Source organism: Eubalaena glacialis, chromosome 4, assembly GCF_028564815.1.
Source record: "Eubalaena glacialis isolate mEubGla1 chromosome 4, mEubGla1.1.hap2.+ XY, whole genome shotgun sequence".
Lineage (NCBI taxonomy): Eukaryota > Metazoa > Chordata > Mammalia > Artiodactyla > Balaenidae > Eubalaena > Eubalaena glacialis.
The window spans coordinates 113463362-113607540 of NC_083719.1; the positions used below are offsets into that span (position 1 = coordinate 113463362).

The window sequence follows — 144179 nt, forward strand, 5'->3', positions numbered from 1 at the left end:
GGACTAAGGAAAGGTGATTATTTGCTGAGTGATAATGCACTGTACTGCAGTCTGTCCACCTAGTCACAAATATTCACCTTAAGCCTTAAGCAAAACACACTTCCTGTCTCCCCAAGACTGTCCAACATTCTATCCAGTGATAGAATCAGGCTCAGAATCTTGTAATCTCCATCAGTTCTCTTGGCCCAGAGGCCTGTGAACTAAAGAGACAAGTATTTTCTCCCTATCCCAACCCCCTTCCCCTGCAAAAATAAAAACTACACAATATGCAATTGAAGAATGGGGACAAAGTAACTACAATTTTTATTCCCATTGAATCGGGGAAGAATGGGAGGCACAAAGCAGTGGTCCACAGTAGATTCCTCCTTCTGGGAAAATACGATGAGATCCTCTTCTGCTAAGGGTAGGCAATATTCCTTCATTATTCCTTGAATATTCCTTGATTCCCTGATTCTTGGAGTAGCACCCACATCCATTGTTCTCTGCGACACCTGGTTTCATCCCCTGGGAGTTTCTCCCTCTTCCATTGTCCTCCTTGCCTCCCTCCAAAGAAAGTGTTAAAAAATATGCCTTCCTTCACTGGCTGAGAAACTTTCTCAGCCTCCTCCCCTGTCTGTGGAAAGTTGGGGGGGCCACGGGCTTTTTTAATGGCAATATTTCTGGTAATATAATACTCTCAAATCATGTTTAAAAATGTATTTGACTTTATTATAGTTTTATTACATACCTCTAAAAATGTTTTTGAGTTCCAACTCCATATGCCACAAGCCAGTCTCACAATTCTTTTGAGGCCTGCCCCTCCCCCTCTCCTTCCCTTTCCCTCTCCCTCTCTTTCTCTCTCACTTTAATTATAGGTATTCTGAGTTAATCAGGCTTCCATGAGAGGAAAGCCTGACTTTGTCCTTGATCTACCGGGTATGATCTTAATCCCTTCAGATGTGAACAAATACTGTGTGATGACCACATCTGTGGTTTGATCTCTGTTCTGAGACAGTGTCTTAAAGGCTGTGTCCTTGATTTGGTCTTTGACCTAAGACTGAGTCTTATGGCTACACCCTCAATTTGGTGGGAAAATATTTCCATTTTGCAGCTTTGCAAGTCCAGGGACTTTAGAACCCCCTCCATTCTGCTTGCAAACTGGTCAGTTCTTCCCTGAGCTCATTTCTCTCTTGTAGCACCCTATGAAATGCAGCTAGTAACATCTGACTCACCCAAGGAATCATCTTTTCTGACTCTTCTTCACTGGAAGCCATAAATACATTAGGTGTATGTCCGGCTTTCCAGGTCTCATGGGTGGCAGTTTTACCACCACATAACCCAAGTGCCATTTCTCTAGCCCTGTTTAGGTTTCCTTACCACTTGCTGCCCAGTCCCAAAGCCAGTGCCACATATTTTAGGTTGTGATAGCAGCCCACTTCTAGGTACCAACTTCTGTGTTAGTTCTAGCAGCAATAGTACTTTCTAATAACTCCAGGGCTTACAGCAAAAAAAAAAAAAAAAAAAGCAACAACAACAAAACTTACTTTTTACTCAGGGATCTGCAGGGCTTCTGTTCTGCTCCAGGCTGTGGGTCAGGTTCAGGTCCACTCGACTCTGGATGTTCTGGGCTCCAGGCTGAAGCGCCAACCGCTATGTAGGGCATGCTCTTCTCACGGCACATCACAGAGCGTGAGCACTAGCTTATTTTTACACGTTTCTTTCATTTTCTCCCCCATCGCATTCTGTCTTTGTGCCAATTTCCAAGTTGTTTCTTTAGATCTTTTCCAGCTAATTTATTCTCACGTCAGCTCTATTTAACTGTTCGTTGGGCTTCTAATTTCATTTTTCATTTCTGGAAATGCTAGTTGATTCTTTTTCAGATATGCCTGGTCAGTTTTGAAATGTTCTTTTCCCATTATGTTTAAGCTTACAGGTCTTAATTTATATTTCATATCTGCAAATTTAATATCTGGTCCTTGGGGCCCAGTTTTCCCGCCGTTGTTCTTGCTGACTCTCACTCCTGGTGCCTTCCTTCTCTCCTTGGGTATTGGGTAATTTTTCATGGTGAGTTTATAGCTAACCGATTGTAATCTGCAAAATTCTTAGGGGGCCGGGGGTGAGCGTGCATCCCTTCAGAGAGATTTTGTGAAGGCTTCTTCCTGGTGCCCAGGGATGCTACCTCTCTGAAATCACTTTAAATCAATGTATCTTCCTGGAGTTTCCCAGACTGAGAAGGTGTTGTAAATTCATACCCAAACCCGAGTGAAGGCAGGCTTGGGCTATGATCTCCTATGACATGTTTCTGGGGTATTTCTCATTCAGAGCCAAGGCTGGAGATGGCCATATTTCCTGGTGGTCTCCTTTTCCAGTGACTGGATTGGAGGAGGTATATCTCTTAGAGAGCCCTGGATCCGGGCAGAGATCTCAGTTCAGACCTCCCTCTTTTGTGGGCCAAAGGCTTTATCTGTTTCTGGGATTGGCAGATGTCCCGGGGGCAGCCCATGGCTTTAGTGTTCACATGGCCTTGACCTCCTTCTAGCACTGCTGGTTTCCCATATCTGTTCCCTTCCTCTCTTCCTTCCCTCTTTGCTTCCTTTGCTTAGCCTTTACATTTAAATTTATGTTTATCATGTCTTATCCAGCCTTTCTGGATGTTTATGGTGGGAAGGTGGCCTGGCACATTGCCAGGAGCAGAAGGTCTCCCCTCCGTAGGACACTTGCTCCCGGGGTGCACAGTGGGCCCTGTTTCTCAAGAGGCCTCAGTGGGCACAGCCCTGGACTCAGCCCAGGGACCATCCAGAGGAAGGAAAAGACTCACTTTCCCTTTATGAAGTTCTTGTCCGAGGACAGGGTGGAGAGACACAAGGAGGTGGAAGAGGACTAATGACCGTGCATTTATTGAGCACCTACTGTGTGCAAGATCCTGTGTTGGTGCCTCTCCAATATACTCATATCATCTTATTTAATCCTCACGACAACCTTTTGAAAGGCTCAGAAATGGCAAGTGATGTACCCAAGGTCACACATGTAGTAGGTGGCCAGGCTGAGAAGCCAGATCCACCCCCTTTTCACTGTCCTGTGCTTCTTTAGAAAACAAGGCACAGGTGGACCTGGCTGTCAGGGATGGGCTGCAGAGGAAGCAGTGTGACCCTTCATGTACCACTGCGCAGCTGGGTCTGAGTGCGTGTGTACAAGCTGACATTGGGCACTGATGGCGGGGGGAGCCTTTCCCCCTCTTCCCTTTTCATGATGGTTGTAGAAATTCGAAAGGAACCAACAAGTCAACTTTTTAAACGAGGTGAGGGGGTGCTGTGTACTGTCTGTGAGGGCAGAGGGCTGTGGGCTGGCAGGGCGGCCAAAGCACTGTCTTCTTTAAAGTCGACATCTGGAGCCGCTGGTGACTTGAGCGTGGATGCTTCAGATCGAGAGACAGGGGTGCGTGTGGACGGGGCTTGGCCATGTGGTGCTACCTCTGCAGAAGTCCTAGTTGCCGCGTTGTTGAGTTGCTCCCGAAACATTCTCCAGCCAGGACTCATCGGGCCCAGGATCCTCAGATGTTTTATTATTTTTTAAAATCAGGATTCATTCCCAAGGATCACAGCAGCTTTAACACACAAGTCTGGACTTAGATCTTCTCCCCCCACCCAGCAGTGTCTGCTTACACCTATGCCACCGAGAAAGTCACAGTTCGGCTCTCCTCCCTGGCACTGCGCCAACCCCCATGCTGTTCCTCTGCATCAGGAGGTCCCTGTCACAGAGAGGTAAGGCTCCAGCAGATGTTAGTGGCAGAGCAGAAGGGAGCCAGCCCTCAGGGAATACAGGGCCCTGTGTGCCGTGTTCACTTGGGCTTTCCCGGGCCAGCAGGGGCAGGGCGCTCTGCTTGGGCAGGCGGGTGGCCTGGCGGCGCTCAGCTGCTGCACGCAGTACCATGAGCTGGCTGTAGGTTCACAAAGGCTTCCTAGGCACAGCAGCTTGGAAGCTGGGGCCTCTGGACGGAGTTCTGCGATGGGATGGGAAACGCCAGGACAGGGCGGGAAGCAGAGTGGTTCAGAAAAGAGACTCTGGTGTCAGACCTGGATTCAAGTCCTGGCTCTGTCACTTGCTGTGTGACCTTGGGCAAGTTCCTTAACTTCTCAGTTGCCACGCCCGGCCCCCACCTTGAGAATGAGAGTCATGGTAGTGCCCCCCTCTGTGTTGCCGCTGCTGCCGCAGAGCCTTTTGCACAGGGCCTGACCCGTGCTAAGCCATCGGTAAACGCTCCCTGTTGTCGGTGTCACCATTGCAGATGTTGCAGGACCCTGGAGTCTGAGGCTCTGACTTCCGTTGGCTCTGGTCTGAGTGGTAAGAGGAAAGCCCAGACCACAGAGCCCAATGATTCAGAGCACCAGTGTAGAAAGTGAGTTGCCAGTATTGGCGAGGTGGCAGCCCCCAGCTCCGGGAGGAGGGCGTCTGAAAGGCCGAGTGGGGTGAGCAGGTGGTTGAAGGGGGAGGGTCCCTCCCCGTAGTTTCTCCAAGGAGCCTGGCAGGTGAGGCCTCTGCTCCCCTCTCAGACGGGGCTGGTCTACCCCGCCTGACTCCCTGAGTCCTCCTGGGAGACCAGGGGACGAGGGCCTTTCCTAGATGAAGGCTGCGGAGGAGCCTGGGTTGCCGGGGATGGGGATCTGGAGAGAAAGGAGGCAGTCTAGGACCCCAGAGAGAATTAGGAGAAAGCCACCAAGCCTGACGATTGGAGAAGGGTAGATACTTACCCACTAGGCTGCACTATGCCTGTGACTGTGGTCGTGTCAGGGCCCGCGGGCTCAGCCAGCTGCAGAAGTAGGCATCGAACCGGGGTTCATGGGCTCCAGAGCTCCGTTCTCAACCTGTTGGCTGTGTACATCGTATGGGAGCTGCTGTGTATAGCTGGTACAGGGGTGCTCAGAGCCCGCTCCCCGGGCCCTCTGTGACTCTGCATCCACCCCTATTTCACCCCCTGCCAGGACTTCACAGGCTCGAAAACTGATCGAAAACCAAGTGGCTGGAGCCCACATTTGGAGCTTTATTAGGTGATGCCATGAAAGATTTGAGTGGGGTATGGCAGGCAGGTGGGGGAAGGTTTGGGTTAAGTAGTGGAGGGCCCAGGTCCTAGTTCCCACAAGGGCCAAGGGCATGCCTGACCCTGGAGACAGCCCAGGCACAGGAGAGGGGGCCTTGTGCCCCCTGGGCCAGCAGAGGCCCTCAAAGTCACGTTCATCAGGTGACACCGGGAGAAAGAGCACTTTGTAGGCAAAGATGTGTATCATCTACTGGATTTCCTTCCCTCGGTGACACATAGATTCTGCTAACCCTTTTCTGATGGCGAGTGCATCTTTCCCTGTTCTTCGTGGTGTGAGGACCACTTATGCCCCAAGAGTCTATGAAGACACTGTTGTAGATAGAATAACACCTCCCAAAGATGTCCAATCCTAATCCCCTTTACATGGCACAGGAGACTTTGCAGATGTGATTAAGTTAAAGATTTTGAGATGGGGAGTTATCTTGGATTATACGGTTGGGTCAATGTAATAACCATAAGGGCCCTTATAAGTGAGAGAGGAAGGCAGGAGTGTCAGAGTCAGAAAAGGAGATGTGATGACAGAAGCAGAGGTCAGAGAGGGTCAGAGAGAAGTCAGAAGGTGCTACACAGCCGGCTTTGCAGATGAAAGAAGGGGCGCGAGCCAAACACTGTAGGCGGCCTCTAGATGCTGGAAAAGGCAAAGAAACAGATGCTCCCTTCAAGCCCAGAAGGAACACAGCCTGGTGACACCTTGATTTTTAGTGCAGTAGACCTATTGTGGACTTCTGACCTATAGAACTGTAGGATAACTTGTGTTGTTTTAAGCCACTAAGTTCAAGATAATTCATTACAGCAGCAGTGGGAAACTAATACAGACACTAAGACCTGAGCTTGGGCTGAATGAGATGATGAGCAGAGGGCCTGTCCTAGATCTGCTCCAGAGCTTCTACCTGAAGTGGCCCCCAGCCACTGTTCTGCACCAGTTCTTCTGCATGGGTTTCCTGTTCTTCCCTTGCTACTACCCAACACTCCGCTGGTGTGTCTCTGTGAGCATCCTCTATCCTCTCAGTGTTCATTTCCTTCAGAGTTGCATCCAACAGCAGATTAGGAGCAAACAGAAAGAATATCAGGCCACTGAAGGAAGATCAGTCTCACTGATGTGGAATGGAGCCCCTTTTTCCACATGAGTCACAACTGTGAGCTTTGCGACAACAGTTTCTCCATCCGGCTGCATTTCTTCTACAATCTCTGGCTTTATAGCAGTGTTCCAGAGGGCAGAGCTCCCAGAAGGCTGAGTGCCAGCCAAAAGATGGGTTCCGGGTGCTTTCAGCGAACACAGGAGCACTCACTCCACTTTCTTGCACGTATAGAAAGCCAGCACAGCAGTAGAATCTGTGAGCTTTTGCAGAAATACCTTTGGCTTTGGCGTACTCAGAGAGCAAGCGCTAACCCAACATCCTCACCACGGCTTAAAGAAGACAGCGTGCGGTTGGCAACTGGCTTTGTTAGAGGAACCATCAGGCTGTGTTGATGGACAGGGGGTGGGATGGGGGGGGGGTGCATCAACTTCGGTGTTTTGCTTTTTCTAAGGCCCCGGAATCTTCCATGAATAGGCCAGCCTTTGCTCCTGGTGGGCCCCTTCCTAGAACCTGATTGATCTACACATTTCTGGACCTTTTAGCAACTTGGAAAAACAAATCAGCTCTTTATCCAAAGAGGAATTTAGCACAGACAATTACCATGGGATTTGGGCGTTTCAAGGCTGTTATAAAGGAGGGTGAGGCAAAGACAGAAAGGCAGACAGACCAAGACAGTGACGCTTACCTCCCCAGCACTGATGCAAAGCTGGTAACTGGGTCTTGAGTGGTCCCTCTGCACTGGGGCCTCACTTTCCCCACCTGCTATCCAGGTGTTCCCCATGGATCCAGCCACTTACTTCTGCCTTGTACCACTGGTTGATTCTAAGCCTGAGCATCGCCAGAGGCCTATGTTTTACATGACTTTACACTGAGGAGGTCTTGCTCCATTCAGAAACAAGGAGAAACTATTTCGTGAATGATTCCAAGAAATTCTCCTAGAAGGTAAGAATTCCACAAAGGTGGTTAGCAGACAGTCCTCAGAATTTGCAAAGAGATATCAATTTTCCAGGTATGTCCAGACTAGGATGTGGTGGAGAGATGCCAGCTCTTTGAGGGGGATGCCAGGCAGCCTTGACTCCTACCTGCAATCCCTCCCCACCCCTCCCACCCTGAGCGCACAGCCAGAGGACTTCTGTCGGCCTGGCCTCCACGGCTGGGATGCTGCAGGGCCTGGCCTCTCGGAGCCGTGGTTAGTTAACTGCCCGTGGAGTAAGGGTTTGATTTTCTGCAGCAGATAGTAAGCTGGGCCCCCACACTAGACTGACTCCCTTAAGCACTGAAAACATTATAATACCACCACTACCCACCCCCCCCATCACCAGCTCAAACTAAGAAACAGTATTAAACCATGGGGCTGAAATGAAAATGATTCCTTTGTAGAGTTGCTGATTACAAAATTCCAGCTAAGTTTCTTGATTTCTCACTGATTGAAGGGCCTGCTTGGTTCTCAAGCCTAGGGTGTTTTGTAGTAAAGAGTTCATGGTCGTGGCCTTCGGAGTCTGAAAGACCTGAGACTTAAACGCAGTTCTGTCTCTTTCTCCCATGGGACTTTGGGTACGTCGATTAACCTTTTCACTTCCCTCGTTCTCCAGAAGGGGAGACTGGTGTCTTCCTCTCAGAGTTGTTAGGCTCTAAGCTACCATTTATGGAGTGCTTGCACCATGGCATTTAATATTCACAGCAACCTCATGGTGGGTGTGTGTGTGTTTGGGGCAGGGGGTATCACTGTTCCTATTTTAGAGATTAGTTATAGACTCAGAGAAGCTAAGTGACCCACCCAAGGTTACAGCTAATAAGTGGCACAGCTGGGACTCGAACCCAGGAATTGACTCAAATGTCTGCTTTCTTAACCACTGAGCTAATGCCCACCAAGTGCCCAGGAGGCCTTGCACACATGCAAATGCTCATGCAAATGAGTGAACAGAGAGACAACTGTGCACATGTCTGCAAACCTGACCCAAGATGTGTCCTGTCTCAGGCGTGAAACCTTGGTTCCTGTGACCTTGGCGTGATGGCAGGCAGGCAGACAGCACCCTTGGGGATTGTTCCAGGGCGAGGCTGGGCAGGAGAAGATCTTCTGGGATGCCCAAGCTCTCTCATCCTCTTCCTCCTGGGCGGGCATCTCTGGAGTCTGAGGCTGGATCCTGGATCCTGGAGGCAGGCACAGGGGTGCTTAGATTTAAGGGGTAAGTTCAAAGCAGAAAGGAAGCTCTCTTAAAAATGAAGGGCAGCATGAGTGTCGGGGCCAAAGGAGGATGGTTGAGAATTCCTAGTAAAACTTTACAGCTTCCGCATTTCCCCTCCTCTAAATCTTCTCATGAAAACCGTGCGTCTGGGGGGCCGTCTTGGCTGAGTGAGGGCAGGAGCCACCCATTAGCCCAGCCAGGGAGGGCTTTCCAGAATCACGAGTGCCCGCCCATGGTCTGATGGACAGCGGCCTGCTAATTGGAGGCCATGCTCCAGTCCCAGGGGTGAGGAGAAGCAGCCACAGATGCCTGCAGTAGCTGGGTGGCACCCATGCTACCCTCCAGCCCTGCTGGACCTCATTTGCGCAGAGGAAGCTCAGCTGTTGTCCCTTTCATGCGTGTTGACTTAGTGGAGTGCAAACATGTTAAAAGTTCACTTTCTCCTTTATAGGAATCTATAAAAAGGCTCTTAAACCAGAGTCCTAGGTCTTCAGCAAGACACACGTAGGCTCGGGCCCTGGGGAGGGCATGGTCCATCCCTCGGCCTCCAGCACGGGGATGTGATCCCATTTAGGATGTTGCTTCAGCTCGAAGCCTGGAAGCCCTGGTTTAGCTGGCATGACTGCAGTGGACACATGCCAGCAGGCAGAGGGTCCCGATGCGGGGGCTGCCTGAGGCCCGCAGGCTGTTTGAGCCCAGTGCCTGGCGTTCATTTGTTCAATGAACCATAGACAAGTGAATGAAGGTGCTGGGGCTCACTCCAAGGGCCTGGCTGCCGTCACCCCGTCCTGCTCTCCGTGCCTTGGTGTGCGCCACAGCTAGGGCTTGGAGCAGGAACACCGCCTGCTCAGAGGTGCATACACTGGGGTGTCCACCTGACACCTGGTGTCCCTTTTAACCCTGCTGACCTGACCCTGCAGAAGGCCACGCTCCCTGAAGGGGGTTGGCAGCACAGCTGGGGCCTTCATCCATGGGCTGCCCCCATGGTAGCTGGCCCCGGGTGGGCCCAGTGAGCAGGTCCCTCTAGGAACTAGGGTGGCTGATGGGGCCAGGGCAGCCCCAGTGGCCAGGAGGGGCCTTCACAAACAAGTCTGAGTTTCCTGAGAGGAAGAAAAGTTCAAAGCTAAGTGAAAGGCAGGAAGAGAACTGGCACCTTTTGGAAAGAGCAAGCATCCCTCTGGGTGCAACTCTAGTCAAAGCACAGGAGAAGGTGTGACTGAGATCTGCACCTGAGGGGAGACTGGCTTTGAAGTTGGAGCTAGTTTTGCCACTACACCTTGCTTGAGTTCCTGAGTCCATTTTGTCTTGAGTAAAATGGAGATATGTCACCAACTGTAGAGGATTTAGAAGGTGGGGTTAAATGTGATGATGAGTGTGAGGTATGCAGCACAGTGCCTGGAACCTAGAAACGATCAGTACATGGATATTACTGTTTCCACCGTGCTGATCAGTCACTGTCATTGTCATTATTGGTAACATAGAAGCATTTGCTGGTGGAAATGCCCTGGCCATGGTTTTTGCTCCATACACTAATTTAAATGGTTTGAAAACCTTGGGGTGTTGCTCAGAAGGGCTCCCTGCACTGATGTTCTAGAACAGAGCTGCCCAATGTGGTGGCTGCTGAGTACCTACAATGTGACTGTGAAAATGAGGAACTGAATTCCAAATTTTATTTAGTCTTAATTAATTTAAATTTAAATAGCCACATGTGGCTAATGGCTACTGTATTGGACAGCACAGTTCTAGAAGGTTCCCTCCAAACTGGGCATTGCCCAGCTCCTCTCTGAGCTGTGATAGCACAGGGTGGGGAAGGGCTCGCCGATGACTCCAGCCTCTCAGCCGCATACAATCAATGTTGGGTTAGAATGGACCACGGTATTGATAACCACCCAGCCGGATTCCCTTTAACTTGACTCACATGGAGATGAGCTAGCTGGCTACCGTCAAACATTGACCATAGCCAGAGTTTGGATTCTAGCCATGACAGGTACATAGCTTCTAACCTTTATGGGAATCAGAGCAATAGCAAGAAGTAGGTCACTTTGATTAAGCACTTGTCCCTGACACTGTGCTGCCAACTCTATTTGAACAGATGAGACCACGCCCACAAGAGGTGGGGTGACTTGTCAGCGCTTCATCCCCTAGCAGTTCCTCAGACCACAAAGATAAAGGACCAGCCAGGTTTTGTACTAACAGGACACCAAAGTACAGAGGCTCAAGGTCGTGGGCTGCAGAGCAGTGCTTTCCCGGCCAGGACAAGGTGTAGCTTTCCATCGCACAGCTGTAGGGATGGAGGGTCGGAGGGGTCAGGGGACCACAGGGTGGTGGTCAGTCGCTGAAGCCAGGACGGTGCTCAGGGCCGCTGTCTCTCATCCCACTTCTCCCACCACCCAAGTCCTCCCTGCCCTGCTTCGACTTCCTGCGGCCACTCTCGGCGCCCACACACCCCCGGAGTGGATAGGCCCCACCATGGGGGCACCTCCGCGTGAACTGGAGGGTGGGCAGGGCCCGGAGTGGGGTGGTCCTGCCGCGGCAGGGCGGGGTGTATCGGTGGGGGGCTGACAGCTGACAGCCTTAATGGGCACATTTTCCCCTCGCAGCCGAGAGCGCTGCCAGCCACTTCCTCACACACCGTGCGCTGGATGAGCTCATGTCTGGGCTGCGGGCGGTGCCGGGAAGCCGAGCTCGGCTGCAGGGAGGCCCGGCAGCCGCGAAGCCCAAGCGGCTGGGGCGGAGGAGTCGTGAAGCGGAACGTTGTAATGAGCGACGCTGGCTGGATTTATGGGGCTGCGCACGTGCGCCTGGCCTTCCTGCGAGGGCCTCGCCTGGGAACAAAAACAAGTCCTGGCCCAGGAACGGTGCGACTTGGTCTTAACTAAGCCCACTAATTACTGGAAGGCCCCGGCCGGGTCCCCAGCCTGCGGAGGAGCAGAGCTCGGTGCTGCTTCCTGCGTCAGTTCAGGCTTCGCCAGAGCCCTGGATCTCTACCCGGGAGGCCCAGGAGGACGTCCAAGGCCGGCCTCTCCCTGGCTCTGTGGCATCGTGTAAGGCGCTGATCCCCTCCTCACTTTTCCTCATCTGTGAAATGGGATAATTTACCTTTTGTGGCCACTGGGAGGCAGTGTACTAGAATGAGCAAGAGTTGACTTCAGAGTGACTCATTCCTGGTTTTGAATCCTGTTCTGCCAGATTCATGCTTTGTGGCCTGGCCAGGTCACTTCACCTCTCTGATCCAAGCTCTCTCACCTAGAGAGGGGATAATCATGTTCATTTTCAGGGTCATTAGGAAGGGTTGATAGAGAATGCATGCAGGCTTCTTGGTGTTCCTAGCATTCACACCGCTGCCACTTCTCAACGCATGGTTGCGTCTCTGGCTGTGTTGTTATTGTGGTTTTCCACCCGAGTGTGGAGGTGGCAGACAGGGTCTCAAAGATTCTACATCACTGTGATTCTGCCCTGTGCTATGGTGGTCTGGGCAGCACAGGGTCGGACACACATCCCATCCGGGGCATGTTGGAGACTCACCAGGGCCAACATGTGCCATGTGCTTGTGATCACAGCCTCTCTCTCCCTGTGGCAGAGCCAGAATCTAGGCCTTGGACTGAGCTGGCAGCAGGACCTGGTCCTCCTGTTACGGGGCTGGGGCTGTGAGAAGCTTCCTGACTCAGACTTGTATGTCGGGTCACCAGGAAATGCTGCCAGTGGTCCATCAAGGACACCTGCCCTGGGGTTAATACCCTGGCCTGTAAAATGTGTGCCCCCAGCCTCACTGGTACACAGGCAAGGGCTCTCGGCTGCCATAATGCAGAGGTTTCTCCTGCACACATTTTCCACTATTTTCCCTTTTTATTGATACTGTGGATTTAGCATCTAGCCGGAAAGGTTCCATGTCCACACCCTTTTCAAATCAAGAGCCAGGGGAAACAGAAGCACCAGATGCCATGAGATCCAGGCTGTGGTTAGCAGTGTGGCAAGCTGATGCCAAGCTGAGGTCTAGTGCCAACATCAGACTTCACTCTGAAGCCTCTCTGTACCCACACGAAGCCAGAGAGCCAGCGGGGTGTTACCCCTTGGCTGACTTCTACAGAACCAGAGTGTCAGGAATGGCCACGTTCGCCCCGTTCTTCCCACTGCCTCCTCTGATTCAGGCGCTCTGCCTGATGACTGGCCTTCGAGGTCCCAGCAGGCTCGGCTTGACCAGTGATTCATGCAGCCCTGAGAGAGAGCCCCTCTTCTGCCCCAGACCCTCTGGGCGATGCACCGAGGGTGCTGCAGGGTGCAGGGGCCCTGGTCCCTGGCCTCGTGGAGGGTGGGGTCTTCTCTACTTTCTCACTGCTGTACATCCAGAGCTTAGCACAGTGCTTGGCCCAGAGGCTCAGGGGATGTGTGAGAATGAACGGCGCTTGCTGTCTGATGGGGAGACAGCCACGTCAGCACATGAGAGCTGTCCAGTAGGTACAGTGCTGTGACTGGTGGGTGTGCAGGCTACACTGAGGGAAGATACCTGGCTGGACAGCGGGGTCAGGGAGGGCTTCCTGGAGGCGGTGGAAGGGAGGTCTAAGAGCAGAGACCTGAAGGATTGAGCAGGATTACAAAAAGACGGCAGTAGCGTGTTCCAGGCTGAGGAACTGACACATGCAAAATCTTGAAAGCAAGATAGGAGTGGCCTGAAATAGAGTCGGCACAGATGGGTAGGGGAGGCTGGAGAGGACGACCAGCCTTCCTCGATTCCCAGGCCTTTGTAGACTTTGAAGGCAGCTTCTAAACTTCCATGGGTCCCGTTTCCTTATCCCTTTTATAAATGGAGACACTGACCATCACCCCGGGCACTGTGAGGACTGAACCAGCAGTGTGCATGCAGGTCTTGCATGCTAGAAAAGGCTGAGTGGGGTGTGGTGATGGTTTCAGTGTGCTGTCCTCTGAGAAGCCCTAGGGGTGGCTGGGGACACATAAGGCAGTGGAGGGTTCAGGAGAGGGCCCCCTGGGAAGCGAGGTCCCCGGGTGTCATCTCAATGGATGCTGGCAGCATCCTCCCAGGTGTTTGGATTTGCCCATAATTAAATCCTGAAGGGGCCGTCAGTGGCTGTTGACATGCATATCGTAAGTACTTGGCTAAGTCAAAGTTCCCTGAAGTGGGCCACCCCCTTGCCCAAGGTGACATTTCCCTCCAGAGGATGTGTAGCAGCGACAAGTAAGTGCGTTCTCTCCTGGGGCTCGGAGGCCGCCTCAAGGTGGGAATCCGTAGCCAGGACCTGCGGGGACCCTAATAAGGAGCTGCCAGGGTTCAATTACGCGCCCGGCCCGGCTCTGCACTGTTTGACTGACAGCTCATTACCCTGCTGCCATTTTGGGGCAGTGGAATTTAATCTCCCAGATGGGAAGCAAATCAATTTGCCCATCGGCCGCAGCTGAGCCTACTTGAACTCAACTCTAATTTATTCTCCTAAGCTTAGGAAGCTTTGTCGTTTCAAGGTACAGAAATATCAGGTTTCCCAGCCAGACTGGGCATGGGGTACATAGGTGGATGTGTCGAGAAGGTCGAGCCTGGGGACCCACCTGGGCCAGCTATGGTGGTGGCCTGCCCAAGAGCTCAGGCCTGGAAGGGACTCCTGCCAGCAAGGCACACATGACCTGCTTACATGCGTTCTAGGGCCGTGTTCCTCTGTGTTGAGGTTGTAGCTCTGGTTTCTGGGCTTTGGATACAAGAAGCTTTGGGGGGTATCGTTCTGGGACTGTGAGCTTTCTACCCTCCCTGCAGTGTCGTCATAAACCCACAGCCCAGACCGTGACCTTTAACTTGTAACACCGGGACAGATTTCAGGACCATCTGTGGCCTCTTCCCCGGTGATTACGTTACCTGTGGCGTGTGCTCCAGGGCACATGACGGTGCCCCCTCTGCTGTGGGTGCTGGACCCCAGCGGGCTCTGGAGGGCAGTCTGGGTGCCCCTGCTAAGCACGCTCAAGGGAGTGTTAGCGGAAGATGCACATTCAGAGGGCGAAACAGGCCAGGGAGGGCCTCTCTGAGCAGAAATTTTAGCTGTTTTACAGAAAACTGAGTCCTGGCGGATTCTGTTCAAGTTAGCTGTCTCTCTGCATGTCCCTTGATTCTGCCTCTGCTGGCACAGAGGGTCTGGAGTCTCCCTCCTTAGGTGAATGAGAGCGTGTGTGTGTGCGTGAGCGTGGGTGTGGGAGGGTGTGTGTGTGTGTGCACATGTGAGCGTGAGTATGGGTGAGTGTGTGCGTGGATGTGGGCCAGTTTGGTGGGAGAATGGGAGTGAGGGGAAAGTGCCGTCTATGGAGAGAATATTTCTGAGACTCTTTCTCTGAGTTTGACAAAGGAGCCCCTGGCTGGGTTGGTTTTTAGGGGTCAGGGAAAGGCCAGTCTATTTACACACCTTTGCTGAGGAGTATGGAGGGGCGGTGATGGGGGCCGGGATTAATGAGCAGTTTTATTGCCTTGCCTGGCAGGAGGGTCATGCGATATTATTTTGATATCGGGGCCCCCAGAAGCAAACACAACGGGCCAGGTTATAAATGGAAGAAAAGCCAAAGAAAAGGCGGCCTCACCCCTTGCCATTGAGCGTTTCCCTTTCTTCTCGGCCAGGGTTGGGCCCCAGACCTTCCTCCCGCCCCCAGTGCCTTCAGGTGGATCGCTTCAAGGCGGCACCAAGGCCAGCTCCCAAGATAACACTGGCCAGTGGCGCCTGGCCGTGAAAATTAAACATCGCATTTGCTAATGAATAAATGGGCCACGCCATCCCCCAGCCACCAGGGCCTCTGATGAGAGCTGGGCCAATCAGGGTGATTGACGATGCAGCCTGAGTGACACATAAGGAAACAAGGGGATTACCTGCCCTCTGAATTGACTGGCCCAGGCTTCCACCTTCCCCAGAAAGGCAAGACTTAAGAACAGACCAGCCCAGCCATGGGACCTCAGGATTTCCAGGGGTTGTGATGGGATGAGAGAGGGAAATTACTGCCCATCTCTTGTTTCCTCCCCTCCCCTCCCCTCCCCTCCGCTCCCCTCCCCTCCCCTCCCCTCCCGTCCCCTCCCGTCCCCTCCCCTTCCCTCCCCTCCCCTTCCCCTCCCCTCTCCTCCCCTTCCCGCCCCTTCCCTCCCCTCCCCTCCCCTTCCCTCCCTTCCCCCTCCCCTTCCCCTTCCCCTCCCCTTCCCCCTCCCCTTCCCCCTCCCCTTCCCTCCCCTCCCCTTCCCTCCCCTTCTCCCTCCCCTCTCCTCCCCTCTCCTCCCCTTCCCTCCCCTTCCCTCCCCTCCCCCTCCCCTTCCCCCTCCCCTCTCCTCCCCTCCCCTTCCCCCTCCCCTCCCCTTCCCCTCCCCTCCCCTTTGCTTCCCTCCCTTCTCCTTCCCTTCCCCCTTCCCCCTCCCATCTCCTCCCCTCCCTTCCCCCTCCCCTCCCCTCCCCTTCCCCTTTTCTCTTCTCTTTTCTTGCTTCTTGCCCCCTTTTCTCTGTCAGGGCTAACTAGCTGTGACCAAACACAGCCACCTGACCCTGAACGGGAAGGAGGAATTCTGCCAGATAAACACATCCACAGATGGACAGCTCCACATGCCAGGGGCAGGGCTGGGGGCAGAGCCAGGGCTGACATGGCTGCCTGGCTGCAAGTGGGGTGCAGCCCTGGGCTTCCCAGCACAGGGACACAGCGAGCTTCCCCGGCTGGGGCCGAGATGCCTGTGCACCATCCTGCTACATGTCACCTATCACCTTGCTCTCTTGGCCTAGAAGATTCCAACCTTTCCCACAAAGTCTGGCTCTAGGTTATCTGCTCCAAGAAAGCCTCCCTGAGCACTCTCAGAGTGCCCATGGGTACAGCTCCCCACACTGAGCCCCTGCCAATATAGCAGCTGAGTCTGTGGGTCACCCACTCTGCTGGACAGAAGCAGTGTCTCACCTGTCTTTGCAAGAGGCCCTGATCTGAGGCTTCATTCATAGTAAGCACCCAATAAGTCCTTTCTCGGCCACTGGATTGCTTTAAGTACACGTTTCTATCCACCTATCATCCAACAGGTTCTGTGTATGCCCCCAGGGCCAGCTGCACAGGACCTGTCAGTGAATAGGCAAGAAGCCCTGCCTCACTGGAGCAAAATTTGTGGGTACGTATACCAAAGGAGAGGTCAGTCCCAGGGGGAGAAGGGGGGGAGCTCTATTTGTAGAATCAGACAGCTGGGTTCAAACCCCATTCCACCACTGATAGCTGTGTGACCTAATCTGTAAAATAGGGACAGTATGGTTAACCTCATAGGGTTGTCATGAGAAGTAGATGAAATGATGGATGTAGAGGACCCGTGTACACGTACGCATGCGCCTGTGTGCACACAGACGCCGCGCGCACACACACACACAGTAGTTATTATTGTCAGTGTGGTCCTAGTTGGAGCCATGGCACTGTGTTAGATCTCAGATGTCATTTAAGGGAGCTCATGAAGCACGCTGACGAAATCGTCTGGATTTTTCAGGGCAGAGCCCAGCTGCCGAGGGCAAAGGTTGATCCTCAGAAATAAGCGGGAGGGGGTGTTTCTGCCGCTTCCACCATCACAGGCTGCATCGCAGGCTGCGCGGCCCCGGAGGAGTGGCTCCGCTCCACAGCCCTCACTGCAAGCCTGCCTCTGACACAGCTCAAGGCAAAGGGGAGGGCGGGACAGCCGTTACCTCTCCAGAACCTGCAGTTTTCCCCCTTCACAGAATAATTTCACTTCTGGTAAATTTTACTAACTGCAAACTTGTCTTCATTTGAGGTATGTGTATATTTCAAGTGGTCCCTTGCAGTTATCTTTTTTTTTTTTTTTAAAGTAATGAGCTGTTTTCTTTCTTCCCTGAAAACATGAGGCTGACATCAGAGAACAATTTTTGATCCCAGTTTTAAAAACAGACTGGGTGGTTTAGAGATGGTGGGGCTCCCAGGCTGGGGGTTGGCTCTCTTTCCCTCAGTTTCATTGGAAACGATTTCTTCAGTGAGCCCACATCTCAGGGGCACAGCGCACTCTGGATTATTGAAAGTTTAGAAACATTTAGCTGATTATGGTAAATAATTCACGCAAATCCTGACAAATGCAATCTATTCTTTTGTGCAAGCTCAAGGAAGAGCAGAAACCTGCTGCCCTTTCCTCTCTTGACTTCACAATCCTTTTAGCGACATCTAGTGGACGATCTCCACTAAACACAGGATTGGCTTCTAAGGTGTTCCTTCTCCAGAGTGAAGGAAATGAACGCCATTTACCTAGAAGCCATTTAAACCTCTGTTCCATCTGTGTTTCGGTTTCTGAGTTGGAAATGGCACCAAGGCCAAATGGACTCTCTTTGCTGCTGATTAGAGTGTGCCGTCCGGGGCCCTATCACGGTGGTCAGCATTTCTGTGTTTGAATCTGGTTGTCACATTAGCAGTGTGATCACAAGTTACTCAATCTCTGGCAGCCTCGGTGTTCTCAGCTGTAAAATGGCTCTAACAAAAGGACCCTGCCCTACAGGGTTATCACAAGGACAGAATGAATGGTACCCACAAGAGACTCAACACAGTGCCAGGCACACAATAAATAATCAGTATCACGAACTCACAGTAACCACAGCGTACTTCTCATCACCCTACACGCTGCAGATTCCACCTGCAGAAACAACGCTCTTGGGTGAATAGCTACTCGGTATGGTTTGTCCAGGCAGACAGTTTGCAGATATTATTTATGGAGTGATATCATTTTTAAGATGCATCTTCTTTTTCTTCTCATTGTTTTTGTTTTTATTTTCATATTGGAGTATAGTTGGCTTACAATGTTGTGTTAGTTTCAGGTGTACAGCAAAGTGATTCAGTTATACATATACACGTATCTATTCTTTTTCAGATTCTTTTCCCATTTAGGTTATTAGAGAATATTGAGTATAGTTCCCTGTGCTATACAGTAGGTCCTTTTTGATTATCTATTTTATATATAGTAGCATGTATATGTTAATCCCAAGATGCATCTTCTTGAAAAGACAATGATAAACTTTCTCTCTTTTGGCCAAAATCTAATCAATAAGTAGGAGTATGTCATCTATACCCAGTAAAGATCTTGGAAAAAAAATGTAAAAGTTTTAATAACACGTTTAGGAAAAACTTGAAAAACCTTTCAGGTTTGAATAAGAAGTAGTTGCTTTTTCACTGAAAAGATTGGTTGTGTGATGGCTTAGGAATTCTATTTTGATTTCATTAAGCACACAATCTGGAAAGGAAAAACGATCCTTTACATTCATCCGTGATGTGCAGTGTGCTGCGTATTTCCTCCTGGGTAAAGTCTGCTTTAGCATCAGGCACGTTTCTTTTTAAAGCGACAAGAGCAGTCTTCTGTGCATTTTAGGCAAATTTAGATTAAGGTGTAAGTACCTTCTAAAGCAAATAATGTCTGCGTTTTTCTAACAAGTTTAATTTTTATTTATTTTTGGCTGCGTTGGGTCTTTGTTGACACGCGGGGTTTCTCTAGTGGCAGCAAGCAGGCTACTCTTCGTTGCGGTGCGCGCGCTTCTCATTGTGGTGGCTTCTCTTGTTGCGGAGCACGGGCTCTCGGTGAGCGGGCTTCAACAGTTGCAGCACGCGGGCTCAGTAGTTGCGGCATGCAGGCTTCAGTAGCTGTGGCACACGGGCTCAGTAGTTGTGGTTCACGGGCTCTAGAGCGCAGGCTCAGTAGTTGTGGCGCACGGGCTTAGTTGCTCCCCGGCATGTGGGATCTTCCTGGACCAGGGCTCGAACCCGTGTGCCCTGCATTGGCAGGCGGATTCTTAACCACTGCGCCACCAGGGAAGTCCTTGCTAACAAGTTTAGGTAACCAGAATTAAGCTACTCTGGTGCAGCTGGGATCATCCCTAAACACCCACGGCTGCAAGAAGGCATGTAAAGGTGACAGCATGTCTTGAGGGCCTTGGTGGTGGCACCTTGCCTTTGGAAAGCTCCTGGCAACAGGGGCCTCATCCTGTAGGAACAATAGGCCCGACACAGCCCCAGCAGAGGGCTCAAGGCTTCTGTAGCTCCCTCTGGCAAGTGGCCCAGGGGCTCTGGGTCCAGCCATGAGCCAGAGAGATCGTTGGGAGGGGGCAGACAGCAGGAGAGAGCTGGCCTAGAGATCTGGGCTGGAGTACCAGCCGCCCAGTTGCCACCCACATGGCTTTTGGTGCATCTGCTTCCTCATCCATGAAACGGGGATCACACCCTTGCCCAAGTGCTCCTTTCAGAAGGATGAAAGGATAGACTTTATATGAACTCCCTTTAGAAGCTATCAGGGCCTGAAGATGCTCTCCCCACCCCGGGGGTGCAATGGCCACTGTGGTGCTTCCTGGGGGTGGGCTGCCCCACCCAAGGTGCCCCATCCTGTGACGAGAGAAACCGACTTAGGACTCAAGGGCACAATAACTTGGAACACACCAGTCGCAACAGTTTAACATTTTACTAAATCAATTCACACGAATTCCAAATTGCAAATATAATTAAGGACAACAGATTCTGCTCTGCCTTTTAAATCTTTCATTTTCAAATCCATCATTAAGACAAAAAGTAAACAAAAATTAAGCCTGCTGCAAATTCATCATTTTTCTTCTTGAGGGGAAAAAAAGGAACATTATAGTAAAAAGAATGCCACTGGGTGTACAGTAAAGCACCACGACATACGGTTACAAAATGGGCTTCCTGGACTCTGCCCCACGTAGAAGACACTGCTCTCCCCGCTGCTCTGCGTCAAGCAGGATTTCATTAAAATAAAACTATAAAATCTCCTAGGTTACACTAAAGTCAGACACGGTCTGGAACACAGTGCTTAACAACAGTAATGTCAACTATCAGTGCTAACGTAAAAACATTTTAGAAGGTCAAAAACAATTAAACTGGAAACCAAAACCTTATTTTCCCTAGATGAGCAAAACTGAAAAAAATGAAAGGGTTCCCGCCTCCCACTAGGAGTGGAGGGAATCTTTTTTTTTTTTCTTTTCTTTCTTTCAAATTGGAGGCGGGGGCACGGTGCGGGCTGGTTCTGCAGTTCCTCAGCCTAGTTGGCGTCCAGCTTGGCCATTTCCTGCACGTAGATGCCTATACTCTCGCTGTCAAAAAGCACAAAATACACCGTTTTGATGGAAGAGGACATTGTTGACACGAAGTAACTGGAGATGGCCTTCAGGATCAGCTGAGCTGCCGTCTGCTTCGGAAAACCATTCCTGCAAGAGAGAGAACGACGGCTCAGCAACTAGGGGGCCGTGGCGGCCACAGGCCCCCCTCCCCTGCCACCTCCTCCCTCCGGGAGCCCCTCGAGACCCTCTGTGCTGCAGTGGCTTGGTGTTGGGTCAGGGTCCACAAGTGGTACTCGACCTCTGGCTGCTTGTACACAGGTGTTGAGAGAGCCCAGTGCCACCAGACAGGGGAAGAACGAGTAGACAGAGAACTATGACCCGCGGGAGAATGTGCTGTGCTCTGAGAGGCGGCATGCCAGCAAGGTGACAGAATCTGTGGTTCGCGGCGTGTGGGCTGAGTGTAGTCTCCCACAGGCAGTGTGAGCGCCCACGGTTCTTTTCCCAACATCACCGGGACTAGCACGGGTCTTGAGACACAGCCCAGGCTCCCAAAGGCCCCCCGGGGGTCTCAGCCTCAGGGAAGGCTGGAGGCTGGAGCTTCTCCAGGAAGCACCAGCCTCCATCCATGCAAGTAGAGGGTTATATCCTTCACACTGGCCTTCAGATTTCATGGGCGGCAGGAATCCATCTCTCGGCACACACCAGCTTGGACACCCCATAGGCCCAGGCCTTGGGGAGCTGTGAGCAGGGAACGACCCTGGGACAAGTAGGCTCTTCATCTCAAGGGACAGCATCCCAGTCTCCAAGCCAAACTGGTGTGACTTCCCATACAATTCCATTTAAAGTAAACGTCACGTGGCAATTCTGGAGGCAGGGGCTCAGAACTCAGGCAAGAATCTGAAAGCAGGACTAGAAGGACGGGCGCTCCTTGCTCCATGTGTGCTGGGGCTGTTCCTGGTCAACGCTGCAGGTGCAGGAGGACCCAGGAGGACCATGGCAGGAATGTGTCAACTTGCCTAGTCTGGGGGAAATAACGTGGACTTTGGACCCAGTGGTCCTGGATTCAAATCCCTACTGACCCCAGTTTACAGTCCAGGATACTGAGGGTGAGAGTGAGGGGCTGGTCTCCATGGGGATTTCTTTGTTCCTAAGCAGATCTAGTCTTCAGTCTGCCCTGAGCCTGCGGGTCCAGTGGAGTCCGAAGTGCTGGGTCAACCTGCCAGTTTCGGCCGGGGCTTTCCTTCGGATGGGGTACCTGCTGCCAGGTGAGAGGTTTTCAAATGTGTCAGGTGCGGGATTTCTCCTAGGCTCACTCGCTAAGTGCCATGAGTTGTGGACCACCTCAGTGGCTTCTTTTGGAGGGTCACACTTATTCTATTGTCAGCACTCAGGGCTTTTCAGAGCCTTTCAGAGCCAAGGAGAAAACCATGCTTGCGACTTGTTTTTGATCAAACAGGGCTTCACCCAGCTTGACAATGGACCCCTAGCAACTCGTGGATGCTTTAGAAGTGAAGTTCCTTTTTAGAGGACAAGAGTGTCACCCCAGGCTGTTCCTAGCCTGTGCAGAGGAGCCTGCGGCAGTAGGTAGGGTGTGACCTAGAGTTGGGGCTCCCTCACGTGCAGGTGCCTCCCCCACCCCCAGGCGCCTCCCCCACCCCCAGGCACAAGGCACTCCTGCGTGGCAGCCAGCACACACGAGCCTGTGAACCAGACCAGGGTCAGAGTCTGAGAGAGCTGCAGGGGCGTTCCGGCCAGGACAGGGCTGCCGGACAGGCGGCTTCCTCCTGAGGAGACCCTGGGGCTCCGTCCACCAGCAGAGTTGGGGTGACCAAAAGGCGGGCTGGGATGGAGGGTGGTGGGGAGAGGGGCTGTGCTGGAAGTGGGGAGGGTGGGGAGGTTGGGGACCCCGCAGGGCAGGTGACACCCCTCGCACCCATCCCCACTTGGGGCCTGCAGGCCCAGTCTGGGAAGAAGCTGTCCTCACAACACCTGGCTCGGCTGCCTTGACTATTTTCACAGGAGTCGAGGAGCACAAAGGCTACACTGTCCGGAACAAGACACGCGCTGGAAAGCGCTGGATGGAGTGAACCCGACCTTCTGCTTTGAGGGCCTCTCTCCAGTGAGTGTGTCGTGGGGCACTCAGCTCGCACCCTTATAGGGGCCACCCTTCCTCCAGGCAACCCTACTCCTGAGGCAGGGGCCAGGCCAGCCATGGCGGAGCGCAGGCACAGGGTCACCCGAATGAGGGCCCGTTTTAAACATCTCACAAAGAGCAAGTGTTTATTCTCCTGCTGTAAATACAGGAGCTGCCCTAAGGACTCGTTTCGTTCCTGGTGAGGAAAGCCTGAGGAGGCGGCAGCCCCTGGGCAGACAGGCGGGAGTGGGCAGGGCTGGGAGGCTATGGCAGGACAGCGGGGCCCGGCCCGGCCCGCCACTGGAAGCAGCTGCGCTCAGGCCAGGGACTCCGAGGGCCGCTGACCCAGGCAGAGCTCGGCCTGTGGGCACGACCTGGCTAGGCGGGGGCTGAGAGAACTGCGAGGAGTTGCCTCTGCACTGGAAGCCCGAGACCACGCTCCACCAGCCCCAAGCTCCCCCACTAAGGGTGCCCTCCTGCACGTCTCTGCCTTGCACCTGCACAGGTGAGCTGGGCCGAGGTGAGGGCCTGTGGAACTTGCCTGAAGAGCAAGCTGTCTGTTGTGTGGCCTGATGGTCACAGCCCATCTGCTCTGGTGTTTGCCCAGCCTTAGCTGACCCTGGCCAGGGCTTCGTGAGCTGCCCTTATGCCACCCTGCGGCCGCTCTGCCCGAGCCAGGGGAGATGTGGTGCGGTGCAGAGACACAGGGTGTGGCCGCAGGGCCTCCCTGGAGCACCCGCAGCAGGCCGGTCACTCCGCCTGTGCCCAGCGCTTTCTGACACAGACCTTCTCCCACAGCCTTCTATTCCTCTGCCTTGGACCCTTGAAAAGGGATGTGTGACTCTGACTGAAGGGACATTAGTTCCTGTTCCTCTACATCAACAGTTCTCAACATTAGCCTCTGTCAGGATTACGGAGGGCCGGCCAAAACGCAGGCTGCCAGGCTCTGCCCAGGAAATCAGATGAGGTGAGCCTGGGGACCATGCTTTGAGAACGACTGTTCTACACGCACTCAGGGTGGGCCCAAAGGTTAAGAACCTGCACTGGGAAGAAAGGTCGGGGTCAAAGGTCACAGACCTGCAGCCCACGCCTGCGTGCCCTACTGTTAAGGGAGTCTGGGCTGGTCTGGCCTTGTCCTTCAAGGTTGCTGTTGGGTGAACTGTGAATATGATTTGTTTCCAGGAAAACCTCTCGTTGACAAACCCATCCCTCTGTCTGAGGCAGTCACAGCCTAAAGAAGAGACCCAGCCATGGGACTGTGGCCACTCTGGACCACGCAAGCCACCAGGAAGGAATGGAGGTGACAGCTTTCTTGACGTTTCCAGGTGGGTCCCAAAAATGTTTTCTAGTAGGCACAGTTAGAAGTATTTGTAACAAAATGGAATGTAGAAGTGGATGCTTTCACAAGCGTGCTTTACATGCAGAGGCCCTGCACCCTCAAAACAGGGGCAGCTGTGGCACACGCAGTGGCCTGGAGCCACACGGGATTTGAGTCTGGGCCCTGTCTCTGTGCCTTATTTCCCCACCCGGTGAAATGGGGTAGCTAATCAAGTATTTATTACCTGGGGAGGCTGTGTGTATGGAACAAAATACTGTACAGAGAGCCCTCAATCAACAGTGTCATCTCTAAAGTGGGTAGTCTCGAAGGGTCTTTCTAAAGGCCCACACAGTGGAAAATGGCCTCCCCAACCCCAGACCCCATGATAGGTGGGACTGGGTGACTGCTGCTATCTTTGCTGCTTCCCTGTGCTGACAAAGTCAGCATCAGGCCCCCAGAGGGCTGCTGCCCGGGTCTGCGATGTCCAGTTCTCTTGGAGGGCCGTGGGCCAGGACTGCTGGCATGCTGCGGTGTGGCAGGGGCTCCGTCGGGGTCCCCTGGTGCAGTACTGACCAGCTTGAGGAGAGTTGCTTGCCTATGCGTCTCACCCATCTTGTGGCTTCTTGGCTGGCTGGCTGGGTTCTTCTGTTGAATAACCACAGCCCTTCTGAACGGCCATACCTGCTTGGCCAGGTCTTTGTGCCTTCCTCCCCATCTCAGGCTTACTGCTTCTGTGACAGTCACTCTGTTCTACCGCTGTACTGTGTCTGCCTTCTGGATGAGACCAGATGGCACCTCCTCAAGGCACATTAGAGCAAGGGTGGATAAGGGCTTCTGCACTCCAGTCAGATTCCAGTTTCAATCTTAGCTGCCCTCGGGAGCAGGCGTTCACCTCTCCTGGCATTAGTTTCCTCCACTGGAAAATAGGTACTGCTCGGCGATGGCAATGATGACAGTGGTGGTGATGCAGATGCTGCTTCCCCTGGGAGATGGGTGCCCCTCCTATTCCCATTCGGCTCCTGACCCTGCCAGCTGTGCTCATGCCAAATGTCTTAAGTTTCTCTGCGGCCAAGCACTTCCCACCCCACATGGAGTTTATCTTAGACTTCGACCTTTTTTATTGCCTTGACCAGACTAAGAAGGTGTCTGAGCTTCCCCCTGAAGTCGCTCCAGCTGTGTCTGCAACAGCCTTTCCCAAGCGTCTTAGACCTCAGTTTCCCTGGCTGTTGCAAGGGGACCCCATGGGCTACCTCTGCCTGGTGCCCTCCTGGGTCACCTGCTCAGTGATGGCCGGGGGCTGTACACATTGGTTGCTTGTCCACTGTCCCATCTGATGGCAGAGACGTGGGTTCACAGGGCCACAACACAGAAGAGGACTTACTCCCTCCAGCTGTGCTGAGCCCCTCCTCGTGTAGGGCATCGCCAAGCGTCCCTGCTCCTGGCGAGCTCAGCCTCCAGGGCGGGGCAGGGCAGACGCAAAGGACTCCAGGCCAGGGGCTGTGCTGAGCAGGCTGAGCAGGGACCCAGAGATTGCTGTGAGGAGAGGCTGTGTCCTGGGGGTGGGAAAGCCCAGATGGGTTTTCTGGAGGAGAAAGACTAGGAGCCTGACCCTGAAGGCTCAACAGGAATTAAAGTAGATTCTAGATGGACTCTGCTTTTTTTTTTTGCTGGACCAGGCCACCTGTCTAATTGTCTTGGCTGTTTGGGAGATGGATAGGGCAGGGCATCTTGGCAGCTTGGGTGACGTGGGCAAAATGTCTGTCACCCCATGTGGACCCTCCTCTGCTGGGATTAGGTTTCCCTCACACTGTGCTCCTGGGCCTTCCTGTGTTCTGTCTGGCTTTGAGTAACTGCCCAGCCAGAGACTACTCCATCCAGAGGTAAAGGGCAGGCTATCGAGGTCCTGAGCTGAGAGCAGTGGGTTACAAGCGGGTGAAGCTAAAATTCAGAAGGGGATGGTGATGGGCCCAATGCCTCCAAAGCTAGAGAGAGGCCAGGGCAGCACACCCCAACAGAGGCCTCTTACCTTCTCTCACTCCAGGGCTCACATGTTTTGGGTTAATAAGTAATTCTCCCCAATTCAGTTTGTCTCTGTCCTTTATATTTGTCTTCTGAGGCCCACACCAAGGGGTAGGGAGGCCGATGGCTCTGCCTGGGCAGGTCAGGGAATTCCAAGAGGTGTTTCCAAGGTTCTCTAGAATCCACTCACACAGAGAGTGCAGAGGCAGTGGGGTGATCCTCTGGCAGGATGCTCGGAGGTGGGTCTGTTGACCAAAGGGGACAGGAGGCAGGGGTTCCACGTGCCTAATACCAAGAGCACTGAGGCCAAGGACCTCCGAGCAAATTCTGGCTCTACCAAGTACACACTGTGTGACCTCTGGTGAGTGACTTGACCCCTCTAAGCTTCTGTTTCTTTGCCTTTGAGTGGAATTAATAGTGCTGCCCACTTTGCAGGGTTGTTGTGAGATACTGCAGATAAAGGGTTTAGCACAGTGCCTGGGACTCAATGAATACCCACAAGTGGTAGCTTCAAGAAAACGAACTGGCTTTCCTTTTAGGCTCATAAATCTAAGGAGAGTTTAATCAAAGCCCCAAACTAGCTATTCCCTGAGTACTGCCCCTCTGGAGAGGGGTCGTCCCCTAATGTCAAACAGAGCAGAGGGAGTGGGGTATCCATCAACATTGTGACCAGAACGCCCAAGGACAGGAGGTCCAGATGCCAGAGGTGGTTTCCCGAGGCCAGGGTTACACCCTGGGTCTCATTTGCCTCCAGTGGGCTTTAAGATTGGCCCCCAATCTTGGGGGCCGATGGGCTGGAGGAAGGGAGTGTAGGGCTGTGGTCATCCTCCACATGCCCAAGATGCTGGGCCTCAGCTGAGAGAAAGTGATCCCACAGCTCTTTACCAACATGTTTTGCGTTTATATTGTTTTAATTCCAACATGACTTTTATGCCAGAGACACTGGATGCCACAAACAAGCTGTTTTATTTCCCCTCCTAAACCCCACTGTGATTTACTGGCCGGCTCTGGTGTAATCCCAGTCTTTGCTCATGAAAGAGAGGGCAGCTGTTTACACGGCTCTGTGGGGCAAGGTCTGCCCGACAGATGTGGGGCTGGGTGGCTATGCACATGTGCTTGACTTTGGCATTCCGCCCTCTTAAAAGCTTTCAACTGATTATTTTTTAAAACTTTTTACTCCGTGAAAAATGTAAATAAGTTTGTAATAACAGATGCTCTTTTATGGGCATGACTTTTACGCTTCAATTAAAAATTTCCCACTAGTCATATGAAAGAGCATGAAATTATTACCTCCAATAAAGGCTCCTATTGCTTCTCTCCTCGGAAGCACCTTTCATCAGAGTAGATCAAAGTGCATCCGAAACACTAATTAACTGAGCCTCAGAACCGTCTGTGAGGAAGGGCAGTCCCTTAGCCTCACTAGCTGATAAGGCAGGCCAGGGACAGAGAGGGTGATTCATTTACCAAAGGTCACACAGCAGCGCAGCACTGAAGAATTGAACTTCCATGGGAGGTGGGGGGCTGGGAAGGTGGGAGAAGCAGGAAGTTAGCTAATTATGCTCAGATCCAAAAGCACTTTGTAAAAAAAAAAAAAGGTCTTGAATTGACTCTGGGACTGAGTCGGGCACCTATACACCTCTCCACAGTTCCTGGGAAAGTTCAACCTGCTGGGTGCTTGCTGACCAGCTTATGAAGGATGCTCGTCTTCACCAGGTGCTCTTAGAGCCGACTGAAAAAGGCTGTTAGATGCTCTAGCTCTGTCAGCTTTGCTTTCAACAGGCATTTAAATGGTATTGACTTTTAAAATGACGCTCAACAGATGCTTTTGGCAGAAGCGAACAGAATGAAGATGTATGGTGACAGGAAACATAGATGGCAGTCCAGAACAACAATCGTGTCAGCTCTGGATGTCCCTGCAGAGCTCGGCACAGGGCGGAGTGAGCGTGGGAACGCGAGGCTGGGGGCCGTGTGCGTGTTCACCTGTCCTCTGCTCAGGGTCCCTCCCCCCACACACCAGCTTCTTTGTGCTAGTAAGCCCCAGAAGAGAGCCCACTGTCAGTGCAGAGGACTGAGGGGCTCTCACGCAAAGGAGCACCTGGTCTGGGAGGCCTTGGCTGCCCAGAACTGCAGGGCCAGGGCCAAGGCCAGGAGGGGAAGAGAGGGGAGGTGCGGCGCCCACAGCTCACCTCCAGGAGGGACTGCAGAGGAATGCTCCTTCTGTCCCAGGTGGAGGCAGGCAGTGACAGAGGCTCCAGAGGAAGATCTTTTCCCATAGCAGGTCCTCTGGTGGGTCCACCAGTCACGTGTGACTGCCGTGGCCCACAGGAAGTCCTGGGGCACAGTGCCTGTCTGCCTGTAAGCAAGGCCTTCTGGGTACGGCGACTAAGCGCTGCTTGAGCAGATGTGACAGGAATTCCGCCCCGGACTAGCTCTGTCACTGGCACTTGGGGTGTGGGACGCTCAGTGATGGCACTGTTCAGGGAAGCAGAATTACAAGGCCTGCCCAAGATAAAAACAGCAAAATCCACTCTCTGTCCTCCTCATGGGTTTAGAAGAGAAGTGCTCTGAGAAGAGCAGCTTTCTATACACACACGGAACAGTGCTGAGGACGGTGACTCAGGCTCGCCCGGGAGGATGGTGCAGCCTGCGGTGTCACAGGACATCAGTGTGCTGGGACCTGTGCTGCCACTGCACAGCCCGCCTTCCTCGGGTACTGGGAGGGACTGATGGCAGAGACCCTGGAAGGCTCCCGATCTGCATGGGAAGCCCCAGGGATGACACAGAGTCCAGGGCTGCGGCAGCTCTGAAGGCCAGTTTCCCTTTGCTTCCGTGCCCCATCCAGATGGCGAGCCTTCCAGAGGCCTGCTGCTCAGACCCTTGGTAGGGAGGACCGTGGAGCTGTGACAGGCAGTGAGACAGCCTCAGAGGCAGCCCTCATATCTTCATCGCGGCAGAGAGTTCTCAAAGCATGCCTCCTTCGGAGAGCTCCTTTAATTTCCAAGCAGTCCTGAGATGCTGCGTGGCGGGGACAATCACATCTATTTTACAGAGTAGGGGGCTGGACTCAGAGTGGGGGTTAATTTGCATGCCATCACGCAGCTGGTTAGCCAGGCCCGGGCCCGAGCCCAGGGCTGCTCTGACAGGCAGGACCTGATGGGCTGTGTGCTGGCATCTGGGGGTGCACCACCCGGGAGCGGGTGTGGTTGGGGGTTGTGGCTGAATCCTGCCTGCCTCATCTGCGGCTCAAGAACTACACCCTTCCAGTGCTGGCCCTCTGGGTTGTGTGTCTGTCTTAGGGGCAGTTGTGCTGCTCCCCACAACCTCCGTGAGTCTCCCTGGGGGGATTTCAGGGCTGGGAGGTGGGGGAGGCCCAGCCCTATTTCACTCTCACGTATCTGCCCACTCAGATCCACCTCATCAGCAGGGCAGTGAGACACAGGGAGAGCAAGCAGGTTTTGGGGAGGTAGAGGATGCTTGGGAATACAAAGATAAGGGGCAGAGGGCTGTGCCCAGAGGATGCTGGGGTTCAGGGACAGAACTGTAACACAGCTATATGGGCTGGGTCTGGGAGGGGCTCTCCCGGTCAGTATCCCTGCATTCATGCCTCCCCACCCACCTAAGGTCTTAGTGTCCTTCAAGGGTCACCTTCTGTGATGACATCTGCTGTCATGGCTCAAGTCTGATTCTCTCCTCAGGCTTCCTGTCTCCCTACCTCTCTTCAACTGTCCCTCACAATTACTTAATGTCTATGTTCTTCCCGATTTCGAGCTTCCGGTCTCCTCAACAAAGGCAAGTGCTTGAAAGTAGCCTTAGCTGACCATGTACACAGTCAGAGCTCCCTGCAAGCATGGGCCACATACGCAGGGGGACAGGCCGTGGGCCCTTACCTGCCGCTGCCGATGGATGGAAAGGCGATGGACTTCAGCTTCTTGTCATCTGCCAGGGCCAAGCAGTTCTTCACTGTCTTTTCCAGAAGTTCCTCACACTTGTCTGCACCCCAGACGGGACTGTTACAGTGGATCACAAACTTGGCGGGCAGGCCATGGCCTGCGCTGACAGCGGCTGTAGGGGACGAGACAGAAGCAGTGAGCTGGGTCCCCCTGCAAAGCACGTGCGCTAAGTGCCGAGCCCAGGCCAGCTCTCCAGCTCCAGTACGTCTTCCCGGGCCCGCCGACCACCTGGTTCAGGAGGGCTGCAGCTGCCTGCTGCCTTGTGATTCCCACGGAAGCTCGAGCTGGAAACTGCTTGTCCTGCAGTCTCCTCCCTCAGTGGCGGGGCAGGGGGGACGCCAAGCCAACCTTCACCCCTGAAAAGTTGGCGTTAGGATGCATGGCCACCAGGAACTTTAGCCAAGGTCACAGTAAACCCTCTCCCTACCCTCCCAGAAAGCCGAGCCTTAACCATCTAACTAACTTGACCAAATGTGTCAGAATGTTTGTAGCCTCCAATTAATTGCCTTTTGGGGGTCTCCAACCGCCCTTTCCTCAAGTGGATTCATGTGCATTTAATTATGATGTATCGATATCTATAAATCTCTCAGACACAGTTCAGAATAAACCTACTGGGAAAATAACCCAAATAGCATGTCTGCTGCTCTGTTCTTCTCCCTGACTAACCGATCCTGTTAGTTCTGACAGAATTAATTGGACAGTGTTTGTTTTTAGGATGGAACTGTTTTCCTCTCCTAGAAGAGGAGCCTTTTTCCAACTACAGATCTCCATAGCAGACCTGCTTTTCCAGATTTGTTCTCATTCTCTGCCTCTTGTCAGATCTGAAGACACTGGTCTTGGGTCTGCTCCTACCAGGAAATATAACAGGCCAGCCCATGTCTGTCTCCCAGAGCATGTTCCAGGATTCCTGTCCCAAAAGTTGCAATGCAAAGAAGGTGGTTCTGGAACCAATGGGTCTGGTGAGTGCTGCCTGGTAGACTTCTATACAGGAGCACACTAACGTCTCCACCCACTGCTCCAGTAAGACACCCAAACTTTTTTGACCAAGTGTTTTCTAAACCCACTTTGTGAAGAACACCATCAGCGCTATCCAAGGGGTCTGGGTTGTTTGTTAATGGGTACAGTATGTCGCTGGCAGAACCTGGAGAAGAGTGATTTATGGGAAGTGTCTCATGCTGCAGTAGCAACTCCTCGGATCCCAGAGTCACAAGTCTGATTTTGAGTCCTGGCTCTGCTTGCTGACTGGTTCAAGAACTGTGGCCTTGAGATTGGGGGACTTAATTCACCTGCATGTCCACATGAGAAGTAACTGCTAAACTATGCATTCAAAAGACAAGAAATGTGTTAGCAGTGATTATCTTTGGACAGTGGAACAGGGATATGTTTTATTATTTCCTTTATACTTAAAAAATATTTTAAAACATTTTCTAAAACAGATCTTAAAATCAAGAACGAAATGTGTTCTTGTTTTTGAAACAGGCAAACATATCTTTAGCTGTGCTAAGTCTAACGGGTTTGTGCCAGCTGTGGCTCCGGTGTCACCAGCTAAGTTTGGTGTGTGGCAGCATCAGCACCACCTCTCATCACACCTCCTGCTGAGGGTCACCAAATGGGCTTTAACTGGAGTACCAACAGGAAGGACCCTGGGCTGGCACAGAGAGGTGCCAGTAAGGGGCTGAGGAAAGGCCAGGAGCCCCTGGCTGGGTAGTTTATGCTGTGTGTGTCCTCCCTGTTCAGTGTGGGCGGTTCCAGGGGGGAACTGCCTGGAAGAGCTCGGTAATTGTGCCCCCACCAACTCTCTGCAATGCCATGCCCTTTGCAGGCAAAACAGAACTGGCAGAGCAGAGGTCAAAGGCAATGCCACCCTCTTATCCCCGCCAGGACCCGTGACTAGCCCAGGATGGGAGGTCGTGCGTAGTCACTGAGGAAAGAGAGGTAAGGCCTGGGGTACCCTCAGAGAAGGCTGTGTGGCTGTCACATAGTAACTATTGATGCCTATATTAAGATTCATTTGAAAAACAAACAGGATTTGAAAGACAGAATTGGGAACCATCTAGTAAGAAGAGAAAACTGGAGCCCAAAGGGGAGGAAGGGAGTGGCCTGTCCTCACATAGCTGGTGGGGTGAGCCAGCCTCACTCACTGTTCAGACTCCCAGGTGCTCGGGAAACCCTGTGTCCACCTAAAATCCCCAAATCCAGGCTGGCATCAGTGAGAAGTGCCCTGCCTCTAGTTCTTAGCGGTAAATTCTCCTCACATCACATTTCAAGTCATCCTCTTACCCCTCTTATCAGGAAAGGTGTAATTGGCAAATGAGAGATGTATATTTACATTTCTCCCATGAAAAACACAGATGGCTGAATGAAAATGATTCATTTGCATCTCATCAGCAATTTTGCAGATGGCTCAGTATCCCTATCTATACTTCTCAGCTCTTGGATTTTCAGCTCTTAGATTTGCCGAACTTGGCTTCTGTAACTGCTTAAAATTTGAGGGCTAGACATCAAACACTTAGATGCTATTTTAAGTAATGAAGAAAAAACTTGGAAAGGCAATTTCCACAACCCTTAAGTTCCCCTGACAATTTGTATGTCATAAAAGTCTAACAGGCTTTCTTCTGCCTCCGTCTCGGAGATAGCCATGCACCTCTGAATTCTAAGTCGTCCCGTAAAACGGTTTCCCTAAGGCAGCATGCACCACGCCCAGATCAGCACAGTGCCTCCCCACCTCACCTCCAGCTACTTCCAAGGGCCCGTTCTTTTTCCGGAGTTCCAGAACAGCTTCCACAAACTCCTTGCCACCCTTCTTCTCCAGCGTGTTTCCTAGACAAGGACAGGGCGAGGTCAGATTGCCCATCCTTGCGTCTCAGGGCACACACAGACACTTAGCATGTCAGGCGATTACATACTAAAAATGATCTGACTGGCTAAATTTCCAGACAGCTGCAAGACAGGAACAAAGCCCTGGCTGAGTCAGAAAAGTGAAGTTTCGAAGAGATTCACCATCGGCCAGTTACCACTCTGCATGGCTGGTCGCCGAGCTATCTTTGCTGCCTCTTATCTGGGGGTGACTCAGGGTGATCCTGGACATGCCAGAGATGCGAGGGAGATGGGAGACGCCTGTTCTCTGCAAGCACGCCTGTCCTGCATGCTTTCCATCAGCGTGAGAAACCAGATGGTGCCGGCTTCCAAGGCTGATGCCTCCCCCTGGATTTTCTTCTCTGTCTCTGGGGAGAAGCCCCAAATAAGGAGGTTTTAGAAGAAGCATACCATGCTTCCATCAGCAGCTAGCTCTCCTCTTGGCGGCAGGCCCAGAAGAAAGCATTCAGACTTGGCCACCTTTGGGCCAGCATTATTACCATGCTTAGTTCCTATTTTGCAGCTTTGGTGTCATATGTGAATACAAAAAAAAAAAAATGGCCTCAGACAGTATTTCCTTAATCACACAAATGATTCAGAATCGTTTTAGGTAAAGGAGAGCAACATCAGAAACAGAGCTTAAAGATGAACTGGTTGCTTAAAGGAGGATGACTAACCGTTCAGGACCAGATTAAAACAAAAAAAAAATCAAATGGAGGCAGGGAGCATTTCTTCTTGAATTAGGGTACTTGGTAAGTAATCAATTCTTGCTATGAAAGCCAAGTTCCCAAATAAGATTACCAACACCTATAAGGTCTGTGGGTTAAATGTCTCACGTGGGACAGCAAGCAGCAGTCAAAATCGTCCTTTTAAGTTTGGCCAGAATGGGGTCTTACGTCTTCCATAAGCTCTGCTTCCTCAGTTGTGCACATTTTAAAGTACATTCCTCACAAGAGGATAAAATACTCCCCTTAAGATTCACCATTTGTCTTGGAAAATTCAAGGTGCCCTTGGCACATTCTGGTATGGGTCAGTGAGGGTGCACTGGGATGCACCAGCCCAGATTCTCTTTGGATTCACCCCGGAATGACCAGGTCTGATTATCTTAGAGAAACCTGCCTCATTTGCATGTTGTTCTGGTGGGGTGAACTAACCCCAGGAAGTGCCTAGAAGGAAAAGCAGACAGCCTGGGCACTGTCACAGATAAGACGGCACAGGGCTAACAGCAGGCACTGCCTATAAGCCACCCCACTCTAGGAAGTCTGGGGGCCTGAATGAACGTGAGCAGCAGGCCATCACCCACAAGGAGCTCTCAGCTAAGAGAAGGCCTGACTTTCAGACAGAGATTAACTTGGGATCCCTAAGGTGGGATCCAGCGTCCCTCCTCACTAGCCCAGACTGCCCACAAGCCTTCACCTGTCTTGGAAAGCAGTGAAGTAGGCTTTAAATGGCAGAGGTGTCCAGAGGGAAAACACATCCGCTTCAGAGGTTTTTACCGGCAGTGGTGGCAGCCTCTGCATGTTTCTGACAAAGTTCAGCATCAGACACAGTGGCCAAATGGGCTTAAGGGAGCAGGCTTGGGCCTTGTGGCTCAACTCCGCCCACCAGGAAGTGGAGAGTTTGAGGGTACAACCCAGGTGAATGAGGCCCAATTACAGGTTCACCCGAAATATCCATGCAACTGAGAAAAATGAATCCGAAGTCTGAATCCGCTGGATCCCAAATGCTGCTGCCCAGCTGTACCTGGTCTGGCCTTCCCTCCTCACCCATCCTCCAGCTTGAAGGATGGATACAAACATGCTCCAGGCAGGACTATTTCAGGTCCACATTCTCTATCCTATCTACTCTTTAGGAGAAATGGGAAATTTGGAAGGTAAAGTAAAATCAGTGTTGTATTAATACTACCAACTCCCTTCTGAAATAGAAAAATATTAAGAAAATGGGCTGATTTATAATTAAAGGTGTTTTATCTTAGGAAGAGTGTTTACTTTAAAATTTTTACTTATAATTAAATCTTGCTTTAATTAGAAGTGAAATTTGCACGTTAAATTACACTTAATACATTTCCCAAACTTAAAAATTGAACCCTAGATTGCAGGCAATCAACCCGGTCAGAACTTGACTCCTACACACACATATGTATGCACATGTTCATGTAGACACACGTGTACTTTTTAACAAGAAACAGGCCCATTTCAACTGTATTGTCAACACTCTGAATGTAAGACTCTTGCTTTTTAGGCTTAACTTCAGGGTTAATCATAAGGCAATTGGCTTATTTGCCCCCAAGCATAAACATGTGTTACTCCCATGAGAACAAGAGCATTATATCATGCTTAGAAAGCAGGCATTAAGTATCAGTGTTCAAACCAGCCTAAGCGAAAATTTAGGCTTGGACAAATGTCAGGCTCAGCCTGTGGTCTATTTCACTGTTAGAAAGAACTTTCGATGGGTAAAAGTTAATCACTGGGGCTAAGCATTCCTGCACTCGCATTCCTTCTTCCAGCAGTCTCGGGACTCAGGAATTCACACCAAGTATGAGAAGTGGAGTGATTACATCCTCGCTTCCTCTTTTCCCCTCTCACACATCAAAGTGGGAACTGGAACCAATTGAGACCATGTGTGAATCTGGTTGATCATTGTTTTGGTATTGCAAGAGATCTGGGTTCAGTACTAGTTTGGAATGGTTCGCTGAGAAAAAGCACTGAGGTGGGCTTTGGAAGACCTGGGTTCTGGACCTGGCACCGTCTTTCCTCCTTGGCCAGTCAGGTTGTCTGGACCTGCTGTGACAGTGTCCATGAGTGATGTACGACGTAACCTTGGCCGAGCTCTCAGACCCGAGTTACTTACATGTCACCAAGGCTACTCATGCCTAACCTGTGCATATGAGTGGGTTAAGGGCAAGCCTGTCAGAGAGAAAAGCACTAGCACTGTCATTATTCCAAGGAGACCGGTTCCATTCATGCTTTAGGAAGGACTGGGCTCTTCTGGGGGCGGGGGGGGGGGGACAGTCGGCTCTGCATGTTACCCCATCTGGCCCCCGCCAGCCTCAAAGCCTCCAGCTCCACCTCCTGGTGTGGCTAATCCTGGGGAAACACTTTCACAGCCGCAGCAGACTGGCCCTTTCTTCCTCTCCCTGAGCCTGGGCGAGATTCTTTTGCCCAGCAAGTTTCACAATTTCCATTTCACCCACAGTTCTGGATGGCAGGATGAACCTAGGCCTTAGTCACTCCTGGCTGAAAGATAAGCCCTCAGCTGTTTGTTTATTTAGTTTCCTCCAAATAAGTACTTCCCTCCCATCAAGTTTTCACTTGGTTAAGAAAGGAAGTATCTTTCTTTTAAGCTGCCTGACTTAGGAGCTCTTAAACTCCTCCAAAATCTTGGGAAAGGGGAGTTTATTTTAATTGCCTACAGCCTGATTTCATTTGGGCCTGGCAGGCTTGGCGAATCCTAACTTTCCATCCAGTTTGTCTTTCTATCCTTGTCCAAAATCCAAAATGCCCAGGAGAGCAATTAGCCCAAATCAAAGTGGCTGGGGCAGACTGTGAACAGCGGGCTTTGTGAGTGACACTGAACAGAGCTGGACAGCTACAGATTGCTAAGCTGTTGCACTTCCAGTGTCTGGGACACTCAAGCGAATCCCAACAGCGTCATCCTTCAAGATGACTTCACTTTTGCCCTTACTAGAAATGTGTCCATTCTCTTTGGAAGTTGGTGTTTGAATCTATACTCAGAATGCTGCTCTCAGAACCAGCACACCTACTGTAAAAATCATATACGCACCTGAGAGCAAGACCTTTACAATAAGCACCTACCATGAACCAGGCATGAAGCAGGGTGCTTTGGTTACATGACTTAACATAATTCTCTTCATCACCATTATTTTACGGATAGGGAAAACCAAGGCATTGAGGAGTTATGTGACTTGCCCAGGCCCCATAGCCAGTAAATGGTAAGGTTAGGATTCAGGATCCTTCTACCTAGCTCCAAACCTGTACTTTTTTGCCATCATACCTGGATGCCTCCTCATTATAAAAGCCCCCCAACACATTCTTAAAGCAGGGCACTATCTATGTTCGTGCAGCGGGTCTGCAGTCATAGTACTTGGCACGCCACATGCTCTCTCCGCCTCACCCCACCCTCAGCTACTCAGTGCCAGAAGCCAACTGACCATGTGTGTCAGCTGCCGAGGAGAGGAAGGAGCTTTCTGGGTCTAGGAGAGTGTTTCTCAAGAGTGATCTAGGAAGAGCACATCAGAATGAGGTGGCTTTCGTACACATAAGGCCTGAGAACCCCTGAGTGTGGGAGAGTGTGTCTAAAATTCCCCCCATGTGCATCTAAGGCTTGAAGGCCATCCTCAGGAATGAGCGTGCTTCTGACACAGACCCATGCATAGGCATTCCTGTGTGTCTGGTCCACGGGGGGGCACAGAAGTGGTCCTGGATGCCACTTGGCCGATCTGTCTGCATCCCGCTTGCAGCTCAAATCACGTGTGAACCCAGTCTCCCACAAAGCTGTGCCTCAGGAAGCAGTGAAGAAATGTTGCTGAACCAGTTTCCAAACCAGAAGTGTGCCCATTTGTGAGCTGCATGATGCAACCTGGCTGACAGTTAGCTGTAGTTCTCGCATTCACAACCCGGGGACAGGAGACCTGGGGAAGGTCAGGACAGCTGGAAGTGTGAAATGAATGCAGCCCTGCATAGCTGTCAAAGGATCAAGCTGTCTGCGGCGGCTGACTGACCATGCACACACACACTCGGCAGCACCCAGCTAGGCATTACCTACTTCACCACCGGTGTAGAAGTCAGTGTTTGTCGGGTGAACGACAGCATCACTGTCGATCGAGGCAATGTCAGCCTGTACAACTTGCAACTATAACAGGTAAACAAATGTATATCAACTGTGTTGGACCGAGACCCACGCACAGGCACATTTACTAAGGCCCCAATGGCAGGGCTGGCCTACCTGGTCGATTCCAACATATGAGCCAAAAGGGCAATCAGTCCACGAAGTGTGCGCACATGTGGATGGGGGTGAGGAGAGGAGGAGGAGGAGGAGGAGGAGGAGGAATATCAAATGTGACATGTTTAAATTAAACATTTGAATGACAAGTCCAAAAAAAGAGAAACAGACACATGAGATCATTTCCAAAGGTTAAAAGAAATAACAAAACAACGAATGCCCCACTTCACTTCGCAAAAGCCTGTAAGACTGGCACCCCACTGAGAAGGCTACTAAAACATGGCATCTGTTTTTTAAAAAACGTGGACTATCAGGCGAACCAAAACAACAAGTTTCTCCATTTTATCAGCAGTAGTCACCTTTTAGGGTTTGATTTTTATTCCTGTGATGTTCATCATTTTGTCTACCTTCGAGGGACATCTCTTGAAAACTGAGAAAACAGTATAGGTGTGCGCAGAGGAATGCCTTTATTTTTCCCCCTCGATGTGTAAAAATATTTTTCCAGCCTACCTCTTATTCTAATCAATCTCATTTTTATGTATTTTACATATAAAATATACTATGAATAGATAGGATCCTAGCTTTTTCTAGCTTGTGGGGTTTTTTTTTTGTTTTTGTTTTTTTAAAGAAAGCATCTGTTTAAGGCAGTTAGAAAACAAGTTCAAGCAGGGCATTTTTGAGTCCCAGTTCTCATGTCTTCAGCCCACTACTGTACCCAGTTTGTGTGGGTCGGGCCTGGGCTCTGGCATGAGCATCTCTCCCGGTAAGGAAATCTGCCATCTTACAAAGGTGGCCAAAGATGGGAACTAAAGATACACAAAACATACCTAAGTCAGCATCAGGCACAAGGCTGCCTTGGTGGGCACCTGCTAGCCTGTTGCCCCTGCAAGGCTCACAGCTAAGGAGACAGGAGCCTTCACTGTGCCCTAAGCTGACAGTTCCTCTCTGTAAAGGTGAGGCCACAGGGTGGGACACCTGAGGGGTACCCCTCAGCTTGCCCTGAACCGTCCACCCTCCTGTGCAGGGAGATGCCATGGCTCTGGGGCAGTTTTCCTCTGTAAGAACTCACTCAGAAAGAGATATCGCCCTTCTTTTTAATATCATACACGAGCCAAATAATTCATGAAGGTGGCACTCAGTCATATACTGTTTTCAGTTGTAGAAGAAGTCGAAGTGACAGTAGGTGGTAAATTTGGGGGAAATCAATTTGCTGGTGGATTAAAGACAACTTAATAGTATACTGATGCAGCTTAATTGTCTCCCTTCTCAAGTGTTTTCATGCTTTGTTTGTCATTTCTAATTAAGGCTTAAATGGAGAAACTATCATTTTGTCGTTACCTGAGATTTTTCAGTTCTTAAAAAAACAAAAAAAACAAAAAAAACACAGTTTAAAAAAATCCCCCCCAAGTAACCAGCAGTCAGTGTGATCATTATGGAAGAGAATTTAGATGGCAATATATTTATAATCAAGGGGAAAGCAGCCAATCGGGCTTAATAAAACATAATCAGATCATTCCCATTTGGAATGGCTTGAAGTAAGTAGACATTCAATGTCTACCCTCAAACATTAATCTTGGTTTTGGGAATTTGGTTTGACCATCTGAAGTTTGAGAAGATGAAGAGCCTAAATTCTGGGTTCCATAACTTTTCAACTGACAGCTGATGGTGCCAAACCCCATCCCCAATTACCTAGGTCATCTTTAAGGTCAATGTCAGCATTGGTAGGATTGATTATGGCCTCCACCTCAAAGCCGGCTAAATTACTGATTTCACTGTGAATAAGGTTCAGCTGAAAAGAAAAGCATGAGGTGGGAAATAACAGGACAGCTGGGAAGTCACAGAGACGTGAGCCTTGGGATACAGATGAAGGGCAGTGGGCACTCCAGGTGCACTGGGCACAAAGGGGAAGAGGGAGTCACTGGCTAAACTGAATCCATGTCAAATGAAAGACTCAAATGCCACTCGGGATGCTAAAAAGAAGCAAGCTAGGCTGAGGGTCCAGAACGTGTTTGTCTGGTGATGCCTGGGGCCAAAGGGAGGCATAAGCCATATCAGGCTGGTGGATCCACTTCCCTTGAAAAGAACTTGTGATCTGGGGGCCCAAGTACAGCAGTTATCAGGACCCAGAGTCAAGTACTCATTGCTGGGGTAGGGTGGGGTGGTATATGTGACTGTCCCCTTCTTTGAGCACTGGGATGGTGTGGAAGTCCTAGCTGGTTTGGGCAAACCCCTCGTAGCTCTACCATTCTCTTCCAAGTGGTCATGGGTCTTTGAGGCTGTCCCCATCACCGTGACTACTAGCTGGCTGGCTCCTGTGCCCTGCTCAGGGGTGGCGAGAAGCAAGAATGGCCTGTTACTTAGTAGCATCTAATTTTACGTGCCTGTTAGTCATGTAATACTGAAGTTCTGGCCAAACCCAGGAAGAGACACAGCAGTTCTCCAGCAAGACAGCGTGTCTTTTAAACTGTTCACGTTGTTGGTGAGGCTACTCTGAGGCCCAAGGGGTAGAGCATTTTCTTTGAGTGAGTTTTATGAGTACCCTACCACCTGAGTCTTTGTAAAGAACCGCTGAATGTCCTCCCTCCCGACTGTTATTCTGGTGCCATGACAACCCTCAGTTTGAGAGGAATCCTAAGTTCTAGACTGGCTGTCAGAGGGCAGGGGGAATTAGCTGGCCCAGGATCCCCTTCCTGTTCTTAGGTCCAAGCGCCTGCAGCTAAGCACTCACACTCTCTCAGGGAAGATGGCTATTCTTCAGTGACAGACATTCCTACCAGATGCAGCAGAGAGCAATGCCCAGAGGAGCAGATGACCAAGACCAACTGCAATCCCGGCTTGGGGAGCTGACCGCACCCTCGGGGCCCAGCAGGGCAGGCGCTTATTTAGTGCAGGCGCTCACTCCCAGGAGAGGGCCGTGTGCAGACACTCAGCTGGGAAGCTCTTGGTAACTGAGCTCCAAGTCACTGAATTTCTGGGGCCAAACATTTTGTTGAAAACAAAACCAAACAAAAACCTGACGTGCTATAAGCAGTAGAAATATAAACCCACATTTCTGATTCCCAGACGCAATCAGCAGATTCTCAAAAAAGGGACCTGCTTAGACTGAAAGTTGTGGAAATGAATTTGGTCTTATGGCTGGGGGAAGGACTCTGGCTAGGCCCTGCCACAGTGTGGTAGGCCTCATTTTTAGTTAGGGCTCGAAGAGAGAAGAGGTACAAGCTCTCTCCACTTGGACTTTCTGGGGTATGGTTCCCAGCACTGCAGGGTAATTAGGGGCCAGCCACTGGCATTCCTGAAGCTGAAGGAAGCCCACTGGGGTGCCCTCACACAGTGAAGCTCTCAGAGCACAGGTCCTGGTGCCAGGACAGAGGCACAGAAGAGACAGCATCAGGGAGAGGGTGCTAATGGTGTTGGCTCAGGGGGAAGGGGTGTGGATGGGCACACAATGGGGGGGTCGGGGTCTCAGAGTAAGGCAAGTGAAGGTTTAGGGTTCAGGACAAGGGTGAAGGGTTTGATTATGGTATCATGTAAGTACTGCGTATGACTTCAAGCAAATGCTGTTTATAAAAACTCAAATTAAGCCAGTACTCCCTGCTCGCCACCAAAAATAAATACCCACACTGTGTGAAGCAGCAGGAGATTGTTGGGGGAGGAAGGGAAAGGAGAAAAAAGGGAAAAGAACACTTCACTTGGTGTTATGAATCAATACACTTTAAAGACATCTAGGAGATTCCTTTTTTGTTTGTTTAAAAACCATACATGTTTAAATCTTTAGATTTCATAATATTTTTTTCTAATTGTATAGACACTTCTGGATTTGTATTCAGAAATGTCTCACCGGAAAATCAGCTACTGCCATGGGCTCTGATTCAACTAGCCGGGGAGACCCTGGTAGACTGTCTCTGCCTCTGCCTGGGGAGCACTCCCCCTGCTCTTTAGGGCTTTCTGGGGGAAAGTGCGGGGCTTTGTGGCCTTGCTGAAGCGAGGGAGCAGTTGCAAACAGAATTCCCAGTTGACTCCGGGCTCATCACCGTCCCTCTGAGCAGGAGCAGCCCCGCTCTTGGAAGCACTGAATCCTGCACATCAGGGAGCCACTGCCACCAGCATGGAGAAGCCCCAGCTAACCAAGTGCAGTTTCACTCTCACCCACATCATGCTCTGCTGGGTACCAGGCTCAGCAGAAGTCCTCAGGGTGAGGGGCTGAGCCACAAAACAGTATTGCTATTAAAAATGTGCAATTATAGAGGACTATAAAGCATGTGCTTGGGGGAGGGGGGTGGTCTGTGTTTGTGTGTTTGGGAGAGGAACGGGGAGGGGAGAGGACAAATTGCTTCAGGCACTTTGGAAAGACAGATGGGCAATCATCTTGGCTTGGGCAGGCTGGACCAGGGGGCAGAAGCCAACAGTGATCTGATCATCTGGTCATGAAACAAGAACAGAAGCTCCCCTGGACAGGAGAAGGATGAGCAGAGGCCACGTATACACATGCCTGAAAAGGATCTCACTGTGCAGAGGACACACGCCAGCAGGCCTGGCAGGCCCAAGATAGATGCCCAGTCCTAGGAGGTCTCAGGCCCCCCTAAGCCCACCCAGGGTCAAATCCACCTGGGCCTCTTAGCCAAAGGGGCCCACAGCTGTCTGAAGCACATGGCAGAGCAGGGGTATTTGTGCGCTGGGAAATCAGATTTCTGGGAAACTGTGAAAATTCCCAATTTAGTCTAATTTTCTGGGAGGGAGGAGGGTCATTAATGATTTCAGAATGTGAATAAGGTGACTACTTCCTTGTCTTAACATTGGGAAAGATGGAAAACTAAGTTTTAAACCACAGAATGGTGAATTTAAAGTATTTGTGAAGATTGCTGGCCACTGGAGAGAGTGCCAGTTATAGAGCAGAAAGGGGGTCCCACTTGGCTGCAGGGTTGGGGAAAGGGGACTGAGCTAAGTGTCCTTCAAGATCTCTTCCACCACGGGGACCTGATGATGCTCATGTCAGTGGGCTCTGCTGGAGCCAGCCTCTGATGTCTACAGTACCCAGTCTCCCCTCGAGGGGTTATGCCCAGTTAACCCTTGTTGTCTACTCCTGATGTGAACTTGTTAGGATACAAGCTCCTTGAAGGCAGAGTGCAGGCTGCCTCCTGCCCAAGGGCCATCCAATGCCTAAGACAGTGCTCGGGTTTCTGTAGGCCCACAAACAGAGCTGGAACTGAATGTCAAACATCCAGACACAACTTTAAGATGAAGTGAACAAACCGCTTCCCTGAAAGTAGGGCTAACGGAAAGGCCAGAGCTCAGGAACTGGGCCCTTGGCCTGGCTGGGACCTGAGGTGGCTCAAAGCTAACCTGGCTATCCTGGAAGGGAGGATGGCACCCACCACTGAGAGCAGGTCGGAAGGCAGCCTGCCCATGATAAGGAAGGAGCCGGTGGCTTGGGGCTACTGGATGGACATCTGGGCTGCCTTGACGTGACCTCCTTGGCTACAGGAAATAGTACAATCCTTTTTTTTTTTTTTTTTTTTAACATATGTGATCAGAAATTCAATTTTAGGAAATAAACGTGATGATTAAAGATTACCTGAGTGACTTGTTAAGTCTAGCCTGTCACTGTGCAGGCTAGCCTGTTCGTATCTCTCATTCCCTCACAAGGGACAAGGAAGAAGACTTCTTCCCCTGTGCCCACCACATAAAATGCAACGCTTTTCCTGTTCCCAGAGTCCACTTTAACTAAGGAGGATGGAGAGGCGAGGTCCTCCACAGAACTGCTTCCACTTCCTCATGGATCACCATGTGTTCCCTGTGGCCTGCTCCAGGGCCCATTCCTGCCCTGGCCTCTGGGGTGGAGGGGCTCCTTCCTCTGTGCTATGCTGCCAGCCTGCACGCATCCCCGGCCTGAATTCCCCCAGAGGTCTCAGGCCTGGAGGTGGCATCTGGTGGGTTTCAGGCTAGAATGTGCCACACAAAGACAAGGACCCCTGTGGGCACTGCTGGAGGCCCAGAAGCATGGCTTCATCAGCGTCCTAAACTGTCTCAGAAGCCAGTCGTCAGCCATAGGGTGGAAGAGGGTGGTGGGCCTTTCCTCCTCATTCCTGCTTCAAGAGCTCCCTCTCTCTTTACTGTTCCCCAGCCCCCGGGACTAGGGTGTCTGCCTCTGAGGAAGAAAACCCACGGTACCTACCCCTGCCTCTAGTGGCCCACAGGGCTGCGACTGCAATCCTGATAGTTGGGGAGGCACACACGCATGCCCTCCTGACACTGCTTTCCCAACTGCTTCTAATAATACTGACTCTTCCAAGGAAGCCTACATCACTTACTACCACTGACACAGATTTATAGCAATACACATTGGAAGTACTTTTTTTGGACATAAAGCTTTTTAAATGTCTGAGAAGAAGCTGAGAAACTCCACTGAACCACAAAGCAAACACATTTAGTCGATTCAGATTCACAGCACTGTTTCCCTTTTGAAAACAATTCAACAATGTGTGTGGAATACTGGGTAAAATCAGAGAGCAATGAGGGCGGTTACTCCTGAGACGTCAGTATGTGAAATACATTATCATCAACAACAATGAGATCCCAGGCTCCTAAGCCCTGGGCCAGCTTCTCCTGCAAGTAGCTTAGCAACTGTGCCTTTCAGGGCTGTAGCGAGCACAGTATCACCTTTCTGACCTCAGCTTGCTTTGCACTATTCCAGCATTGGTTTCATTGTCACAGGTGGAAAGTAAGACTCATAGAACACAGGGCACCATACAGTCACCATTGTAAAGTACCCTTTCTGAAACACTTCCTAAAATCCAAGTCAAAATTAATGTCTGTAATAATGACATTTTAAAATGTGCTTTGTGTAAAAATTCCTATGTGTCAGTTTGACCACTCTGGCCCCTTTTGCACTAAATGCCATGACTTTCACTGGACAGACTATTTATAAAGGGCTAGAAAGTCCTGCTTCAAAATAATGCTCTCAACTATGAACACTTACTCCCTCTCTCATGCTGCAGGGCACAGGGTTCCAGAAAGGGTTGCTAGGACACTAGCTTCTAACAGGGTGCCCAGGCTGACTTGAGATGATGCTTTATTCTGTGACACCACTTTTGGCGAGACACAGTTTACTCTGCTAAAGGGCACCTGCAGGGCTGGATTTGGGGGTAGCTCACCCTGGATGTGTGTGTCCTGGGTCATTAAGCTGGAAGCAAAGGGCAGTCTTGTGGTAGTTTGGGGTTCTGTTCTCACCACTCACACCTGACTGTGTGATACGGGAAAGAAGGCAGGTGTTCTTTCTGGCTCTGCACTCAGCCCCTTCTCTCACAGCTGACCATGTTACACTGGGCTCCAGTTCAACCAGTCCCTTCAGGCTCTCCCTCCGAAAGTCAAGATATCAAAAAGCCACATTAGTTTCGCTGTCAAGCCTCCATCTTCCATTTTGCTCTATTTCCTAAATAATATTAGATAACATGCCTGTAAATGACTATAGAGTATCAGTGCTTCTCTATAGCTTTTTGGACTCTCCCTCCCCAACCGTGAGTGGAGTATAGTCAGTATTAGCTGGATTTGTACTTTCTGGTACTTTCCTGCCTGTGGTGCCTGGTCCTGAGGCCTGAGACCAGGCCGTACCCAAGATGGAGGAGATGGCACTGCTCGGTTGCACAGGAGCTAGCAATGTGTCTGCAGTCTCTGTTGCCTCCCTTCCCTTCCAGGGCTCATATGCAGCAGACGAGGCCCTGATCCCAAGGCCAAGAAGGGCAAGAAGGGCATCTCCATTTGTACATGGACATTTGTATGGCTGAGTACGGCTATTTTGGAAATCCAGCAAGGGGGTGTGAGGAGTTCTGATTTGACGCTGGCTTTGGGGTAACCAGCAGGAGAGGGCAAGAAGAACACAGGGAAGGGAGAGGCCAGGGTCAGGGCACCCAAGAGTAGGGTACGGGAAGGAGTGAGGGAGAGGGTGGACCCAGGCACTGAACTGTTCTACCTGCTTAACAGGTTTCCAAGTCCTGGCTAATCGTCAGCATTAGGGATCTGAAGCACACTGGAGCTAGTCCTAAATCGCAGAGCTTTTTCGCACTTTAGTTCAAACCAAAGCAATTTGGATGACAGGTCACGTTAACTTTCAATATATTACCCAAAGGACAGGTTAAAGGGTGTGAAAGTAAACCCAGGTGGTTGCCTTCACTGCTGAGCTGAAATTTTATAAATAAAAAATATTTTAAACAAAAACTTTCAAAGCCCCAGACCTTAAGATGACAGAGAGTGCTGCTTATTTTTTCCTTTGAAAAATGCATACAAAATACAGATAATGGTTATAAAATGTACACTGTAATGGTTATTTGCTGGAACACAGAGTCCACCACAGGAATTGCATCATGAGAGCCTGAGTGCAATTAGTGACAGGAAGAGGGAGGGGGAGAAGGAGCACTTGCAATGACATGAGCAGGAGGACTGTGTCACTGAGATGCAAAAGGAAACTGACAGTGAGGTTTTAAAAATGATGCAGCTTCAGAACCAAGTTGTTCACCACATGCAAACTAAATGCAATTTACATGGAAGCTCAAATCCATGCCTTTAATTTTTTTTAATGTAGGATAAAAAAATTCAGAAAAGTAATTCCCGCTCTCTCTCCACCCCCTTTTTTGGTGTTAACAGAGAAATATGAACTCTCATTCTCAGGTCTTAAAAGCCTTTGCATCATTTTTATTTTCAACAAAAGTGAATCATTTGTTACAAAACCATGGCGTCCTGGCAAATTTGCATCACTGGGGTGGCTGAAAACATATTGCCCACGGTTAAAACAAACAAACGATTGGCTTGAGGAGTCCTCAAGTGGCACAGTGTGTCTAGCAACAATCCCGCCCCCTGGATCAAGGTTCCACCTTCAGTGCCCACTGGAACACCTGGGCTGCCTGCTAGACCTTTCCCTTTCCAGGACCCAGTTTTGACTTCCAGCTGTTTTTCTGGGCAGGACTACAGGATGACCAGGTCATCCCATATACACAGCTCCTTCCACAGACTAAGCCCAGGGTGTCCCGACCCCCACAGGAGCTGCTGTCCCTCTTCTTTACCACCACCTCCTCTCCCCGCCTGCCAGTCTCCCCTCAGCACCCTGTCCAGCCCTCCCTGAGTCCTCTCCTAAAGCCGCCCCAGGCCCCACTCTCTCCTCCAGCCCATGAGGCCAGGAGTGGTCCTCAGTCAGCCTTCCTGCTGGTGGAGGCACCCATCTGTCCCAGGGCCCGCGAGCAGACCGGGGCCCGCGTTTGCCTACCTTCTGGCCAAGGAAGAGGCTCTTGGTGGAGAGCACAGTGAAGCCATCGGCGGGTGTGCCCTCGGTCGTGCTGTCGGCGCTGGCTGCCTTGCTGACTTCTCCCTGCTTCTTCTTGCACAAACAGAAGAGTCAGTATGAGGCCTGCACAGATGGAGACCACGTGAATCTGGGCTTTTCTAACAGGCAGGTGAATGCCCATAATACTCAAGAGAAAACAGGAAACTAAACCACTACTAGCTCTCAGCATTTTTCAAAGTGGGGGCTGCAGGCTTATTTTGAAGTCCAAGAGTAAAGAGTGTTAAAGTGTATTTTCATCACGTTTATAATCTTAAAAAAATAGCTACCTAAAGGCAAAACTTCACAGTGATAATTTAGAACAGAACCACTTGCATAACTGTAGACCAGGTGAATGTCTCTTAATTCAGGGTCTTCACTTTCTAGATGCCTGTACAGTATTCACGTCTGAGGGGGAAAAACAAACTGCTCTGGATCCTTAGTTCTCAAAGAGCCAAAAATCAGACCAAGGATCATCACCCTCCAACCCTCCGAGCCCAGGAGGTAAGACTCTCCCACCCTCTTTCACTAAGACCCGCCTTGGAGAAGGATCCATATGGGGGCTGTTGGTGAGCCTCTCTGTCCCCTTGAGATGCCCCACCCCCCTGCAGTGAGCATGGATCTTGGCAGGCTCTTGGGCCTCTTTCCAGCATCATTCAGACTGAAGTATATGTCCTCTGGGGTTTCCAAGAGCCTTGCAAAGGTATGTCGTGTAGAGAGGTATGATTACTTTGCAGATCCTCTGCTGCCTAATGTACTTCTTCCTGAAGTGGATCTGCCCTAAGAGTGATCTATGCTTGCAATCAAGGTTTCATGCTGGGTCTCCCTTCACAACCATTTCTCCCACTTCCCAAGAGTGAATATTAGCACCACCCTTCAAGTAGGGATACATGTCTTTCTCAGTCTTTTACTTCTGTCAAGGACGAGGCTTGTATTAGAAATGGATACTCTGGCTCATTTGGGGATTTTTTGCATTCAGATATATTGGTGAGTGAGGAAAGTGGGCACAATAGCAATTTTTGTTTAGGTACTTTTTCCTTCCCCCAATTATTATCAAAAAGGACATTACTCCTGAGGATGGTCCAGTGGGAGCAAATCAACAAAGTACGGGGTGAGAAATATTATAAAATATATAAAATATGATAAATGGCCATGGCTTCCTGAAGGAAGGATCTGGACAGAAGACTCAGGGCAAGGCCCGTGCCCTATCCATTTTCCCTTTTAATACTCAAATTCATTAACATATTAACATTTTTACTTACACTGAAAAATAAGGTCTAATTTTACTAAGTGCTTTAACAATAAGGACTGCTTTGGCATTTAGGTTATATGGCTAACCTGGAACATTTTCCATTAATTAAATGAGCTAAATTTGATGCTCCAAGGTTTTGATATAAATGGTAAGACAGAAAGCATTTTAACAAGAAACATGGTATTAGCAAAGATATAGTAAAATTATCACTCTTTTGGTTTCCTAACACTTCAAGTGTATCAGATTTGACAGGTATAATCAACAATTACATGGTAAGTCTTAGTAAAGCCTTTTTGATATACTTTCCAGGAAACAAGAAAAGCAAAGACGGGATGACAAATCCTTTCACAAGTCAGATGTTTCTAATTCTCTGCTTTCAACAAAGCTGAAGAAATACCAAATTGAGTTAACAGCTGATAGACCATTAAAGAACAGATTGATGGAGTTTAGTTAACAGTCATGTACCAATGCAGGTTTCTTAGTTGTGATGAATGTACCAGGGTTATGGAAGATGTTAACAACAGGGAAACTGGGTGAGGGATATTCAGGAACTCTCTATACGGGCTTTGTAACTTCTGTAAATCTAAAACCACTCTAAAATAAAACATTTATTAAAACAAATTGATGACAGATTACTATGTGATTGTTGGCATGTAACTCAGAAAGAGTTCAGAGGATTGAGCGATGTTGCTATAACAAAATCCTTTCCAGTCCCATTTAATTACTTTTGTGAACAAGATTTCCCAGGCACTTATACCTATAAGTAAAATATAGGATGATGACTCATTTTTACAATGAGCAACATTCATCTAGGGTACTTGAGTTAACTGAAAAAACTATCTCCATGCATCCCATGACATGATACAGTTCCAAAAAAATTTTACTTTCTCCTTAATAGTTAAATTAAAATGTGTCAAGTATTTATCAGTTTGATCAACTGTGTATTATTAATAAATGTGATAACTATCCAATCCTGTGGAAACCATAACATTTAGTGCTTTTATGATCACAAGAAAATTTTTCAAAATGAATTTAAATTTATGTACATTATTTTTGTTGCACAAATCACTAACATACTACAAGCAAAAAAAAAAATGTGTTACATTAGGATAAAAATTTGTGGGGCAAGTGAAAGGAAAATAAGGGCTCAAAGGAGTAAAATTATATAAATTTTCCAACTGTTAAAAAAGAGCCTGTTTGTGTATTTTGTGGTATATCAAATCATCACAGTAAGTAGATTTCATTGGATACATTTAAATGATGAAAGAGTTTTCTTTTTAAAGTTCAATATGTATTATATATCAAAATTATACCCTTTGTAGTAGATATTTAAATTTATTATGAGAAGTTTAGCTGTCAAATTTTAGATGTATGAGCTATGAAGATTTTCAAAACTGCTTTAGGAAGCATGCAAGCAAAAAAGTTTTAAAGCCACTACTCTACCCAGTGAACACCATTCATACACAAGGTGCTCAGTAAATGCTTGGGAATGAAATGCAGTTGCTAAGTAGATAAATATTTAGTGCTTCTGCCCAAGGATACTTGGATTTTAAGAGGTCAGAAAGCCCTAAATGATAGAATTTCAGGCATCTGGGAATTGGAGCTGGTTTTACTGGGAGGAGGGGACCTGAAAGGCTCCCTGTGCCCCTGATACAAGTCAGCAGCTGCCTATGCAGCCAGGTTATAAAGCTTAACCTGTGATAATTAATACTGATAATTTTCAGCAATGATTCATTTGCATATGGTCACCTGCATTAAAACTGTTGCCCCACATTGTAAATTGGTTCAGCCACTATGGAAAAACAGTATAGAGGTTCCTCAAAAAATAAAAAATAGAACTACCATGTGCTCCAGCAATTCCACGTCTGGGAATAAATCCAAAGGAAATGAAAACACTATATTGAAGAGATATCTGCACCCCCATGTTCACAGCAGCATTATTTACAATAGCCCAGACATGGAAACAACCTAAGTGCCCATCAACAGATGAATAAAGAAAATGTGATACACACACACACACACACACACACACACACAATGGAATATTATTTAGCCATAAAAAAGAAGAAAATCCTGCCAGGAAGCTGAGCGTTCCAAATAAGATGAACGCAAACAAGCCCGTGCCAAGACACATTATAATTAAAGTGGCAAAAGTTAAAGACAAGGAGAGACTCTTTAAAACAGCAAGAGAAAACCTGTTACACACACACACACACACACAAACCCCATAAGACTATCAGCAGATTTTTCAGCAAAAATTTTGCAGGCCAGAAGGGAGTGGCATGATTTTTCTAAATGCTAAAAGTAAAAAAAACTTCCCAACAAGAATACTCTACCTGGCAAAACTGTCCTTCAGAAGTGAAGAATACAGAAAGAGTTCTCCAGACAAACAAAAGCTAAAGGAGTTCATTACCACTAAACTGGCCTTAAAAGAAATAATAAAGGGACTTCTTTAAGCTCAAAAGAAAGGGCACTAATTAGTAACAGGAAAACATATGAAAGTACAAGCACCTTTGTCACTGATAAAGGTAAATATAAAGGTGGTAGATTAATCACTTATAAAGCTAGTATAAAGGTTAAAAGACAAAAGTACTAAAAATAACTAACTACAATAATTAAGGACTATACACAAGATAAAGAGGTGTAAAATGTGATGTCAAAAACATAAAACATGGAGAGAAGAGTGAAAATATAGAGCTTTTGAATGGGATCAAACGTGTTATCAATTTTAAATAGACTGTTATAAATATAAGTTGTTATATATAAGCCTCATGATAAACACAAAGCAAAAGCCTATAGTAGATACACAAAAGAGAAAGGAATGTAAGTGTACCACTAAAGAAAATCATCAAATCACAAAGGAAGAGAGCAAGAAAAGAAGAAAGGAACAGAGGAACTACTGGATTGGCCAAAAAGTGCCTTTGGTTTTTAAGTAAAAATAAGAGACACATTTTTCATTTTCACCAAGAACTTTATTGAACAACGTATTCAACCTTTTTGTTCCACTACCCTCTGTCATTGTTCAGGCAACTTCATAATTCCATCTTACCAAAACTTTTTATCTTTTTTGAGCAAAGAACTGTTCCAGGTGCCTTTTACAGTCTTCCAGGGAACTGAAATTTTTTCCATTAAGAGATTTTTGTAAAGACTGAAATAAATGGAAATCTGAAGGTGCAATGTCTGGTGAATACAGTGGATGAATCAGAACTTCCCAGCCAAGCTGTAACAGTTCTTGCCCAGTCATCAAAGAAACATGCAGTCTTGCATTATCCTGATGGAAGATTATGAGTTTCCTGATGACTAATTTTGGATGCTTTTCATCAAGTGATACTTTCAGTTGGTCTAATTGGGAGCAGTACTTGCTGGAATTAATCGTCTGGTTTTCCAGAAGGAGCTCACAGTAGAGGACTCCCTTCCAATCCCACCATATACACAATACCACCTTCTCTGGATGAAGGCTGACCTTTGGTGGGTTGGTGGTGGTTCATTTCACTTGCCCCATGATCTCTTCTGTTTCACATTATTATACAGTATCCACTTTTCATCAACCATCACAATTTGTTTTAAAAACGGAATGTTTTCATTACGTTTAAGTAGACAATCACATGGGGAAATATGGTCAAGAAGGTTTCTTTTTGCCTACCTTATGTGGAACCCAAACATCAAAGTGATTAACATAACCAAGCTAGTGCAAATGATTTTCAACGCTTGATTTGGATATTTTGAGTATGTCCAGTATCTCCAGCATGGTATAATGTTGATTTTTCTCAATTAATGTCTCGATTTGATTGCTATCAACTTCAACTGGTCTACCCGACTGTGGAGCCTCGTCCAGGGAGAAATCTCCAGCACGAAACTTCGCAAACCACTTTTGACACGTTTGATCAGTCACAGCACCTTCTCCATACACTGCACAAATCTTTTTTTGCGTTTCAGTTGCATTTTTACCTTTCTTGAAATAATAAAGCATAATATGCCTAAAATGTTGTTTTTTCTTCCATCTTCAATATTAAAAAGGCTACACAAAAATTCACCAATTTTGATGTCTTTTATAAAATGCATGCTGATATGACAGCTGTCACAATACAATCTAACAAAATTGTTTCGAATGAAGTTAAAGACAACTAAGTGCTACTAGAGCCATCTTATGGAAAAAACCAAGTGAACCTCTTGGCCAACCCAATACAAAACAGCCAAAAAACAATTAACAAAATGGGAATAAGTGCATACCTATCAATAGTTACTTTAAATGTAAATGCACTAAATTCTCCAATCAAAAGACACTGAGTGGCTGAGTGGATAAGTACACAACACCCATCTATATGCTGCCTACATGAGACACGCTTCAGATATAGGGATATCCACAGACTGAAAGTAAAGGGATGGAAGAACATTTTCCATGCAAATAAAAACCAAAAGAAAGCTGAGGTAGCTATACTTATATCAGACAAAATAGACTTTAAAACAATGACTGCAATGACAATGAATGTCATTACATAATCATAAAGGAGTCAGTCCAACAAGAGGATATAATATTTGTAAATATTTATGTACCCAACACAGGAGCAAATAAATATATAAAGTAAATATTAACAGACCTAAAAGAGAAACAGACAGCAACACAATAATAACAGGGGACATTAATACCCCACTTTCATCCATGGACAGATCTTCATTACAGAAAATCAATAAGAAAACACTGGCCTTAAACGACATGTTAAACCAGACGGATTTAAAAAATATACACAGCATATTCCACCCAAATCAACAGAATACACATTCCTCTCAAGTACACATATAACATTTTCCAGGATAGACCACATGATAGGCCACAAAACAAGCGCTAATAAATGTAAGAAATCATGTCAAGTATCTTTTCTGACCACAGTGGTATGAAACTAGAAATCAATTACAAGAAGGAAACTGGAAAAATCACAAATATATGAAGATTAAACAACATGTTACTGAACAACCAATAGGAAAGATTACTTATCTTTAGTTTATCTATTAGTTTCATTTACCTTTTCTATTGTCCTTTGAGTCTCTGTTTCATTAATTTCTGCTCTGGCCTTTGTTATTTCCTTCCTTCTGCCAACTTTGGGCTTCATTTGTTCTTTTTCTAGTTCCTTCAGGTTAGGTTTTTTTATTTGAGATTTTAAAAAATTTTTGATGTAGGCATTTATTGTTATAAATTTGCCTCTTAGAACTGCTTTTGGTGCACGTCATAAGTTTTGGTAAGTTGTATTTCCATTTTCATTTGTCTGAAGGTTTTTAAAATTTTTTTCCCTCTTTTCCTCTAGCCACAGCAATTAGGCAAGAAAAAGAAAAGGCATCCAAATCAGAAAGAAAGAAGTAAAACTGTCACTATTTGAACATGACATGATATTATACACAGAAAACTCTAAAAACTCCACCAAAAAAATTGTTAGAATAAATGAATTCAGTAAAGTTGCAGGACACAAAATCATTACACAGATTTCTGTGGTGTTTCCATACACTAATAATGAGCTATCATAAAGAGAAATTAAGAAAACAATTTACAACCACATTAAAAGGAATAAAATACCAAGGATTATATTTAACCAAGGAGGTGGAAGTCCTGCATGGTGAAAACTGTAAGGCACTGATGAAAGAAATTAAACACACAAATAAATGGAAAGATATTCTATGCTCAAGGACTGGAAGAGTTAATACTATTAAAAGGTCCATACTACCCAAAGCAATCTACAGATCCAATGCAATCCCTAACAAAATTCCAATGGCGAGAGATCCCCAGCCAAGACAGCGGAAGAGAAGGACCTGAGCACACCTCCTCTCACGAAAACACCAAAATCGCAAGTAACTGCTGAACAACCATTGACAAAAAAAACTAGAGCCTACCAAAAAAGATATTTTCAAAGACAAAGAAGAAGCCACCACGAGATGGTAGGAGGGGCGCTTTCATGACATCATTGAATCCCATACCCACCGGGTGGGCTTACCCACAAATTGGAAAATAATTATGTCACAGATGTTCTCCCACAGGAGTGAGAGTTCTGAGCCCCACGTCAGGCTCCCAAGTCTGGTGGTCTGGCATCGGGAGGAGGAACCATCAGAGCATTTGGCTTTGAAGGCCAATGGAGCTTAAGTGCAGGGGCTCTACATAACTGGGGGAAACAGAGACTCCGCTCTTAGAGGATGCTCACAAGGTTTCACATACACTGGAACCCAGCACAGCAGTAACTCCACATGAGCCTCAGTTGGACCTACCTATGAGTCTTGGAGAGTCTCCTAAGGAGGCGAGGGTCGGCTGTGACTCAGTGGAGGGGCAAGGACACTGGTGCCAGAGGTCCCAGAGAATACTGATTGGCGTGAGCTCTCCCAGAGGTCACCATTTTGGCATCAAGACCTGGCCCTACCCAACAGCCTACAGGCTCTAGTGCTAGCACACCTCAGGCCAAACAACCAGCAGGATAGGAACACAGCCCCACCAACAGCAGACAGGCTGCCTAAAGCTGTACTGAGCTCACAGCCACCTCTAAACACACCCATTGACACAGCCCTGCCCAGCAGAGAAACTCAACCCAGCTCCACCCACCAGAGGGCAGGCACCAGTCCCTCACACCAGGAAGCCTGCACAAGTCCAGGACCAACCTCACCCACCAGAGGGCAGACACCAGAAACAAGAGGAGCTACAGTCCTGCAGCCAGCAGAAGGAGACCACGAAAACAGAAAGTTAGACAAAACGAGATGGCAGAAAAATATGTTCCAGACAAAGGAACAAGATAAAAACCCACAAGAACTAAGTGAAGTGGAGATTGGCAACCTACCTGAAAAGAATTTAGAAGAATGATAGTAAAGATAAGCCAAGATCTCAGAAAAAGAATGGAGGCACAGATCGAGAAGATACGAGAGACATTTAACAAAGAGCAAGAAGATATAAAGAATAAAGAAAGATGAACAATTCAATAACTGGAATGAAAAATACACTAGTAAGAATCAGTAGCAGAGTAATTGAAGCAGAAGAAGAAATAAGTGAGCTGGAAGACAGAATGGTGGAAAGCACTGCCGCAGAACAAAGAAAAAATAATGTAAAGAAATGAGAACAGTTTAAGAGACCTCTGGGACAACATTAAATGCACCAACATTTGCATTAGAGGGGTCCCAGAAGGAGAAGAGAGAGAAATGGCCTGGGAAAATATTTGAAGAGATTATAGCCAAAGACTTCCCTAAAATGAGAAAGGAAACACTCACTCAAGTCCAGGAAATGCAGAGAGTCCCATACAGGATAAACCCAAGAAGGAACATGCTGAGACACATATTAGTCAAAGTGACAAAAATTAAAGACAAAGAAAAAATATTAAAAGCAACAAGGGAAAAGCAACAAATAACATACAAGGGAATCCCCATAAGGTTATCAGCTGATTTTTCAGCAGAAACTTTGCAGGCCAGAAGGAAGTGGCACAATATATTTAAAGTGATGAAAAGGAAAAGTATATAACCAAGAATACTGTACCCAGCAAGGCTCTTGTTCAGACTCAACAGAGAAATCAAAAGCTTTACAGATAAGCAAGACCTAAGAGAATTCAGCAGCACCAAACCAGCTTTACAACGAATGCTAAAGGAAATTCTCTAGGCAGAAGATAAAAGCCCAAACTAGAATCAAGAAAATTACAAATGGGAAAGCTCACCAGTAAAGGCAAACACACAGTAAAGGTAGGAAATCATCCACACACAAGAAGGGAGTACAAATGCAGGATACAGGAAATGCATTTGAAACTGAGAGACCAGCAACAATCTTCTACATATACAGACTGCTATATCAAAACCTCACAGGAACCACAAACCAAGAATCTACAGTAGATACATACACACACAAGGGAAAGCAATCCAAACACAACACTAAAGATAGTCACCAAATCACACAAGAAGAGAACAAAAGAGGAAAGGAAGAAAAAAACCTACAAAAACAATCCCAAGACAATTAACAAAATGGAAATAAGAACATACATATCGATAATTGCCTTAAATGTAAATGGATTAAATACTCCAAACAAAAGACACAGATTGGCTTAATGGATACAAAAACAAGACCTGTATATATGCTGGCTACAAGAGACCCACTTCAGATCTAGAGACACATACAGACTGAAAGTGAGGGGATGGAAAAAGGTATTCCATGCAAATGGAATCAAAAGAAAGCTGGAGTAGCAATACTCATATCAGACAAATTAGACTTTAATATTTTTTTTTTTGGCCACGCTGCACAGCATGTGGGATCTTAGTTCCCCGACCAGGGATCGAACCCTGTGCCACCCTGCATCAGAAGTGTGGAGTCTTAACCACTGGACAACCAGGGAAGTCCCCAAAATAGATTTTACAAGAATGTTACAAAGAGACAAAGAAGGATACTACATAATAATCAAGGATCAATTCAAAAAGATATAACAATTGTAAATATATATGCACCAAATATAGGAGCACCTCAATATATAAGGCAAACGCTAACAGCCATAAAAGGAGAAATCGACAGTAACACAATAATATGGTGTTAATATAATAATATTAACACCTGACTTACATCTTTGAACAGATCATCCAGACAGAAAATCAATAAGGAAACACAGGCCTCAAATGACACATTAAACCAGATGGACTTAACTGACATTTATAGAGCATTCCATCCAAAAGCACCAGAATTCACTTTCTTCTCAAGTGCACATGGAACATTCTCCAGTATAGATCACATCTTGGGCCACAAATCAAGCCTTGGTAAATTTAAGAAAACTGAAATCATATCAAGCCTCTTTTCTGACCACAACGCTATGAGATTAGAAATCAACGACAAGGGAAAAAAAACTGTAAAAAACACAAACACGTGGAGGCTAAACAATATGCTACTAAACAACCAATGGATCACTGAAGATATCAAAGAGGAAAATAAAAAATAGCTAGAAACAAATGAAAATGAAAGCATGACAATCCAAAACCTATGGGATGCAGGAAAAGCAGTTCTAAGAGGTAAGTTCATAGCAATAAAATCTTACCTCAGGAAACAAGAAAAATCTCAAACAAACTAACCTTATGCCTAAAGCAACTAGAAAGAGAAGAACAAACAAAACCCAACGTTAGTAGAAGGAAAGAAATCACAAAGATCAGAGCAGAAAAAAATGAAATAGAGACAAAGAAAACAATAGAAAAGATCAATGAAACTAAAAGCTGGTTCTTTGAAAAGATAAACAAAATTGATAAACCTTTAGCCAGACTCATCAAGAAAAAAAGGGAGAGGGCTCAAATCAATAAAAATGGAAATGAAAAAAGAGACGTTACTATTAACACCGCAGAAATACAAAGGATCATAAGTGACTACTACAAGCAACTATGTGCCAAAAAAATGGACAACCTGGAAGAAATGGACAAATTCTTAGAAAGGTACAATCTTCCAAAACTGAACCAGGAAGAAATAGAAAATATGAACAGACCAATCACAACCACTGAAATTGAAACTGTGATTTAAAAACTCCCAACAGGGAATTCCCTGGTGGTCCAGTGGTTAGGATCAGTGCTTTCACTGCAAGGGCCCAGGTTCAATCCCTGGTTGAGGAACTAAGATCCCGCAAGCTGCAGTGCAGCCAAAAACAAACAAACAAACAAAACAAAAAAAACCAAAAGAACTCCCAACAAACAAAAGTCCAGGACCAGATGGCTTCACAGGTGAATTCTATCAAACATTCAGAGAAGAGCTAACACCTATCCTTCTCAAACCCTTCCAAAAAATTACAGAGGAAGGAACACTCCCAAACTCATTCTATGAGGCCACCATCACCAAGATACTAAAAGCAGACAAAGATACCACAAAAAAAGAAAATTACAGGCCAATATCACTGATGAATACAGACAAAAATCCTCAACAAAATGCTAGCAAACCGAATCCAACAGTACATTGAAAGGACTTTACACCACGATCAAATGTGATTTATCCCAGAGATGAAAGGATTTTTCAATATCTGTATATCAATCAGTGTGATACACCACATTAACAAATTGAAGAATAAAAACCATATGATCATCTCGATGGATGCAGAGAAAGCTTTTCACAAAATTCAACACCCCTTTATGATAAAAACTCTCCAGAAAGTGGGCATAGAGGGAACATACCTCAACATAATAAAGGCTGTACATTGATATGTCAAACCCACAGCTAACATCAGAGTCAATGGTGAAAAGCTGAAAACATTTTTTCTAAGATCAGGAACAAGACAAGGATGTCCACTCTCGCCACTTTTCTTCAACATAGTTTTGGAAGTCCTAGCCACGGCAATCAGAGAAGAAAAAGAAATAAAAGGAATCCAAATTGGAAAAGAAGAAGTAAAACTGTCACTGTTTGCAGATGACATGATACTATACATAGAAAATCCTAAAGATGCTACCAGAAAACTACTAGAGCTCATCAATGAATTCGGTCAAGTTGCAGGATACAAAATTAATACACAGAAATCTGTTGCATTCCTATACACTAACAACAAAAGATCATAAAGAGAAAATAAAGAAACAATCCCACTTACCATCGCATCAAAAAGAATAAAATACCTAGGAATAAACCTATTCAAGGAGGCAAAAGACCTGTACTCTGAAAACTATAAGACGCTGATGAAAAGAATCGAAGATGACACAAACAGATGGAAAGATATAACATGTTCTTGGATTGGAAGAATCAAAATGACTGTACTACCCAAGGCAATCTACAGATTAAGTGCAATCCCTATCAAATTACCAATGGCATTTTTTTGCAGATCTAGAACAAAAAAAATCTTAAAATTTGTATGGAAACACCAAAGACCCCAAATAGCCAAAGCAATCTTGAGAAAGGAAAACGGAGCTGGAGGAATCAGGCTCCCTTACTTCAGACTATACTACAAAGCTACAGTCATCAAAACAGTATGGTACTGGCACAAAAACAGAAAGAGAGATCAATGGAACAGGACAGAAAGCCCAGAAATAAACCCACGCACCTATGGTCAAATAATCTATGACAAAGGAGGCAAGAATATACAATGGAGAAAAGACAGTCTCTTCAATAACTGGTGCTCGGAAAACTGGACAGCTGCAGGTAAGAGAATGAAATTAGAACATTCTCTAACAGCATACACAAAAATAAACTCAAAATGGATCAAAGACCTAAATGTAAAGCCGACAGTATAAAACTCTTAGAGGAAAACATAGGCAGAACACTCTTTGACATAAATCGCAGCAATATCTGTTTTGATCCATCTCCTAGAGTAATGAAAACAAAAACAAACAAATGGGACCTAATTAAACTTAAAAGCTTCTGCACAGCAAAGGAAACCATAAACAAAACGAAAAGACAACACACAGAATGGGAGAAAATATTTGCAAACAATGCAACAGACAAGGGATTAATCTCCAAAATACACAAACAGCTCATGCAGCCCAACAGCAAAAAAATACACGCAACCCAATCAAAAAATGGGCAGAAGATCTAAACAGACATTTCTCCAAAGAAGACATACAGATGGCCAAAAGGCACATGGAAAGATTCTCTAATGATTAGAGAAATTCAAGTTGAAACTACAATGAGGTATCATCACCTCACACCGGTCAGAATGGCTATTATCAAAAAGTCTACAAACAATAAATGCTGGAGAGGGTGTGAAGAAAAGGGAACCCTCCTACACTGTTGGTGGGAATGTAAATTGGTACAGCCACTATGGAGAACAATACAGAGGTTCCTCAAAAAACTAAAAATAGAGCTATCATATGATCCAGCAATCCCACTCCTGGGCATATATTCCGAGAAAACCATCCTTTGAAAAGATACATATACCCCAATGTTCACTGCAGCACTATTTACAACAGCCAAGACATGGAAGCAACCTAAATGTCCATCAACAGAAGAATGGTTAAAGAAGATGTGGTACATATACACAATGGAATATTACTCAGCCATAAAAAAGAATGAAGTAATGCCATTTGCAGCAACACAGATGGACCTAGAGATTATCATACTAAGTGAAGTAAGTCAGACAGAGAAAGACAAATATCATATGATATCACTTGTATATGGAATCTTAAAAGTTAATACAAATGAACTTATTTTCAAAACAGAAATAGACTCACAGACTTAGAAAACAAACTTATGGTTACCAAAGGGGAAGGGGGGAGGGGAAGGATAAATTAGGAATTTGGGATTAACATACACTCTACTATATATAAAAGAGATAATCAACAAGAGCTTACTGTATAGCACAGGGTACTCTACTCAATATTCTGCAATAACCTATATGTGAAAAGAATCTGAAAAAGAATAGACATATGTATATGTATAACTAAATCACTTTGCTGTACACCTGAAACTAACACAACATTGTAAACCAAATACACTCCAATATAAAATAAAATTTAAAAAATAAAATGTGCTCTTAATAAAAAAAGTATATATATGTATAACTGAATCACCTTACTGTACAGCACAAATTAACACAACATTGTAAATCAACTATACTTCAATTTAAAAAAATAGTAAAATGTGAAAAAAAATTCCAATGGCATTTTTCACAGAAATAGAATAAACAATCTTAAAATTTGTATGGAACCACAAAAGACCCCCACATACCCAAAGCAATCCCGAGAAAGAAGAACAAATCTGAAGGCATCATGCTCCCTCATTTCAAACTACATAACAAAGTTGTAGTCATGAAAACAGTATGGTACTGGCATAAAAACAGACACAAAGATCAATGGAACAGAACAGCAAGCCCAGAAATAAACCCAGGCATATATGGTCACTTAATTTACAACAAAGGAGGCAAGAATATACAATGGAGAAAGGATAGTGTCTTCAATAAATAGTGTTGGGAAAACTGGACAGCCAATGTAAAAGAATAAAACTGCAACACTATCTTACACCATACACAAAAATTAACTCAAAATGGATTAAAAACTTGAACATAAGAGCTGAAACCATAAAACTCCTAGAGAAAAATGGACAGTAAGCTCTTTGATATTAGTATTGGCAGTGACTTCGGATTTGACACCAAAAGAAAAGGCAACAAAAGCAAAAATAAACAAGTAGGACTATATCAAACTAAAAGGTTTCTGCGCAACAAAGGAAACAATCAACGAAGTGAAAAGGCAACCTATGGAATGGGAGAAAATATTTGTGAATCATTTATCTGACAAGGGGTTAATATCCAAAATATATACAAACTCAGACAACTCAAGGGCAAAAAACTCAAGACCATTTTTCCAAAGAAGACATACAAATGGCCAGCTGGTACATGAAAAAAATGCCTACATGTGTTCAACATCGCTAATCATCAGGGAAATGCAAATCAAAACTACAATGATACAGCACCTCACACCTGTTAGAATGGCTATTATCAAAATGACAGGAAATAAAAAGTGTTGGCAAGGATGTAGAGAAAAGAGAACCCTGGTACACTGTTGGTGGGAATGTAAACTGGAGCAGCTACTATGGAAAACATTATGGAGGCTCCTCAAAAAATTAAAAACAGAACTCCCACATAATTCAGCAATTCCACTTCTGGGTATTCATCCAAAGGAAACAAAAACACTCACTCAAAAGGATATATGCACCCCATGTTCATTGCAGCATTATTTATAATAGCCAAGATATGGAAATATGGAAAAATACCTAAGTGTCCATCAATGGATGAACGGATAAAGAAAATATAATACACGTACACACACACACACACACACCTATATAAAAACAAAATGGAACATTCATCAGCCATAAAAGTGAAGGAAACTCTGCCATTTGCGACAAAATGGATGGACCTTGAGGGCACTATGCTAAGTGAAATAAGTCAGATAGAGAAATTAAAATACCATATACCACATAATCCCTCTTATATGTGGAATCTTAAAAAACAATAACAAAAAACCCAAACTCACAGGAAAAAAGATCAGATTTGTGGTTACCAGAGGCAGAGGGTTGGGGGATGAGGGATGATTGGAGGAAAGTGGTCAAAAGGTACAAACTTGCAGTTATCAGATAAATAATACTGGGAATGTAATGTACAATACGATGACTATAGTTAACACTGCTGTATGATACGTAGGAAAGTTGTTGAGAGTAGGTCCTAAGAGTTTTCATCACAAGGAAAAAACCATTTTTTTCTGTATATGAGACGACGGATATTAACTACCCTTATTGTGGTAATCATTTCATGATATATGTAAGTCAAATCATGCTGTACACCTTAAACGTATACAGTGCTTTATGTCAATTATAATTCAATACACCGAGAAAAAGAATGCTGTAGAGAGTAAGAGGTGGAAATTATAAACAGAATATATATCATGAATGCACAAACAAATTTAATGAGAGGCCAGAATGTGGTATTTAAAAAAATTATTTTAAGCTGTTGCCCCACTCACTCTGCAGTGGGAGGCTTTGCAGCCCTCTACCATCAGACCAGAGGGGATTCTACCTAGAGACGTGGTCCATAGTCACAGGACACACAAGTAACACTATATCTGAACTCTGAAGTCCTGCATTTGAGCCCTGGTCTACTAGCTGCATAGCCTTAGGTAAATGGCTCACCTTCCCTAAGACTTAGCTTTCTCATCAGGAAAGTGAGATAAGGCAGGAGAACTGACTAAACGAGTGGCCAAGGCAGAGAAGGCGGCAAACCCTGTGCAAGACCAGCTGTTCCTTCCCAGTTCTCACAGTCTGTCCACCTGGCAACCAACACCTGCCTCTTCCCTGCAAGGCGTGCAGCCCGTGACATGGTGCTTCAGGTCTACCCAGTTGCCTTGGGAGATGTCACTATATTCCAATCATAACAAGTGTGCCCTAAGTTTTCCTAAGGTCTGTAGTCTGCGATTATGTCCCTTCCTCACTTCTTGGTATTAAAATGCCCTTTCTTATATGAAATGGTGAGAGTAGATGGTAGATTCTTTTCACAACCTGGCCCAGGGAGGACAAAAGCTAGCAAGCAATACTTTGTCAATCTCCAAAATGATCGACATTTTATGGATGGCTAGTGGGAAGCTGCTGCATAGCACAGGGAGATCAACTCTGTGGTTTGTGATGACCTAGAGGGGTGGGGTAGGAGGGGTGGGGTAGGGAGGGTGGGAGGGAGGCTCAAGAGGGAGGGGACATGGGGATATATGTATACTTACAGCTGATTCACTTTGTTATACTGCAGAAGCTAACACAATATTGGAAAGCAATTATAATCCAATAAAGATTTTTAAAAAATGATTGGCAGCCGCATAGCACAGGGAGATCAGCTCGGTACTTTGTGACCACCTAGAGGGGTGGGATAGGGAGGGTGGGAGGGAGACGCAAGAGGGAGGAGATATGGGGATATATGTATATGTATAGCTGATTCACTTTGTTATAAAGCAGAAACTAATACACCATTGTAAAGCAACTTTACTCCAATAAAGATGTTAAAAAAAAAAAAAGATTGACATTTTAGAGATTCATATTGTTGTACAAATCCAAAAACTCCATGTATTGTCCATACACCCAGTTTTGTTTTGAGCAGCAGAAAACCTGTAAGGTCAGAGTCAGTGGGAGACGTATTTAAGAATCTGTAGAACTGAGTGTTCAAAAAGACTTGTGTGAAATTATCAACCCAAGATTACCTACGCCTAGTCTCATTTGCTCTGCTGTTTGAATCTCTGGAAATTTCATTAAAAAGTCAGCAAAATTTTGCAAGGATGGCAGCTTCTCAAAAGAACCAATCCCTTTTTTTGGCATCCCTTACCAGAACATTAATCACTCATTTGCAGTTTAAATGTTTCTCAAAAAGAAAGAGGCGCTCTCCCATAATCATCTTGGGCTTTTTGCCAGGCAGTGAGGAGCAAGTGTATCTTCTTGATCAGGAAGAGTGATTCACATATGGGGGTGGAGTTCAATTGGGGTGGTAGAGCAGGTTTACGTTTGAAAAATCCTAGGTGAGATGACTATTTATCAAAACTTTTGGCAAAAACTGTCTTCTTGGAGATACCTTAAAGATTATCCTATGAATCTTGGTAAGCATTCTGACAGGGGTCTTAACCTTGAAGATTTAGGCATAAATGGTTTCCTTTGAATCTTCGGTATTTTATGCATTTTAAAACCTTATTTTGGACTTCCCTGGTGGCGCAGTGGTTAAGAATCCGCCTGCCAATGCAGTGGACATGGGTTCAAGCCCTGGTCCGGGAAGATCCCACATGCCGTGGAGCAACTAAGCCCGTGCGCCACAGCTACTGAGCCTGCGCTCTAGAGCCCACGTGCCACAATTACTGAAGCCCAAGTGCCCTAGAGCCCGCGCGCCACAACTACCGAAGCCCAAGTGCCCTAGAGCCCGTGCTCCGCAATGAGAAGCCCGCACACCACAACAAAGAGTAGCCCCCGCTCGCAACAACTAGAGAAAGCCCACGCGCAGCAACTAAGACCCAATGCAGCCAAAAAGATGAATAAAATTTAAACAAAACAAAACAAAATCATTTGGGGCCAGCCAAATCTCTCTTAAAAGCGTAAAATTAAAAAAATAAATAAAACCTTATCTTGAGAAGGGTCCCCAGGCTTCTCTGAAACGTTGGGGACCCCACATGAAGGCCTGTCCCATTCTCTCTGGGAAGAGCCAGGCATGCTCCCCCCTGTGCCAGGAGCTCTCTCCTCTCAATCACTTAAATGCCTTGAGTGTTACCTTACCAGAGAAGCCTCCCCTGAGCACCTATGTAAGATAACACTGCCATGCCATCACTCCACTTTATTGTGGTCGGAGCACCACTTGCCCCACCTCCCCCTGGGGCAGTGACTCTACCTCCCTCACTAGACCAGAGCTCCCTGAGCACCAAGGTGCTGTACCCTCACTATCAAGAAGGGGAACAAGCACATGTAGATGTGATAAATATGGATCGAATGGATGCATCTTCTTTCAACAACTCAGTGTCAAATGTGTAAATAAGTCCACTCTTGAAATTTCTTAATGGGATAATATGCTGTATATGGGAGTAACAGCCATCAGAGTTAAAAAATACACTGTCTGCTTCAGTAAGTCCACCTTGAGGACTTTCTCCTACAGATACACTTGCACTTACGCAGAGAGACCCACACACAGTGATGGTCACTGCGGCACTGTTTGTCAGAATGGACACGAGGAACAATCCATAGGGAACTGGGTACACTACTCCTGCCTACAGTATCAGTAACTGGAGTCATACCATGAGAGACTAAAGCAGCTCCACATGCCAAGATGAGTAAGAACTGCCAAGGGAGTAACAGCAGCAGCTGACATGCGTGCCAGACGCTGCTGTAAGCATTTCACAGGAATTAATTCTCTTTTAAGCCTCCCAACCACCCTGTGTTATACCTCCATTTTACAGATGAGGAAATTGAGATACCAGAGAAATGAAGTAACTTCCCCAAGTCACACAGCCAGCAACTGGCAGAACTGGAATATAAAGCCAGGTGAGCTGGCACCAGTAACCACTGACCCCACACTGCCAAAACAGTGGGGAACACGATATATACACACACACACACACACACACACACACACACACACACACATATTTTAAAGGCCAGTAGGATGGGGAAGACTTTATGTATCTGTATGCTTTTATGTGCTTAGACTTTCTGAAAGGGTACATGAAAACTCATTCCAGAGACTGCTCTGGGGAGAAGTGGGAGGACTCTGAGTGAGATTTTATTACCGCACACTCTTTGTACCATCCAAACTCTCACACATATTTCCTACACAAAGACATTATGCAAACATTCACTAGAGTCAGTAAATTGTAGGGCTGGAATGGACCCCATCATTTCATGGCAGGGGGTAAACTGAGGCACAGACTTGCCTGAGGCCACCCAAGTAGAAGGAGGAACCCCAAGGCACTGCCAGGGCCCCGGATGCCCAGCCCCTGGTGGGTTCTGTCGCCTTCTCTAACAGTTTCCACTATGGCTGACTCAGCTGTCACAACTGGAGACTTTCAAAACCTTCCAATTACATAGAATTGGGGGAAAAATTATGATTTGGAATTCAAGTGTTGACACTTGAAAAATACCAACTCCCTTTCACTACAAGTGCTTTAGCATGTTACTAAGGCTTTGTCTGCATGTCTCTGGAAAGGTTATTTTCAGAACATTCCACTTAAACCTGGAGATGCAGGGTTCTTTGCTGTTTCTGGGAGCTGACACCACAATTTACATTAAACAAATGTTTTGAAAATTAGCTGTTCACGGTTCCAATTTCAGCTTCCCCCAGGGTTTAATGTTAGCCAAATACTGGTACAGTAAGCAGACAATGTGTTTTATTGTGGAGAAGAAAAACAGACCACCATAACAGACTTCCTGCTTTTGTAATCAAGGGAAAAGTTGAGTGTTCGAGTGATTATTGGCATATGGTTATTAGAAACACTGAGTTCCAAATATAGCTACTAGAAGCTAAAGACACACACACACACACACACACACACAAACACACACACACACACACCCTCCCTCTATATTTCAAGTCCAAAAAGAAAGAAAAAAGCATTCATAGTGTTTGGTAAGATGGGAAGTTCGGCAAGTTATGGGGCAAAAACTATGACAGAAGACTGGGGGTGACAGGGAGCGAGGTTCAACCCAGGATTGCCAGAGACACTCGGGTTGGAGAGGTGCCGCAGTTCTGCCCCTGCTGGCCCCCTGCTCTGTGGGCAGCCAGCTCCCTGAGGCCCATAATCAAGAGATGATGGATTTGGCATCTTCATCTTCTTTTTTGACATTTAAAGGGGGATGCACAGGCACTTTCCCCTGCCTTCCCTGTCCTGCACCTCCCCACAAATGCAAAAAGAAACAGTTCAATCTGCTAATTTTATAGTTAGCAGGAATGAGTAACAGCACTCTGTGAAATCCCCCGCCTGCCCTGAGCCTCCTCCAGGGCTTGTGAGCAAGGTGGAGTGCAGTGTCTGGAAATAACTTACAGGACACTCTTCAGTATCGGGTTTCTCTCTCAAAGAGCTGGGAGTGATTCTGAGCCTGGTGGGGTAGGGTGGGGTGGGGGGTGTCTGTTGGCAAGAGGAATTTAGATTTTGTTGTTTTCAGGGAAGTGTTTGTCCACACCCGGAAGGATGTACAAAAAATACAGCCTCTTACACCTCACCTGAAGAGAGTCCACAAACACAAACAGTGTGGGTGGGAGGTGAGAGGTCACAGAAGGTGCCCCCCATGTGGTGAAGGCCTGCCTGATGTCTGGATGAGCTCAGGGGAGGGGACATGCTGGGAGGGCGGGCTGGCATGTGACTCCGGGTCACTGCTCCCGGACCTGTTCTGGGAAGGTGTCCTCACCAGCTCACTCTGGTGAGGGCTTTGGGCTCTAGTAAGAATGTCCTGACACTGACACTGCACTAGGCCTTGCAGGGCGTTTCCAAGGGGATATTACTGGGGGTCTTACAAAATAGGGAAGCCACCTTCTGCCAGAGATAATTTCCTCTTAGTCTGGCTAGAGGCCAGAAGGATGACTCCTGACGGGGCACCCCAGGGCAGGGCAGGGTGGAGCAGCCTTAAGATTCCATTTTATTAAACACAGAGCTGCGCTGTGCCTAGTTTGCTGGCCCTGGAGTCTGTGACAACAGCTGAGAGGCAGGGCCCAGCGAGGAAGAAACAGAAACCATGTGTCCCAGTTACCCTGGAGTCTCCGACAGGTGAATGCAACCAGCCACAGGTGTGGACCTCCCAAGGGTGGACTAGGAAGATCCTGGCTTGGGATTAGTTGGCCTGCCCCATCCCAGAAGACATTAGGTCACACTCATGAGAAGGTTTCGCTCCCCACAGGAAGATCAGCACCTACGACCTAGTCTCAATCCAAGCTGGGTCTGGCAGGAAGCGCCCAAATAACGCATCTATTTTCCTCCTTAACAAGGTGGTCAATTCAAAGAGCTAACCGTCTGAACCATCCCTGCTGGAACAGGCTCGGAGGAGGACATGCAGCCATGGCAACACAATGACAGTTCTGGGCACGTCAAGGGCAAGCGGGCAGCTGGCACCTCTGGGCAGGACTCGATTGCTGTCGCTCGCACAGGGAAGCTCCTGTACACACACGTCCCACCCCACGGGCGTGGGCATCTCCTGGAAGGGTGGGCACCAGGTCCTTCCAGCCTGGGGCTATCTGCCCCAGCACCTCCCCACATCCCCCTTGCCTACAGAAATCTAGTCCCCCACTTGCGTCCAGACTCTGGCCACTTGAGCTGGACTAGCTCTCTGTCACCAGCTCCATTTGTTCCATAGGCCCCCACCCCAGAGGGGAATGAGCCCTCAGTAGGAAGGGGAGCCCGCATGATCCCGCCTGCCGGCACCCGCCTGGCCTCACACTCCACACGTCCCTGCCAAATCACCTACGCACCTTGGATTTCCGGGCCCCTTTCTTGCCCCCTGCTTTCTTAGACACGGGCTTCTTCTGGGACGGAGACTTGGCCTTTTTGGCTGGGGGTGGTGTGATGATGGCTTCCAACTTCCCTTTGGATCCTCGTTTCTTCGCTAGCAACTCCGGATGGATGTTTGGTAACACTCCCCCGCTGGCGATGGTGACTCCTTTTAGCAGCTTGCAGGAAAACCAAAATAGTGGATGGTGAGCCAGACCAGCATGTCCGTGACCTTCAAGAACTCAGCCCTGCCCCCCCATGCTCTTGCTTTTGGTTGGTAGAGCTCCCTCCTCCATGGCATCTACAAGGAGGCTGGCAGGACCCTGGCTCACTACACGGGGAGCAAGTCTTAGGAGTCCCTCACTCGGGTGGAGTTTCCGAACCATCTTTCTTCCAAGGAGAGCCAAATATCTTGTTTCATTCCCCTCCCCAAACCAATAAAGTCTTGGGGAAAAACTGCCATGGGGGGGACGGGAAGCTGCTAATAGTCCAAAATGCAGTCCACACCCTTGACAGCCAGCCAAACAGCACCCTCCCTCTGGACAGACAACTCTTGGGCAGCAAGACTGCCTGCTGGAGCGTCTGGGTGGGGGAGGGAGAGGAGAGCCCCATACCTGATTCAGCTCTTCATCGTTGGCCACGGCCAGCAGAATATGCCGGGGTGTGACCCGGCCCTTCTTGTTGTCTCTTGCTGCATTGCCAGCCAGCTCCAGAATCTCCGCTGTGGGGAGCAGAGGGGAAGGGCATGTGGTCACGTTAAAGCATCAGAGAACCGTGTGCATCCTCCCGGATCCCCTGTTCTTGGTGCCAGGAATGGGAGCAGGCAATGGCTTCCTGAAGCAGCTACCCTGAGCTACGAAGCTGCAGGCGGTCTGCCTGGCAACACCTGGAGCCAAGTCACAGAGGTGTTGAGAGGCAAAGCTGAGTGGGACTAGGAAGACCCCTGGTCCAACCCCTTTGTTGTGGACATGAAGACACTGAAGCTTAGAGAGGAGAAAGGACCACCAGCTGAAGGCCCTCAGTGACAAGTGGTAGAGCTGAGATTTGAAGCCCTTTCCCAGAATGGGCTGCCCACAGTCAGCACTCCAGACGTCACCAGCACCAACCCCATGGAGCCAGCAGTGTGGCCCTGAGACTGAACTGTGCATCTTGAACAATGGGTCATGCATGGGTTTACAGGACTTCAGGGGGTGGTGGCATATTACTTAGTAAATTTCTGTTAATGGAACCAATGTTGAATGCCTGCACACTGAGATTCAAAACTAGAAGGATATGACTGGACCCTTTGCAAAGTCAACGTCATAAAAACATAAAACAAAAAAGGTGGGGTGTAGTAGATTAAAAGAGGCTACACAGCCACAACAGCCAAATACATATAGTGTCAATCCTTGATGGGATCCTGATTGCAAAAAAAGCTATAAAAGTCATTCTGGAGACAACTGAGGAGATTTGAATGTAGACCAGATATTAGACACAAAGGAATTATTGGTTTTCTTGGGTGTGATAATGGTATTACCACTCTGAAGGGAACATCTTGTCCTTCGGAGATACATGCTGAAGTATTTAGGGGTGAAGGGCCTTGGTGTCTGTAATTTATTCAAATAATCCTGAAAAAGTCTACAGAGGAAAACAAATGTGGTGAAATACTAACACTTGTTAAATCCAGGAGTGATGTAAGAGAGTAAGACGTCAGAGAGTTCCTCTCTCAGCTTTCTGTATATTTGACTTTTTCCACAAAATAATAAAAAACCTAGAAGGATATGAGCCTGACTTAGAGTTGGTGCTAAGTTAGAGTTTATTGACCAGTCCTTTGGGGCAGTGTTCGCCAGACAAGAAGACAGGTTCTTCCACAGCACCAAAGATGGGGAAAATTAGCAAGTACCGTTTGGCAAGAGATTTTTTTCTCCTTGGTGGCCCAGTTCTCTTTGTAAGTGTCAACCTCATCACTTGCGCCTCATTTTCTTAATGAGAAATGCAGACTGTCCCAAAATGTATCTTACACCCTCACTTCTGCAATTCTGTCCATGCCACAGCCCTGCCTGTAATATCCATCTAGCCCTCCCTTCTAGGCTCAGCTCAAGTCTGACCTCTTCCTGGTACTAAAGGATTTCTAATATTCGAAGTTATGTTGCAAACACTAGATGTCTCCAGCAAAGCCAAAACTCAGAATCATTATAAAATAACTAGGGAAAAAATTCTAGCTACATTAAAACCACATATTTAAAATTTACAATATTACATGGTTTATGTTGTTAAGGGGTACTAACAGCTGAACCTAATGCAAAAACTAGTCTGTGTGTCAAGCTGAAAAGCTTCTTGGATACTCACACCTGGATCACACGGATTCAATGCCTAAATCCAAGGCAGGAATTCATTTACTCAATAGTCACTGCACTGATGATACTTGGACACCAGAGGCAACTGAGGCCCCTGCCTGCTTGATGCTCCCAGGCCATAGGGGTCCCTCGCCTTGAACGTCACATGAGCAAGTCACTAGAGTGAGGCCCGGGGAAGAAGGGGAGATAATCAGTACACTTCCCACCCTCATCCATTAGTCTCCACAGGGCTGTTCCCCATACAGCCTGAGTACAGGCCCACCTGTCAATTTCACGGAAGCTTCCCTATAATTGATGGTGACTGTGTGTCCGGAAGCCCAGAGGCGATGACCCTGTCATGGCCAAGAAAGAAAGGGTGCTTGGGATGCCTAAGTGACCTGATGCCCATGTGCAGAAATGAGCCCAGCTTGGCCTCCATTCTCCCACGTTCATGCAGGAGGCAGCACATCTGCAACGCTATTGTCCAACTCACTGCCTGTGAGGAAGTGAGGCCGGAGCCTGACGCAACAGGAGCCTGACCCTGGGAGCAAGGGCACAGGAAGGAGAGCCAGCCCAAGGGGCAGGAAGGCTGGAGAGGGCAGCTGGCACCGCTGAGCTGTAGCCCACTTGGCTGGCTTCCTGGCCTCCACCACCCCCTCACCTCCCCAGCCTTCCTCCACTTTGAGGCCACAGGAAACACGGGGCCATCAGTATCTACAAAGCCAGAATATACAGGAGGAGGCTGGGGGATTACAACCTTCTCCCCATAATGTGCTAAGAATGCTTTACCTGGCCCTCATTTAAAAAGAAAGAGAGAAAGAGGAGGAGAGAGAGAGACAGAGAGAAACCCACAATAGTGTCCTAAGCCCATCCATTTGGCAAGAAGATCGTGTGAAATTATGGTTTCTCGGGAAAGTGGAAGTGGCCTGTTTCCTCTTCCTGCCCAGAGTATTGGTGCAGGCTCTCCCCAAGAGAAGGCACAGTGGCCGCTGGTGGAGGGTGGGGGGAAGAGGCAGGTGGTCTTTTTATTTTTGGCATCACTACTTTATTTTTTGTGCGGGGAAGGTGCAGATGATGAATGCAAAGACCTGGAGGGTGGAGAGGGATCACCAGAACTCCCAAGTGTGTTTGGGCCCCTGATTTGGGTGAGGGACAGGCAGTATGTAACACAAGCAAGTAAAGCAGTGCACTGAGCTCTAAGCAGCACCCACAGCTGAGAAATAGGACGATCAATTCTCCAGGAACTCCCCTGGGCTACCACTAGCTCCCCCTCTACCGCCACTCTCACATTGTGTCTGCAATCGCAAATAGCCTGAGTTTCTCCACTTGGGAAATTTCAAGGACTGTGCTCACTTACTGCTAATTCAGCCTGGACTCAGGGATGCCAGACTGGATCCACCTGGGAGTAACAACAAGGTGGACATGGAGGGGCTGGAGAGGTGTGTGGAGTGGGGTGAGGAGTGTTCTAGCTCCTCACAAAGAGCTGGGCTGGGGTGTCCTTCCTGTCATTCCTCTGACTTCTTCACCAAGGAGCCAGAAAATCCAGGACTCCTTCCTTTCTGCAAAACCCCAGCTCACTTTTGATCTGCGAAGACCAAGATAACTGGCCCTCCCACTCCCTATCTTCAAAGAGAGGACCCTCAGCCCTGTGGGGAGGAAGGGAGCTGCGTCAAGTGGGATAACAAAGAGGGGCAGAGATTCACATCTTGGCTGGTTGCACAAGAGCTTTATCTTCTGTTTACTCCTGCATGTTTTCCAGTTGGATAGTTACCACAGCAGGCAAGGGACACACAAGAGGGAGCACCTCAGAGACACACCTTTTATGAGAAGTGTGTTTCCCGCTCCGCCCCAGGCAGAGGGCTGGGGCAGCTGACAACAGCCCAGAAAGATGGAGGACGCACTCCTGCTGCACACAAAAGTAGGAACCCAGAGCACGAACTCGCCCCTTGCCAAGTATTCAGTAATACCAACCCCCCTTCATCCTCAGCCCAGTGTTAGAAACGGCCATCATAAAGGGCTTTCCTGGCTAAGAGAGGGCTGCCTGCTGCAGTGGGAGAGGAGAGGTGCAAACTGCCAGCAACTCAACAAGATGGATCAGTTCCCATCTGCTCTCCAGGGCGTGTTTGTGGGAGGGCAGGAGAGAGGGTGGTGAGTGCCGAGGAATTGGGGCAGGGCACACGCCACCAAAGGTGATTTCCTGATTAAGTTTCCTTCCTAGTAAGTGATCCTCGGCTTTGCAAATGATAGCAAGGGCAAATTCATGGAAGCCCTAGGCTCAGGGCGGTGCCTGGGTTCCTGCCACTATACCCACTGCCCGCGGGGATGGGCCCCTCACCCCCACCAGCAAGGGGGCCGCCTCCTGGGCTAGGCCGGAGCCAGCTTCAGCTCTGCCTCGACTTGAATGGAGCCCGTGCCTCCCTACCAGGGAGGGTTTCCTGCACGTGATTAATCTTGCATTTTGGAAGGCTTTGTCCATCTCTAAATTTTTTTGCCTCTGGCTGTTTTAAGAGAAAAAGGATTCCGAAAAAGAGAACCAGGAAAGCACCACATCTATAGACGCAAATTCTTTTCTCCACGGTTTCCAGAGCTCCATGCTTGGATCCCGCCTCGGAAGGAGGTTCAGGAGCCACAGCCCTGAGGTTGTAACCCAAACAAATGGAACCCGTTAAGAAACCACGGGAGGAACCTGGCAAAGAGCAGTAACGGGGAGAAGAAACAAACCTCTGACCAGGTCCTCCACCCCATCAAGCCAAGTCTTCCTGACCAGTGACAGTCTAATTTTGATACTGCCGACCAGCACTGGGACTGGTTTGGGGCTCAGAGCACGTGGGGTCACTCTGGGGAGGACCCTCAGTATGGTGAGGTTCCCCAGTTATAAACACTGCAAAGGGGACAGGTTGAATGATGAGCTACACCGGCCACCTTGTGAGGTAGTTTCTTGTTTTAAGATCTTTTTGTTTAAGATCTAATAGGCAAAACACTGGAGTGTCTCTGGCTCCGACTCCCGGCCAGGGCCAGTCCCTGGCGAGCGGTGAGTCGCTGGCTCCATCATATGCAGCGGCCTGGCCCAGCGACGTGACCTTATTCTCTCCTCAGAGCAGCAGGCACGGCAGAGGCACCCCTGGGCCCGCCATTCCCCAGCCGCGTGGAACGCGATTGTTTTAAGGCCACTTGACGAAATTCCCACAGCCTTGAGTAACAGCATTATTTGGCAGCCTTCTCAGCTACAGCCCAGCTGTCTGAACATGAATACCTGACAGGTCTACTTTCCAAGTTCACCCAGAGACCAAAGGCTTAGAGTCTTCCCCCACCCCCACCCCCCAAACGCCTGAACTGAGCCCTATCTGTTGTACTGAAGCATTCTGTCTATCTCCCTTCAGGGAGCTGAAGTCATGGTTGGCAGAGTTAGACTCCTAACAGCTAACAGGTGACGTGTGGAGGCCGCACCAAAGGCTAAACACAGACCTTGCAAAGAAAAGAGTCAGGGGCTTCTACAGAACTGCTTGAAGCGTCTCCTCTCACAAAAGCAATACTGAAAAGAACAACCAGAAATCAAAGGAAAGCAAATGTTCACGTAATCCCAAGGAGAAAACAGGTATCTGCTACAAAGCCAACAGCATGACAAGGAATCTGTTTATCGTATTTCCTTCCATTCATCAGGCTGCCATCAGCAGTTCATTGGGTTCAGAACTGTTTTACGCCATTCTGGAAGGCCTTAACCCAATCAACCCCAATCGGAGAGCGGCTGCTAAGCGTTTCCTGCGTCCTGACTGCACCACAGTTTCCTCCAATTCCCTCGGCAGCCCAGAATCCACCGGCCCACATCCCACCTTTTCGGGAGATGAGTGGCAGGGGCTGAAGCCCGCTGAGCCGTCAGCTTGGAGCACCGGGGTCTTGCCTGTGGGCCAGAGCAAAGCTCTCTAGTCTGCCTGTCCCAGGGGCCTCCGAGGAAACAGGGGTTCCACAGAGAAAATAAAACCTACAGCAGTAATTGAAGGTGGTATGTTCTGTGCAGAAAACAGGGTATTTTGTAAGAATGAACCATTCTGTTGTTTTTCTGCAGATGTTCCGAATCTCATACAAGCTTGTCCACTGCTGTTAAACCCACATGACAGATCCCCTCCTCAGGGCCCATGAGCCAAGGGTCCAGGAGGCAGCATCTGGTCCAGTCTCCCACCTTCCCCACAAAGTCTCCCAGTAAGAAAGAAACACAGCTTAATATGAGAGTTTCTAAAGTAAGCTAATTGTTTTTGGTATTTCAAAATAAAAAATTAGTAATTTTGCATTATTCACATTAACAAAAAAGAGATTATGATTCTTGGCAAATATTACCTTCATCTAAACCGCCAACCCAGCCTGGTGCGTGAATATTTTGCCTTTCAGGAAAGCCTTGCTCTTCCTTCCCCAAGTCTCTAGCGATTCTGTATAAGCTCACCTCCTAGGTCTGTCTTCAGTGGAGGCAGCAGCCCCGAACAGCACCATGCTGAAGCCGGGGGCGTGCTGTCAAACAGCCTGGGTGTGAATCACAGCTCCTGCACTTAGCTGTGAGAGTTGCCAAGACACACCTGTGCCTCAGTTTCTCATTCTATAAAAGGGGATGATAATTGAGGTCACCTCTAGGCTTGTGAGGATTAATGAGTTACCAAACGACATGCTTAGAACACTTGGTAAACGTAAGCTCCAAATACTGATGCTACAACCACACACCTTATCTTTTAAAATAGTATAACAGGCTTGATTTCTATGGGAAGGAAACTATACTTTCTTTTCCTCAGTTTCCTCTATCAAAATAACTGGCTGGCTGGCTGGCTGGCTGGCTAGGTGGATAGATGGGATGTACGTGAGAGCCAAGAGGAGGAGGAGAGAAGCAATATGGAAAACCTGGTGTTTCCTCCCCTGATAGTTTACCCTTTGCTGTTACACTTAACAGTTTACATATGTTTGAAAAATGCACTTGAACCCGCTTAACCTCGGTGCTGCCAGACTTGCCTTGATATTACACAGCACCCAGGGTGGCCCCACAGGCATCCTCTGCCTAAGGATGGGGTCTGGGGCTTTTGTCTGACTCAGCAGGGGGTAGCGTGGCAAGGGCAGGACCAAAGCCAGCTGCTGAGGCAGCACAAGTCAAGGCCCCAGAAGGAAGGCGGAAGGACGAGGTGGCTGGGGAAGGCCAGAGGAACCTGCTCTAACCCAGGGCCTGGCTGACAGCCGGGCAGGGCCCTCTCCCCACCGCTCACTGCTTTCAAGGACTCGAAATTAATTTACAAGGAAATGGTTAATATGTATGTTTGTTTTGATATGGAAAATCACAGCCATTTGTTCTTAATTCATCTCAGGAAGGGGTGAACAATCAGAGATGTCTGCTAACATGAAATGATTTGAAGAGTGTAATGTAAAGAGGAAACTCATTTAAAGAGCCCTGACATGGTGCCATTTCCCAGATGGACTTTTAAAGGGGAAACAAGGAGCAGAGCAGGGCTTTGGTAGGCTGCCATCCTGTGGGGGGCAGAGGCCATGCCTGTCGCCCGCGCTTAAGCCCGCGCTGACACGTGTTCTTGGAGATGTGGCACAGCTTTGCCTCCTGGGAGTGGAATCGGCGACCAGATCCGAGGGAGACATTTTTTTCCAGCCTTTTGGCGCTGAGTTTATCTTGTGCACAATTTATCTTTTCAAAATGTAAAAAGTAAATTGAAAACACAGCATAAATGAGAAATGGCAACTATGCTATATGCCACCCCACTGGCCTTGGCAACTGCGTGTCGTAAGCACCCTCCTGCCTTGACATCTGTCCCAGCCTGCTTAATCCTGCTTCTGGAAAAAAAGATCTGACCACATGAAGACTTTTTAGGTTCTTTCATAACTGACTGTTTTTAGAGCGATATGAGTGTGTCATAGTAGGGGAGGCCCCGAAAGGGGCTGCCGCTCCTGGGGTCACCTTTACTAGCCCAGCTCTGTCTGCCCAAACGGATTCCCAATGCTGAGGGCCACTTGTCTAAGGATTTGCCTAAGCTCTGTCGCCCAGGATTCCACCTCCCCTTCACTAAGAGGACAATGAAGGGACATCGGGCAAAACCCTTTGGCCCTTCAGTCCACCCTCAGTGCTGCTGAGTGCTACAGCCTCCCCACACCCGACTGGGCACTGCCCTCCGCTCTCCTCAGGGCGGCCGTCTGGTGCTTCTCCCCCAGGACCTCTGTGTCCCGCTACAGGCAGCACCTCCCACACTGACCAGACTGCCCCTTCCCTATAGCCCAGCACACGTCCCTCCAATGGCCATCACCCCTCTTGTGCTCATGCACCTCCTTCCTACAAGCCCGCGACTTTCCTCCTTCCTGTCAGGGACTACTCATCCTTCCAGGCCCATCCCGCAGGACCCCTGTCCTGTTTGCCCACGGCAGGCCACAGGGCTGTCTCCCGCCTGGCACACCCACACCACGTGCCCTTTGGCAATCACCTGTGACTGCGCAGGGCCCGCCCCTCCCGTGAGTCCACATCTGCCTCCTCGGCCAGGCTGCTGCTCTGGGGAGGACAGGAGCCAGCCATGGAGGCCTGGGCATATCCCATCCTCCTGAGATGTCCACTAAAGGCAGAGGAGATGCAAAGTGCACTGAGTAATCCCAAGTCCCAGGGCTCTCCTTTTCACTGCTAACGTTTCAGCTCCATTGAGAGCCTACAGAAATGCTCTTCTAGAGATGAGTTATTGTGCTGAGTGACCTTGGAGAAGTTATTTAAACTCCTCGAGCCTCAATTTCCTCCTAAGCAAAATAGGTGGTTTGAGGATTCAGTGAGTTACCAGATGTAAAGCACTTAGCCAATGCCTGACACAGTAGATGCTCAATGTATGGCAGGCGTTTTATTATCTAAACCGTCCCGCCTTTGCCTGCGTGCAAAGCACTGCCCTCTGTGCCCCAAAACTCACATTTTGACAAGCCACAATTTTAATCTGGGAGGGAGACTGCCAGGGCCTGGGGCAGAGGTGGGAGAGCAAAGAAAACAATGCTACTGGAGTTAAAGACCTTCATTTTCTGAATGAACAGCAGATATTGACTTGCAGCGGTCAATATCCAGATTTACAGAGACAACAGAGAAATGTTAACCAAAGACTACCTCAGTTACCCATTACCCCAGGGAGCATCAATCAGGATATCGATGGCAAAGGAAGCCGATAGATTAGCCTTTTCCAGACGCCCTGGATTTCCACATGGTTCTCACAGTTCTGCAGGCAAGAAATGTGGGCTCTGGCAGAGAAGGAGCCTCCTTCTGTAAGGAGGACATATGTAAATGTCTTCTATCAAGGCCATTCGACACATGTCCCCCTGTAGACCCCACAGGCCTCTTGAAGTACCAGGGAACACATGTTTTCTGGCCACTAGATGGAGGGCACTTGTCTAAAAAGGAAGAAGGTAGGGTGGAAGATAAAGGAAGAGAGAGGGAGGGAGGGAAGGTGGAGGCAGGGTCAGAGCTGTAGGCTGGCTGAGCAGCCTGGCAAATCCGAGGAGAGTGTGTATCATCCTCTTGGCAACCAGAACTGGAGGGGGTGGTGGGAAGAGGGAGAGAGAGAGAGGCTGACTGTGGTTAGTATCTTTTGGGTTTGTCTTCTTGCTAGAACTTATTTATAGTTCTGAGGAGTGGCTTTTTGCTCTCATGGTATTTTATTCTGGGTTGACTAGACAGAGAAGCCCTCACGCAGGGAAAGTAAGAGGGCTATAAATATATTTTATTAGTTGCTGATATTTTAATGGGAAGATATTGAGAGAAGAGATATTTGTAGAATTCTTACCTACTTCCTCCTCCTCTCAGTAAGTAAGTAGTTCTTTTAAAGGCATTCTTGATGGTCATCCACAGGGGGACCCAGGGGGACCTCGACTACCTCTCCTGGGATGCTGCTACTTTAATCAGTTGGGCAGCTCCTGGCTTCCTCTGCTATTTGAGGTGCAGCTAGAGACATCCTTTTGTGGCAGGAGAGATCAACTCTTGAAACACTCCCAATGCCTTCCTATTTGCCACCAACAGTTGCCCTGCCACTTGCCTCTCCTCAGGCAGGTCTGGTCCACGACGCCCTGGTGTTAATCCTAATTATGCATCATTAAAAAAATCCAGGGGTCTAGTTCAACTCTCATCCTTGCCAATTTCCTGGCAGCATCTGACATTACCTACATTCCCCCCTCCAGAAATTCATCCTTCCTCTAACTAGTCTTCTTACCCTTCAACAAAAACCTATGTGCTGAGCAGCTGAGTACACGGTGATGAGGGAGGGGTAGGGAAGGCAGAGTCCCAGCCTTGGGGGTCACTAATATGTCCTCAGGGATGTCCGGCCCATCACAAACACTCAGTACAAATCTGTTGAAATCAACAGTGATTCTTCGGACCCCCAGCACCCAGCTCGGCACCTTGTACCTGGTCAGAGCTTGGTAACTCTTTCACAAATAGGTCATTACAGATGAATTACTAAACCAGTGAACAAGCACTGCAGCATTCAGGCGGTGATGCAGGATGAAAGTGCAGGGATGTTCTCCAAGGCACTGTCCTGGTTTCATGGATTAGAACAAACATTCAGGATCCATGGCAGGCCGTGTGAACTACAAAGCTGTCATCCCGGGGGAAAGCAGCCCCAGGGTGGCCCAGGATCCAGGCAGGCCGTCCCTCTCAGTCTCAAATCAGGACTCAAGGTTGGCTGAGGGGACCAGGGATGTTGGGGCAGATTAGAGGCAGATCAACCACCCTCAGATTTTAGCTCAGATATAAATGTCAGTCTCTGTATATCACATGCACCCATTACATTTTCTATATTTATTCTGAAATGAAAAGGGAGAAAAATATATTTAAAAACATACACAACATATATAAGAAACTGATAACACTGATTGTCTCCTGAGAGGAGAACTGGGTATGCAAAAGAGTAGGGAGAGAAATGCATGTCTCACTGTATGTCCTTTGGGAACGTGAATTTTATCATTGGTATGTGTTACTTATTAAAGGAAATAATTACTTTCTGTAAAAATAAAAAGACAGGAAAGACCTACCAGATATGAGAAACATATTATAAAGTATATAACTAGATAAACATACCAATGAAACAGAAAAGAAAGTCGAGAAGTAGCCCTAATTATATCTAGAAATTTCATGTATGGTAAAAGCAGCATCTCAGATCACCAGGGAAAAGACGGAATATCCAATTAATTGTGTTGAGACAGATGGGTAACCATCTGGAACAAAATTAAGTTGATCCCTCTCCCACATTATATATCAGGATAAATTCCAAATGGGTCAAAGTAAAAAATGTAAAAAATTAAACCATAAAAATACTAAGCAAGAGCATGAGGGAATTCCTCTGCAGCCTTGGAGAGAGGTAGGCTTTCTGAACAATGACTGAAAATCCAGCAAAAACAGACTAATAAAGACTTCAGATACTAGAATTATTCAGATAAACTGGGTAATCATTTCATTTATGTTAAGGTATCACATTGTATACTTTAAATATATACAATTATATTTGTCAGTTATTCCTTAATAAAGCTGAGGAAAAAATAATTATTCAGAAAAATATATGAGAACTGTGTATAATATATATTTAAAGAAAATTCTGAAAATGAAAAGAAAACAAGATATTATAAAGAATAACCAAGCAGATTCACAAAAGAACCAAACAACTTCTAGAGTAAAAAAATACCAAAACTGAAATTAAAAGTTCAGTGACTGAATTAAATAGCCGATAAGACACAGCTGAAGAGAGAATTAGTAAACTGGGAGATAGTTCTACAAGATAGACCAGAAGTAATTATCCAGAAAGTAATCTAGAGAGACAGAAATGAAAAATACGAGTGAGATGAACAGATATGGAACTTAGATAAAACACTAATGAATGTTTAATTTGTGTTCCATAAGGAGAAAGAGACTAGAATAGAGACACTGAAGAAACAACAGCTAAAAACTTTATGGATGAGATAAAGACATGTTCAAAATCAGAGCCTGAGAAAGCTTACGACCAGAAGACCTCACTAAATGAAATTCTAAAGGATGTATATAAAGTGAGCCCAGATGGAAGGTCTGAGTGAAAGAGGCACACACAGTTTGGGTCACACATTTTTCCTTGCCTAAATCCAGAATCAGTTTTATAGTGCTTTGTGCCTTCCCATTGGCCCAAGCAAAAACAGAACCTCTGGTGGGAACTCAGCTACGCATATGCTGACCCCAATGACAGAAATGAAAGTTGCATATAGCCCTTCAAAGGGAAATCATGAAGCAACAATGAGAATCCTTGACCGCTGAGGTTTCCTAGGCAACGTGGCTTATCTTCAAGAAAGCAGAGAGGTTTACAACAAATGGTGCTGGAACAATTGGACATCCACATGCAAAAAACTGAATCTAGACAAAGACCTAACACCCTCAGCATAAATTAACACAAAATGGATCAGAGACCTAAATGTAAAATACAAAACTATAAAACTCCTAGACGATAACATAGGAGGAAATTTAGATGACCTCAAGGTTTGGTGATGACTTTTTAGATACAACATCAATGGCACAATACATGAAAAAAAGAATTGCAAGTTTTTTAAAATAAAAAAATTCTGCTCTGTGAAAGACAGTGTTGAGAGAATATGAAGTCACAGAGCAGGAGAAAATATTTGCAAAAGAAAGCAATGAGACCTTTCCTTTCTCTGATCCAAGTGATGCGGTCCAACCCCCAGGGCTAGGAGTGCAGGGGACATGGTCCACTGTTTTGTGAAGGGGGCCCAGGTCACACTTACACTCACCTGGACAACCTCATGGCCTCTTTAGAAGGACTGAATGAAGGACCAGATAAAAATTCAGTTTTTGAGCTCTGCAGCAGATTCAAGTGGCCCTGGGAGAAGCACGTCCTCTAGCCGTGCTGCCGCCTCCACACCTTGGATGGGGAAGTGAAGCACTGGGGAAACTCCACCCCTCAGTGCTTTCTATGTCTGGCCTCAGCCCCGAGGTCTGACTCACCTGGGTCTGCTAACAGGCTGGCCATCTGACAACAAGTCATCAGGGAAATGTCAAAGGCACACTGTGCTAAACTGCTGCTTTTTTCAAGCGCCCCTTGACTATTCATCCACCACGGAATCATCTATTCCTCCTGGGAGACTGAGGAGGACTGACAATGTAGCTCTCCCTTAATGACTTCATGATTTGCTTTGTATGATCATGTACAGTGATCATCAATAGCAGATATTAATAAAAACAAATAGACTAAAATCTAACTCCCTTTCATGCATGTACACATACACACAAAAGGCATTCAGTGCCAGCGGCTATCTCTGGGCAGTGGGATTATGACTGAGTTTTCCCTTCTTAAATTTTCAAACATAAATTACTCACATAACTGGAAAAGGGAACATACATTTAAATATAGGCTGCCACTGGAGTTTCAACTTCTGTGTTTCCAATTTTTTTCTAGTCACAACCCTCTGGCTCATTAAAATCTAGTCCTCCCTTTCAGCTGCTGAAGGGCTTTGCAGAACAGTGAGTGCTGTGGGGTTCTGGGAGCCCCAGGGAAGCATGAAGTCACTGGCAAGAGTTAGCTGGGTCCTGGCCTGAAGTGTAAGTCTAAGGTAGGGTGGTCATGCAAACAAGCAAGAGACATAGGAATTCAGAGAGCCTCGGAGCATCACGGAGCCCGCCTGTCCTCTTCTCCCTGCCCTATTTTTAGCTGTTTGAGTACAGGACACAGTTGGCTGTTCCGGATAGGAAAGTGGTAAAGAGGCCAGGTAAGTGACAGAGACAACTGCAGGCTCTGCCTACCCTAATCTTCCAAGCTTATCGGATCCTTTCTTTCCCAGGCCAGAAATGCCAAGTGGATGGATGTTTGTTGAAATGAGTATCTGTGTAACAGGACACACTGCTGACAGAGGAGGCCTCTCCCTACTATACTTACAAGAGATGGGGGCAGGGATGGAGTGCAGACAATGACTAGCACCAAAGGGCTATGCAACATCTGACCTGAGTTATAGATTAGAAATCAAACAAGCTGAAATTTGGGATGAGGATGATCACTTTACTAGCCAAAACCAGATAGCAAGATGTATTTTTAACAACCATCCCTTTTCCCTGGGGTTTTACTACAGGATGCAGTCAGGCACAAGGGCTAGGACTCATCCAGTCTGTAAAGTAGCCATAAGAGTCCCCTGGGTGAACCCTGTTCGTTCCCCAGGTCAGGAGCTGGCCCTGTAAACTTCCCCATGGTTAGCGAAGTACCCACAGGCAGTTTCAGACTGGAGTGCCTGCTGTGAGCGATGCCAGGTGCCTGCTAGAAGAGCGTGGAGGTCCTGGTCACTGACAAGAAACAGGAGAGGGAAGACCGAGGTCTGAAACACAGGGCATGGGGAGGGACAGGGCATGGGGAAATGGAAAAGGAGTAGGGGGTTAAGAATATGCAAATCTGGGTATCTTCATCATTTTGTAGATTAGAGCCAAAGAAGACAGAAAAAAAAATTCTAGCCACGGCCTTATCCTATGAGAGGTGGAAATATAATACTACAACAGTAGGTTTTTAAACAGACCAGAGCTGGGGTATCTAAATCAGCAGAACTCTCATGGTGGTCCCCTGGTGGGGGGGGGGGGGTCTACACTTATTACAAAGTGTCAACATTCAGTCTTGAGAGCTGGCAGCCAGGGCTTCCCATCCTCCTTACTGTCGAGAAATCCTCTGAGAACAGATTTGATTTTTGCCAACAGGCTTACATCCTAGGAGGCAGGTTGGCAGAATAAGCTGTGTGATCAGGCTATGTAACAGGGTTTCTGGACCAGAAAAAGATGTCATCAGACATCTTTTTGGATTTGATGACCAGGAACCAGGCCTGTTCTCTCAGGCGTTGGGTGAGTGACTCCAAAGGCACTTCCCTCCAGGGTAAGTCCCATGGGCAGGGACTTTTCTCTGGCATCTCAGTGACTAGCACAGCCCTGAAGAGTGGTGGGCCCTCCCTGAGTCGGTGCATGAGTGGCTCAGCTTAGCAGAATAACTGCACAGCTTCCCCAAGTCATAGCCTCCCTGTGTGAATGCTGAAGCACCTTCTAATATGTTGAGCCCTGTATGGAGGAGGCAGACCTAGGTCTCCTTATCTATTAGCCAAGTTCTGTGCCTCAATGCCATGAGCCAGACCAAAATGCATCCTTCATGGTGGCCTTCAGCTTTGTTTCTTCAGTTGGCACTCTTCATTTCTCATGGACCATTTCTCATGGGCCTAACCCATAAGTGTCCCCACACGGTATGGTGCAAGGTGTTTACAGGTGTTCCTTGAAAGGCTTTCTGATAAAAGTTTGGGAACCACTACATATCACAGTTCCCTCCCTTGGGAATTCATGGGACACCAGTATATTAAAGGCTCTGAAAAGTCCTGCAGTAAAGAGAGCGGTTTCTCAGTGGTTCCCAAACTAAAACCAGTTCCTTTACTCAGGAACTCAACAAAGGTATTCACATATCCATCTCAAAAGAGGGAACGTGAATCTAGCCATCTCCTGATTTCACCCATAGAGCTTTATGTTTCGGTGGACTACCTCTTAAATTTCACGGAACACCTCGGTTCTGCCGAACACAGTCTGAGCAATGCTGACCCAGAGTGCTTTGCATCCATCGAATCATAGCATGGTTGCTTTTTGCTCTTCCACACACTTCTCATTCCCCCTGCTACCCCCACTGTAGGACTCCAGTGCTTTTAACTTGTCCCTTAGACCTGCCCTATTCCCCTACTGGTCTGTGGGCTTGTGTGTCCCCAACATCAATGGAAGTTCCACTAGGGCAAAAGTCATGTCACATGTTCCTTATTTCATGTCTCCTATACCTTCCAGCACTGAGCAGTGCTGTGCTGAGCAGAGGGAAGAAACTCCAAAGATGCTTTCTGAGCTGAACTAAATTCAAGTTCCCTTTAAATATCATTTAAGAAAAAAGTACCACAGTAATATGGGGACAAAGATGATGCCTCAAAGAAACTACCTCAGTTTCCCCATGATAATACTTATTTTTATCCATCATTTATTGAGTGTTTGGTAGGAATGCTGGCTAAAGTCATAAGATGCAATATCAATCTTCAAAGCAACCCCAAGAGGTGGGGCTACTATCATCACCTAGGCTGGAAGGTCAAGGGCCAACGGGTGGAGAATGGACTGTCCTGGGGCACTGGGAAGACCAGCAAACAGCATCACATTCCTCAGGAGGAGCTCTGGGAAGAGTCAGAAGGGCTGCCAGGCACACAGAGGTGTGCAGAAGGAGCTGTCTGGTCGCCAGACTCAAGCTTGTTCCAGATGTTGCCTTTTCCTTTTAAGTTTGGCAGATGATTGGGCTCTGCACCCAAGAGGAGAAACAGACGCCAGCTTCAAGTTTCACAGCAAGACGCAAGGCCACATCCTCCTCCCACATCCACCCCAGCCTTGAACAGACCCTAAGGAGGAGTACTTACCCACGAAGTACTCCATGAGTGAGCATGGTCCCTCACCCCCGAAGACATGCTCTTCACAGGAGATCATCTACCTGGGCCCTGACGGCCCCTGGCCTGCCGGGCTGCTGCCTGTCCAGATGCTCTAATGTTGATCTGGCCTCAGCTCCGGCCTAACACAGGCCCAGGGCTGGGCATGCTCAGCTCCTAGCTAACCAGAAAACCCTTCAAGGTTTTCATGAGTGTGCCAGGAGCTCAGGACAGAAGTGGCCTTCAATACCAGACAGAAGAGTTTGGTTAACAGGGCACCTTGGTGTTGAGGGTGCTTCAGGCTTGAGGAGGGGTCAAATGGCAGCTTGAAATAAACCAGAGCAAGTAGGTCTGAAACAGCCAAGATGTTCTACAGGTGCCTGATGAAAGGGCACCACGCATGAGTGGGCAGTGACAGCCCCCATCGCCATCCCTAAAGGAAGTGGGCAACCCTCAGTCACCTCAGCAGCCAGAGCAGGATTACTGGGGACTCCTCCCTCTGCTTTTACGTTACCAGTTAGCATTTGGGCACCTACACTGTGCAGGCACAGAAAAGCACTTCACGTGCATCCTCTCATTTCCACCTCATAATAACTCTATGACACAGTTACTGTAACCCCCATTTCACAGATAATAAAACTGCAGCTTGGGGATGTGAGTGACCTGCCTAAGACCACAGTGAAGAAACGGCAGCTCTGACACCAAGGTCCACACTCTTAACCACCTGGCTCTGCTGCCTCTACCCGATTCTACTGAACATCGTGGCACCCCAAGTGGTGCCCCTGGCTGGCCACCAAGGAGATGTCAGCTCTCTGCTCCAGAGCTACCTGTTCCTAGGTGGGCCCTGCAGCTAGCTCAGCAACTCGTGAGCATCCAGACCCCTCCTCATCTCTCCACCGGGGCCTTCTCACAGGAGGAGACCTGGCCCAGCCATTTCAAAAGAGCATTGTGTGGCACCCCATCACCATGCCTGCAATTGTGTACGTCACCTGTAAGAGAAGAAAACAATCCTTCCATAGGGCCCTTCAGGTGACAACTAGACAAGCAGGGCAGCTCTGGTCAACTGGTTAACAAGCATCCTCCAGGAAACGTTTTCTGAAACCTACTCCCAGCACATGCGGTCCTACATCATCACTGCCTTTTTCTTGCCTGTACCTGCCTCTGGACAAAGCTCTTTGGGCTGGGGGGGAGGTCTTGTTCTGGCTTATATCTCAGCACCGGACACACCGTAGCTCTCAATGAGGACCTGCGGAATGGGTGGTACTTCCTTCAGATGCCTTGTGTTGGAGCATGATGTCTGGGCCACATCCTTGACTCGGCCCTAAGCTGCATGAGTGCTGCTCTCCTGGCTTCTCCCAGCTCTGGGAAGAGGCTGGCACCCAGTAGGTGCATTGTGCGCAGGTGAGTGGGTGGCAGGGCCCCTTTCCCAGCCCTCGCAGGGCTGGTCGGCACTGTCTCCTTCTCCAGGTCTCAGCTGATGTCTCCTCCTCAACGAAGCCCTCCTGGGCCACATCATCACCTGGGTCCCTTTGTCCTGTTTACAGCCTCCACAGCACTCAGCACAGTCAGTAACCATCTGGGTTGGTTGGTTCTTTCTCCCAGACTAGACTGTGAGAGCTCCACAGAGCAGAGACCATTTCTTCCCCAATCATTCCTGTGCACTCGTACAGAGCCTAGCATGGTGCCAGGCACACAGCAGGTGCTCAGTAAGTATGTGGAATGGGTGGGAAAGGGTCTTCAGTGAAACAAAAGAAAAGAGCAGAAAGCAAGCTGGTCCACCTTTACTTCTCTCTCAGGGACCAAAACCAAAGTTCTGAGCAGGCAGATGCCCAGGACTTCCCAATACCCACGTGCTCCCACATCCCAGCCCGAGGGGCTCAGGGCAGATCACCGCCTGAGAGCAGTGAGGGTGGGTGTGCAGCACTGTCCTGATGGGTGGGATGGAGCAATGTTTCACTGGATGTGGCCCCAGAACTCAGCTCCTGTCCCATCAGGCACCCGGACACAAGTGACCACCAACAGTGATGGAGTACAGTGCTCAGGACGTCCCTCAAGGCCCCATCACACAGACCAGGTACCCAGTCGGGGGCAGGCACTGGGCAACAGTCACGTCAGTGACTCAGCACTGCGTGTAGGCAGAGGAAATGGCTCAGATTCAGCTAATAGCTCTGCTGGAAGGACATGGTAAAATTTAAAAATATATATTGCTCTTTAATATACAGGGGTTAACATGGCTAACGCCAGAGTAAGGATTTGCCTTGAGCGACTTGGCCAGCTCTAGGGCTGGGCTGCCCTGACCATTCCCACCCCTCTTTGGGACCACTACTGCACCTATGACAGCCAGAGACAGGCACAGTTGGTGGGGAGGGTGCAGGGTCAAGGTGCCTGGACCCCATGAGAACGGACCTGCTGACCTGGCCCTCATGAGCACTGCACTCAGTTTCAGAGCCAGCCAGGCATAGACAAGGAAGACGTACAGATTTTCTGTGTGGCACAGACAGTAGCTGCCTCAGATATGATGGAGCAGTGGTATCCCCCCACCAACGCCCTGCTAACTGAAAAGAGGAAGCTTGACAGAAGAAATGAAACTGCTATTGTACTTGACCTAACGAATGTGTCTGTGAACACCCCAGTGTCACTCCAGTGCCAGGGGCATCATAGCATTCGGGAACCAGGAAACACCAGCTGGCTGGGTTTGCACATCATGTCAGCTTACCATTATACTCAAACAAAGCCCCTGTCATAGCAGCCTGGAGTTGGTGAAGCAGGGACTGCTGTCTCCATTTGATTTGTAAGGAAATTGGGGTCCAGAGAGGTTAAGTGACTCTCTCTGGGTCACAAAGCATGTAAACTGCCAGGCCAGACCTTAAAAATGTTCTCTGAGTCCTATCTAGTGACTTCTCCCCTGGTCTCCCTGGTTGACTGCCAGTGTTATACATGGTTTTCCTGGATGTGACACATAAATTCTGGGCCTCTGTTTCCTCATCTGCATTGTGAGAAGAATTAGGCCTACTTCATGCTACCAGCCATGCCACCTATGAGTCTCTGACAACCAGAGGGTCCAAGTTCCAAACATGTGCAAAGGCCTCACAACTATAACCCCAATTACTTTTTACGCCTAGACTCTTTTAACAGAACACAAAAAAACTCTATAACCCTAATGACTGTGTTCTCTGTGGGGGAAACCTTGGTCTTGTCTTATTGAGAGGCCTGGGATAGCAGGAAGTGACCCAGCTCTTCTACTGCCTGACCACTTCCCTTTGGAAGAGGTGCCTTGTCTTGTTGAGTCTCTCCTTTCTGGCTCTAGAGAGACAGCTGTCCCTGCCTGCCACCTACCCTGATGGTGTATGGAAGCAAAAAGTGGTAAAAGCATTACAAAAGGAGAGCAGGATGTGCATCCCTTCTCAAGTACTTCCTGGTTATATGTGACCCTAGGCAAATCTTTTTATGCCCAGAGGTTGGTTTTCTCATTACTAAAAATGGGGGGTGGTATCCCTGCCCAGCTGGCCTCCCACAGTTGCTATGGAGCCACCAATAAGACCAATAACATTATATCTGGGAAAAGGACCAAGGACACCCCTGAAGAGATGGCTGATTCCAAGACTAGGGCAGGAGAAGGTCAGGGGGAGACGAGACTATCTCATTATGTTGGAAAGCAAGGAAATGTACAGAAACTGATGGAGAGGGGGCAGAAGGACATAAAAACCAGCTTGAAGGTCAAATTTGAGACAATATGACCATCATAATGAGTAATGACATGATAGTGTATAACACACTAAATTTTAAAAATCCGTGAACCAACATTGATAGAACAAAAAAAAAGAAGGGAAGGGCAGAAGGAAAGCTTTTCTTAACAGAAGAATGCCGACTAACAAATGTAGGAAAAATAACAGAAATAGAAAAATCACTATTTTATAACCACCATAGTGATAACAGATCCAGGTAAGATCATCAAGGAATGCTAAAGCCAATGGGTGACAGATTGTGATCCAGGATGTGCAGAAATGCACAGATACCACCTTGATCGAATGACCAAAGCAAAGATCACTAATGACAGGACAAACCCACAGCAGGCGCCTTCTGACATGATGCCAGAGAAGGACGCAACATCGCTTATGGAATTCTCCTACCAAAACATTTAACCTAAATCCAAGCCTTAGGCCAACCCAGATTAAAGGACATTCTGCAAAACAACTGGACTGGGCTCTCCAGAAACATCCAAGCGCACACACAAACACACACACACATACACAGGGTGGAGGGAGATAAAGCAAGTGGGGCAACATGTTAACAACTGTTGAATCTAGGTAAAAATGTTCACTGTACTGTTCTCGTAACTTTTCTGTAGGTTTGAAAAATTTCAAAATAAAAGAAATGAACAAGGTCCTACCAATCCTTGGAAAGCTGTGGTGTCTGCAGTGACTCGGGCACACTCACCTGTCAGGTACTCCAGGACGGCGGCCATGTACACGGGCGCGCCCACTCCGATCCTGTACTTGGGGTGGCCTTTCTTGATGTACCGCAGCATCCGGCCCACAGGGAAGATGACTCCTGCCTTGGCGGACCGGGAGGTTTTGGTGGACTTCTTCTTCCCACCCCGGCTGGACATGGCGGTGGCCCTGGAGATGGATCAGTAAACACACTGTGGAGGCAAGAGACACACGGGTCAGGATTACTGGGGACAGTGCATCTCCCCTTTCCCCATGCCTTCTGGCCCCTGGAAGAAATGGGTTGTGCCAGCAGATGCCACTGCCTGCAGCCGCTGAGCCCCACGAGCCCAGTTTCTGCATTCTGCCGGTGTGCTTCAGCCCTGTAAAAGAGAACGGCTTCGCTTTTCACATTTTATACCATGACATCAATTTTATCGGCCACTTCCATTTAAACGTTACGCTGACAATGACTGCTCTTAAGTGCCTCGCCTTTATGCCACATGATGCAAAAGAAAATGGGATTTCTTGGCTACCATCTATACGCTTGTTTAATAATTGTATTTCCATACACTTGAGACCTGGGCTGATAAATTTGCCGAAGCCTTCATAAAAGCAAAGAAAACTATGTCACCTGCCCCTAGAATGAAGATGTAAGGCATATACCTAGGTTCTCTGATGAAAGCAGCATCTCTACCTTAAGGTCCTTTACCTGTGAGAAGCAAGAACAGCTCACAGGAGTTCAGTGGGCAGCCAGGTTGGAGTAAGAGGCCCTCTGAGCACTTCCAGACTGCTAGACAGGCCTGTCCTTAGAGAAGAGGGAGGAGAGTTCTTCCTTCCTTGGCCCCCACCCACCCCCATCCAAAATGCCCCCCAGTCCAAAGGATCCCCCCTCTTCAACACCTACTGTGGGGTCCTCTCTTTTCCCCACCGACTGTGCCTGGATCCAGGTCACCACTATCTTAACCAAATGATCACAAACATCTCCTGAAAAGGTCTTCTCACCACAGGCCACACTCTAATCTACCTGCCCTCCACTGGCTGGGCTATCCCCGTACACACAAATCTGAATACGCCATGGCCCAGGTCTTAAAGTTTTCCCTGACTGCCACAATTCCCAAGATAAAATCAGGACCCTTGGCCTGTCACGAAACGCCCTAGAAATCTAGGCCTGGCACACCCATCTAGTTTTACCTGTGCTTCCTTAGGTCTAAACGCAAACACAGGCAGTCCCCCCAAATGCCCTCCTCCACAGTGGCTGTGCCCGTTAGCCAGGACCTCTTTTATCCTTCAGGCTTTTCTGCCCTCTGCCAACCCCTCCCTGAGTGCTCCATCCTCTGGGCTCCTATGTGCTTCACACCACAGCACTGACGTGCACACGCCCCCGCCCCACCCCACCGTCTCTCCCATCACACTGCAAGGTCTCAGAGGGCTGCCCCCGACTGTATTCCTAGTGTAGCACCACACAGTAAGGTCACAAATGTTTACTAACAGCATTCAAGTCATTCATGCATTCACTTCAGGAATTATGCTGGGGAATGGAGACAGCAGTGCACGAGACAGATGTGGTTCCTGTTCTCCCAGAGCTGGTGGGGAAGAGAAACAATAAATAACCCTACAGTCATTTAAATGGTAACTGTGAAAGGCCAGTGCAGGGTGCTGGGAGAGGGGCTATGCAGAGCCCTCAGCCTGTTCTGGGGCATCAGACAAGCCTTCCCTAGAAGTCACTGATGCTCAGACCACTGAATAAAATGGGCAGGTCTCTCTCATCTTCTCGTAAACCGAGGTCAGGCTCCACGGTGTGTGGGCCCCTCCAGCTGCCACAGTCCCTGTCTCTAAGACCATGGAAGCCACAAAGTTAGGAGTCCTTGTTACTCTGACACCCGACCCTACATTCAAGATATGCATGGTCTATACCTAACATCAGTATGACCCCCAAGATCATCTCAGATCACCTGCCTGACAGAGAGATGGCCAAAACAGCAGAGAGCAGAATTCCTGGACACTCTGGGGCTGCTGTGCTGACTGGCTCACCAGAATTAAGAGGGCTCAAGGCCTCTGTGATGAGAACCCTGTATTTCACCCTGTCAAGGGGGGCACCAAGTCTTAATTGATCACCGAGTGCTAAAGAGAGTCCCAGAAGGGTCTGGTTTTTCTGAAACAATTAGTTGGCTCCATTTCTTCTGTAATGAGCTCTATTTTAAAACATTCCCTGCAAACAGGTGCCCATGCTCACTCTGAGCAGGAAATGGTATGTGCACACGTGTGTGCATGTGTGTTTGCAGGGGAAAAGCTGTAACTGGGCTCCTAGCAGTCTTCTGCTTTAATGCAAATGTGTTTCACAGACCAACCCCATGCCTTTGGACTAAGAGCTTTTACATCTGAATGCTTCCCCCCTTCCAGAAGAAGCCTGTTCTTATTGGAGCACAGACTCCAGCTCTGTCTACAGGCGGACCTGTCTGGGTATGTTTGGGGCTGCCTTTGTGGGAATGGGACAATGTCCTGTCCCAGAGAGGAGCCACTACCACTGAGGGACGTGATGGGCCCTAGACACGCTTATTCTTCAAAAGTAATGCTCCTGGGGTTTCCCTCTGACTTGAGTCAAGAGTCTTAGTCGACATGCTGGTGACTCCCAGGTCCCTAACCCGGCGCACACCTGGTTGCTGAGCCCCAGAGCTCTGTTCTGACTGCCTGCGGCAGGGCCCACTTGTTAAGTCCCACAGGCAGGTGAACTCCTCTGGGTTTCTCAGCCCCAGCGGTGGCAAAACCATGCATCAAGCTGCCAGGCGGGAGTCACCCTGTCCCTATTTCTCTGCCCACCTGCACAGCTCCCAGTCATTAGTGAGGTTCAACGGAGGCTTCCCTAACTTCTCAAGCCTCTTCCCTTCTCTTCGCCCTCCCTGCCTTGGTTCAGCTCCCACTACTTCTCACCTGTTCTCCCCAGCACCAGTCTCTCTCCATGGACACCAGAGGATCTCTGCCCACTTTGCTGGTTCCCCATCACCCTGAGCCAGCCACAAACAGCATCCTTCAACTACTTCTGCAGCACTGCTTCCTGCCACCCCTGCCCAGGCTGATGTCCCAGGCTGCCCCTGAATTCCTGACCTGTGAAGCTGTGTCCAGAATGTTTTTATACAGGCTGCCTCCCCTGCCTGAAACACCCTCTGTTCTCTTGCCAACCTGCTGAACTGATGCTCACACGACCCTTCTCCTCGGTCCTGACCGTGGAATTGCTCACTGCTCTGTGTTCCCACAGCACATACCCCGGCACATATCTGTGTGCCTGCCTCCCCAACTCGACTCAACCTGGAGCTACTCCATGCCAGGTGCTGTAGTCAACTCACCTGTAAGCTCCCCAGGTCCCAGGAAAGATCTTAAACATCACTGCCACTCTGCTGATAGAAGAACGTCTTATTTGGAGTCAGGTTCCTCTCTGATAGAGCAGCCCGAGTCTTCATCCCCTCCCCAAGGGGCCTGTCCTCAAGGGATTCTGTTCCTCACCCCTCCTCATGTTCTTCCTGCACTTCTAACTATAAATCCCCAAGCTGCAGCCACAGCTCTGAAAGAATTCTGACTGAGCCATGCAGCCTCATGACATCCAGTAACCTGTGGTGATTTTTAAAACATCATTTGGAAAATGATGTGCAATCTCCAGATCAACCCATCAACGAACATGTTGGGTCCATCCTGCTCTTCAGAGGTCTACGGGACGTGGGCAGCTATGGCCAGGCACCAACGTTGGGGGAGAGAGTGGCTGTGACAGAAGTGGCTGTTGAGCACTGTGGTTAATAACTCGAATTCCAAAGTCAGACTGACCTGATTCAAGTCACAGCCCCACCACTGAAAGCCTATGTGTCCTAGGTTAGCTGCTGTAACAAATAAGCCACCCCAGCTTATTTCTCACTTGTGAAAAGTCCAAAGTGGCTTCCATGACTGGCTGGTGCTTCTCTGCAGGATGATTTGTGGATCCAGACTCCTCCCACCCTTCAATGCACAATTCAGGGTTACTACTGGAGGGAAAGGGCCATGGAGGACAACACATGGGGGCTTTCAGAGGCCAGGCCTGGAAGTGGGGCACATCACCCCTGTGATCCACTGACTAGAACGTGGTCACGTGGCCACACCTAATTGCAAGAGAGATTGGGAAATGTCCTCCAGCTATGTGCTCCGAAGAAAAAAGGAAACAGCCAGTCTCTGTAACCTGACAGACCAACTTGAAAGCTGACCCTGAAACCAGGGTCTGAGTGACCAGTCAAAGCCTACTTTGACCCATGTCCTGCGTCTAGCCTCTTCTGAGAGACGGACAGTCCTATGTCATGGAGAAAGTGGCTTCTTCTGCATTCACGTTCTCTTCAGGGCACTGAGCTTGCCCACAGGAGAAACAGCAATAATACCTTATCGAACTAACAAAGTTGTGTCCTTCCTTCCTGGACTCGTCCACCAGGGGGGCACCCTGTTCAGCAAACCAGAAGCCCTCAGCCCTGTAGAGGGCCCCACAGGCTTTGAAGACAGTGATAGGTCTTCAGGCAACCCTGGCATCTGTTCGTTACTGAACATTAGCTTGGCGGTCTTTTTGACTGTTATCAGGCCAGGAAATGAAAATTCTGTGGTTGGTCCTGAAGGGATCTCTGTGGTCTTTATCTCTGCAACTCCTCCAACAATAAATCATTCACAATAGACAGGAACCTTGTTTGCAGAAACCCAAAGTTCACACAGAGACACACTGGTGGAGGGGGCTGTAGAGGGAAGAGCCAGGCTCGAGTGAGAAGCAGGTCTTTGATGACAAGCCCCCCAGCGATCGAGATGAGACCGCGACAACGTGATCTGTCCTCAAAGCACAGGACAAATGAGAAGCCTGGCTGTGAGGATTCTATGAATAAGACGGACACGAAAACAAGGAGGAGGGGCAACAGAGTTCAGGAGGGCAAACAGCCATCCTACCACACCGTTCTATTCCTCACCAACAGGGCACCCTAACTGGTTCCTCAGTGCGCTGCAAACCACCTTCATTCCCACTTCTACCTTTCGGCACATGCCACTCGCTCAGTCTGGAACACTGTCTCCAGCCCTCAGTCTGGGGCAATCCTACCTAGTGGTCCCAACATGTCCTCTGGCGATGGAGACCCATTCCTGCAGTGGCTGTGCCGTGTGGCCCCCAGTCCCAGTCTAGTGTGGAGCAGCCCCACGCCCAGGCTCTAGCTTTACACGCAAGGTCTCGCTGACCTCCGGCTCATCTCTCCCTATTTCCAGCAATGAGGGCTCCACCAGGCTGAATCGCTCTGTTTCCTCAGTAGACACTCCTGCGGTGGCCCCTGAGCCCAGCGAAAAATCCATTATAATGCACCTCAGCCACCACGGAAATATGTTCAATTGCTTTTCTCAGTCTTATATAAAGTGCTTTGCAAGTGCAGTTTCCAGCCCCTCCCTCCAACATGATTGCCACTCCAGATCCAACTTATATAAACATTCTAAAGCCAACTATCCCACTCTTAGCACTTGTTACACTGTATCACCACTGCCTATTTCCTTGTCTGTCTTGATGGGATGGACCAGGCTGCTCTGCTCACCACTGTATCTCTAAGAACCTACCACCCTGCCTCGTTCCTGAGAGGCCCTCAAATGCTGGCTGGGTTGGGACTGATTAGTTACAGTGGATGGGGCTCTCCTGACAAAAATGAGGGCAGCATTTCCAAAGGCCACAGGACTCAGAGATGTGGTAAGTGAGACACCAGTCTGGGACCTTCTTTGGGACCATTCGTGTGGGAGCCCAGACCCTCAAAATTCAGGGAGCTTGTGGAGCTACCTTGGGGATTCCCAGGAGGGGAACACTGCAATTTCCCTGATGGCTGAGGCTGGAGCCTGCAGAGGCCTTCTGACTCCCTGACCATTCTATGGCTCCAGCAATCTCTCTTCTTGCCATAAGACGGGCGCAGTAACACAGACCAGAGGAAAGTACTGACCTTCCTCGTATCTGTAAGACGCTGACCTCTGTAAAAGATGCAGCATAGAAAACTCTTAAATAATCAGGACCTCAAAAAACCATTGGAATGGTCAATGGTGAAGTCTTTTATTATCTAAGCAATGAATGTGTGCACATTGATCTTGAGCAAAATATTGATTAGAACTGCTGGGGGGCTGCGAGTAAGACAGCCCCATCTCCAGCACCCGAGGATGGAGGAATCTGAGCTATCAGCGCTCAAGTCGCTGTTACAGAGCGAGGACTGCCCCATCCATTCCCTGCAGCTGGATAAATGCCCACGTGTCCACATGCATTTGTCACCTTCCCATCAACTCCAATCACGAAGGCAAACCTGAGACACTTAATTCTGAAGCGCAGGACACTAATCCTGTTTACTGCATTCTCTTCCGTTTACTCCTATCGTACCAAATGATTAACGGTGTCATTGCTGTCATGTCCCCAGAAGCATGCGGATATACTACACAACTATCACTCACAGAGCAGGGGTTCACAAGCTGCACTCTGATTGGCTCAGAACAGAGACTTGGTCTGGTACTCTGGCCAATCAGTAAAAACATCTCTCTCCATTCATAAAACACTACACCATAAAATGAGGCAGATGATTAAAGAACGTACAGCCCACCCTCAGTGAACCAAGGGACTGCAAACAAGGAGAGAAGGATAAATTGAGACAGTAAGTAAACCCTAAACCACACATTTTGTTCCAGCAGATACTACTCTCCTCATGTGTTAGGTTTTTAATGGCGGGAAAAAAACAAAAGCTGAACACAAGTGTTACTCACTACAAGCAGGAACAGTTAGCAGGAAGCTAGGCTGGGATTAAAATTTCACCTCTGCAAACCCACTCCGTGGTGCGCTTCCTGAGCGACACTAAAGGAACCAGCACTATTCTTCAACAACAGTAAGGCACTGTCTGCCTGCTTCATAAGGACATTTTCCTTCAAACCTCCTCTCCCTTTTAAAGGCTGTGCGAAACCCAGAGAGAATCACTCCAATGGAAGGCCATCAGAGGAAAATGTGAGCTTCAGTAGGGCAAGACCCTGGTGAGGCTTGGCATCTAGAAGCTACTCAATATTTGCTGAACTGATGAAGCATTCCCAATAAAGGACATCTGACCACATCTTCCTCCTACTCAAGCCTTCCTCCTACTCAAGCCTTCCTCCTACTCAGAGCTTGTTACTGCTCTTAGGAAGAAGTTTAAATCCTTCAGTGTGTTTCTGATCAGGATCCTCTGTGATTTGGTCTGTTTGGCCCTCTGGCTTCACCTGAGTCCCCTCTAGAATCCAGCCATCCTGAGCCTCTGGCAGTTCCCCCATATGACCTGTTCTCATTGTTCTCAGACTCTGCACATGTGGGGCAGGTCTCAAACACTTGTCCCCACCTGCCCTCCTTTGCCCAGCCAACTCTTACTTGGCCTTTCCGTGCCTGGTAAGGGCTTGCTCCTGAATAGGTTACTGTCTGGGAGCTGCTATGGGATCTACTGTGGCCTACTGTACTGACCCTGCAATGGCTGCCTGCCTGCCCTCTCCTCCTCATATCAGCTTCCCACGGATAAGAACTGGGCATTTCTTTTTTTTTTTCTTTACTAGATTACCAGTTTATTATAAAAGGATATGACTTGGAACAGCCTGATGGAAGAGATACATAGGGCAAGGTCTGGGGAAGGACATGGAGCTTCCATGCCCTCTCCAAGTGTGCCACTCTCTCCAAATCTCCACTTGTTCACCAACCTGGATGCTCTCTGAACCCTGTCCTTTGGGGGTTTTATGGAGGCTTCATTACATAGGAGGCACGACTGACCAAATTACTGGCCACTGGTGATTGATTCAACCTCCAGCCCCCTCCCCTTCTGGGAGGTGGGGGGACATGGCAAGACTGGACATTTCTTGATCAGGTTCTGTCCCTAGTGCCTGACCCTCAAGAAAATGATTCTCAAGAAATATTTACTGAAAGCTGCAAGACACTGATCTGGAAGGCTTGATCCAAGTTAACAAGCTTTACAACTCTTTGGAATGAAGAGCTGACCCACTTGGGCTCACTCATAAGAGCTGGGGTGGGGCCCAATGTATTTCTAAACCTACAGAACTCGGGAAGGACCCATAAGCCAGGTATGGGCCCCACTGAGTCCTGCCCCTTCCCAGTCCATGTGCCAAGAATGGGGCTCTGAAAAAGCTGACATAAATCCCAAGGCACACTCAAATGAGAGCTAGAGGCTGCTGAAATTCTGATGAACACCACATATAGATTCTTGTTGGGTTTTGTCAGGTTGGGTTTTCAGTTTATGCTTCTGTTTATTTAAATAAAGCTCCTTTAAATGGCTTGGGGCGCCATTAACTCTGAAGCTATTAGAGGCAGGTCTGAGAATACATGTATGTAGTTCAAGTCTCTCTTGGAAGGAAGGGATGAGGGATCTTCCAGAGATCTGCTGTCTGGAGTACCAGAAGAAATGGCAGATTGAGATGTACCCCTCCCTGACCCTGGCCCATTTGGCATAGACCAAGCTAGTGACTTATAGTTGTGTAAAGTGTAGAGTGTCGTGTGTGATGTTCCAGACAACTCTTAAAGTTTAATAAAATGTGAGCCATCCCTTCCTCATTCTAAAGGCCCTCCCTGCCTCAAACAATGTTCATATACTTTAACCCCTTCCCTCCTACTAAACGCCTTTATCTAGGGATCAGCATTAACAATGGTAAGAGATTAAAACAATAACAAAGTGGAAAGATTTCCCACTCTCCTCCTAAAACTAGAGTAAAGAAGAATTTAAAGTCTTGAGGATTTAAAAAAAGAAAGAAAGAAAAATAGGTTAAAAACACATTTATCCTCATCGGGTAGCCTCTTGTGCAAGACTGAGATGCTACTGCCCAGCTTTGGTTAGTTGTGTACAAGGGGTATTAATTCCAGTTGCAGGCATGAGGTGTCCATTTCAGAGCTAATAACTCCTCTGAAAGACTAGTAACCGAAACGTGGCCTGGAGTACGCGGATTCCATCTAATTCACAACTAGAGTGTCCCACTCAAACCTAAAACTGTTCAAAATTCCCTGAGTCCCTAGAGCAGGAAGCCTTGTAACAAAGCACTTTCCCCCCTCTTTAATGATAAAACCTCAAGCCACAAGGGTAGAAGAAAGAGAGAAGCTAGCAGGAGTGCCCCTCTAATTGTCTATTCTTATATGCTGTTTATTGGATCATTAAAGTCTTACAAGGACTTCGTGGTAATTGTAATTATTGAATTTAAGGCTTGTCTCAGCTGTTTGTATCAATACATAAGTCTCTTACTTTCAAACTCAGAAATATTTTTCCCTAACACCTTGTCTAAAAGAAACTTCCAAGCAATCTACTGACAAGATCCTTGAGTGATCTGTGGTCCCTGCAGGAGTGGACGTGGGGCGCGCCATTCCGCACACCTGTTGTCAGGTGGCATGGCCAACAGCATCCTGCACACTCACCTCCTCACTCCACCCCACCCCCAGCGAGTCTCTTCCCTCCCGGCCTTCTCCACCCGAGGAACCTACAGCCTTCCGGAGTTACCTTAAAAAAAAAAACTCCCAACCACAAAGCAAACAAAAGGCCGGTCAGAAGACGAGCGAAAGCAGCGGGGGTTCCCGTGGCCCCTCTCCAGTCCCTGGACAAACTCCTCCCCGCGCCTGCCTGGTTGCAGTCCCGCAAGTATCCCCCAACCCCCCACCCTACCCTCCCAGCAGATACCAGCCAGACGCCTACACCACGGCCACCTGGGGCTCGGGCCCCACTTATTGTGCCGGGGACGGCAACTCGCCGGCGGACGGGCGCCTCACCAAGTACAACTCCGCGCACAACAGCTCCCGGGCGTCCAGGCCCAGGCCGGCCGGCCAGCTCCCCGCCGCCTCCCCCGGCCTCGAGTCCAGCCCGCCCGCCCCGGGAAGGGTCGCCGGAGGACGGGCCAGGGCTGTCTCCTGCCCACAAAAGCGCCCAGGCGCTGGCAGGAGGACGCGGTTCTAAGAGAAGTTGGCTTCCGGGTTTGCTTTTTGAACAAAACCAGAGGGACTCCCGCGTGGCCGGGGCAGGGCCTGGGAGGGCGCCGTGCGCGCGCGAGGCCCCGGCGTGGGCCGCGCTGAGCCCGGCGGCCCGAGCGCGGCCGTGCGCCGCCCGGTACGCGCCAGGCCCGGAGGCTCCCAGGCACCCTCGGCCGGAAGAGCGAGGCGACCGGACCCGGGCGGCGGGGACGGGGCGCGCGGCGAGGGGGCCCGCGCGGCACTTACGGGGCGGCTCGGCGGCGGCAGCGGCAGCAGCAGCAAGGTGTCTGGCCTGTGCCCTCTCGGCCACTCGCGCCTTTTCTCTCCGCGCTCCTGGCTGGCCCGCCCGCCTCCTCGATTCCCGCCCGCGCGCCCCGCGCTCGCCCCCTCCGCCCGGCTCCGCTGCTGAGTGAACTGGAACCAGTAGCCGCGGCCCCGGGATTCCCACAATGCACAGCGCGCCGCTCGTCACATCCCATCCCGTCCCCGCGCGTCCGGCCACCCCTCCCGCGCCACCCGGGCGCCCCGGCCTTGACCCCAAGCCCGCGGCTGCGCGCGCGGGATCCTCCGCGATGTACCTCCTGGACGTCGGTGGGTCAGTCCCCTGGCCGCATCGCGGCCCTGGTTCTGGCCCTCAACCCTCGGTCAGCCCGCCAGGACACTGAACGCTGGGTCCCGCCCGAGCCGGGGACTCGCCCTGAGTTAAGTCCTGGGAAAGGGTCGGGACCCCGGCAGAGGCGCTTCTCCAGCGCGCGTCCCAGCCTGTGCGTCTCGAGTGACACTTATTGAGCGCCTACTGAGGGGGGCTTTTGCTACCCATCCCTAGAAACCTTCCCATTAACGCAGGGAGGGAGGCACGATTGCTGTTACCAGCAAGCACTTTTCCCTCCCCAACCAATGCAAACCTCCCGCGCACCTCAGAACCTCCCGCTGTCTTTAGACACAAGCCCCCATCAAACATGGTCTTCCCCGCGACCAACTACTGCGCACCCCTGAGGTTCTTCATAGTGACCCCTAGAAGTCTGGATCTGCATTGTTGCATGGAAGGCGTTTACTTCGATTCAGCAAATGTTCACTCTTGGACCCAAGTTGAGATTTACTAATACAAACAGTGATTCTTTATCATCACACACATTTTTTTTTTTAAACTGCAGACAAGCAGAAAGAGGGGCCGATGCAAAACTTATCTTGTATTCCTAAATTGGTTTTTGGCCTGAAGGCGTTAGTGACCCATCCCAAGGACTTAAATAGGGGCCTTCCCTCTCCTTCTCTCCTCTCCCTCCACCAAAGCCACCTCAGCACCCAGCTGTGGACCAACTTTAGATAACAAAACATACCCTCTGCAGAGTTGTTCTGTGGCTGCTGGAGTTGGTGATGGGAGATTATGAGTCATTAAAGACCCCTCCCTTCCCTCAGGCTGCCCCTGTAGCAGCGGTGGTAACCTCCTCCCCTCACCATGATGCTTTACACTATACTTTAAAAGTGTGCAGGCCGTTATAATGAGAGGCCCGCGCACCGCGATGAAGAGTGGCCCCCGCTTGCCACAACTAGAGAAAGCCCTCGCACAGAAACGAAGACCCAACACAGCCATAAATAAATAAATAAATAAATACTTAAAATAAATAAATAGATAAATAAATAAATAAATTTTTAAAGAAATGTGCAAAGCAGTGTCCAAAACATGCCATTCACACATCCATTAATTCAATTAACTACTGTGGTCATACTTTGTGCCATGCACCAATTTGGGTGATGAAAATGAAGCAGTGAACAGAACATGAAAAATCCCTGACCTCCTGAAGTTTGCAGTGTAGTAGGGAAAGAAAGGTTATAGGCAAAAGAGATGATGTGCCAGATGGTGTAAATGCTATAGAGAAAAATAAAGCTGTAATAGGGAAGAAATTTTGTATCCTACTACAAGTTAATCACTAAAAGGGTGTTTCCTATAAGCTTAAATTATATATAATGGCCCATCTCTGCGAACCCTGCCTCCCAGGTAATGAGCATGAAACTAAAATACCTTTGGTTAGCTCACAGGAACCATCCTGACCAGGCCCACCTGTGAATGACTGCAGGGAGGAAGAAATTAACACATCCCCTCCAGAGGCTGACCAGAACCAGCAAATGTTTGACTCTACTCCCTCCCCTTTTAGTATAAAAGAAGCCTGAACTCTAACTCAGGCAAGATGGTTCTTTGGGGCACAAGTCCACCATCTTCTTGGTTTGCTGGCTTTCTGAATAAAGTCATTATTCCTTGGCCCAACAACTCGTCTCTTGATTTATTGGCCTGTCGTGCGGCAAGGAGTACAAGCTTGGGCTCGGTAACAAAGCAAGGAAGGGGGATAGGAGGTATGAGTTGGGGTGGGGTTTCAAACTTTAGAGAAGGCCTCCATGAGAAGGTGACATTTAAGCAAAGACGTGAATGAATTGAGGGAGCAAGCCAAGTTGATATCTGGGGTAAGAGTATTCCAAGCAGCAGGAACAGCAAATGCAAAGACCCTGAGGCAGAAGCATCTCTGAAATCGTCAAGGTATAGTGAGTGTGTTCTTACCATAAAAAAAGATAATGTGTGACATGATAGAGGTGTTAACTAGTGCTAAGGTGGTAGTCACATGGCAATATATAAATATATCAAATCAAAAGGTTCTACACCTTAAACTCACACAATGTTATATGGCAATAATATCTCAATTTTTAAGAAAGGAAGAGTGAGTGTGAGGCTGAAGTGGAATGAGTGAAGGGGAAAATTACAGGAGGTGAAACTGGAGAAATGATATTTCTTTGGGTCCAAAAACAAAGCATTAAGGATGTGTGAGGACTCCCCCAGGGAAGCTGCAGAGAGGTGCCTGGAAAGGGACAGAGATCACCCCCCACCCCAATTGCTCTGTCCTTCCCTGCTCCTTAGGGAGGTCCCTCAGTTCTGCAGGGGCCACCCACCAGGTGAGGCTTCTGTAGGCCACAGCAAGTTGGGAGGATGCCAGACTTCAATAATTCACTCAACAAATACTTGCTGAGCACCTGCTGTGGACCAGACTCCTTCCAGGAGAAAAACCCTCTAGGTGCGTTGCCACACTCCCCAGGCTCTGGTCCGAAACATAAGCAGTACTCCTAGAAACCTTAACAAGAGAGAACAGCTGGGCTGTAGGGAAGGCCAGGCACGTGTGGAGAGGGGGAGATGCCTGCAGCCTGCTGGTGCCCTGGCTGTTTACAGACCTGAGGCTTCCTCTTCCCCAGGTCGTTAGTGATGGCTAAGACCAGACACAGAGCATGACTGTCTAAGAGATCCCAATCTGCAACCCTAGGGCGCCAAGAAGTAATTCACTCACCTCCACCCCAGCTTTGGTTTCTAAGTTGATTTCCCTGGTGACATGGAAGTGGGTCATGCCTACAAGGCTATTTTTTCTTTCCATCTTATTGCACACTCACTATGTGTCAAATCACATGTATCCCATCATTTTCATTTCACATCAGCCCTAGCAGGCACACTATTTCTGGGACATTTCTATCCCCAGTTTACAGATGAAGACACTATAGATTCAGAAAGCTAAGAAATATGCTGGAGATCACAGAGTAGGTAGGCTGGTGCTGGGGTTCAAATCCAAGTTCATCTGGGACCTGAGTTCTCATGGCTCAGTCCTGAAGAGAGCCCTTCTAGGGGCTTGGTTTCCTCTGCACCCAGCATCTATCCTCCGCATCCTCCCCCGCCATTCAGAATGGGTCTTTTTGTCCCCACTGAGTCATGCACTGTTGTCCTTGGGTTAGAGTCTATACCCCTCCAAGAGGCGGTCTTAGTGCCATCCCCCTCACACTCCCCCCCCCCCAGTGTGCCATTCTCATAGAACTCACTAGGAATATTGTCCCTGGGAGCAGTTCAAGATGCCCTCTCTCCCCCTCTCTCCAAAAGGCTCCACCCCCCTTTCTCTTCCCCTCTAACTTGTGTGCCCTGTTCTTCCACCTCGGTGACATGCACTCTCCCCTAATCTGGCTCAGAGGGTTCCACCAGCTTTTTTTTTTCTCCAATTGCAAAATAAATGCATGCTCACTATGTAAAACTTGGAAAATAAAAATGCTCAAAAAAAAAAAAAATCACCCTAAGTATACCACTGGGAGAGAACCACTGCTTCTCTTTCAGCCCTTGTATCCATATCTACTTAATATTAAATGCATTTGGGTTCCTATTGCATTTAGGGCTTGTCACCTGCTTTTTAAACTTAATGGTCCTTTATGAACATTTAACCAGGTATTCTACAACAGCAGTTCTCAAACTATTTGAATTCAAAATGCCTTTATCTTCTTAAATTACTGACTGCAAAGAGCTCTTGTTTATGTGGGTTATATCTGTCAATATTTGTTCTATCAGAAATTAAAACAGAAAGATCTTAAATATCAATTTATTCATTTTTTAAATGTTAATATGTAAACAAGTTACACATTAATATAAATAATGTATTTGTATGAAAAATAACTATATTCTCCAAACAAACAAAATTTAGTGAGAAGAGTGTCATTGCCTTGCAACTTTGCACATTTCTTTAATGCCTGGTTTAATAGAAGATAGCTAGATTCTCATGTCTCCTGTATTTGGTCGTTGCTATCTATTGTTTTAAGTATAAAAAAATTCAGCTTACATAAAAAAAAAACCAGATATGTGTTTGGGAAAAGATAGAAGATTTTAATATCCTTTTCAGATACTTTTGGATGTTCTTCTTTGATACCATACCAAAACCCAAAAAGTAGTAGTTTCTTAAATGCTAATAGCAATGTAGAATCTGAAACCAATGGATAAATTTTTGAATTTGGTAACATAAAAATCCGTTAATCTACTTTTGTATTATTTTGAATGGATTTATTAATTTATCTGATTTTAGGGGGGGAATGAGCAGAATTCTTAAATTTTATTTTACATTTAAAAAGTCTGCATTAGGACAGGAATAAAGACGCAGATGTAGAGAATGGATTTGAGGACACGGGGAGGGGGAAGGGTAAGCTGGGATGAAGTGAGAGGGTGGCATGGACATATATACACTACCAAACGTAAAATAGATAGCTAGTGTGAAGCAGCCGCATCACACAGGGAGATCAGCTCGGTGCTTTGTGACCACCTAGAGGGGTGGGATAGGGAGGGGATATGGGAATATATGTATACATATAGCTGATTCTCTTTGTTATACAGCAGAAACTAACAAAACATTGTAAAGCAATTATACTCCAATAAAGATGTTAAAAAAATAAGTAAATAAAATGAAAAATAAATTAAAAGTCTGCATTAAAAAAAAAAAACCCACCATAAATCAAGTCCAAGTAGAAATGATAAGCTAGGGAAACATTATTTGTAACTCACACCACAGGCAAAGGGCTAATTTCCTTAATAGTCTATCTTATTTTTTTATCCATTATTTTGATGGATCTTTTAGCCATGCATGATTTGGTATAATCACTCATTGGTCATTTGGAAAACAGTGGTTCACTGAGTTATACAGATCTCCCAGTCTTCCAAATGCGAACTCCTTTCATGGTGCAATCAGAAGATCACATTCCCTAATATCACCGCTGATATCAACAGAAGGTTTTTAAGTACTGAGAAGATTTCAAGCTCATGGTGGCAGATACAAATTTCCCAATATTGTAATTTTTGCTTGTAAGTTCAAATTTACCATTGGCAACATAATGTCACAATTACCTTTCTTGAGGTGACAAGTTCATTTTATTCATTTTCAAGAAAATGTCCACCATATACACAGGGCTGCATTATGAATTTCCTGGGCCTTAGGCATCTTTACCTTCTTGGGTTCCCTTCCTCCATTTAAAAACAGAAACAAAAACAAACAAAAAACCCCGGCACTGGTGTAAAGACAAATATATTAACATGATATATTACAACTATGCCTCATGGAGAATTCAGCCTTGCACACACCCGAGTCTGAACAACCACAGTTCGTCTGTCAGTCAGGCCCACTTTCTCCATTAGGAACAGAGCCCAGGCCCACATGACTTTATGGGCCCATGAAAATGTTTCAACTTCTTTAAAATCAGAAGAAGAAAATGAAGGTTACTTCTTTTAGATCGAATAAAATATTTTAAAATATAACATTAATATATTTGTCTTTATACCAACGTAGTCATAAAATATAATTTTTATATCTTTTTATAGAGGAAGGGGCCCACAAAAGCAAAAGTGCCTGGAGCCCATGAAAATATTAATGTAGCCCTGCTGTCTGTCATCGTCGTTTCAAATAAGAATGGTGTTTCATGAAAAAAGCAGCTAGTTTAGCCCACAACTCAGTCACACAAATGCTTTTTCCTCAAGGCAACCATCCTAGTTTGTTATATAGCAGAAGTACTTCACAAATACTTCCCATGTGGTCACAGAGAACATTTTAAAATGTAAAATGTGTCCTGAGGGGTCAAGAGCAATAAAATTAGTGATTTTTACTGCTTCATCAAGGACATTCTTAAGTGAAACTGTTGGGATTTTTTTTTCTGTGAGTGCTTGGCAATAAGGGATAAAATGATGATTAGTACAGTTTGGTGTCATTGCTGATATGTGCTAAGTCACCAGCAGTTGTACCCACGATTGTTTTTGCACCATTGGTGCAAAGACCAAGACAGTGAAAAAGCTAAATAATGTCTGAGCATTATCATGAAAAGTCTGGGGTCTCAGTGACCTTCGGGGATCTGCAGACCCCATTTTGGGAACCACTGTCCCAAACATCCTGGGCTGTACCATCATTTAGTTAACCAATTATTATTGGTTATTGTTGTTGTTACTGTTTTTCTTTCAGGCAATTTCCCACTCTATTAGAAAGACCTGATGAATGTCCTTAGAGATACATCTTTGTGCACATCTGACTGTTGAGGATAAGTTCTTAGAAGCGGAACTGCTGGATCAAAGAGCCATAGTTTACAAGCTTTAACACAGGTAGCCAAATGGCCCTCCAGAGATCTTGGGACAGGGCAGGCAATGGGCAGGATTGAGCATTTGTGCATTTCCCCAGCACCTCCTGGCCCCACCCTGACTGTTCTCCAAGACCTTTGATGATTTGAGAGTCAAACGGTGGGGTGTCACCATTTCCCTGGTTTAGCTTGACCTTATTTGTGGAAGGGCAGGGAGTGGGTCTCTAGTTAGTTCCTAAGCTTTTCATCACACACTCAAGCAAAGAGAAGTGAGTGTGAGTGCTCGAGGGAGTGGAGGAATCCCAGGAAAGAAATAAACCTCTCCCCACCGTCCTCTGCCCCCCACAAGCAAACAGATGTGGTCTTTTCCATGGAACAGATGCACCACCGTCTCGTCTCTTCCATTGGAGCCTTTCTTCCTTACTTCATTACTGCAGAGGTAAGTTCTCTCTCTTTGATCTGTAATTGGCGGTAACGTCTGACTCCTTCCCATGTTTTCAATAATCCCCACCCCCTCCTGTCTTTGTAAGCAGTTAATGCCCTTCTCTAAGAGAAGTACAGATGAGTATTTACCCTTAATTGGGAACAACAAAGGAACCAAGGAAAACCATCAGGGCTACATTACCTTTTTCCAGGCCTAGAGGCATCTCTAGATTTAAATATTTTCCCCCCTGAGGTTAGAGCTGGATTGAAAATACGGTTTAAAGGATTTAGGCTACCTGTAGAGCAGTGGTGCTCAAAGGGACCATTGCAGGGTCCCTGAGACTCTTTACTGGGGTCTGTGGGTCGAGACTACGTTCATAATTAATAGTAAGGCCTTATTTGCCTTTTTCACTGTATTGACATTTGCACTGATATTACAAAAGCACTGGTGGGTAAAACTGTGTCTTAGCATAAATCAAGGCAGTGGCCCCAAACTGTTAGCAGTTATGGAATTCTTCAACACACACACACAGTTTCACTTAAGAATTAAAAGTGTCTTTAATGAGCAGATTTAAAAATTTTTGAAAGCCTGTGTCTGCCACCATGAGCTTGACAGTTGACAGCTTCCCAAAACTTAAAAACTTTTCTTATGATATTGGTGACGGTATTAACTAATACAATTTTTTGATGTTATATAATAAAAATCTGTCAACATTTGGAAAGATCTTAAATATCTTAGTAATATATAAGATAGTATAACTTAGTGAACTTATATTTTCCAAATGCATGATGTTACAACATCATGCATTGGTTAAAAAAAAATTCATTCGAAGTGAAAGAAAAACCAATGGATTTAATGTCACAAAGTATGAAAAGTCCAGTGATATGTTTTAATATTCTACATAACTACTAACCGTTAGGAAACTACCACTTAATAAGTTTGGGTGTAGAATCAGAGAACAATATCCACAATTATCTGAAAAGGTTATTATAATACTTCTCTCTTGACTACATTAAAAAACAAAACAAGGGCTTCCCTGGTGGCGCAGTGGTTGAGAATCTGCCTGCCAATGCAGGGCACACGGGTTCGAGCCCTGGTCTGGGAAGATCCCACATGCCGCGGAGCAACTGGGCCCGTGAGCCACAATTGCTGAGCCTGCGCGTCTGGAGACTGTGCTCCGCAACAAGAGAGGCCGCGATAGTGAGAGGCCCGCGCACCGCCACAACTACAGAAAGCCCTCGCACAGAAACGAAGACCCAACACAGCCATAAATAAAATAAATAAATAAAATTAAAAAAAACAAAACAAAACAAAACAAAACAAAACAAAACTTTTCCATGGAAAAAGAAAACCACTATAAGAAAGTCAAAAGACAAATGACAGGGCTTCCCTGGTGGCGCAGTGGTTGAGAGTCTGCCTGCCAGTGCAGGGGACACGGGTTCGAGCCCTGGTCTGGGAGAATCCCACATGCCGCGGAGCAACTAGGCCCGTGAGCCACAACTACTGAGCCTGCGCGTCTGGAGTCTGTGCTCCGCAGCAGGAGAGGCCGCGACAATGAGAGGCCCGCACACCGCGATGAAGAGTGGCCCCCACTTGCCGCAGCTGGAGAAAGCCCTCGCACAGAAACGAAGATCCAGCGCAGCCAAAAATAAATAAATAAATAAATTAATTAATTAATTAATTAAAAAAAAAAGACAAATGACAAACTGGAAGAAAATACTGGCAAAATATAACACAGGTAAAAGTTATTGTCCTTGTCTTAATCTGCTTAGGTTGCCATAACAAAATACCATAGACTGGGTGGCTTAAATAATAGAATTTCCTCACAGTTCTGGAGGCTGGAAAGTCCAAGATCAAGGTTCTGGTACAGTTCAGTTTCTGGTAAAAGCTCTCTTCCAGAGCACACGGCCACTTGTCTTCACATGACCTTTCCTCTGTACACGTGTACAGGGAGAGAGAGAGAAATAGAAGAGATTATTCTCTGGTGTCTCCTCTTATAAGGACACTAATCCTTTTGGATTAGAGCCCCATCCTTATGACCTCATATAACCTTAATTACCTCCTAAAGGCCCTATTTCCAAATATAGTCACGTTGGGGTTAGAGCCTCAATATGAATTCTGGGGGGACACAATTCAGTCCACAGCAGTCATATTAATGTATCTTCTGAAAATTGGGGGGGAGATTTAAAATTCTATTGAAAAAATGCTCAGGGACTTCCCAGGTGGCGCAATGGTTAAGAATCCGCCTGCCAATGTGGGGGACACAGGTTCCATCCCTGGTCCGGGAAGATCCCACATGCCATGGAGCAACTAAGCCCATGCGCCACAACTACTGAGCCTGTGTGCCTAGAGCCCGTGCTCCACAACAAGAGAAGCCACCTCAATGAGAAGGCCGAGCACCACAACGAAGAGTAGCCCCCGCTCGCCACAACTAGAGAAAGCCCACGCCCAGCAATGAAGACCCAATGCGGCCAAAAGAAAAAAAAAAAAAGCTCAAATGGTACAAACAATTGACAAAAGAGATATAAAAACGGTGCTTAAAATATGAAAAGATTTTCAACTTCACTCATAAGAAAAATGTAAATAAAAATACACCTAGGTATCATTTCTCACTTATCAGACTGGCAAAAGTTCAAAAGCTTGAAACTACACCCTGTTGGCACAGCTGTAGGAAACAGGATCTCATATATTGCTGGTAGGAATACAAACTATTACAGACTTATGGAGGGGAATTTCACAGTATTTAATAAAATTATCTTTGTACGTACCCTTAACCAAGCAATTCTGCTTTTAGAATTTACCCTGAAAATGCACCCCAATGACACGAAAATACATGCCCTCAAGATTATTCATTGCTTCACTATTTATAATTGCAAAATATTGACAAATACTTAAATATCCAAGCATATAAGATTGGTTGAATAAACTCTGATACATACACACAGTATATACTACACACTGTAAAAAGAAAGGATGAAGATCTCTATGAACTGATTATGGAGTGATTTCCAGGAGATATTGTTAAATGAAAAAAGCAAAGTGCAAATGAGCATATATAGTGTGCTACATTTTGTATGAGAAAGAAGGCAAAATAAGAAAACATACATATATCTCTACAAATAGAAACACAGGAAGGATAAACCAGAAAACAATGAACATAGTTACCTAGAAGGGGTAAGGGGCAGAAAGCAAGGGAGACAGTAAAATTCTTCTGAGTATATTTTGCACACTTTTGGCTTTTGGAAGTATGTTAGAGTTCCACATATTCAAAAACTAAAATTGCATCTGTAAGAATGAACAGGGAGAACATTTCTAAAACTGAAATCAAACTAAAACCAGTGAACCCAATTTATTTCAAATGAATACCATAACCCTACTGAATGCGGGGGCGGGCAAAGACGCAGTTGACTTTACTTATGAATACAGTATTTGATACTTTGTGGTGAGGAAGGGAGGCAAGGAAGAGTTACAAACAAATCCTGAACCGTTTTTATTGTTTGCTTTTTTTTACAATGCTATAGGAAAATCAATTCTAAAACAATTTTTTTTGGGGTGGGCTGCGTTGGGTCTTTGTTGCTGCGCGGGCTTTCTCTAGTTGCGTCGAGCGGGGGCTACTCTTCGCTGCGGTGCGCGGTCTTGTCATGGCGGTGGCTTCTCTTGTTGCGGAGCACGGGCTCTAGGCGCGCAGGCTTCAGTAATTGTGGCTCGCGGGCTCTAGAGCGCAGGCTCAGTAGTTGTGGTGCAAGGGCTTAGTTGCTCCGCGACGTGTGGGATCTTCCCGGACGAGGGCTCGAACCCATGTACCCTGCATTGGCAGGCGGATTCTTAACCACGATTTGGATCTATTATAGGTTTTAGAAAAAAGAGTAAATGTGTTGATATTATTGGAAGCCAGGGTTCTCACCATGGGGAAAAGGGATGTAGAAATATGGAATGGAGGAAGGCAAGGAAGAGCCCTATGGGGATGAATTGGGACTGGAGGTACTGGTGTGAACTCATTTCTAAAATAGGTATATATAAATATATATGTGTACATGTCTGTATATGTTCACACACATATATTTGTGTGTGTATATATATATGTGTGTGTGTGTGTGTTATTATACACGCATATATTTCCTAGCTCTAGCTGCTGTAAAGGCCAAGAAGAAAAGACACCCCTGTAGCAATATGGATATCTAATACCCAGATCTTGATTTTTAATACCATTTCCTACTAAAAGGAGTCTAGGGCTCCTTGGAGAAATGGCTCATTCTAGGGCTAGGGCAGGAAATATATAAGACTGGAATATCTTGCTATGCTAGGAAGTAGGGAAATACACATGCACAGACACACACACTCACAAAATGATGGGAGCCAGTTAAAGAGGCTCAACAACGAGCCAGTTTAAGAGGCTCCCATGGGCCAAATCCGGGACAATCTGACGGATTTATGAGTCCATACTGATTATAAAAAGATAATATATGTACATATATAATATATACTTATACATATAGTATATTGCATATAAATATATATTTAATAGATACTTATACATATAATATTTATTTATTTATATAGAAAGGGGGAAAAATTATGTTCCTTTAGTAGAATGACAAGTGGCAACTAGAAAATGTAGAGGGAGTGCTGGAGTTGGAAAATCAGCATTGTGCAACCATCAAAGTAAGAATTAGTTTTGGCAAAAATCATCAGTGGATACTACATTAGTTTCCTATTACTACTGTAATAAATTACCACATATATTACAAGACGTCTGCTTGATATTTTACCAAAAAATTATTTTTCCTATCTTCCCAATAATTTCAACACCTTAGAATATTTTAACTTAGAATATTTTTAACTCTCTCAACTTTTCATTATTCTCATGAATCTTCCACATATATTTTAAACTCCATATTATTAGGATTATTCTGTATAGTTACATTAATTTATGTTCATCCACATATTTATCCGTTCTGGTGCTCTTCAGTCTCTCTTGTATATCTATGTTTCCATGTGGATCATTTTTATTGCTTTTTTTAAATTGAAATTATTTATTTTCTAAAATTCTTATTTTATATTGGAGTGTATTTGATTTACAATGTTCTGTTAGTTTCAGGTGTACAGCAAAGTGATTTAGTTATACATATACATATATCTATTCTTTTTCAGATTCTTTTTCATTTTTATTTCTTGAAAAAACTACCATTAGTGTTTCTTTTAATAAAGACTTGCTGGCAACTAATTCTCTTCATTCTTTTCTTCTTTAAAGAAATTTTAAAACTTCTTTATTTCACCTTCATTAACAAATTCTATTATGGAAAAATTCACATTTACAAAGTAAGGAGGAGAGTATTATTAATGCCAGTATATTCATCACCTAGCTACAACAATTATCAAATTCTGCCATTCTTGCATCCATTATACTCCCCCGAACTCCCCTACCTGATGATGATTTTTAACAGTTCTTTCATTTTAAGGTAAAATATACATGCATGGAAGTGCACACATTTTAGCTTTACGATTCTGACAAATGGATATATCACTTAATTGCCTCCTTTATCATGATACATAACATTTTCATCACCTTAGAAAGTTCCCTTGAGTCCCTTCCCAGTTAATCTCTACCCCCACAGGCAACCATCGTTTTGATGTTTTTCACCTCGGATTGGTTTTGACCATTTAAGAACTTCATAAAAATGGAATTATAGAGTATGTCTCTTTTGTCTTCAGTTGTTTTTGTTTGAATATCAATCCATGTTGCTGTGTGCACTGTTTTTTTTTTTAAAGGTTAACTTTTTTTTTTAATGTTTTTTTTTTTTAATTAATTAATTATTTTATTTATTTTTGGCTGTGTTGGGTCTTCGTCTCTGCGCGAGGGCCCTCTCCAGTTGCGGCAAGCGGGGGCCACTCTTCATCGCGGTGCGCGGGTCTCTCACTATCGCGGTCTCCCTTGTTGCGGAGCACAGGCTCCAGACGCGCAAGCTCAGTAATTGTGGCTCACGGGCCCCGCCGCTCAGCGGCACGTGGGATGTTCCCAGACCAGGGCCCGAACCCGTGTCCCCTGCATTGGCAGGCAGACTCTCAACCACTGCACCACCAGGGAAGCCCGCACTGATTGTTTTTATTGTTGAATAGCACTACATTGTATAAATACATCGCGATTTGTTTATCCACTCTCCTGTTGATGAATATTTGGGTTTGGGTTTTTTTCCCAATTTTTTTTGTTATTGTGAAAAAAGGTGTGTGGAGCATTCTTGTATAAGTTGGTTTTTGTACCTCCTGGATAAATAACTAAGATTGGAATTGCTAAGTCAAAGTGTAAGTGCATGTTTAACTTGCTGAGAAATTGCCAAAGAATTTTTGCAAAATGGTTGTACTCTTTTATGTTCCTACCAGTAATAGAGTTTGGGTTGCTCTACATCCTTGCCACTTTCCTAATGCCTTGTAATGTTGAGCACTTTTTCACAAACTTATTGGCCATTCAAAAATCTTCCTTTGTGAAACGTCTGTCAAGTTTTTTGCTTATTTTTATGGGGTTGTTTTTCCTTTAAATTATTAAGTTGTAGGAGTTTTTATGTATTCTGAATATAAGTTCTTTCTCAGTTATCTATCTTGTCAATATTTTCTTTCAGTCTGGGGCTTGCCTGTTTATTTTCTTGATGGTATCTTTTGATGAACAGACGTTTTTACTTTTGATAAATTCCACTCAATGATTTCTTTTATAGTTATATCTTTCTAGTTCTGAGAAATCTTTGCCTACCCCAGATCATGAAGATATTTTCCTTACTATCTTTACAGTTATAGCTTTTACATTTAGGTTTATGATCCATGGCAAATTAAATCCTACATATAGTGTGAGGTAGGGAGGTCAAGTTTCATTTGATCTCATATGGATATTCAGTTGTTCCAGCACCTTTTGATGAAAAGACTTATCTTTCCCCACTGGTTTGATTTGGCATCTTTCCTGAAAATGAATTGACCATATAAATGTCTCCTGAAAATAATGTGTATTCTGCACTCATTTGGTAAAAAGTTCTCCCCTCAATGAAATCTTATCCTTTAATCTCCATTGCCTCAGTAGTTCTCTGATGCTTTTGAATATATGATTTTTATAAGTTGTCTGTGTTTCCAGGGTTTTTTTGGGGGGGGGAGCATTGCCTTGCCACAAACCACTTCATGCACCTGGAAGTGGACCTCTTTGGGTTGAATATGCTGTTGATATTCTAACTTCCTGGAGACAGATGCTCTTTCCTCTTTTCTCTTACATGAATTCCAGGTTATAAATTTCCTTCCGGGTCCAGGTCCATTGTGACTATATTCCACAATATCTTAGTCATTCCACAACAAAATTCTATAGCCTGGATGGCTTAAACAACAGACTTTTATTTCTCATAATTCTGGAGGCGGAAAATTCCAAGATCAAGGTGTCAACAGATTTAACACCTGGTGAGGGCCCTTTTCCTGGTCTGCACACCTTCTTGCTGTATCCTCACATGGTGAAAACAGAGAAGGTTCTTGTCTCTTCCTCTTCTCCTATGGGTACCAATCTCACCATAGGAGCTCCATTCATGTCACCTCGTCTAAACCTAATTACCTCCCAAAGGCCCTACCTCCGATACCATCACACTGGGGAATAGGGCTTCAACACATGCATCTGGAGGAGACACAAACATTCAGTCCCCAGCTCACAAGTTTTCCTATGTTGTATTTTCATTATTATTCAGATAGTTTCTCCTCTCTATTGTGATATTCTTTGATCCATGATTTATTTAGAAGCATATTGCTTAATTTCCAAACATTTGAGTATTTTCTAGTTTGTTGTTATTGATTTTTAGCTTAATTCTACTGTGGTTAGAGAATATCTTCTGTATGATTTCAGTTCTTTGAAATTTGCTTTATGGCTCAACATATGTTCAATTTTGGCAAGTGTTCATATACACTTGAAAAGAAGGTACAGTCAACCCTTGAACAACCAGGGGGTTAGGAGCACCGACTCCGCATGCAGTCAAAAATCCAAGTATAACTTTACAGTCAGCCCTCCATATTCACAGTTCTACATCCTTGGATTCAACCAACCGTGAATTGTGTAGTACTGTACTATACAGTTGGTGAAAAAAATCCACATATAAGTGGACCCATGCAGTTCAAACCATGTTGTTCAAAGGTCAATTGTATACTCAATCTCTCACTGTTTAGAGGTGGTAGTATGTATGTTATAGGTCAACATTTTTTATTTTATAGCTCGATTCTTTTAAATCCTGATTTTTTTCCTGCTTGTTCTATCAGTTGCTGAGAGAAGTGTATTTAAGTCCTCCACTGTAGTTGTAGATCTGTCTTTTTCCTTTTTAGTTTTATCTAATTTTATTTTTTATATTTTGAGCCTCTGTTATGAAGTGCATACAAATTTGGAATTGTTATATATTTCTGGTGGATTGACCCTTTTAATATACATGATTCCTCTTTATCTCCGATAATGCTTTGTTTTGAAGTCTACTTAGCTACACCAGTTTTCTTTTAGTTACTGCTTGAATTGAATGTCTTTTTCCATCTCTATTTTTTAATAATTTTGTATGCTTATAATTAAAGTATATTATTTAAAGAAACATTTGCTTAATGTTGTTTTTTCTAAATCTCCTCTTAGACTTTTAATTGGAGCATTTTCTTCATTCATACTTAATGTTATAACTGATACTTAGGTTTCAGCATTACAACTTACTATTTATTTTCTATTTGTCCTACCTCTTTTATGTTCAATTTCCTTTACTCTTTCATATTAAGTATTTTTATTATTCTATTTTTCTTCTCTATTGGTTGCTAAGTTACGCATTCAGTTTCTATTCTGTTGGTGATGAAACTAGAGATTCAACATGCATTTTTGATTTATTAAAATCTAATATAAATGAATATTTTAACAATTTCCCAGACAATACAAGGATTTTAGAACATCTTAACTCCATGTATCCCCATCCTTCTGCCTTTGAGCTATTGCTGTGTGTTTTAATTATGTACGTGTTTTAATTATGTATGTAATATAATTATGTGTTTATGTTTATTAATATTTAATATGTATATGATTTAATTATAAGTGATGTTAAATACACGTTTATAATCCCACAAGACATTATTACTATTATTCACATTTTCACCAGAGAAAATTCATTTGGTTTAACCTACCTATTTACTCTTTTTTTTTTAATAAAATTGTATTTTAGAATAGTTTTAGATTTACAGAAAAGTTGCAAAGATAGTACAGAGAGTTCCATATACCTTGCACCCACTTTTCCCTATTGGTAACAATTTACATTACTAAGGTACATTTGTAACAATTAAGGAGCCAACATTGGCACATAACTATTAACTAAACTGCATACTTTATTTGGTTTCCATCAGTTTTTCCCTAATGTTCCTATTCTGTTCCAGGATACCACTTCATATTTAGTCATCACGTCTCATCTGGTCTGTAACAGTATCAGATTTTCCTTGTTTTCGACGACATTGAGGGTTTTGAGAACTGGTGCTTTGTAGAATTCAGTACACCCTCCCTTACACACGTTCTCCCTTCTGCTCTGCCCCACTCCCTTTCTTCCTCACTCCAGCTTCCCTGCAAGTGTGTTTCCTGGCAAAGTGGCAGCATGCAAGCTTTTGCCTCTGGCTCTGTCTTCCAGGAAATCTGGCCTAAGACCCTCTTATTCTAGGTAGTAGATCTTTGAGATCCCCACTGAAAACCTGGGCCATTCATCGTATCCTCTCCTGATTGGCAGGTCTCAGACTCCAATTTTTGTTCCTGCAACCTGGTGAGAGGCTGTCAAAAGTTCTTACTCAGCTTCTCAGCTGCCACTTTCTGATCAGCGCTTCAATCAAAAGTCCAGGGACTTCCCCGGCAGTCCAGTGGTTAAGACTCTGTGCTCCCAATACAGGGGGCACGGGTTCGATCCCTGGTCAGGGAACTAAGATCCCACACGCTGCACGGTACGGCAAAAAAAAAAAAAAAAAAAAAAAAAGTCCAAACTTCTCAAGGAAAAAAGGGATGCCAAATATTGGGCTTAGACTCCTGGCTGCCCCTTCTCTCTGAGATCTTGCTTCTAGCAATCTTTGGTTGCTCTTTAATGCCATCGAACAGTTTAAAAGATACATATATATATTTCTGTCTTCTTTTTTAGTTATTTTCAGCTAGAAGATTGGTCTGGAAAAAAGTTAGATCCCACCTCATCCCCCACCCATTCCAGGAAGCAGAACTCACAACCTTGGGTTTTAATAAGAAACCACAGGGTATTGCTAGAGAAACTGCTGTTTCCTTATAAACTTTTGCAGGCCCCAGGCCCAAGAGGAAACAAAATGGGACTCTGTCTCCTCATGTGCTTCTCCTTTTATATCTATTTTTTTTTTCCTCAATGTCTCTTTTCTAACAGCTCTGCACATTTGTATGTTTTGGTGGAAGGTAGCTTCAGCACAGTTTTTCCTTACCTTGTGCAACAGGATATTTCAGCTAGAGAATTTTCAGACATGCAGGAAAATTACAGGCAGAGTTGGTCCTTAGAACAATTGCAAAGGAGATGGAGGTCGGGGGCACGTATCTGGAAGAAACTTTCCTCACTGTCCCCCACTCCATCACGCAGAGACCTTCCACAATCCTGGTGTCAGCCTCCTGCCCCTTTCCATAGTTACTGACTCCATTTCTCCCTTTCATGAGGATTCAGTTATCATATGTGCATCAGCCATTATATAGTATTGCCCTCTGGTGGTACAGGACTGTTAGCCCTGTATTGAATGTGTCCAGATTGCTGCTGTTCTGAGCACTTTGTTAACAAAGAAGGAGACAGAACAATTAAAAAAAAAAAAAAGGACTGACAACTCTCATATCTTATAATGAGTCTCCCCACCTTGACCTCTTGCCCTAACTCACCTGGGAAGCTGGTAAATGGTACCTATTACAACTGTTTCTGAATTAAAAGTCAATCGGTAACAGGCAAGAGGCCACTTTGGCTTCTCAGATTTTAAAAATTCTTTGGGGCTGGCTCTACGTTGAGAGAATAGGGGTGATTTGGAGACCAGGATTTGCCTAATTTCAAAATGGTTCTTGTATTATTCAGGGTAGGCTAACTGCTGTAACAAACAAGCTATGCATTTCAATACTTTACACAATAAAGTTTATTTCTTGCTTGTGCAATGTCCCATCATAGGTTTTCCTGATCAGGCATCTTTTCTACATGGCTCTCCTCCACATGATGTCACAGGGACCTGGGCTCCTTCTGTCTTACAGCTCTGCCCTCTTCTAGGACCTCAGAGAACTCTCCAGTTAGCCAGTAGATAGGAAAAGGTAATCAAGGGTTGTACATGGGAGGGTTTATGGGCCAAACATGGAATCTGTATCCATTACTTCTACCCACTCTGGGTATTCCACTGGCCAGAATCCAGTCACATGGCTGCCCCTACCTGCAAGGGAGGCTGGGAAGTATAGCCCAGTGCTTGCCCAAGAGGAAGAGGTAAATAATTTGTGAACAGCTACAAGTCTCTGTCACAAGTCTCACTTGTATGTGTATGTGTGTGTTTCTGCTTTCTGAAGAAAAAGTAAAAGGAATGTCTTTGCTTTTGCCAAAGAGCCCCTAAACCTTCTTGACTATTTCACTCCTCAGTTTTCTCAAACCCTGAGTTGACAGCAGCACTGGATATGGTTTGTTCAGGCTCTTAAGACTAGAAGGAAAATACTTTTCAGTGAAAACATGGACTATTTTCCTGGTACTGAGGGAAGTCTAATCAGCCACCATGATTTTTATTTATTTCTTATTGAGGTAACATTGGTTTATAACATAAGTTTCAGGTATACAACACTGTACTCTACTTCTGTGTACCCTACAGCGTACTTACCACCAAAAATTTAGTTTCCATCCATCACCAAACAGTTGATCCCCTTTACTGATTTCCCCCCCTCCCTCCATACCTGTTCCTCCGATAACCACTACTCTATTCTCTGTATCTACGTGTTGTTTTTGCTTGGTTTGGTTTGTTCATTTATTTTGGTTTTTTGTTTGTTTTTTAGATTCCACGTAGAAGTGAAATCATGCAGTATTTGTCTTTCTCCATCTGACTTATTTCACTAAGCATAATACTCTCTGGGTTCATCCATGTTGTTGCAAATCAGCCCACATTATTTTTAAGTAAGCTTTTTATTGAAATTTGATGTAATATAAAAAATGAAAAAAAAAACCCATAAGTAATCAGCTCAATGAATTTTCACAGCGTCAATACAGCCATATGACTATCACCCAGATCAAGAAATAAAACATGAACATGACCACTATCTCAGAAGCTAACAAGTAAGGGTTGGGGGGGATTTCTTAGTGATGAAGGAATTCTAGGGGCACTGAGTTTGGGCTATGACGCCTCCTCCTTTAAATGTAAGCTCCAAAGTTGAGGAGAAGATGAAGCAGCCTGGGTTCTGCTCCTACCCCCTTGATTCTAGCCATCTAAATTACCTTTGGCAGGTCACTTCCTCTCTCACAATCTCTTTCTCTATGCATACAATGCAAGGCTTAACTAGCAAGCCATGAAGGTCTCTCAAGCTGGAACAATGAGGTTTTAGGACTTGCCAAAAATCCCAAGGGATGGGGTATGGTGGGGAAAATGCATGATGGACCTGGAAAGAATCCCTGGGGTAGAGAGATGCCCTACAAGCTGTCCCCAGGCCTGCTGGAAGCCACCTCCACTGAGTTCTCCAGACTGGCATCCTGGGAGCTGGTCACCACTGCTCTGTTACAAGCAGTGTCCACCCAGCTGGTATTCAATCTTTTTGCCTTAATCCAGCTGTGTGTGTGCTGTGAGGGGCTGCCAGACCTTGGAGGGCCAGGGAGGTGTACATACACATAGCCAGGGGCTAAGGATTTCAGAATACAGACTTAGACAGACTTGGGTGCCAACTCTGACTTTACCACAGACTGACTGTGACCTCGGATGAGGCATTTAACCTCCCTGAGACTCAATCTCCTTATCTATGAAATTCAAAGGAGACAGTCACCTACCTCAAAAGTTCTTGTGCAGATGAAATGAGCTAATCTTTGTAAATATGCTTGGCATCATGCCTGGCATCTACGTGCTAGCGTTAGTTGTGAGAACTGCCCTTCCATGCTAACCCGTCAACAAGGGTGCTGTAAATCTCCCCAGGCTGCAATGGCAGGGAGTGAGGAACCTGTAGCCTGGAACAGAGATCTAGGAGGATATAGGTTTGCTCTGCAGCTAAGTCCAGACTAGTCACATTTACTTTCTCTTAACCACTTCCTCTGAACGCTCTCTCCACTGATACTTGAACAATTCATTTCTCATGACTTCCAGAGTAATTTTATCCATAATAGTCTCCTGGCAATTTAATCTGAGATCTATAATAACCACCAATGTAATTATAATTAATAGGAATGCTTAGAATATGTAGAGTGCTTTTTCTCTTATATTCCCCAGAAAGCAGTGGGTAAGAACAGGCTTCACAGTCCTGCAATCTTAGGCTTAAGTAATGGCTCTACTACCTACTAGCTGTGTGACCTTGTACAACTGACTTAACCTCTCTGGACACAACTGAAAAATGAGGAGGTGAGGCACCCTTATTCTCAATTCAACCCTCCTTCCTTGGAGAGCCTGGAAAGCTCCCCAGACGCCCTTGCAACTAGAGTTCTGGATGGGAAGTAAGTCCCACTAGCTGGTGGTTCTCATGGGAGGTTTGGAGCTGAGGGAGGCCTCTTCCTCCTGCTGAGGCAAGCTTGGCTGTTGTGAGTTTAGAGGTGTTCAAGAAAGAGGGTCACCAGCTTCAGGCAGGGAGAGGTCATGTGACAATAGCCATGGTGGCAGCTATAGCAGCTTCCTGATGTCTCAGCCATGTAATGGGTCCTTATAAACAGCAGCTTATTATCACCCCTTTGCATATGCAGCTCCTACCACAATCTGGTTGGCATATGATTCCCAATACAAAAATCCCCTTTTGCTCGAAATACCTAGAATAACCTGTTTCTTACACTGAACCTGGGATGATGATACTGTTTAGCTGTTAAAATTTGGGGGAAATCAGTTCTGTAAATTGCATCTTGCTGCCCACTGGTGTTAGCAGGATTCCCCGCCCTGCCCCCCTCTTCTTTTTCCAAGCAGTCAGCAGGCATCTACAACAAGAGGAAAAGGATCCTTGGCTAATGTTGCTTTCCCCTTATGTTCTTGCCAACAATTCATGTTGCCTTAAGAGATTAGGCCTTTTTATTGCTTGCCTCATTGCCCTGCTGTCTGCACCAAAGTTACATCTTGGCTGGCTGGGCGTGTCCTTCTGATGGAGTCCAGGCCTGCTGCACAGAGAGCAAGGGGGTTATTTGATCTCCTGACTGTGGCTCTTACAAGTCCCATTGAGAGTGTGCTTACCCACAGAGCTCTGCTATGCTAATTGGCCCAGTGTAGTCCAAGAAGCAGAATTCCACCTAAAGCAGTGAGTGTTTTTTCTGGCAGGATGTGGCATTTGGGAGAGGGCAGCCTCTATGGGGCTCAGGGGTCAGCACTTCCCAGACACTCAGAACCCCCACTGGGCAGCAGCTTCTCAATGAGGGTGATGGGGGGGCGCGGTATTGAGGGGCATCCCCTGACTCTGGAGAGATTTTCACACAGCCTGGACTAAAGTCCTAGAAAACAAGAAAACCTCTCTGATCGGATATGTCTCAAGATGGATCCAGAGCCTGATATCTTGCCCACTGAGCGCTGTTGCACAGACACTGCTGGTGGGAAGGCAGAGGAGTTAGTCTCTCCACCCATGACTCACATGGTTTTTTTTATTAAAAAGCTGGACGGCGCATTTCCCACTGTTCATTCTCATTACAGCTCTTCCTAAAAGGTACAGTTATCCTACAAAGTCAACACATGAAATCATTAGACCCTGGAGAGAGGCTCAGACGCAATCCCTTCCACTGCTAAGAGCTTCATGAGAGTGGGGGACTTCAGGTTTCCATGGCTCCATCGTCACTAATCTTGCACCTCTGCCCCCAGCTCAGTCACTATCTGCCCAGTCTTCTTAGATCTCAGCCCCGCCCTCCCAACTCCCAAACGCTTCAAACTTGCTTCAGGACTATAAGGTGCTCTTGATGGGCCACTGAATTCAGCACTAGGAACCAGTGTTTGTTTAAAACAACAAAAAAGAAAAATCTCTTTTTCTTTGAAAAATGACAAAAATCCCCTTCCCTTTACCTGAGTCCTTATCTCTCTGTTGAAAGTTCTGTTTCCTTTTTAAACAGTACAGTTCTCCAGCTTTAGTATGCATGAGAATTACCAGAAGAAAACCACAATGAGATACCAATTCGCATCTACTAGGATGGTTATAATAAAAAAAACATGGAAAATAACAAGTGTTGTTGAGAATGGGGATGGAACCCTCGTGCACGGGAATGTAAAATGGAGCAGCTGGTGGAAAACACTTTGGCATTCCTCAAAAAGTTCAACATAAAATTATCTTATGACCCAGCAATTCTACTACTAAGTATATACACCAAAAAATTGAAAACAGGGACTTGAACAGATACTCAAAGACCAATGTTCACAGCAGCATTATTCACAAAAGCCAAAAGATGGAGTGTCTGTCAATCAATAGGAGAATGAGTGGGTAAACAACATGTGATATAGCCATGCAATGGAATATTATTTAGCCATAAAAATGAAGTTATGGTACATGCTACAACATGGATGAAACTGGAAAATATTTTCGCTAAGTGAAACAAGCCAAACACAAAAGGACACATATTGTATGATTTCACTTACATGAACTACCTAGAAGAGGCTAATTCATAGAGACAGGGAGTGGATTAGAAGTTACCAGAAGCTGGCGGAAATGGGGAATTACTGCTTAATGGGTACAGAGCTTCCGTTTGGGGTGATAGAAAAGTTCTGGAAACAGATAGTGGTGATGATTGCTTGTGATGTTGTGTTGATGTGATTAATGCTTGCCACTGAATTATACATTTAAAAATGGTTTTATGTTATATTTTATGTTATATATATTTTACCACAGTTAAAAAAAAAAAAGAATTACCTGAAGAGCTTGCTGAAATGCAGATTCCTAAAATCCACTCCGAGAATTGATTCAATAAGTCCAGGTTGGGCCCCAAGCTGTGCCTTCTTAACTGCGTCCCCTCTTCCGAGAACCTTAACCGCATCTTGTATCTTTGCCGTAAACTCTTTCCCGCAAGCAGTTTTACCGCACCGCTTGGCCATAAGGCACTTCTGCCGTAAAAGATAAAGTAACTGGGTGACAGTTTGCTTTCAAGGCCATAAAAGATAGTATAAAAGAGGCAGCTAGTGATTCACAGCACTCTTTGAGAGCATTAATTATCAATTCTTTGGTTAATTTAGATCCAAATTGTTCTCTAATGCCACTTTACCAAATTTATCATTGCAATATTAGAAGTTGGAGGCAAAAAAAGAATCAGCACTTCCTATCCCCCCCTTCCTCGGCCAAATAAATGGTTATATGATTCCTGATGAGTATAAGTTTCTTGAAAACGGTGAAAAAATTTTGCTATTTGATAGTGGGTAACATGATGGAGACAGAATTTTGGTATTTGGCACCGAATTTGGCTTAGATGATTTGGTGAAATTTTAAAACTGGGCATATGATGGAGCATTTAAATGTAGTCCAGATGTGTACTACCAGTTATATGGGCTACATATATTGGTAAGAAATATCAGCTTTACTTCCAGGGAAATCTGAAGAGACTTACAGCAGATTTTTTTAATATTGTAAAGAACTTATGTACGCCTGACATTAGATCCTAAACCCTTAATGATAGACTTTGAGAAAGGAAGATCTCTAAGATATATCCAGATACAACTGTAATCATGAATCTACACACATTTTAAATGTATTCAAATAGTTTCTGTATTTTCATTTTCCACAATAAAATTTTTTTTAAATTTTGTTATTAATTTTCATGTTTCATTATGTCCTTTTTAATGTCCTCTTTTATTTTCACTATTTTATCTTTTATGTTATTTCAATTGGTCTTATGGCCAATTCGTTGTGCGGCGAAACAGCCAGCAGCAAAGATTCTTAGGAATTCTTAGGTGAAAGAAGACAGCATGACCAACTACAGGAGGGGATTGGAACCCAAATCACCCCCTGCTCCTGGCTTTTGTCAGACCGAGCAGAAGAGTCTGTCTGGGGAAGTGCAGGCTGGAGAAGGATGCAAGACAAGGCTCTAAGTGCTTGTATGACACTTTTAAGTATGGACTATTTCTAGGCAGTACGGAATACCAGAATATTCTGAGCAGAACAATGTGGTCAGATTTGCAGTGTTTGTTTGTTTTTTTTTAATGTATGAAAAATTTCGTAGAAAGTGGAGAGAATAGTATAATGAACTTCCCATGAACCCATACTGAAACTGAACATTTTTTTTACACAACTACAGTGCCATCATCACATCTCCCATAGTTTCTTAATATCTAATACCAAGTTCATATTCAAATTGCCAAGATTGTCCCCAAAATATTTTTGTTTTAAGGTTGATTTGTGTGAATCAGGATTCAAATCAAGTCTACCATATTGCATTTGTGATTTTGTTTCAGAAAGATCACCAAAGAAGGTGAAGTGTGGAAGGCTCAAGTGTCCTGGCTTGGGAGAGAGGCCAAGCTGCCTTGTTTTGGTTGAAAATATAGGTCTGGAGTTCAGGAGAGCAGGCTGGGCTGGGATCATCTCTGTGTTTGTGGGTGAGAAAGGGTGGGGTCCAAGCCCTGGGGAGGACCAGCCCTAAGGGGTGGCAGGTGCGAGAGTCTTAGGCAATCTTCTAAGAGAGATGGGGGAGGGGTGCCTGTGGCCAATGTGTCTGAGGGTTAGGTGGCCAAGCACTGAAAAACAACCTTGATGTTTGGTTCAAGGGGGGCCTGTAGTAACTCTGAGGATAGTCTCAGTGGGGGTGGGAGTCCTTCTGTGGTGCCCAGAGCAGTGGGTGGAGAGAAGGACGAGGGATGTGGACACCTCTTTCAGGAAGCTCTGCTGAGAAAGCATGAGAAAATGGGCCACAGTGAGAGAGGGAGTCTTGGGCAAAGAAGATATCTTTAGGAATGGGAGGTCCATGAGCCTCTAAAGGTTGAGGCCAGAGCTTGTCACTAGAGAAGGAGGGGAAGGATCGGGATGGTGTGGGTAAACAGAAACCACTTTCTGAAAGACAGACTAGCAATACATATCAAGCTCTTCAAAGTGGCCATAACATGGAGCTTGCCCACAGAAACTGATACAAAGGACATAATCAGAGGTGCACAGCATGATTTATCTAGGAAGTTTGCTGTTGCCTTATTAATAACATTAATTATTATTATTATTAATTATTTACAGGGATTCTCAGCCTCAGCACTGTTGACGTTTGAGGTCAAATAATTCTTTGCTGTAGGGGCTGTCCTCTTTAACAGCATCCTTGACCTACTAGATGCCAGCAGCCACCACGCCCCCCAAGTTGTGACAACCGAAAATGTCTTCACACATTGCAAAATGCTCCCTGAGGAGGGGCAAAATCAACTGAGGTTGAGAACCACTAGGTTAAAGCATGGTATGTCCCTATGGTGGCATGTTACAGAGTCATAAGGATAGTTTTCAAGAGGCATTAAGGACGTGTGCACAAATCCTTACACTATCATATTGAGACAACAGAAGTCACACAGGCACTTTTAAGTTCAAAAATACGACTAAATGTATAAAATACACACACATCATACATGGCAAAAGGTGGGAAGGAAATAGACTAAAAAATAAAAAGAAATAACTTAGGATGGTAGGATGAGGGATCTGTTTCCAAGTTTCTACATTAAAAAAAACATTTTCTACACTGAGCATGAATGTTTTATATTTGTTTTTAACACAGTGTTGCCAAGGACCTGGCAATTTATTTTAAGGAAACGTATTGTGAAATATAACAAAAGACACAGAAACGTGCCAGAATCATGAGTGTACGGCTCAGTGGATTGTCACTGAGTGAACACACCTGTGTAACCAGTCCCCAGATCAAGAAACAGAGCATCAGCAGCCCTTCAGAAGTTCCCCTGTCTTCCCTTCCAGTCGCTACCGCCCTCAAGGATGACCTGCTTCTGAGTTAAACACCACAGATTCCATTTCCTATTTTAAAACCTTATATAAATGGAATCATGCAGTGTGAACTCTCTGTCTGGTTGCTTTTGCTCAACATTGTTGATGCGATTCACCCACATTATGGTGCGTAGTTGTAGTATATTATAATGAGCATATATAGTTTTTAAATCATAAAACTATTTTTAAAAAGATGGCGGATGGCAGCTGTCAAAAACCTGGATGTTTTCCACTTCCCAATGAGGGCTCTACAGTGCTTCTGCTGGGGAGTTGGTTATGGCCTCCTGCCCCCAGCCCTCTGTCCTGAAGTTTCTCTCTCCCAGTTGCTTCTCCAGGTCTCGGATGGATTTGTGCCAATCCCACCATCCCTTGGCTCACCTGCCATCACCAATGACACATATTGGTGTTTGAACCCCTCAAAGAAGAAACCAGTCAGACAGGGTGGGAAGGGGGCATGTGCATCTTGTCAAAGGCTGAACGAGACCGGAAGTGGGGATGTGGGTGTCTAGGATGGGGTCAAGTCCTCCTGAAGGGCGAGTCTTCACCTCCGTTCCTGTGGTGACCATGGTTGACATGCCACTGACAGAAAATCAGAAGTTTCCTGGCAAAAGTAGCCTCATCGGGTCTCCTGGCTTGTCACATTCCTCAGCATAAAGCACCTCATGGACATTCTTTTATTTCTCACACCAACCTTATAAAGGTAGGGCTGTCATGATTTCGCATTTTATCACCATGAGACTGAAACTGAGAGAATTGAGCTTGTGTAAGGGCACAGTTTGGGCTTTGAGCCCAGGTCTGTTGTGGACCCCAGGATCACCCCCTCAAGGCCACTTCCCTGCCCTTTTCATGGCTAGCTGAGACGGGAAGATGGGAGTCATGACTCAGTCTCCAGTGATGGACTCAGTCTGGTGGACTGGTCCCAGCCAGCTGTATGGTCAGGCAAGCCATTGTCTCTGACGATGTTTTGGTTGGTTTAACCATACAACAGGTAGCTCAATATCTCTTTTCTTGTTCCAAGCCCTACCTCCTCCAGCCGGCAGGAATCTCTGGAAAAATATTCTGGAAAAATATTCTGGAAAAATGGAGGCATTTTTACAACTCTCTCCTCACCTAAACCTGCTGGGCCAGGACAGAGCACAGACCCTTGGGCCCTGACCATTATCCTACACTTTGGACCCGGGCTGCCCCCCGGCTTTGATGTTGTCTTGGTAAATGTCCCTGAATCACCGGTGGGATCTGATCTCTCCAGCACCTAATAATTCAAACAGCCTGGGGCAGTGAGCAGCTAATCAGCTGGGCAGCCCTTGCAGCTGCACAATGAAGTGGAGGGGAAAGGGAGTGCTTTCATTCTTAGGGTCTCATTTCATGACCTGATGGCCAAGGCTGACACCCCTGTCCGCTAGCCCAGGGGCGAGGTTAATTCCCGCAAGGACCGGGCAGGGATCTGCCTGGCCGTGGTGGCGGTTACACGGTTTGAATCATGGCTGTCCTGGCCAGGCCATCAGGTGGGAATTAAAATTTAATTTAGAGAGTCCTGTCTCCGCGGCCCTGGTGGCCGTCGTCTGGGTGATTGACTGGCTGGTTTCTTTCACCTTTGCACGCCTTGGGTTTTTACTGGCGGAGGAAATGAAGGCTGAACTGGGGCAGGAAATTCCATGTACACAGGTGTTTCTGGTTAGCCCCATGCACCTCGCCCAGGGGCACAACTGGGGGCCAGAGATGCCTGTGTGAGCCTGGCGCCTCTCTGGCCCGGCAGCTGCGGCAGCTTTGCATCTAGAGAAGGCTGGGCAGGGCGCTCAGGCTGCCGCAGGGCAGAGAGAGGTACCCACGAATGGTCCCCTGCCAGGTCCTGGGAGCCCAGTGACCGCCTACCAGTGATGTGAGATCATACAGGCAACTGGGTGAGAGCCACCCCGGCCTCTGTGCCTGCAGTGGGCAGCTGGTGGCACCAGGCCCTGACCTGGGAGATTAGCAGCGCCCTGAGGTGGTGTTTACACATTGCAGCCAGCACTTCATGTGGCTGACATGCCCCCATTTTCATATCTTCTGAAGGGCTTAGAGATCCAAAAAGCATGCCCTCCCTGGCTTAAAGGGTCCTTGGAGGGACTGAGGAGGGCAGTCTTGGGCTTGGTCAGAGACAGCCATCTGCAGGCTTCTTTCAGAGGTTGAAGAAGCGACATTCTTCATCCTATAATTATCTCCATGCTGCCATCCGGGCATTTCCACCGTTACTCATTCACAGCCTTGGGCAAAGACACTCAGGTCTCCTTTTAAACCCAGAGTGCATCGGGAGGGAGGAGGTCACATGCCAAGAAATGGCACAGGGAGATACCCACTCCACCCACCTCAGTTTTCTCATTTGTAAAATTGGAATCAGGAATGTACTATGCTTGGTTGGCACATGGATAAGTGAGAGGCCACTCATAGAACATGAAGCCCACAGAGGATCTTCACACAGCTCTCAACTGGGCATCCAGCTCCTGGGAACATCTCCAAGGGAATAGCTCAAAAGGAAAATTATTTTATAAATAGTTTAGGGTGTTACTTTGAACACAGTAAAAAAAAAATGTAACCAGTGAAAATGCCCATCGATTGGTTATACACTGAGGTGTGTCATTGATGCCATTAGTGAATAGCCAATAAGATCAATATGACAAGTGTGAAGCCATGTCAAATGCCCAGGAAATAACTGAAGAAAGCAAGTCTACGCACCCTGATTATGACTGTGGGAAAATGCATACTCTGAAAAAGAAAGACTGGAGGGAGATGTAATTGCTTATTTAAATATATTCAAGTCATTCAATATTTAAATGCATAATAAAAATGAAAATTAAATGAGAACAGAGATTGATATGAATGTGTCTAAGTTATCAAGTTCCTGCTAGGATGAGAGCCCATGTCATCAGTCCAGGACAAGATGTATGTGGTCACAAAGGCTGGAGAAAAGCCTGCAGCTGGGGCCCTGCCCATGCAGAGACATAGAAGCAGGGTCATCAGAATGAGTGTGGCCACCTGCATGAAGTTCCAAGGTTGGGCAGGGTGTCCTGGGGGAAATGGGGCTGAGCCCCCATCACAGTCAGCTTCCTTTCACAGCCCAGGACCCCACATACACCCCCTGCCCCTGTCACTTGGAGAGGGACCTTGGCCCCTGAGGAGGGCTGGGAGCGTCCTCAGGGCTCTGACCGGCGCACGGCTTCCCCTAGCGGTAGGGTGAGGGAACTGCGTTTTCATTGCCGTTAGGAGTTCTAAAGCTGGGCAGCCCTATGGAGGGGACCTCCTGTTCTGAGTGAAGCAGAAATGAATGGCTGTTGTGTGTGACCGAGTGCATTGGAAGATGGAGGAAGCCTAAACCGAGACCCCTGAGAGCAGGCTTCCTTATCTTCGGACCCCTGCCTGGTGAGCAGCAAGGCATAGATTGTGGGTGTCTCTCTCCCTCAACAGACTTCTCATCGTTCAAGGCACAGCTTTGTCCTCCTCCTACCGGAATCCTCTCCTGACCAGCTCAGCCCCTGCCGCCTGAGCTCAGAGCCCTTCTAGAATCTGGATGTAGTCCTGGGTCCCTCACCCTTGCTCTGCTGCACCTCCCTCTCCCCCCAGGCTTTCAGAACAGACCTCAATTCCTTCTTACTGAATTGCCACGGATGCAAAATAACAGTTGGAATAGCAGCAATGATTTGTGAATTTCAATTCCTCTTCTAAAACCACTTGTAGGTATTTTTGCAGTTTCTCCCCTCCCCCTCCCTCCCTCCTCTTCCTCCCCACCCCACCCCTCAGACAGGAATTATGAGACAGTAACACATATCCCCTCCCTTTGCATCTCCTGTTCCTCTTGTGGTTATCAGGATGGTTACTGCAGGGAGCAAGCCTGGCTGTGATCTACCTCCCAGTGCCAGACCCCACAAGCACCATCAGATAGGGGTCTTGTCCTCTTGGAAGGAAGGGCAAAAAAGATAACTTCCAAATGTTGAGCCCTTGCTGTAGGTCAAGCATTGTACTAAGTGCTGCACGTGCATCAGCCCATTTCAACCTCCCAAACACCCTAGGAGACATGCATTTCTGCTTTACAGATGGAAGAAACTGAGGCTGGGAGAGGTAGTAAGTGATAGAGCTGGGATCCAGACGTTGACTGTCTGACTCCAAAGTCTAGGCTTTTCTTTGTTCTAAATCCCTCCATTGAACTTCTCTTTTGTGTGCGGAATTCTAGGAAGTGTCGGTTCTGTTTCTCATCAGCGGGGCCTCCTGCTCCCCATGGAGCAGGGCCTCTGGGCATTTGCACATCATCCCTAGAGGGGAACCTTGGGTGTGTAGAGCCTCATCTCAGGGTCCAGGATGTCCAGAACCAGCTGGAATCAGAGGCCTTCTGGCCCCTTTCCCCGCCACATGGAAATGTCATTTATAGTCAGCCGGCTGTAGTTGGAGAACTGCCTTTTAGGTGCAGTGAGTCAAAGGACCACATGGAAACACTTTAGCCTGAGCCGGCACTGGAGAAGCCCTGGCTCAAAGCCATGAATGGCGGCAGGTCCAATAATGCTGAGCTCCAGGCATGCATGTTGCCAAGAAGCCAGAGGGGTCTGGAGACTGACCAGCTCCCTCAGCTCACGCCAAGGCCCTGCACAGTGCTGGGCTTGTGGGTGCTCAGGAAAGTAGCTTCCTGTTCTCTGTGAGAGAAGGGCCTCAGTCCTGTGGGCTGAGTGTCTTGATGATGAAATGCTCTGTTCTAGGGCCATCTTGGGGGGAAGGGGGTCTAAATCAGGGGACCATGAGGTTGTATGGAGGTTTATGTATGTTCCTGTGTCTGAAGAGGAGCCACAGCTTTCTTGGCATTTTCGGAGGCATCCAAGACGCACAAGAGGCCAAAGATCACACTATCCAAGAGACTGGAGCAGGAACAAGGGGATTACACCATTCAGCATGCCCGAACATACAAGCCCACCCCTGGGGCTGCTGGTGGGGGGATGATGTGCCAAGCTGGTGCAAGTATGTGAGGTTGGGGAATGGCTACCCAGGTCAGGTTGGCTCTCTGAGCAGAATGGAGCTCCTCATGACTCCCTTCCCACTCGGACCACACAGGCTGCAGAGAGCATCCCCCGCTCCCACCCCAGCCTTTGGGGAAGATGGCCTCCCCCACCATCATCTGTGAACCTCACCTCCAAGCTTAGAGCTTCCTCCCCAGGTGGGGTTGCCCCCTCTCTGAGCTCCAATTTCCCCATCAGCCTGGGGCCGTATATCTTCTCCTCCTTTCTCTTGGCTGCTTTATAGCTTGCTGGATAACACCTTCCCTGAGCACTTCGAAATGTATCGCTTGAAAGCATCTTAATGTTAACCAATGTGATTCTTTTTTAGTTTGAAGGGGCTTATTTCTCCGAATGGCTTTCCTGATCATATAGGAGGGCATGCTCCCTAATATTAAACTTTTTCTTCATAAAGAGCAAAAAAATGACTCACATCTGTTTGATATTTAATTCAAATTGAATGGCAGGACAGGAACAAAATTACACTGCAAAAGGCCATAAAGCGTGATGTTTAAAAGAGCCAAGCATACCAAATCTACATGTCAGAAAATTTGAAATGACACAGGATTGAGGGGACACGGCCTGGGCAATGGGGTGTCTCCTACCCAAAAGCCAGAGGGGTAGTAGCCAAGTTGGGAGAAGGTGAGAGGTAGGAGAGGGGCTCACTTTGCCCTGGAGGAGGGATGGGTTTCTGCCACATGTGAGTTTGGGGTCTGGGATCCAAGCCTCAAGTGAGGGTCTTGATGCCTTCTGGAATCCAATGCCAGTTGCCCTGGGTTGGGGGGTAGCCTGTCTGGAGCCTCCCAAGGGGCTGCTGGGTAATGCTCACACACTGCCTGGGTGGCCAACCAGGCACTGCCCTGTTGTCAGTGTCCAGCAGGCCTTGGGGTTTGGCTACAGCTCAGAGACTGAGTTGAAAGCCCCTCTGCTTCCTGCTGATCAGTAAACCAGAGACTCCAATATCCTTTGTCTAAGAGGGATGAGAGGTGGGGTGAGGGCCAGAGAGCTGTGCTTTCCTTCCTCTAAATGCCAGGCAATCTGTCACTGCCCCGAACTCTAAAAGAGTTCCCAGGAAAGAAGGGAGTGTGGTCTCTTACTTAACACCCCCGTTGCATGTTTTAAGCCAGAGGACTGATTCCAGGGCCCTAGCACAAGCACTGCCATTGTAAACCATATCTGGTGACATCTGCTAGACGGGCATTGACAATGTGACTCTGCAACCCAAGCTCGACCAGAGCTGATCAGCTGCCCTTCACCGAGTGTGCATGGAGGAAGGGGGTGAAGAGAAGAGCAAGGATCTAGAAGAAATCAGATACTGGCTCTCCCACTGACCTGCTGAGTGAATTTGGGCATTCATCCCCTCTCTGAGCCTTAGTTTCTTCTCCTGTTGCATGGGATGGTTTAACATCTTCATAAGGTTATTTTGAATATCCAATGTTCTAAATCTAAACACACATTCACTTTTAAATAGCAAAGCATTATACAAGTTTCTTAGGATAGTTACTCTGACCCCTCTAGGGCTTCTGTGTACTAGCATCTTTATTTCCAAGGCATTTTCGCATTGGTTATTTTGTGTCTCTGGCCCACAGTTGAGCACAAGGGGCTGGCACTTTTTCCATACAGTGGCGTCCTGGAGCTGTCTCATGCTGTCTTGTAAGAGACGACTGTTAAGCCACTATTAAAAATTAAATTGTATGAACTCACAGTTAAATAAACTATATTAAATACAAAGTTAATAAATAATCAAAACACAGCTTCCTAATTATTTTACTGTATCTATGCTCTTGTGAATTGTGTCTGTATGGCGGAAATGCTATGAAAAGCTGTGCTCACTGTGCATCTCTTTCCAAATCCAAGTTCAGTGATGTCATCTTGATACGTTGAAATTGACCACAGTTGGAGAATTTACACCATGGAAATCGGAGATGGGTCAACACTACAACCAGACTTCACGCACCACCCAAAGAGCCGGTTGTTAAACATTAACCAGCACATGCCTGATTGTTGAGATTGGCAAAGTGAGGCATGCGGAGCTTTTGGCGACTTTCTCAGTCTCACGGCCATGATGAATGTCTTTCTCTCAACCTGCTGCTCTCTCCATCAGAGTTAGCTGTTCAGCATTCCCAGGACCTCATGTCCAGGGTGTATAGCATTTCGTTATCCAGAACACTCTGGCCTTTTCTGAATGCCCCTTGCCATTCCTCTAATGAGATCTCCTTGGCTTCTGTTTTTTCCTCTGAGCTGAGCCAAAATATTCACTCTGGTTTGTAAAGCATGCTGAGAACCTCAAGTGGAGGTATTTTCTCTTTCTTTAACTGCAAGGAGCAAAACTCACAGCTCATCATTACCCCATGGTTTTCTAACCAACACTTTACCTGGGGTGCTTGACAAAGCCCAGAGGCAGGCGTGTGCGTGTGAGTGTGTGTGTTGGGGAAGAAGTCAGACCGCATGAGTCTTTCCTGATGTTGCAGCTTGAAGTCTGCACAGCAACCACAGGCCCCGGGGAAGAGGAATGCAAAACCGAAAGACGGAGCCCCCTGATGATTAGCTTCCCTCTCTGGCCTCCAGCGAGTGCCACAGGGGACTATGTGTTCCTCAGTAATGAGGCCCAGCACTGGTGCTGGAAGCCTCCGACGTCAGGCGTCCAGCCTGCCTGCCTCCAGGGCTCTCAGGCCAGAGCTCCAGCGTGGGAGCCCTGCGCCTCGTGCGTGTGTTTCCAAGAGGTGAAGGGCTGGGTGGTTCACGGAGACGGGACTCATCTAGAAACAGAAAAACCTGCTGGCCTCTTCTCATTCCGATCAATTAGTTTTTTAAAGTGCACGTTAACCTTTTAACCAGCATCTTTGTTGTGGTTTGATGTGCTTCTCAAAGCCTCATTCCCTAAAGGTCTGCTTTCACCCCCTCCAAATTCTTCCTCACAGTCAATATACTGGTACACAGTAGGTCCACTTACTGAGGACCTACTGTGTACCAGGTGGTTGTTCGATCTGCAGACAGTTTCCGCCACCCCCAGGGCTCTGCTGGGGGCGAGTGCTGGCATGATGCAGAGCACACAACAAGTACACATATGCCCAGCTGAGGACATACCTTTTGTTCCATGGATCATGCCTGAAAATCCTCTCTGAGTGTCCCAACACTGGTTTGGAGGTAGGAAGGAGCTAGCTCTTTGTGGGAAAAAGTCAAGGAAGCTTTCCGGAGGGAGGAACATTTGGGGATGGGTGGTGGTTCATGTTTAATAAGAAATGGCTGGCATTTATTGAGCATTTCCAAGGTAGGTGCTGAGATCCCGTATAGGTTGTGTGTTTCAGTCTTCACAGAGGTGGGGTAGGTACTAATAGTATCCCCACTTTATACACGAAGAAAAGAGGCTTGGGAAATGAAGTTTCAGAGTCAGTAAGTGAAGGGCAGGGGGGATTTGGACCCTGCTCTGCTGCCCTGCCTCTCAGGCAGGAGGGGAGGGCTGCGGAATCAAAGCAGACATCCTTGCAGGACTGTGTGGGCCAGGCCAGGCCACGTCTGTACCTCACTGTCCTGCACCCGTCCTTTGTGCCCTCTCCCTTCCTTTCTTACAGATGCTGAAGGTCATACAGGCTGGGGTGACAGTAGTAGAGGGGGATTTGTGTTTGCCTATGGCTTCAGGAGGCCCCTGAGCAGTGGAGCCCTCTGTGCTGTGCGTCCCCCTCCCATCTCCTCTCCATTTTTGGCGCCCACCCCAGGGCTTCAGGCTGGGACTGAGGACACTGAGGTGGGCACACTCCCTGTGCTGGGTTTGACGGTTTGCCCTCTGTACTTCTGGGAGTCATCCCTGCAGGCTGCATATCCTAGGCTGCTCATCAGCTGCCTTTGGCTGGCTTCGGCCACTGGGGGCCAGGAAAGGGGAGAAGCCAGGATATTTTGCCCTCTCTCTCAGCACCTTGGGGAGAGTCTGGCAGCAGCTGCACCTCTTCTGTGGCTCCAGCTCCCGCTGGATGGCCTCTGCCTCCAAGGTCCCAGCTTCACGGGTAGCTCTAGCTCTGTGCCACACAGCACCTGCTCTGGTAACACGGTCTCTGCAGGTGCCCCTGCAGCCCCAGGGGTGGGAGCTAGCAGTGGTAGCACTTCTTGTTCTTGCTGAACTCTGAATTGCATTGCCTGCGTGGCTTTTCGGCGATTCTATCACCTGTATACCCAATTCACTGAATCAAATTGTTGAAATACTTAGAGTGGTTTTTTTTTTTTTTCCTGACTGTATCCTGACTGATATACTCCCGGCCACCGTCACCCCACCTGCCCCACAAGCAAGGTGACCTAATAGGGTCCATCTTCCTAGCCCATCTGCAGCAAGCTGCAGGTGAATGAAAGAGCGATATCACGGCATCCCCATCCCTCAGAGAAGCAATTATGGAAACCCCATGGCTGGCTGCCTGGCTGAGCTCGCCCTCCAAAGGCCCCTGTCTCTGCTTTATTCTGAAGAGTCCCCACCCCCTCCCCCCGGCGTGCACGTCTTTAAAGGAAAGTGAGGCAGACATCCCAGCTGGGGCTCCTTCCAGCAGTTAAAGTGCTTGGCTCAGAGCCTGGGGCGTCCTGATGGCTTTGCCCGGTACCTGCTCTATGTAAGCTCTGTATTAGGTAACGCAGAGAGGATCAGAGAACAGAGGGGAAGGAAAGCCCCCTCCAGAACCCCAGACCCCACGGTTTCTCCCTCCTCCCTGGACTGTAATTTGGTTTTGATTCACATCTGCCCTTTCTCAGACTCCTTCTTTCTTGTTCCCTAATGTCTGGAGCTGCACACTCTGGTGATGGTGGCCCTTAAAGAAGTGGGCGTCACGGGGAAGTGGAAGCAGAGATAGAAACAGCTCAAGGATGCTGACATTACTGCGGGGCACACATTTTTGTGGTGCAAGCCCCCTGCCAAATGGCACCTAAAGCCCTTTCAACTCACGTGCCTAAAGAAGAAAATAATGAACCTCTTCTGTTGAGGATCACCTGGCTCCCCACATCCACTCACTTAGGCTGTTTTGTTCCCACTGGAGCGTATGATTGGAAAACAAAGGTAAATGAGAGCAATTTATTCCCAAATCATTTTTTTCCCCCAGCAGGATTAAAGCTGCCTCAGCCATAAAGAGTTTACAAACTCTAAAGAAAGATAACTTCCCTTCTCACGGCCCGGTCATGGGGAGGTAATGCATGTTTCCAATCAGCTGAGAACGTAACTCAAATGGTAGATTTTATTTCACTTTAATCCGCCTGTGAGTTCACTTTCAAGGTAAGAGGGACCACAACCTGCAACGTGAATAGAGTTTATTAACTCCGAAATCTCCTCCTAAAGGTGGAGGAGCTGGCTTAGCTCCTCCTTGCCTGGCTTCGGGGCCTGGTGTGGTAGAGCGTGACTGGGGTGGGGGGTGCAGGGAGAGCTGCCTCAGTGAGGGGAGGTTGCCTCTGTGATTCAGAGACCAGCTAACCTGCTGGAGGCACCAGTACCAGCAGATGCCATGGAGAGGAAGCAGAGGAAGAAGGGGACACAGAGCAAAGCTGGAGAAACAAACTCAACGCCGCACATACAGCAGGAGGCAGGTCTCCCGGCCCAGGCTGGCGGTGGGAGGAGGTTATGGAGGTGGCAGCGAACCATTCACCTGGCGTGGGGCTCCCTTGCTTTTGCACATCTCTTTGCTGACTGCAGCCTGGCCGCTCAGTGGGCTGCTGGGAAAGAATCCCTTCTCAGTTCCTGTCTCAACTCTCTTTGGTCACAGGGCAACCTTGAGCCAGCCCCTTAACTCTGTCTCACTTCACGTTTACGAAGTAACCGTCGATTTGAGGGGAAAGGGAAAATGTTTCCTTTATCAGCCTACTGTGAAAACTTTAATGTCGCTCTTTCCACGGGGCAAGCATTTCCCTCTCCAATCCTTTCTTTGAAAATGCAGATGCCTCTAGCAGGGCGAGATCTTAGCGTCCTGCACCACAGGAAATCTCTTTAAGAGACAGTCTTGTTTCAGGGAGGCTGTGTGCTCCTAGTGTGTGTTTGGGGTAGGTGGTCTCTGTGGCCCACAGGCCCAGACTCAATCCAGCCAGCCCAACCCCTGATTGCTGTGGCTGGGAGCTCTCCCAGGGTCTGCTGGGGACACCTACGTGCCTCTGTTTGGGGCAGGAAGTGCTGGCTGAGAGCTATCTCTTGGTGATGTGGGACCCTGTCAAATCTGTCAACCTTCCTCAGTAGTCATCCTACCGAGTTCCAAAAACCCAGAGCTTGGGTTGAGTTTGGGCTGCAGAGGCTCAAGAACTAGGCAGAAGAATCAGCCTTGTTCTGCCCCAGCCAGAGGCTCTGGGCTGCCCCGACAGAGGCCTACGGCAGGTAAGACTTACTGTCTGCCCTCAGCTTCGCGGCCCTGTTGCCCCAGAGGGCCAGCCTGCTTCTTGCCCCCCACTGCAGGCCTTGGCCTGGCCCTCGCGTGCCCCGAGAAGCCTGGCTCAAGCCTTAGCACCGCCAAGGTGACTGCTTCCCTGACCACGCGTGCCTGTCTGTCCATCCCGGCTCTGCCCAGCTCTGTGATGGCCGTTGGGAATACAACAGCAAACCACCCAGGGTCCTCGTCTGTGTGGATCTTGGGGTCTCACAGGGAGAGAGACATGGAAACCGTGGGCGCAGCGTTCCGATGCCGGGAGAGAACGGCCGTGCCGGCTGTGGCCAGGACTGCGCTGTCTGATGCGTCTGCCCCCATGACCTGACGGCGTTTCTTTGTGCCTCAGAGCCCCACGCTGGGGTTGTTGATGGTGCATTCTTGTGTCTCCCTCAGCACGGGGCTCAAGCGAATGCAGTGACTCACAGACAAGTCGGGGAGACTCCCATTCTTAGAAGAGCAGAGGAATGTGGGGTTATAATGCCTGAAAGGGCACAGGGAATGATTTCTAAATTTCCAGATGTCCTCTCAGAGAGTTGTAGCGCTCTGGGGTATGCCTGAATGTAATTGATGTAGCTCTTTGTAGCAGATGTGTGTGTGTGCATGTGTGTGTGTGTGTATAAGCTGAGTCCATGTGTCTATATGCATTCAATTCATTCCACTAAATCAAACAATGAAAGTGACCTTATTGAGCATTTCCTGTGTGCCAGACACTGCACCAGGTTCTTTATAGGCGGTGCCTCATTTTACCTTCTCAAAGCTGTTATTTTCCCCATTTCCCAGAAGAAGAAACTGAGGTACAGGGAATTTCAGTCACTTGTCCAAGATCCCAGAACTAGTAAGTGTGGAGCAAGAATTCTAACCCAGGCAGCAGCCTGACTGCAGAGCCCCAGCTTGGAGCCACAACAGCATGTGTGCGTGTGTGCGTGTGCGTGCGTGTGTGCGTGCGCGTGTGCTGTGTTGTGTGTGTGCGTGTGCATGTGTGTGCGTGCGTGCGCGCGTGCATGTGCACACGCATGCTCATGTACACCCCTCAGCCACATAGGCTGCCCTGTGTATGGGAGCTGAGGGAATGCAGAGGACATTGTTGAGAGGGACTCACCGCCCTGCTCAGTCTGTCTGAGCAGCAAAGGAAAGGGGTACCAAGTTCATGGACCAGGGCCTGAAGCCAACCTGATAATTCTAACTGCTGGGCGAGAATTGGAGGGTGGGTGTTGGGGTCTGGTGATTTAAATGGTTTTCTACCCAAGAAAAATGGAGCCTTGCATGGAGTGGAGCTTTGCTGTTTAGGAAAGGTGTATGAGGCAGGCAGTGAGTTTCCGGAGGGGACTTCATGAACAGGTAGAGTCTGAAACAACAAGCTGGGTGTTTCTTGGCTCCCTTCTGCCCTGTCTCTGGTCTGCCGTCCTCCCGCGTGCTGCACAGTCCATCCTGGGGCCCAGAGGGCCTCCCAGACTTCACCCCAAGTCAGAGACACCCCCAGGGAGGAGGCGGGCTGCTCCCTCTCATAGGCCCCCAGCTGGCTTGGGTTTGCTCCTTCCTGGAAGGAAGAGGACTCTCGGTCTATGGCAGAGGTTCCCTGGTGGAGCAGGGGAGCTGCACCCTGGGGCCTCTGGGGAGCCACCAGCCAGCTTCCTCTCTTCAGCCTTTGATGTTCAGGTTTAGTCTCCAGGCAGTGGCTTCTCAGTTCTGCATGCAAAGGGCTGCTGCTCCCTAATGCATAGTTTGGGGAGCACTTCGGTCTCTGGAGGGATCATTGTGTGAAAAATAAAGGCAGTCCCAAAACATGGGCTTCATCAGACCACACCACACATGGCTTCTGCTGCTCACCCGCCCTGACCGTGTGTCTCCCATTCTACAAACCCTGAATATTCGGCCTTCTGGTGCCAACGTTCACAATAATAAACCCCCTCCTGACTGCCCACCAGGTCCACGGCTAAGACAAAATTCTTCATCAGGGAATCACAGAGTGTGGATGAGCCCTCAGGCTCTGGAGCCATCCCGCCAGGCTCCCAACCTTCTCTCACTCCATATTCCTGTCTAAGGTGAGCCCTTGGGTCAGGACCTATATGTTTCCCTCTCTCAGCCCGCGCGATAGTAGCTAACGCTTACTGAGTGGCCGCTGTGTGCCAGGTGCTGTAAGTGCTTTATATGTGCCACCTCCTAAAACCCTCACAGCCCACTGGCTGGCTCCAGTGGGGAGCCCAGCGGGCTCCAGCAGGGAGGTGCTATCATCTTGCCCATTTTCCAGAAGGAGAAATGGAGACCAAAGCAGCCTAAGTCACTTGCCCAAGATCACACAGCTAGTGAGTGGTGTGACGTTGGGCAAGATACTTCACTTTTCTGAGCCTCAATTTCCTCATCTGTACAATGTGGTTAATACCGTTGTCTATCTGGGCGTTGTGGAGATTAAATGGGGGAATGTACACAGCACCTAGCAGAGCATGGAGTACATAGTAAGCACTCACCAGACACAGCCACTTAATAGTAGAGCTGAGGTTAACATCAGCATGAAGAGAGAGAAAACACAATGTCTCTAGCACTGCCCACAGTGATCATCTCCTGAATGCATGTCTTTCCTGAGTCCCAAGTAAGCTCCCTGAGGGCAGGGCCTTAGTCAACCTGTTCACTGCTGGTTCCCCGGGCTTTGCACAGCATCTGGTACAAGGTAGGTGTTTGGTGAAAGTTGAGTGAAGGAGTGTTTTGGCGGCTCCATGGGCCATTCACAGCTTTGGACAGCCCCTTCTTCTCACATCCCTTGCCCTCCTCTGCTTTGTGGCTGTGACCTGAGTGTATCTGCCTCACTCCCTATCGGATGGAATCTTCCCGAGTCTGGGCAGTCTGGGTCCTGCCCACTGCTACCTTCCCCGAGGAGAAGATGCTCAGGCCTGGCAGTGCCGTTGAACTTCCGTGCAGCCTACCCTGGGTGCAAAAGGATCTCTCTTCTTGGGCGGGAAGTGAGGAGTGTTGGAAGCCTTGTTGGAGGTGGTTACAGACCTTGGGATGTGAGCCAGCTAGTGGGCAGCTTCAGTGCCTTGGATATCATAGAGCAGGGTCAAGGCTGATGGCAACCATCTGGGTCTGAGGTCCCTCCCTTCATGACACAGGTGAACATGGTTTCTAAACCACACTCCCCCTCCCCAGGACGGCACGGAGCATGGCTGCTTGTGCTCTGCCCCCCAGCACATACCTCCCAACATGCACTGAGAAAATGAGCCCACTCTTGATCCCCTAGTAGTCCACCCCCATTGGCATACGACCCACCCTTGAGTGAAATAACTGCTGAACTGTGTTCTATCACAACCTCCCACCCCGCCCTCTCATAGAATTAGTCCTGGAAGAGCCCCTTGCTCTGGAAAGCTACCTTCCCCTGAAGACCTTTGCCCTCTGGTCAGCCAAGGCTTTGATCCAGAAGTGAGAGTGGGGGAGCATGAGGATGAAGAGGATGACAGTGGCAATGCACTCCCGGGCAGGCCCAGCCCCCAGCTCCCCATCCCCAGGAAGCCCTCAGCTCTACCTTCATCCTTTCCAGAACTGTGAGCCCCCGCCTTGCCAATTTCCTCTTACACCTCTTCTCTATTTCCCGCCCCTGCCTCTGCATGAGGATGTGGCATGCAGGCAGCCCATCTGGGGATCAAGGAATTCTACTGGGTATGCCAGCTTAATGAAATACTTGCAGTTTATTAAACACAGGCTTCCCTAAGCCCCGAGTGCCTGTGGGTATTTGAAAGCCCAAGGTAACCCCAAGCTACCACAAACGTAATTGTTACATGTGTCCATGCATTCCTGGTGCAACCTCAAACTCCAGCTCTTAAGCGGCACACAAAATTAGCAACATAAAGTAACTCCTAGTCAGATGAGAGGGGGAAATGTGGGGAAACACTGAGAGAGGCTCCCAAAACCCCTCAGGGCCTCTAAAAGTATATGAAGTTCCTGTTACCTTGCATAGCTATGGATGCAGAGGGCACTGCCCTCACCCCTGGTGGTTCATGCTTGCAGAATAGGTTCATTATTATGCGGCAGGCCTGGCTTGTCAACCTTGCATGATGTAGCTTGACTATTTCAAGTCCCATTTCAGCTAAGGCTTGCTCCGGGGTGGCCGGCGGAACTAGCAGAGCGCACTGTCTGGGGGCTCCCTCTGGAGCTGTATTTCTGATGATCCTCCAGGGCTGGGCTGGGAAGGGCTGTCGAGAAACCCCAGGTGACCCTGAGCCTGCTGCCCTGAACCTGAGGGAGGCTGCTCCTGGGGGATGATTTCCCATTCGTCGGTCTCCTCAGCCTGGAGCCTGTAAATCAGGGGCGAGGGGCTGAGTTGGAAGCAGCAGACAAAGGCCTCCAGGGAGGTGCCTCCCTCGATGTGGACCACCATCTGCATGCCAGAGAAGGCGACACTGTTGACGGTGCTCAGGGGCACCTGCTCCAGGAACCTCAGCGTCAGCCCGTTGACCCACACGCAGCCCTTGCGGCTCAGAGCCTTCAAGTTGAAGGCCAGCCGGGCACTGCCCTTCTCCAGGTAGGGTTCCAGTGACAAGTGCTGGCGGGAGAGGCGAGGGAGCTGCAGCCGGAGGTGGGCATCCAGGCCCCGGCCCACCAGCAGTGGGCTGGTGTCGTGCTCTAGCTGCGGAGGGACATTGGCGAAGGTGGCAGGGCCTGGCGTGGGGTGGTACAGGCTCACCCGCAGGACCGTGAGGGGCCTCTCCATGGACGATAGCCTAAGAAAGACGGAGCACAGACACACAGGCGTGGGTGGAGGCAGACACTCCTCTGTCATTCTCTGAGCCCGGACATTCTTGCCCACCTCAGGGGCTCCCAGCCACCTCCGGCCAAGCAGGGCCGGGCGCTGAACGTCGATGCAGTCATTCTGCTCCAGCCAGGCTGCAGCCACGGCCAGAGCTGGTATGAAAGCTCAGGCCCGCTGCTTCTAGCCTCAGCTTCATCCCTAACACACTTTGAGTGAGGCATGTTACTCAATCTCCAAATTTTAGTTGTCTCTTCTGTAACATAGGTATGTTGATCCTTGTCTGTGCAAGGTCCAAGGCATACCAGCCTGTGTGGTGGGGTTTGGGTGGCCTGTTGGCATTTGGGGACAATTTGCCCTGCCTCATGGAAAGGGAAGGGGAGAAGGTAGGATCCACCTTCCTTGTATCCGCCAGTCACACAGCAAATGCTTGCCACGCCCTCCTCTGAGCCAGGCGCTGACCAGTGGCTGGGGATGAGCTAATCAACAGGAACACCAGCTGGGAAAGGAGAAGGGGTTTCTAGCTCCCGGTGTTGTGGAGTGACACAGAAGAGGGGACCCCCGCCTGCTCCTGGGGGATCAGAAAGGCTGCCTGGACACCCCAAGGAAGAACAAAAACATCTAGCACATTCTAAGTGCTCCTATGCGCGCGAATGCCACAGGCATGCCCTCTTCACTGTCTGGGGCAGAAGACAGATCCTGGTGATGAACTTGGAAAGAGCTGAGATCTCTCTCAGAACTGATGGGGCTCCATGGAGGTCAACTGGCCATACATATCTGCCAGTGTGCAATGCACATGTCACTTGCCTCTGTAACTCCATCTCTAGAAATTTGTCCTTTAGAATCTCACTGGCACATGCAGGAAGCCTCTGTTCCTGCATGGATTTGAGGAACATAAACTCTCTGGCACATGTACCAACCCCATAGGGCCCAGAACATGCCACCACCTTCTACAGGAACCAAGGACTGAGTGGATCTGAATAACTAAATGTACACTTTCCCAGCACCAGGCTTTTGCTTACAGTATTTTCTCTTCTGAGAATACATCTTCCACCCCAAACTGCTCAAGGCCCGGTTCAAATGTGACCTCTTCCATGAAGCCCTTTTCCTCTCTCTGCACTCAGACCCTCACAACAAGGAGGCTCCCCCCGGGGCTGCTCCATTCAGTCCCTTTTCCACTATGTGTCAGTTATGTGGGTCCTTGCCCCATCTGCCCTGTGCTCCTCTCCTCCTGTCGTCCCTGAGGCCTCCCGAGGGCAGAGCTGCCTCGATGCCCTGTGTCCCACTGCCCGGTCCAGACGGGGCCTGGCCACAGCAAGTGTCTGGGGGCACACCTGCCAAATGGCTAAATGAGAAGAGGCTCACACATGTGAAAATCAAGTCCAGAGAGACCCCACATAAGAGTCTGGTCCTTAAAGGCTGTGGGACAGGCTCCAAGTCCCTCCAGACCCTGGACTCCCTATCTTTTGGGTGAAGTAATGGTGAGAACCTCCCAATCTGACAGTGAGTGCAGAGCCCTTAGGGCACACCCTTTTCCCTCATGCACACACACGCGCAGCCCCACACAGACACACCACAACCACACCCCGCTTCTTGCCCCAGCCTGCAGAAAGCCTCTCCCTGAGGTGTGCGTAAACCAGGCCCAGGACAGCTGAGCTGGACAGCCAAGTCCTCAGGCCCGGCCAGGAGCTCAGAGTTCACTTCCAGGAACCAATCCCATGGCCCAGGGACCCTAAGAGAATCCCTCAGAAAAAAGGGTTCAACACTGCTCTTGTGACCTTACTCTCTGCTCTGCTGAGTCCTCCAGAGCTGATAGAAATCCCCCTGCCAGTGCAGAGCCCCTGCAGAGGCCTTCTCTTTGCTCCAGGACCCCAGTTGTTCCGGGGAAGCGGAAACTCAGAGGAAGACTCTCTGGGGTATGTGCCTGGTGAGGAGCTGGCAGGGGCCCCGTTCCCAGTCCCACCAGGCCTTCTCCCCTCACTGTGAGCTCAAGTCTCTG

The 144179-nt window shown here is 47.5% G+C and overlaps 3 protein-coding genes across 7 annotated transcripts in view; all 3 read right to left on the minus strand.

Annotated features, from left to right (window-relative positions):
• Positions 1-19749: 19749 nt before the first annotated feature.
• On the minus strand, positions 19750-100085 carry LOC133090939 (core histone macro-H2A.1). 5 transcript variants are annotated; one of them, XM_061189618.1, is made up of 9 exons: positions 99922-100084; positions 89716-89920; positions 69157-69263; positions 68524-68721; positions 46870-46980; positions 37436-37526; positions 32529-32618; positions 29736-29910; positions 19750-20524 (listed from the first exon to the last, which is right to left on the minus strand). In XM_061189618.1, exons 2-9 carry the CDS (start codon positions 89885-89887, stop codon positions 20359-20361), a joined length of 1110 nt encoding a protein of 369 aa, XP_061045601.1. In that variant the 5' UTR covers positions 89888-89920; positions 99922-100084; the 3' UTR covers positions 19750-20358. The 5 variants fall into 5 exon arrangements, with proteins under 5 accessions (XP_061045601.1, XP_061045599.1, XP_061045602.1 ...); XM_061189616.1 differs by lacking the exon at positions 37436-37526 and adding an exon at positions 39306-39405; XM_061189619.1 differs by having other exon boundaries at positions 46870-46977; positions 99922-100083.
• Positions 100086-138475: 38390 nt separating this feature from the next.
• DCANP1 (dendritic cell associated nuclear protein 1) lies at positions 138476-139442 on the minus strand. The gene is given in 5 exon segments (XM_061188968.1): positions 138476-138570; positions 138573-138663; positions 138999-139070; positions 139073-139186; positions 139368-139442. Coding segments are annotated over 5 exon segments (447 nt in total).
• Positions 139443-141550: 2108 nt separating this feature from the next.
• The window catches only part of TIFAB (TIFA inhibitor), a 2775-nt gene continuing 146 nt past the window's right edge, over positions 141551-144179 (minus strand). The window contains exon 2 of the mRNA XM_061188200.1: positions 141551-142154. Within this exon, the coding sequence (XP_061044183.1) occupies positions 141551-142144 (594 nt within the window). The 5' untranslated portion in view covers positions 142145-142154. The remainder of the gene's footprint in view (positions 142155-144179) is intronic.

Bases quoted from the DNA above. Each gene is read 5' to 3' on its own strand.
- LOC133090939 (XM_061189616.1), bottom strand. From the start codon at position 89,887: ATGTCCAGCCGGGGTGGGAAGAAGAAGTCCACCAAAACCTCCCGGTCC. The intron at 39,406-46,869 runs GTAGGCAAACGC...TTTTCTTTTCAG, and splicing joins GCCTCTTCCTTGGCCAGAAG to CTGAACCTTATTCACAGTGA. The intron at 32,619-39,305 runs GTAATTGGGGAT...GTCCTTGTCTAG, and splicing joins TGACCTTAAAGATGACCTAG to GAAACACGCTGGAGAAGAAG.